Genomic DNA, 144,179 nt, shown 5'->3' on the forward strand with positions numbered 1-144,179 from the left:
GGAGTCTGTAATATATCACGGGCGCACCAACTCTGTATTTAGTCGCACCAACTCTGTATCAGTGGGTAAAATCCACGAGATAACCAACACAAAGCCCAGTGCACGCTATGCATGAAAGATATTGACTTGACGCACATGGGTGTAAGTGCAATAACGTCGCATGCTAAGAGTGCAAAGCAGCCATAAGAAAAACGAAGAAGTGAGATTGTCGTTGGCATTGTGTGGGGTGGCATTCATTCGACAGGAAGGAACTTTCAATGTAAAGAGCGAAACTAGTGCTGGCAGTAGCCGAGATATCAACAATAATTCAACTCTACCTCCCCCATCCACTCTTGAAACTGATGGAAAGTTCTGTCACTGGTATGACTATCCCACCCCCATCCACTTCAGAAACTGTTAATAGACCCCAAGGGCCAACAAGGATTAATCAGTATATTGTGAAGTCAGGATTACTTAGGGGTTGACATGGCCTGCCATTTTATTAGTGGTAACAGTTAAATACTCTAAAATCTAAATCTAAAATGTCTGTATTTGGGGATTGGTTAAGGATTGACATAAACTGACATTAATTTTTTTATCAGTGGTGACAATAATTCATTTAGTGTGTGTAACTGTATGTGGAGGCCATTGTTGTTAACAAATGAACCGTGTTTTCTAGTCAGTAATGAAACTATTTAAGTTAGAAACTAATACATAGTTATCGTGTTCATGAAATACATTGTCATAATTGTATAATTTGAACTGGGTACGGATTTTAAAAAAATCCTTGAAAATACAAATTTAACCTTGAAAAGTCCTTGAATTTTGGTAAGAGAATTTTGTATGAACCATGTACTATGTTCCTGCATTTCACGTAGGAAGGAAAGGCTCTTGTCTACATATATTATAAGTTAAGCCTTGGTGTGAAATAATTTTTAACGGATGAACCAAGTATTTTAAAATTAGCTATAACCCATGTATAGTTGTACCAACTAATGACATGTGTATCAAGTATGGAGTTCCCTCGGTAGCCTAGTGGTAGAGCGTCCACTTCGAGTGCGGGAGGTCGTGGGTTCAATCCCCGGCTGCGTCATACCAGAGACATAAAAATGGTACTAGCGGCTACCTTGCTTGGCGCTCAGCATTCAGAGGATAGTGCTATTACTGGTGTTAGTATAATGTGACTGGGTGGGGTATCATGTCACATGATAATGTAGATAATGAATTGAGCGTTTCCGACGTTTTATTTTCCTTGACAGTTCCCTTCCTTATTAAAATACTTCTGTAGACTACATGCCCTTTAACTGTGTCTGTCGGCATCCGTCCGTCCCTCGTAAACAATTTGACTGTTAACACTCTAGAGGTCACAATTTTGGCCCAATCTTAATGAAACTTGGTCAGAATGTTACCCTCAATAAAATCTTGGACGAGTTCGATATTGGGTCATCTGGGGTCAAAAACTAGGTCACCAGGTCAAATCAAAGGAAAAGCTTGTTAACATTCTAGAGGTCACAATTTTGGTCCAATCTTAATGAAACTTGGTCAGGATGTTACTCTCAATAAAATCTTGGAGGAGCTCGATATTTGGTCATCTGGGGTCAAAAACTAGGTCACTAGGTCAGATCAAAGGAAAAGCTTGTTAACACTCCAGAGGTCATAATTTTGGCCCAATCTTAATGAAACATGGTAAGAGTATTACCCTCAATAAAATCTTGGACGAGTTTGATATTGGGTCATCTGGGGTCAAAAACTAGGTCACCAGGTCAAATCAGAGGAAAAGCTTGTTAACACTCTAGAGGTCATAATTTTGGCCCAATCTTAATGAAACATGGTAAGAGTATTACCCTCAATAAAATCTTGGACGAGTTCGATGTTGGGTCATCTGGGGTCAAAAACTAGGTCACCAGGTCAAATCAGAGGAAAAGCTTGTTAACACTCTAGAGGTCATAATTTTGGCCCAATCTTAATGAAACATGGTAAGAGTATTACCCTCAATAAAATCTTGGACGAGTTTGATATTGGGTCATATGGGGCGAAAACCCAAATCACCAGGTCAAATTAAAGGAAAAGCTTGTTAACAACCTAGAGGTCACAATTTTGGCCCAATCTTAATGAAACTTGGTCAGAATGTTATCCTCAGTAAAATCTTGGACGACTTCGATATTGGGTCATCTGGGGTCAAAAACTAGGTCACCAGGTCAAATCAGAGGAAAAGCTTGTTAACACTCTAGAGGTAATAATTTTGGCCCAATCTTAATGAAACATGGTATGAGTATTACCCTCAATAAAATCTTGGACGAGTTTGATATTGGGTCATCTGGGGTGAAAAACTAGGTCACCAGGTCAAATAAAAGGAAAAGCTTGTTAACACCCTAGAGGTCACAATTTTGGCCCAATCTTAATGAAACTTGGTCAGAGTGTTATCCTCAGTAAAATCTTGGACGAGTTCGATATTGGGTCATCTGGGTTCAAAAACTAGGTCACCAGGTCAAATAAGAGGAAAAGCTCTCTAACACTGTAGAGGCCACATTTTTGACTGCATCTTCGTGAATATTAGTTAGAATGTTAAATTTGGTGGTCTCAAAGTCCAGTTTGAATCTGGGTCATGTAGGATCAAAAACTAGGTCACCAGATCAAATCAAAGAAAAAGCTTGTAAACACTGTAGAGACCACATTTATGATTTTATCTTCATGAAACTTGGTCTGAATGTTAATTTTGATGATCTATAGGTCAAGTTTGAATCTTGGTCATGTGGGGTCAAAAACTAGGGCACCAGGTCAAATCAAAGGAAAAGCTTATTAACACTTTAGAGATCACATTTAGGACCATATCTTAATGAAACTTGGTCAATAGGTCAGGTGAGCGATACAGGGCCTTCATAGCCCTCTTGTTTTTTGTTGTTGTTTTTTTTGGTGTTTAAATAATATTAGTTCTTCTGTCTATTGATCCAATACCGTCTCGGTAGCCTAGTGGTAGAGCACCCATTTCTAGTATGGGAGGTTGTGGGTTCGATCCCCGACCGTGTCATACCAACGATGTTAAAAAGCTTCTTCGCTTGTCACTCGGCATTAAGAGGGTAATGCTAAATCTGATCAGCCCGGTGTCTGTATAATGTGACTGGATGGGATATTATGTCACGTGTCTACGGCGTTGTAGATATTTTTCGTTTATGAATACTCTGTGTTTACAGTCTATTAAAAGTAGAATACGCTTATTTACTGATACCACCATCATGGAATTCAATCCTGATAAATGCGAAATCTTAAGAATCTCAAAAAAAATGAAAAAGAAAAAAATCATCATCTTTCCATATAAATTACATAACCAAGAAATAAAAACCACAGAAAATGCTTATCATCTTTGAATTACTATAAGCGATGACTTCAGTTGGGAAAAAATGAGACTACATCTTCAAAAGCTATATATACTAGACACTGTCATATTCATGAAAAGAAATCCATGGCAGAAAAAAAGCATATGAAATAGAAAAGGTACAAAGAGCCATGCAGCCAGAAATGTTGTGTATGACTTTTCATACTAAAGCAATATAACATCAATGCTTGAAACTTTAAAATGGCAGACATTAGAACAGAGAAGATAGCATGCATGTCCGATGTACAAAATATCACACAAGATCGTTATGATAGATCAGAGACACCTGATAGTCTCTATAAATGTTAGCTTCTTCACACCATCTTCGAGAACACGAAATGATTTGAACCGCCCCAACCCTCCTCCACCCGCCCCCTCCCCCCATCCCACGCACGATCAGATACTAATTTAAATCGCCTTGCCTTATAGTAACATCGAGGACGGTGTCACGGAATCTGCAGTATATCTGACCTAGACTGGTATATGTACTATGTCATTGTCCTGTTCTTTTCCTTATTTTAAGGGAAAGACATTTGCCTATATGTATATAGGGCAAAAAAAATCTACGAGCAGAATTTCTTTAAACTTTGAATACGGACTGAGAAACAAGTTTAAAACAGAACTGAATATTTATTAAAAATTAAAAAAAATACCAAGCCTTATCTTTAATAATCTCAGCCAGGTCCTGCCCTTTAAAGTAAACTTTTATAGTATTTTCCGATTTTCAAGGGCAGATAATTCATGGCCAAGACTGGGTTCCTGTAGTTTGTTTTATTTCATATTTCTGATTTTGATTTCATTCTCTGTCAGTATTCTTTTTATTTAAGAAATTCCTTCTGTAAGTAAATGTTTGCCCATGTCAGTGTAGAGACTGTTCCCAGGAGTCACCTGCATCACATCGTACCGACATTGGATTTTGGTCGCGACGTCGGCGACCTGAATCCAACATCTTACTGGTCAACGTTATATCCACGACGGCTAATAGAAGTCAAATTAGAACGTCTTTAGGACGTTGGAATCAGCTTGGACAGAAAATCTGATAAATGTTTTTAGTTATAAATCTAACTGGTATAAGTTTGCTAGTATAGTCTAAAGATATACTTGTTTTCACACAGGCCTGGACATGCACTTAATAAAAGTTCATTCGCACTTGTATCAAACATCATCAATAACTATGTTACAATATCGAATGAGATTGCCTATATTCGGAAACGATTTTTTTCACGAAGTTTTAACTGTCAAAGAAAAATGCATTTTATACACATGTACAAATTATTCTAAATTCACCTAAGGATCTCTCATACATTCGCGTCATAAGCCTACATCAGTTTACACGGTCTTCCTGTAATTTGTCATTTGCTGGAAAAAGATAGAGCAAGTTCAGAGGGATCCTCAACGTGAGTAACAGATTTTTAACAATTATATTTAAGTTAATAGTTTTACTAAAAAATGTTCTGCATTTTTTCAAAGACTGTTGCATTTTGTTTGTTACTTTAAAACGCAATTGCGTTTAACACAAACTTCGTTACGAAGTTACAGAAGATGATAGAACATAACATGTTTGTTTTGCTCGCAGCAATTATGTTCTTTAGTAATAGCACTAGCATACTTGTAAGTTTTCGATTTTTATAAAATGATGAAACTGTAAAATTTCATATATTTCAGGTGGAAATTTCAGCGGAGTTGAAGAATCGAGCAAAAATGACGAAACTTGAAAGTTTCAATTACTGGATTACTTTTTGGACTTATTATATCAGACTTACGTCGCCATAATATGAAATAAAGATGATAAAACACACGTGTCAACTACTTAATTGTTTGATTACAAATTACGTTGAAAATTTGGTCAGATTTTAGTTGAAAAGTGGTTAGATTTAGGTTGGAAAATGGTCGGGATCCGAAGTATATAAACGGTTTGCAACCAAAATCCAACGTTAATCCGACATCGGGGTCCGACGTCTTCTAGATATGACATCTAACCGGCGTCAAATGTCTACTGGGTTGCAGATGTCTATAACTATGTACATGACAAAATGATACCACAAAGTCCTAGCTAGTCTTTCCCACGGACCGAATCAAGTTCTTGAAACTTTGTATACAGCTGACCGCAAATTTTATGAAGTCTGAAACAGAAATAATTTAAGAATTGAAATACATAGTACTCTTGCCTTGATCTTAAATTATTTGCCCTTGAAACTTGGATTTTTTAAACATATTTTCTGATTTTCAAGGGCAGATAATAAAAGATCTGGTTCTCAGTCAGTAGACGAAGTTTAAAGAAATTCTGTCTGTAGATCTAGTAAAATTTTAGCAACTGTCACGTTTCCCTTAAACTATGCTGTATATGCTCTTACTCTTTTAACACATGTATCATGTAACATAGCAACATGTTTTAACAACTGCCCCGACCTCCATGTTAAAACCAAAATTGATTGTTGGGAGTATTCCCGTGGACTTACTGTCTTTAGCCGTTTGTTCATATCTCAGGACAGTTATTTCCCTTTGATAAATTACGTGTTGAATAGTTACTCCCCTTTGAAAAATTACGTCCTTTGTATAATTTTACACGCTTGACTCTGAATAAACTTTATAATCAGGTAAGTTGTTAATTTACCTGTAGTAAATTTCTCATATTGCTGTGCAGAAAAGTCTACCAAATCATAACACAGCTAGAGTTAACGTTTTAGTGTATCCAGCGAGGTAATGATCGGATTTTGGTGACATTTTCTGTTGAATTCTGAAGTAGGGTACTAAATAGGTTGGGCACATCTCCCAATCGGGGTAAATTACCTCGTTCGGGGTAATATACCCCGATCAATGTACAATTAGAACAATAGAAAAGCACAAAAAATGATATTTCTTTTTTCTTTAAAGTGCTAACATATATGCCTACTGGTTCGAGTCGTAAATTCGGCCACTTTTCAGGTAGAGCACACACAGTAATTAACAGATCATATATAAATCAATATATCACCTGTAAATTTATATATCAACACATCTTTTAATCAATATATCAGTCACTTCATAACCGTGATATTCTAATGCAAATCATTTCCGCAAAGAATTCAACGATGAAGACGGAACAAAAAACAGTAAATTTTCATTTTATGATTAAAAGCAATGTTTGTCATGATGCGTTTTTAAAATAAACTGCATTAGCATATCTGTATTAAACCGCATATGCACGTTTAACAGTTTCAAATGCTATGAATATGTCAAAATATAACTTATTCAACTAATAATGTCAAAATTCTTCTCCTTTCTTTTCCGGGGTGAAGGTCACGATTGACTGGTTTACAACATCGTCATTCAGTTTCATCAGCAGCTTCTTAGTAATGAATAGCATCTCTTTGTCAGCATCAATCACGGCGCTTGTTAAAGTAAATGATGGAAAAGTACCAGTCAACATCAAAATTAGGGTTGGATACCGGTTCCCGGTATCGGTACCGTACCGAATAATCACTTCGTAAAGTACCGGTATATACCGTTTCGTAAAGAACCGGTTCCGATTCCGGTATTTCCATAAAAGTAAATAAACAAAATAATTACCAAATCCGCGGCAAAAGAAAGCAGAAAATAAGCAAGTAGTATTTGAAACACAGTAATAACGCGATCGACATTGTTTACTGTGACACCGCTCCAAGTAACATGGAGAGCTGGCCTTGCGAATAATTTCGTATGCTAAATATTATCATAAAAAACTTCTTTTCCCGTCGTTTTATACTACGTAAATCATACTTAATTGCAAAATGTACGACACTTTATTGCTCTTTGTCATATTCTGTCAAAACAAATGAAAAAAAATTATTTTAATAAAAAGTTACGAAACTAAGCTGTAACCTACGTAAACAAGTCATCGGATTTCGCGAACTAATAGAAATACGTTATTGCTGGTTGTTTCAAGCGTTTTGAGGGTTATTTTCAATGAAAATTGTGTTGAAAAAAAATGTTTCAATTTAAATACATTACTAGTTAACCTGGTTGAAGATTTATAATGAGTGACGAGTCTGACTTGTTAAATGGGTTAATTTGAAAGCTAGAGTGTTGAATTTCACAGTTCGTCAGTGCAGAGCAAGCATTAACACAGTCAATGAGTCCTAGATTTAAATTGCACAGTGAGCGACGTATCTACTCTTTTTTTTATTTTGGAAAACTCTAGTTTGTAAAATATGTTTCTTTTTTTTACTCTTTCATAGTTTTAGTACAACATCAAATTAACAGACTTAAAATGTTTATATATCAAAGCAAATTTTCCTGTATAACTACTTCAAAGGGTGTATTTAATACTAATCAAATCATTGCTTATGTGATGTACTTCAAAGCTTGGTATCGGTATCGGTATCGTTAAAAATACCGTATCGTTTCGTTGGTATCGGTATCGGTATCGGACCGCTTCGTCCTTAACGATATCCAACCCTAAATTCAAAATGTTTCCAGTGAATTGAAAGAAAGGCAATGAAACAAATTGTTGACTTATTTTTGCTTTTTCTGGGGTATATTATAATCCTGAAGTCCTTCACTTGTACAGTTCATTGAAAATATGTCCCCAAAGGCAAAATTCGCAGCGTTTGAAGTTGAAATTACCTTCACAAATGTGCTGGTGTAAACAAAAATAAACCCCGGATGTGCGTTTTATGGTGCGGATTTGACTGCGAATTTTTTTAAAAACAGTTTTACTTACTAATATATTGATTAAAAGATGTGTTGATATATACATTTACAGGTGATATATTGATTTATAAATGATCTGTTAATTACTGTGTGTGCTCTACCTGCTTTTAGCAGTTTTTCATAAATATTTCTTTCTTAATACAGCGAATTTGTACAAAATTTCTACCATATGTGTTTTAATACAAGCCACATTGATTGTTATCATAAACGGCTGTTTACAGTATGGTCAACAACAAAACCGCGCTTAAAATAACGGCCAGGTTTAGCCTCCACATTTTACCTTTTAGAGGTTGTAAATATTCGGCCACTTTTTAAACATAAAGTTGGTTATATTTTTAACGTTGTCTTGGAAATAAATCGACGCTACAGCCAAAATCGTTCCTTTTCCAACAAACTGCAATCAATTTTCAATAGCATATCTCGGAAATATTTGCCAACGGAGATTTAAAATGTGCCTGTCATTCTTCTCATATTGGCATGACGTAGTTTAATTTTTACATCACTGTTTATTACACATACTAGCATGAAACTGCTGTTCTTGTCACTTTTCGGGGGAGTTTTAACAGAAGAGTAAACATATGTTAACAGAGAAATTCTCGCGCACACGTGCTGTTATAACACCTTTTTATATATGCGCATTCCATGGCAAAGCGTAAATGTATTACGGCTCCAAAATGAATAATTCAAATGGAAATGACGTTAACGTGAAAAAACAACATAGACTTTACCGCGCATTTCATGGAAATTTTATGACGTTGAGGGACAATATATTCATTTACTTGGCTTTTACGTGTTTTATGCTAGTTAGCGCATGTTCTTTTCGTGTTTATAAATTTGAATTAACCCTTACTGGGCCTCAGCATAATCGAGCGCATGCGTTGACGTCACGCAACCCGCGAGACAAAATATTTGCTATTTAGAGTATGCAACTTTAGGTAAGGACAACTTTTTTTCTACTCACCTCAACTTGTTGTTTTTTGCCGACATTGTTGCTAACGCAAGCGCTTGTGATGACACAGAATGTGTTCTCAAGCATCTGGCTCCAAAAAAACCTTTAAAGTGGGTGGCCAAATATTTACAACCTGGCCGAATTTACGACTCGAACCAGTATGTACCATTTTATCAATTTTGCATATGTTAAAAAAAGGTGAAAAATCAAAATTTTTACAACAAAAATCTGTTAAAAAATTATCATGTTGTCAACTGTTTATATCATACGAAGTTGACCTGTGTATATGAGCATTAGCACTTCCTTAATAAAAAAGTTATCAAAAATTTTGTACTTTTCTATTGTTCTTGTTTTACCCTTATCGGGGTATATTACCCCGAACAAGGTAATTTACCCCGATTGGGAGATGTGCCCAGCCTGCTAAAGACACAGGCACGGGTCCAGTGTAAATTTTTTGTTAATGCCTTTTTTAACACAAATATGTACTTTTTATATGTTAGTCAAATGAAAAAAAATCCGATAACAATACCATATACATTAAAAAGTAGTCAAACTGTAACGTCGGACCAAAATGTGCCCAAAACCGAGTGGAAAAGTGAGTTTTATGACATATATAATTAGTAAGTCATTATATTTATATAGAAATATAACCACACATAGTTGTTTGATTTTGTTATTTAATAAAATAAAACAAAACAAACAAAATAACTAAATATATATATTACTGTGTCCATGTACAACAGAAAAGAGCTTGTTTGTTAGAGCCTGTTAGTTTAATTAGTACATTGGTAACACGTGTCACCATCATACATTACGCGGTCAACAATATAAAATCAAGTTCATTGGAGACATACATTGTTAACACTTTCAACTTATCAAAGGAAATACGGTAATGAAATTTGATGACCCAAAGTAATATGATGTTACTTGACTGTGACCTTGACCTACTGACCTACTTTCTTTTTTTTTAAGATACAGCCTTGAAATTTTGATGACATATACAGTTTTGCACTCAGATCATAAAAATGAATTTCATTGACCACGAATGTGACCTGCTGACTTTCTTAATATTTTATCATCAGTTTGGCATTTGAAACATGTTGCTCATATTACTCAGGTGAGCGATCCAGGGTCATCATGACCCTCTTGTTAGTATATTTCATGGTAATTCTACCAGGTAAGGAGGTTTTGTAGACTTAGAAATGTAAAATATAGCTTTCTTGTAGACCGACTTCCCTTTGTTGCTACTATGAATAACTTAGTACCTGGTTATAAGAAGCGTTGTCTTGGTTCGGGCTGACTGTTGACCAAACGTTTACTGTAACATCTTCATCATGTGACATATTAGCACTTTTGTTACAAACATAAAGTGCTTCAGCTCATGTTTTCTATGAAAAGGCTGCTTCATGCTTAGGTGAAATGGCAAGAAAACATTAAATATACTGTCAGAAATGATATCGATAGCTCGAGATTATTGATAATCTAACTTGATTCAACCCCTCCAGAAATGCTGCAGCCATTTTGTTTTAATCAAAATTCATATACGTAAAATTATTAACAGGATATGGAAATGCAATAATTTGACCAATAGAAATGCAATAATTTGTAAAAGACGAGATAAAATGACTATATGTGTATTGTTACATATAACTTTCACTCTTTTGCAGATCTATGCATACATTTGATGGATTCCAATCTTAGTATCAGTTCAACAGTATAGGAAACAGAACAAAGGGGGAGAACTATTTTAAAACTGTGTACACCGCTATCGAAGTTTATTATAAGAAACCTAGAACAAAGGAGAGAACTACTTTAAGACTGTGTACGCCGCTATCGAAGTGTATTGTAAGAAACCTAGAACAAAAGGGGAGAAGTACTTTAAAAGTGTGTAAGAAGCTACTGGAGTACATTGTATAAAGTAAGAAACCAAGAACAAAGAGGGAGAAGTACTTTAAAAGTGTGTAAGAAGCTACTGAAGTACATTGTATAAAGTAAGAAACCAAGAACAAAGAGGGAGAAGTACTTTAAAAGTGTGTAAGAAGCTACTGAAGTACATTGTATAAAGTAAGAAACCAAGAACAAAGAGGGAGAAGTACTTTAAAAGTGTGTAAGAAGCTACCGAAGTACATTGTATAAAGTAAGAAACCAAGAACAAAGGCGGAGAGCTGCATTAAAAGAAGCTTCGGAAGCAGCAAATATCCTAATGGAGGAAACATTTGATATAAAATGCGGGAGAGGAATGTTTGACACTATGAGTGATATTAAAGCAGAAACCAAACAAAATATAAACATGTATGAAATGGAAAAGTGTTTTAACTGTGATTCTTGTGATTTTGCATCAAAATCGAGAAGTAAATTGAAGATTCACTTAAGAATACATACAGAGGAGAAACCCTTTAAATGTAAACTTTGTGATTATGCAGGTAACCAGAGAGGGAATCTAAAGAAACACATGAAAATACATACAGGGGAGAAACCTTTTAAATGCAATCTTTGTGATTATGCAGGCAGACTGAAAGGTACTTTGAAGTGTCACATGATGATACATACAGGAGAAAAGTGCTTTAAATGCAATGTTTGTGATCATGCATTTTACGTAAAAGGTGATCTAAAGAAACACATGAAAAAACATACAGGAGATATTAAGAGATTTAAATGTGGCATTTGTGACAAAAAAGTTAACACAAAGTGTAGTCTGAAGAAACATGTAAAGAGAAAACATACAGTTGACAAACCCGTGAGGTGCAAGATATGTGACTATGCATGTGTTGAAAGCTCCAACCTAAAGGGCCATATGAGAATACATACAGGAGAATATTTATATAAATGTAAAATGTGTGATTATAAATGTAACCAATCCAGTAATCTGAAGAGACACATGCTAAAACACACAGGGTTGCGAAGCTTTAAATGTGATGTTTGTGCTAACGCATTTTACACAATTTATGAGCTAAAGAATCATATGGAAATACATACAGGAGATAAATGCTATAATTGTGATATTTGTGGTTCTGCATTTAGGTCAAAAAGTAGTCTGACAAAACACATTGAAACACATGTAGGGGAGAAACACTTCAGCTGTGATTTTTGTAACTATGTTACAAATACTAAGGCTCATCTAAATGAACATATGACAGTACATAGTGAAGAGAAGACCTATAAATGTAGTATTTGTGATTATTCCTGCAACTCAAGAGCTTATTTGAAGACACATATCAGTATTCATAGAGGAGAGGCGAAGATCTTTAAATGTGATGTTTGTGATTACACATGTCACCATCCTAGTAATCTGAAGAGACATATGGCAATACATACAGGAGAGAAACGCTTTAAATGTAACATGTGCGATTATGTGTGTAATGTAAGAAATTCTATGAACCGGCATATGGCAAGGCATACAGGAGAAAAACGCTTTAAGTGTGACGTTTGTGATTGTGCGTACCACGATGGCAGTGGTCTGAAGAGGCATATGGCAGTACATACAGGAGTGAAACGCTTTAAATGTGATGTTTGTGATTATGCATGCAATCTAAAAAACATTCTGAAAAATCATATGAAGATACATACAGGAGAGCGAAGCCTTAAATGCAATTTGTGTGATTTTGCATGTTATAATAGCAGTAATTTGAAGAGGCATATGGCAATACATACAGGAGAGAAACGCTTTAAATGCGATGTTTGTGATTATGCATGCAATGAAAGAACCAGGCTGCAAACACATATGAAGGTACATACAGGAGAAAGAAACATTAAATGTAATATGTGTGATCATACATTCCGCTATAATAGTAGTCTGAGGAGCCATATGGCAATACATACAGGAGAGAAACAATTTAAATGTGATGTTTGTGATTATATGTTTTACCAGCGCTCTCATCTTAAGAGACATATGTCAATACATATGGGAGAGAAACAATTTAAATGTGGTTTTTGTGATTATGCGTGTAATCGAAGAGATTCTCTGAATCAGCATATGAAACTACATACTGGAAAAAAATGTAAATGACATGATTGCAATTATGCATGTACTTCAAGCAGTTACCTCAAAATGCATCTAGGCAAAAACAGAAATGGGAGACAATTTTTACATGTGAAGTATATGAAAGTGCAAGGGGTAATCTAAGGGTACATATGAAAAACATACAGGACAAAAAATGATTAAGATATGATATCCAGTAAACTGGTCTTCCGTACAGTGTCATATGAAATGAAAATACAGGACTTAATCCAAGCAGTAATTGGAAGACACATATTTGAAAATATTTTGAACATGATTTGTAATTATGCATGTATTATATTCAAATATATCTCTTTTGTGGTTCCATTAATGCATATTTCTTTTATAGGTGTATCAAGGGGTGTTTTTTTAGCTCGACTATACAAAGTATAAGGAGAGCTATCCTACTCGCCCCGGCGTCGGCGTCTTTCCGCGTCCCCACCTTGGTTAAAGTTTTGGTGCACTTTCTCTTTTTTCAAAATATCTCTGTAATTACTTGATGGATTTGATTCAAACTTGAAATACTTATTCCTCATCATCATCCACATCATCTGACATAAGTACCATAACTCTGGCGCCAATATTTCATGAATTATACCCCCTTTTCACGAAGATTTTCAGGTTAAAGTTTTGATGCACTTTCACTCTATCTCTGTTATTACTGAATGGATTTGATTCAAACTTAAAACAGTTGTTCAACATCATCACCCACATCATTGACACAAGGTGCATAACTCTGGCACCATTTTTTCATGAATTATTCCCCCTTTTTACTTAGAATTTCAGGTTAAAGTTTTGGTGCACTTTCACTCTACCTCTGTTATTACTGAATGGATTTGATTCAAACTTAAAATAGTTGTTCATCATCGTCACCCACATCATATGACACAAGATGCATAACTCTGGCACCATTTTTTCATGAATTATTCCCCCTTTTTACTTAGAATTTCAGGTTAAAGTTTTGGTGCACTTTCACTCTACCCCTGTTATTACTGAATGGATTTGATTCAAACTTAAAATAGAAATAGTTGTTCAGCATCATCACCCACATCATATGACACAAGATGCATAACTCTGGCACAATTTTTCATGAATTATTCCCCTTTTTACTTAGAATTTCAGGTTAAAGTTTTGATGCACTTTCACTCTATCTCTGTTATTACTGAATGGATTTGATTCAAACTTAAAACAGTTGTTCAACATCATCACCCACATCATTGACACAAGGTGCATAACTCTGGGACCAATTTTTCCTGAATTATTTCCCCTTTTTACTTAGAATTTCAGGTTAAAGTTTTGATGCACTTTCACTCTGTCTCTGTTATTACTGAATGGATTTGATTCAAACTTAAAATAGTTGTTCAACATCATCACCCACACCATATGACGCAAGGTGCATAACTCTGGCACCAATTTTTTATAGATTTCATTCCCCCTTTTTACTTAGCATTTCAGGTTAAAGTTTTGATGCACTTTCACTCTGTCTCTGATATTACTGAATTGATTTGATTCAAACCTAAAATAGTTGTTCAACATCATCACCCACACTATATGACACAAGCTGCACAACTCTGGCACCAATATTTAATGAATTATGCCCCTTTTTGCTTAGGATATACTTATATAGTGTTTTGATACATTTTATCTTTACCTCTCTTATTACTTTAAGTTGATATTTTTGACATAGACCCAGGCTATTGTGCAATATCTTCATCCACAACTGGAGCCATTAAACACTCCAGTGACAGCTCTAGTTTCCTCAGATGTGCCCAGTTTCACTATCCAGCATCGAAATAGTCGAGCACGCTGTCTCCTGCGACAGCTCTTGTTTTACTCTGAGCCATTGCTTTTTACTGAGCAATATGACTTCAAGGACAGGAACAGCATTTACATTCTTGTAGGCCTCCTGAAGTACTCGTACTACTAAAAAAACCATTGTATTGATTATAGCTTTCTACTCATTTGAAAAAAGCTATTGGCAAAATACATCAGTCCCATTCAAAAACTGTCCAGAATAATGAACCCTTAAAGAGCCGATATTTGTTATTTTGGCTTGTCAATTCAATAGAAAACACATTTTGCAATAATTGATCTTAAGCAGAAAACTCCCACACAACCTGTATTAGCATAGTATCTCGGTTCTCTTCGGAAACTAGCCAGATCCAATCATGGGTTCTAGAGTTATGGCCCCTTTACAGGCCAAAATTTGCTATTTTAGGCTTATGAACAAGATAGAGACCACATTTTGCGATTGACTTAGATCCACAGAGAATAGGGGTGCTATTCTACTCACACAGGGCGCATTCTCACGTAGGGGTGACAAATGCTGTCATTGAGGTTATAGAAGCCAAGACAATGCCATTATAGGTTTATATGGTGAAAATAAGTATTATTCGTACCAAATATATGTCTCCTAACATTTGCACACATTTTTACCTTATGTATATGAACAAACTTTTATTTTTTACAAGTTTTATGAGTAAGGGGTAAGCAAAAATACTTGTCAACGGAAAAAAATTAAATACATTCGGTATCCGTTTAAGTACAAATCATGCCTTGCTAAAGTAAAATGCTGCTAAAATACATTGCCCTTATGGCCATGCATATTTTAAGCTAGTTAACATTTCACTGAAAAAGACATTCATTTTCAAAATTGATGACATTATTGTGTCATCAATTCCTCTCATTTACGAGTCCTATTTATATTTGTGTATTTTGAGAGTCATTTCAAAACATATTAGAGTGGAAATACTGTTTAACTTATTGTAATATATCAATGTATTAAGTAAAACATTGTTACAGGTTCTTTCTAGATGATGTAAATCAGATAAAAACGAAACAAACTCCGTGCCTGCAAGTGTAATTTTTTAAATCTCATTTACGAGTCTTGTAATTAACACTGCAAAACAGCCAAGATATTTACTTCTAGTAGCGGATGTACCACCTATAACGTGCCTGGGATATCAAAGTTACCATAACTGAGGTGTTATGTCATACATTTATGTGGTTTTCCCGTAAAAAGCTGTGTCAAATGAAAAAAACAATCATTTACAAGCCGTACGCCGACATTTCTTACAGTAGCTTAGGTTTTTTGTGCGTTTTTATGCATCTTTGGACTCATTCTCGACGTCAGCTGGAAATCATGTGAATAAAGTTTGCACGCCGCTATATTTTTTAAAGATTTATGGACGGATAATAGAAGGCATTTGGGTGATATTGCTGGTGAGTGATTTTATCAGGATATTACAATAACGGGTAACAATGAGTCTATTGTGCACAACAGATGTTGGCTATACTTTAATGTTATTGGAAAACAAGTTGAGAATAAACTGCACAGAATTAGTAAAACCTTGTTTAAGTACCGTCCCGTAAATGATTGAATGGACTCGAAAATGAGAGAAAGTCTTTACCTAGATACAATGAAGTCTAAAAAGGACAGATTAATTCATTTTGTTTTTAGACATGTAAACTTATTTGTGTGTATATAAGTATCAGCACATTTGATGCTTAAATACAAAGTAAAATGATGTTGATTCTTTCACTGACACATGCCAACAAAACAAAGTCGTTTTGCAATGATCTTAAAGCGAAGCGGGATCGTCTGCTTATCACTCACTTGAATTAATTATTATAAAATATCATAAAGCCTCCCTTGTCATTACTTTAAAAATATGTTATAGTGCATGCCTGTGTTATGGTTTGAATGAGATGGCTCTGCAGATAAAATGCGTCCCGTAAATGACCAATTTTTTTCCAAGCCCGATTATAGGTAAGAACATAATTTAAAGACATCAAATACACGATAATGATGAAAATTCACCATTATTAAAGCATTATGATATGATAAATATATACTATGAATTATATATGTATTTTATATAAAAACTATACCCTATATGGATGTAAACCCTTGTGCGGTATGGAATTATTTTTGAACGAAACAACAGAAGTATTTTCATACGAATTTTGGAAGATAAAGTTATAGAGAAGAATGACAAAATGCATGGCGAAATGCAGCAAAGTAGTGGGGTAGTTTAGATGGCCAGCAAAAGAAGAAACAAATGTTTTCAAGGTGGTCGATGGGCAGAATGCAACAGGAAAATCACGCATTGTTTGCTAAGAGTGACGAGACCTCCAAATTTATGTAGTCATTTATGGGACATTGTAATAGGGGACAAAACCAGATTTGACTTAACAGGGTTGATATTTTGTTGCGAATGTTAATGTTTTCCTGTTTCAGTCAATATATATTTGCTTCTTTTGGTGTATGCTAGAATTACTAGTTTGCTGTTAATTTCTCGAGGTTCTTGAACACAAAAACAGTTCTCAAAAATATTAATGTTGATGTTACAGATGCTGGCTTATATTACTTGGGAGAGGTATAGAATATATAAAGAATACAGTTTTTGCAAGCACTCGAGATCTGTAAAGCATATTTATATTATGTTTATATTATATTGTTACATATCAGTAACAACATCGGGTTTAGTAAGTCATTTACGGGACAATGTGTGACTTTTGATGCGAGATGAACACGCGACATGATAACTTTACTCCGCCCAAAAAAACTATGATATTTTGTACCATATGTTTATTTTTAAGTAAACTGTCAAATATTTTGAAATTTGTTACACAGTGCAATTTTTAGTTAATCTGACTAAGTTCATTTAGAACAAATACGTTACCTGAATTACGAATGTTAATATTATTTCCAAAATTGGCACTGAAGTCTGGATAAATTGTGATTAAAATCTTTAAAATCTTTCTTTGAATATCATATATGTTTTAGATTATTATACATTGACATATAATAGTTACGTGTGGCTTGATTTGTGCATCATACAGATAACAGTCATTTACGAGATGTCTCACATCATTTACAGGACGATTTGAATGCCTTACTTTTATGGATTTAAACAATGCCGGTTCCTTTTTGTAACATGATTGGTTAAATTCTGAACGTTTTCCCAGTCAGGAAAGAGCAAAACAATTATATTTTCAATTTCTATGTCTATACTGCTTAAATTGACAAAATAGTGTTTGGTTCATTTAAATAAAAGCTATTTTTTGTTTTATTTTGAATTTACTAGTAAATGAAGGCTATGCTATTTGCATGCATTTGAACAAATGATCCAATTTATAAAATGTATACCAAATCCGAAAAACATACTATTTTAAAGCTGTAGGTGTGCAAAATTTACACACTTAAAACAATAGTTGTGAAGGGTAAGTCACGAAAATGATGAAAAAAGTATTCATAGTTGTTATAAATACGATGCCATATTTCAGAAAGTGGACTAGTTGTACTGGTAAAACTTCGGAAAACATAGCAATTCATATTATGCATCTGTATTATTGCTAAATCAACCGTCACTCTAAAAGTAAAAAAAATGATTTTTTTCATATCTCATTTGTCACCCTAAAGAATCATATGGAAATACATACAGGAGATAAATGCTATAATTGTGATATTTGCGGTTCTGCATTTAGGTCAAAAAGTAGTCTGACAAAACACATTGAAACACATGTAGGGGAGAAACACTTCAGCTGTGATTTTTGTAACTATGTTACAAATACTAAGGCTCATCTAAATGAACATATGACAGTACATAGTGAAGAGAAGACCTATAAATGTAGTATTTGTGATTATTCCTGCAACTCAAGAGCTTATTTGAAGACACATATCAGTATACATAGAGGAGAGGCGAAGATCTTTAAATGTGATGTTTGTGATTACGCATGTCACCATCCTAGTAATCTGAAGAGACATATGGCAATACATACAGGAGAGAAACGCTTTAAATGTAACATGTGCGATTATGTGTGTAATGTAAGAAGTTCTATGAACCGGCATATGGCAAGGCATACAGGAGAAAAACGCTTTAAGTGTGACGTTTGTGATTGTGCGTACCACGATGGCAGTGGTCTGAAGAGGCATATGGCAGTACATACAGGAGTGAAACGCTTTAAATGTGATGTTTGTGATTATGCATGCAATCTAAAAAACATTCTGAAAAATCATATGAAGATACATACAGGAGAGCGAAGCCTTAAATGCAATTTGTGTGATTTTGCGTGTTATAATAGCAGTGGTCTGAAGAGGCATATGGCAATACATACAGGAGAGAAACGCTTTAAATGTGATGTGTGTGATTATGCATGCAATGAAAGAACCAGGCTGCAAACACATATGAAGGTACATACAGGAGAAAGAAACATTAAATGTAATATGTGTGATCATACATTCCGCTATAATAGTAGTCTGAGGAGCCATATGGCAATACATACAGGAGAGAAACAATTTAAATGTGATGTTTGTAATTATATGTTTTACCAGCGCTCTCATCTTAAGAGACATATGTCAGTACATACGGGAGAGAAACGATTTAAATGTGGTTTTTGTGATTATGCGTGTAATCGAAGAGATTCTCTGAATCAGCATATGAAACTACATACTGGAAAAAAATGTAAATGACATGATTGCAATTATGCATGTACTTCAAGCAGTTACCTCAAAATGCATCTAGGCAAAAACAGAAATGGGAGACAATTTTTAAATGTGAGGTATATGAAAGTGCAAGGGGTAATCTAAGGGTACATAATTATGAAAAACATACAGGACAAAAAATGATTAAGATATGATATCCAGTAGACTGGTCTTCGGTACAGTGTCATATGAAATGAAAATACAGGATTTAATCAAAGCAGTAATTGGAAGACACATATTTGAAAATATTTTGAACATGATTTGTAATTATGCATGTATTATATTCAAATATATCTCTTTTGTGGTTCCATTAATGCATATTTCTTTCATAGGTGTATCAAGGGGTGTTTTTTATTACTCTGAGCCATTGCTTTTTTACTGAGCAATATGACTTCAAGGACAGGAACAGCATTTACATTCTTGTAGGACTCCTGAAGTGCTCGTACTACTAAAAAAACAACAACATTGTATTGATAATAGCTTTCTACTCATTTGAAAAAAGCTATTGGCAAAATATATCGGTCCCATTCAAAAACTGTCTAGAATAATGAACCCTTAAAGAGCCAAATTTTGTTATTTTTGGCTTGTCAATTCAATAGAAAACACATTTTGCAATATTTGATCTTAAGCAGAAAACTCGCATACAACCTGTATTAGCATAATATCTCGGTTCTCTTCGAAAACCAGCCAGATCCAATCATGGGTTCTAGAGTTATGGCCCCTTTACAGGCCAAAATTTGCTATTTTAGGCTTACGAACAAGATAGAGACCATATTTTGCGATTGACTTAGATCCACAGAGAATAGGGGTGCTATTCTACTCGCACAGGCGTCAGTGTGAGCCTTCATGGTAAAGTAATGGCAACCTTTGCTTTTCTTTGTTACCTTTGCTTTTCTTTGTTACTTCTGCTTATATCTTACTGTAACTTCACATTAACATTGTTTAGCAGTCAAACAAAGTATATGCAGGGGTTTGGCCCATTATACCCAATGTCAAGGTCACCAAGGTGTTACAGTTAGGTTATTTTTAGGTCAAAGATTTTTGTCAGCCTTTGGTGTTAAACTTAGGTTATTTTTATGGTTCAAGTTTTTTAGCAACCTTGAATTATCTTTGTTACTATTGCCTATACATGTATCTTATTTTAAGTTCACATAAACATTGTCCAGCATACAAAGTATGTGAAGGGGCTGGGCCCATTATACATAAGGTCAAGATCACCAAGTTGTTATACAAGGAATTATTTTCATGTTAATTTTTCTCGAAAGCTTCCTTTATAGACATAACTTTTGTACTTTGAATACTTGAAATTAATAATATTTCTTTATAATTATCGTCTGTATGTGTGGTTACAATCTCAGTAACTGTAATTGTATTTTTGACAGATTTATGCCCCTTTCATACTTAAAAGTTTTTAGCAATCTTCGCTTTCTGGACATAACTTTATCACAATATAAGGTTATGTCTTGAACCTTTCAGGTATTTTTATTTTTGTCATCTGCTATAATAATAAATATAATAAATAAGTAAGATAAAATAAATACAAAATAAACAGAAATTTAATTTTATGCTTCATTGTCTTGAAGTTTCTTGGGTCCCATGTGGTTCTGGGTCGATCTGTATATGAAAAGAATTGGAACCACTGCCTTTCCCTTTAATGATCGTAAGAGGCGACTAATAGGGTCTTAAGAATTGGTTTTGCTGTAACTCTGTGGTACGAAAATTTTTATTCCATACCTCATGTTTTATTTCGATGTAAATGAGATGTGAAACCAAAACTTGTAGTCCCAAATAAATAAAAAGTAAATGATTTTTTTTGGATTTTTAGCTCAACGAAGTGCTCAAAGGTGAGCTTTTGTGATCTCCCTGTGTCCGTCGTCCGTCTGTCAGTCGTCCGTCGTCAACAGTTTGACTGTTAACACTTTAGAGGTCACAATTTTGGCCCAATCATAATGAAACTTGGTTAAAATGTTACCCTCAATAAAATCTTGGACGATTCCGATATCGGGTCATCTGGGGTCAAAAACTAGGTCACCAGGGCAAATCAAAAGAAAAAGAAAAGCTTGTTAACACTAGAGGTCACTGTTTTGGCCCAATCTTAATGAAACTTCGTCAGAATGTTAGTCTGAAATAATTCTTGGACGAGTTCGATATTGGGTCATCTGGGTTTCAAAACTAGGTCACCAGGTCAAATCAAAGGAAAAGCTTGTTAACACTCTAGAGGTCAGAATTTTGGCCAAATCTTTATGAAACTTGGTCAGAATGTTACCCTCCATAAAATCTTGGACTATTTTGATATTAGATCATCTGGGGTCAAAAACTAGGCCACCAGGTCAAATCAAAGGAAAAGGTTGTTAACACTCTAGAGGTCACAATTTTGGCCCAAACTTAATGAAACTTGGTCAGAATGTTACCCTCAGTAAAATCTTGGACGAGTTTGATTTTGGGTCATCTGGGTCAAAAACTAGGTCACCAGGTCAAATCAAAGAAAAAGCTGTAGAGGGCACATTTATAACTGTATCTTCATGAATCGTGGTCAGAAAGTAAATCTTGAAGGTCTCAAGGTCCAGTATGAATCTAGGACATGTAGGTTTAAAAACTAGGTCACAGGTTAAAACAAAGGAAAATCTTGTTAACACTGTAGAGGCCACATTTATGACTGTATCTTAATGAAACTTGGTCAGAATGTTGATCTTGATGATCTATCTGTAAAATTAAAATCTGTGTCAGATGGGGTTAAAAATTAGGTCACTAGGTCAAATCAAAGGAAAAGCTTGTAAACACTCTAAAGGTCACATTTATGACTATCTTCATTAAACTCGGTTAGAATGTTAATCCTGGTTATCTTTAGGTCAAGTTCGAAGCTGGATCATGTGGGGTCAGAAAATGGGTCACCCGATCAAATCAGAGGAAAAGCTTATTAACACTTTAGAGACCACATTCATGACCATATCTTAATGAAACTTGGTCAGAATGTTAATCTTGATGATCTTTAGGTCAATAGGTCAGGTGAGCGATACAGGGCCTTCATGGCCTTCTTGTTTCAGATATGATATAATTCAATGTAAATAAAGAATGTCGATAACTCTTCCATACTCGACCTTGAACCACTGAGTAGTGGGTTTTTAAGCCCCCAGCATCTACTGATGCGGGGCATATAATGATTGTCCTGTCCGTCCGTTTGTTCTTTCGTTCGTTCGTCCGACCGTCCGTACGAGGTTAACCAAATGGGACCGTTTCGTCTAGCATCAATACCCCTTACTAGAATGACTTGATACTAATGCAGATGTAACCTGTATTCCTCATCTTCAGACATCTTCTGACCTCAGTTTGACCTTGACCTCATTTTGGACTTAGGTTGCTTTATATGGGCCATCTCTTGGTTAACCAAATGGGACCGTTTCGTCTAGAATCAATACCCCTTACAAGAATGACTTAATACTAATGTAGATGTAACCTGTGACATTCCTCATCTTCAGACATCACCTGACATCAGTTTGACATTGACCTCATTTTGGACTTGGGTTGCTTTATATGGGTCATCTCTTGGTTAACCAAATGGGACCGTTTCGTCTAGCATCAATACCCCTTACAAGAATGAATTGATACTAATACAGATGTAAACTGTGACCATTCCTTAATATTCTAATATTTTATTAATCTTATCTGATGCCTGATCTTTTGTTTAATACTTACTAAATAGTTTATTCACAATGATATTTATGCTTTTTTCATCTCAAAATAGCTAATGATAAGATATTTGAGTGACCGATTGCAAATAGATATCTTTAAAATACCCATCTCTTATATTATTAATAAGTAATAATATATTGTTACTTCACAATATATTTCATTTCTTTCGCATAAATACTTCCGCAATTAATAATTTTACCGTACATTTGTTTGCAACTAAAAAGGATATATAATTGACACTTTTGTCAATTTAAACGCACTTTAAAGTAAACATTGCTTGCGGTAAAACTGAGATATCTGTCTATAATAGTTTAATTAAGAGTTCTATTGTTTAGTTTTCCTCGTGATAATTGCAATATTTTGACACTGATAATGAGAATCATCGGCCTGGAATTTTTTCACTATATAAGTTTGTGGTTTCCTGAGTTCAACCACATTTCTTCATGGCATTTACCTTGGGATGAAATAAAATAAATACATGTAACTGTCATTTATTGTGGATTATTATTTCCAAGTAGTCTAGGTAAAATATTTTTTGTGTTGAATTATTAACTCAATCTTAAAGATAACGCTTGTTATGGAACAATATTGTAACCTAAACAAATAATGTTTAAGAAATAATTTATAGCAAAAGAGTGCTTTAACACTATTTATGCATGATAGGTGGTAATACGTCGGGGCGTAATAATTTCACGAGGGCGCAGCCCGAGTGAAATTATTTGTACGACGTATTACCGCCCGAGTGTATAAATAGTGTTAAAACACAGTTTTGCTATAAATTATTTCGATTCTAATATGCCTTTAATCTAAAACAGTAGATAAAATACCGTAGCGCTCTTTCTTGGTCGCAACAAAAAGCATGACGTCACCGCATGTTAACGTGACGTCATTCTAGCGTAAGTGTGTTTTAACAGAGACAAGGGTATTAGAATTCTTGTTACATACAATTCTAATATGCTTGTTTCTGTTAAAACACGCTTACACTAGAATGACGTCATGTTAACGTGCGGTAACGTAGAAGTTTTTATTGCGACCAAAATCGAGCGCTACTATATTTTATCTACTGTTTAAGATTAAGGGCATATTAGAATCAAAATAATATATAGCAAAAGAGTTTTTAACACTGTTTATACACTCGGGCGGTAATAAGTCGTACAAATAATTTCACGAGGGCGCCTGACGTATAACCGCCCATAAATAGTGTTAAAACACTCTTTTGCTTTAAATTATTTCTGAAATATATTAACATATATTATTAGATTTTTTTATTGTCTAATTAATTTTTCATCTAAAAATACTCCGTGAATACAGGCGTTTACCTATATCATAGTCATATATAATGTATTAAATTTAGGCGACGCCAACCTTTATTTTCCACGACAGTTACTTCCGTTCGATAAAGAAAGTGGCTAGGGATCCGGTAACCGGACCGCAAGACCCGGAGTCTAGAGGTCCGGTAATCAACATACATATACTATTATGTACTTTTTACCAGCGAACAAGGTAATTGCTGGTAATCGTTATGATTATATTTGTCATAAAGTTGCCGTTTTACGTCTTTTTTATTATCTTTTTGAATAATCTCTGCTACCCTATATGAGCGTTAAAGACCTGCTCCAGTCCTACCTTCTAACCTTAAATTCCTGACCATGAACACTGACGCCTGTCAAAATAGAGTCTATTTTATATAAAATTCTATATGAAATACCTGTGGGTTTGCGTGCTAAAGTGTGGCGCGTGGCCGTTAACTGTTACCTATTGTAATCATGGGTTGCATACACACAATAGAATTTAAATAGCCGCGAAGCAGGGCTTTAAAGTATGGGGAAAATATCTACAAATGTGACAAAATCAAAGAAAACAATTTCAGGACTATTAGATGCATGACTGTGTTATCATGTGTAATAGCAGGTAACATAGATAGCTTACTTTTTTATTGCAATGGTATAACATGGACAGGATTACGTTTGTTCACTCAACAATTTCACTGTATAATCAGATTGTTTATCTTGTGTAAAGAGGGCATAGGGTAAGTCTCTACAAAAAGTCTGGTTCAATGTTTATTAAGTGTGAAAATACACTTGGTAAATCTCGTCCTCAATGGCGACAGTGTACAATACTAGCAATTGTTTTGCCAGAAGATAAGCATTAAGGAAAATTCTTACTTTCTCGCAATGAAAATACTATTTTACGACCTCGACAACAAAATCTTTGTACGAATTTATTTTTGAAAAATGCGACTATGATAATTTCACACCACCGCTATCGAGCTACGGGAGCAAGGTGTAGAATAAAAGATAATATTTCAACATATCAAACATAAAGTAAACTTTGGGCATCTTAATTAAAACAATGTTTTTACGATAATCTGCAATATTTTTTGTACATTTTTCCCGTTTAAACCTTTAAAAAATGATAATACTTAACACTAGCGCTTATAGCACAAGCGCTTATAGCGTAATGGCCGATACCCCCTCACCGTAAAACCGGAAAAGGCTATTTACTGGTAACGAGATTCATCCTTTAAAGCTGATATGGAGAATTCTGAATAACTTCATCAGATCAAATGCTACAGTCACCTTTTATTTAAGTGTTATTCAATAAGATATATTTTTTTATTTTTTTTTATTTGGGTTTTACGGCGCACCAACACAGTATAGGTTATATGGCGCCAAACAGGACTACAAATTTTGGTTCCGCATCTCATTTACATCGAAATAAAAACATGACGTATGGAATCAAAATTTGCATACCTGCTGGAATCAGAGTTAATACTACAAAACCAAGTGTTAAGACCCTATTAGTCGCCTCTTACGATCATGCAAGGGTAAGGCAGTGGTTCCAATTCTTTTCATACACAGATCGTCCCAGAACTACATGGGGCTCAATAAGATATATACAACAATGCGACGATCATAGTTGTTGTGAACATGATTGGGAGTCTAGATTCATCTCTATGTATCATGGGACTTTCTCTCTGTCCCTCTAGCCATATTTGGTTGTGTCTGTACCCTTGGAGGATGAATTTGCACTATGAAAAGGGCGCGAGAAAAATTTGGTATTATGTTATATATGTGTAATAATCTGTATCGTTCAATCTTTTGCAGATCTGTGCAGACGTTTTGTGGATTCCAACTTTTGTATGAACTCAGCAACATTAGCGGGGTGAAGGGCAAAGTTAAGTAATATAGGCATACATAAAAATGTCAGAACAATTTTATACTATACTCTACATGAGAGAGTTGTTTCACAGGATTCAAATTCCTTATATAATGCTAGTACTTAACAGTTTTGCTATGAATCACTGAACAAAGGGAGACAACTACTTTAAAAGTGTGTAAGGCATCTTAATGCAGAAAACATTTGGCAATACATATAGGAGAGACATGTTTGAATCTATGCATGATATTCAAGCAGAAACTACTGAAAATATAAAAATGCATGAAATCGAGAAAAGCTTTAAATGTTATGCTTGTGATTTTTCATCTAAATCAAGTAGTACTCTGAAGAGTCACATGACAATACATACAGGAGAAAAACCATTTAAGTGTAATCTTTGCAATTATGTAGGTAGTCGGAAAGCTAATTTGAAGAGTCACATGACAATACATACAGGAGAAAAACCCTTTAAGTGTAATCTTTGCAATTATGCAGGTAGTCGGAAAGCTAATTTGAAGAGTCACATGACAATACATACAGGAGAAAAACCCTTTAAGTGTAATCTTTGCAAATATGCAGGTAATCAGAGTTTATCTAAAGAGACACATGATAATACATACAGGAGAGAAGCCCTTTAAATGTAACCTTTGCAATTATGCAGCTAACCGAAGAGAAAACCTGAAGAACCACATGACAATACATACAGGAGAGAAATGCTTTATCTGCAATGTTTGTGATTTTGCATGTAACCTAAAAAGTAATCTATATAAACACATGAGAAAACATACAGGAGAGACGAAATTTAAATGTGACCTTTGTGATTATAAAAGTTATGCAAAGTGGCCTCTGAAGATACACATGAAACGTCATATAGGAGAGAAACTTTTCAAATGCAAGATATGTGATTATGCAGCTATCCAAAGTATTAACCTGGAGATCCATATGAGAATACATACAGAAGAATATTTATATAAATGTAAAATGTGTGATTATGCATGTAACCACTCCACAAATCTGAAGAGGCATGCTAAAACACACAGGATTGCGATGCTTTAAATGTGATGTTTGTGATCATGCATTTTACACAAGTTATGACCTAAAATACATATGGGAATACATACAGGAGATAAAAGCTATAATTGCGATACTGCGGTTCTGCATTTAGGTCGGAAAGTAGTTTGACATCACACATTGGAACACATGTAGGAGAGAAACACTTCAGCTGTGATGTTTGTAAATATGTGTGTAATTATAAAAGTCGTCTGAAGGCACATATGACAATACATACTGAACAGAACTGCTATAAATGTAATATTAATTGTGATTATTCCTGCAACTCAAGAGCATATATCAAAATACATACAGAAGAGATGTGATGTTTGTGATTATGCATGCCACTATAGCAGTAATCTGAAGAGACATATGAGAATACATACATGGGGAGAAACACTTCAAATGCAATGTTTTGTGATTGTACGTGTAATCAAGAGATTCTATGATCAGGCATATGAAACTACATAGCGGAGATGAACATAAACGCCACGTTGCCCTTATACAAGTAATTCAAGCAGTTACCTCAAAACGAATATGCAAAAAAAACATAAAGGGGAGAAGATCTTTAAATGTGATGTATGTGACCCGTGCATTTACTACCAGTCATAATCTAAGGCTACATATAAGAAAACATAGTTACATGTGCCTTGCCCATAGACATGTTACAGTGGGAGTAGCCAGGAAATGAACCCGGGACCTTCACCTCTGTAGGAAAGCATTTAAGCTCTCTCAGCCAATTTGCCAACTCAAGTAGTTTTTCAATTATTTGATATTTGAGGAGGATATTATCCACTACAATATAAATTGCCATATCATATTGCAAATTTCAAATACCATGCACCTAGATGACAGCTTCTGAATTTCATCTGGCTAATATGAACGGTCCACCTAAAAATATTGAGTCTGCATATACAAATATCCTAGTTTAACTTTCTCGAGTGCCTAGTGGCAGTGTCCGTTTCGAGTGCAGGAAGTCATGGGTTCGACCCCCGGCCGCGTCACACCAAAGACGTGAAAAATGGGACCAGTAGCTGCCTTGCTTGGCACTCAGCATAAAAAAAGGGAAACTGGCCTCTTCTCTTATACCCTCATGGCGATAGATTTTATCAGGAATGACGGAGGTGTCAAGAGTGATTAATATAAGTTGTAAGTTCACAATCGACCTAAAATAACTTATGTATAAACTAATATCCTAGTTTCTTACTCCACTGTATGAAAATTGCTAAACTGTATATTTCTACACAAGTGGTTATTGAAAATTTTATTCACATATAAGTTATATGAAAAAAAAAAGTTTGTAATAATAACAATGATATCGTTAATTTCTATTTGTCAGTTTTATATTATGTTTTATAGGAACTTTTCGTATCTTGCTGATCCGATAGCCTGATATTACAAATATACCTTTTGCTGTGTTTCTTTAAAATGCATTTTGCCGCTTATGTATGTAACATTGTTTAGCACATTGGCGCTATTCTACAAACTTACATTATGTCAGTTCCCCTATTCCCCTATTTATGTCTTACATTGATGAAGCCTTTTGGCGAAACGTCAGTATATTAAAATTGTAATAATATTTGTGTTTGGTGGTATTTTTCATCTTTATTCACTTATATGAAAATTTTTGACTTCCATGTGACTAAACTGCATGTTGTAACATGAATACAGAATGTACTACAAATCACGTTCACCTGCCTGGAAGGGGATATCTGCCATACATGCACATAGCTTAATGACATTGTCATTTCTGCCATTAATTCACTTTCTAAATGAAATAATTATATAATGCTTAAATTTCCAATTTACAGTCTAAAATACATCTTTAATGTGACATGACATCCTTTATGTGACATGACATTCTTAATGTGACATAACATTCTAATTTACATTCTTAAATTCTTTTTAAATAACATTCTTATTTACTTTCAGTCTTTTTAGTAACATTCTTACTGTGACATGAACTTCTTCCTGTGACATGAAATTCTTCCTGTGACATGAAATACTTCCTGTGACATGAAATTCTTCCTGTGACATTAAATTCTTACTGTGACATGAAATTCTTCCTGTGACATGAAATTCTTACTGTGACATGAAATTCTTCCTGTGACATGACATGAAATACTTCCTGTGACATGAAATTCTTACTGTGACATGAAATTCTTCCTGTGACATGAAATACTTAATGAGACGTGAAATTATTAATGTTGCATTCCACTCCAAATAGAATTTAACAATTGATTAAGAATGTCATGTCAAATTAAGGAAAGGTTAGTAACAATGCACATGTAATTTAGAATGTAATGTCACGTCACATTAAGAATGTAATTTGGATTGTAATGTCATACAAAGAATATCATGTCACATTGAGAATGTAATTTATATGTCATTAAGCATCACAGATGTCATTAAGTGCATGGAATTGATAATTACCTATTTGAAATATGTAACTTTATATTTTGTATTCTTACGAATAATTCTCTCAACTGAGATTTCTTTCCAAAACTGTATCCACAATATTCTTGTTTCTGTTGAATGTATTATGTAAGTTTTTGGATTTGAATAAAACAATAAACTCTAAAAAAAATATTGGTTTTCATTCTTTCAAACTTCAGGAAACTTCCTTAATTCAAAAATATAACATGTTTCTGCCAGAAAGATTTTATCTTCTATTTACTACATGCAGCCATGATTGTAGAGGACATATGAGCTGCGCCATGAGAAAGCCAACATAGTGCGTTTACGACCAGCATGGACCCAGACCAGCCTGGGCATCAATGCAGTCTGGTCAGGATCCATACTGTTTGCTAACAGTTTCTCTAATTGCAATAGGCTTTGAAAGCAAACAGCATGGATCCTGGCCAGACTGCGCGGATGCTAATCGCAAGTGCACTATGTTGGTTTTCATGTGGCGCGGCTCATTTATAATATTGTACTGCACTTCAAACTGGAAATATAATATTGACTTTTCCCCGTAAAAAAGATGATATAAAACATGAAAGACGACGAGTGTAATAATGAACACTTAGCTTTATTCATAATAAGGCAACATAATACAGTAAATGGTGTACAAACAGTTCCTCCCTATGAAACTTTATAAAAAAAAACATTTTTCATACACCCTGGTATAACAATGTTAGCATAACTGTAGATGAATACATCAATAACATAAAAAGTTTACAAAAATGGATGTCATATTGTATGGCATCCCACTTCCACTAGGTATACTAAAATAAATGCAAACTTGAAAAGTCTGGTAAATATTAAAGGAAAAAAAAGAATTTTCTTTTCAAATTTAGATTATCTTTTAGCAACAGTTTCTCTTTTTGTTGTTGTCGTGACCCGTGCTGGTTACAAACCCACTATGTTGGTTTTCTCATGGCACGGCTCATTTTATAACTTTAGCAGACTAAAGATAAGCTAAGAAATACACAACTCATATAATTTAGTGCAGTATACTAAGACTTCCATATCAAGAAGCTTCTTTACTAAACTTATAATATAACTGGCCTTTGTTTATATTAGTTAACTGCATCCTCATAGATCTTTTGTTTTGGGTTTAACGCCGTTTTTCAACAGTATTTCAGTTATGTAACGGCGGGCAGTTAACCTAACCAGTGTTCCTGGATTCTGTACCAGTACAAACCTGTTCTCGGCAAGTAACTGCCAACTTCCCCACATGAACCAGAGGTGGAGGACTAATGATTTCAGACACAATGTTGTTTATCAAATAGTCGCAGAGAACACACGCCCCATCCGAGGCATCGGTAGACCGACTCTCTACCTACTGAGCTAAGCTGGCGGGCTGACACAGTTCTTGTCTTAACTTTAAACATTCAAACAAAATACTAACATAACAATTAAACACCATCACAAATACAGTATCAATACCTTTGTTTCTTCATGATAAATTTTGAATGGTTCTAAAACTTGTAATAGTAACAACAATGGTTTTAACAACAAAAACTGCATGTATAAATACTATAAACAAACTTGTACAAAAACTTGAACAGAAAGCTTCTTGAAATGCTGCTGAAACCAGTTTTTCAGCATTAGAAAACCTGTACTGGGGCGATTTGTTTAGCATGATTGATTCTGCTTTTGTGACGAGTGCAGATCTTGATCAGCCTGCATATCTGTACAGTCTGTTCATCACCTGCACTGTTCACCATTCAGTCAGTACCTATTTGGTATGCACCCCTTTTAACAGTTAATGGTACTGTCCAAATTGAAAAATGGACAAGTTTATTATAGAAATTTAGCAGGGTAAGGGTTAATAACAAATTATCAGCAACATGTCAAGCAATATGCACAGATTCTGTTTAAAAGAAGGTAATGCTGCTACAATCACATAAAATATCAACTGAAGAACATGTGCATAATTCTTAAAACAAATACCATAAAATCAGTTAATTTTGTAAGCACAAATTTGTCACAAAATTTCAGGTATTTTGGTCAAAATGACTTTTTCAGGGGATAAGAATTTGAGGATCTCACTGTGGGGAATCACAAATACCAAAATAATCTCTAAACCAAAATAAATCTATGAATAATATGGGATGATAAAGAAACAACTTTTGCTGTAAATCTAAAATAAAGCTTATCACTGTAATAGCAACATAGATGTATCCTAAAACTACATAGATTTCAAGCACACGCACCTTCTCATTATTTAAAACATTCTTACTTTCCTTAGTGATTGTAATTACAGGATATCTATCATTATTGTCAAATACATAATAATTTAACAATTTTCATTACATGTATGTTAGTTTACGTCTAAATTTCATACCTAAACATGGTAGGAAATTTATTCACGTTCTTTCAAATATAACTTTGGTTTAGAGATTACTTTGATCATGTGAGTCTCTGCAGTGGGAATAAATGGGAATGTTACTTGTTTTCGGGATTGATACTGATATCTGCAAATGACTCAACCATAGAAATTAAGTCCTCCACAGACATTAATGATTTCATGGTATGATAACCCATAAAAAAAATTCCTCACAAAAATGTCTGCACTGTAAAACCACTTTCAGTACAGTAATAACTAAAAAGCACTAGAATACAAGCACATGGAATAATCATTAACTAATTAATCATTAATTAATGTGATTAAGTAATAATTAACAAGTTTTATCACAGACAATAGTAATAATACAACAACAAAATGACCCTTGATCATTCATCCAGGCCCTTGTTCATTAAACATTTTTTCTGTATCAGCTGAGTTTAAATCTGAAATTTTAATATAAATTTTCATCAAAACTTCAAGGTTAAATTCCAACTGAGACTTACCATCAATACTGAACAGCCACTTGAAAACAGTTATTCTAACACGGTCCGATTCATTTTCCTATTAAACAAAGAAGGCTTGAAACAGTGAATTTAATGCATGCCGACAAGGGTGTACTTTAAAATCCTTGATAACGTGTTAGAATCGAAATATAATATCTCATTTAGTGATTTGCTTTTGAATAAATCACTGTTTGTCGTTCAGATGCGTAGCATTATAACACTCGGGCTGTGCCCTCGTGATATAATTCCTTCGCATCTGAACTCCAAACAGTGATTTATTCAGTGACAAATCACCGATGAGATATATTATTTCTTTATCAACTTAAAATTTAGTTTAAAAATAAAATTTGTATTAAACATGATATTTAGATATAAATAGCAAATTAAGTTTCATTATCAACCTCAGCCGGGACTGAAAATGTTTTGTGAACATGGGGCCAGATTATGTACTTTTGGAAAAGGCGTATGTGGTAAATTGAAGGTTGATGTCTAACTTGGTGACCTTTTGTGCAATGAGAAGAATTATTTGATGGAAGTCTCCAATGACTTAATGCCTTAACTCTGATCCTACATAACCAATTACTTTTAAGCTTTGCTCAACAAGGTATGGTTTTGTTTTAAAGTGGCATTATGCGCATCTTACTGCACACAGTGGGTTTTTGGTGAATGTTCTATACAAGCAATTTTCGGTTGTGCACTCAAATGTGTTAAATTAATGCACAAGTATTTGTATTTGATGCTTAAGAAATAAATAAATCCAACTTATGAAATAGTAGTTCCTTTCTTCAATATTCTCACCTACAGGAAGAGATTTGTGAAGTTAAAGGTAGGCAACTCCTGTGTGCAGTTGGACTATTCTTAAAAAAGGCTTCTCCAGTCAAAATAAGAAGCTTACACACACATCTATTTCAGATGGATTTTTCACTAGGAAAATACACATAATTCCACTTTATGTTACACCTACATTTAAGGTCAGAAGGCCAACTTTCCAGCTTTATATACAGAAACCCTAAGGCAATGCTGTGTGCACAGTCAGGCACTTTAGTGAACCAATTACCTTTTCATATTTTTTTTCCAGTTAATAAACTTACAACATAGCAGCTGAATACAGGATCTTCAGTTGATGAGTTGGACAGGTCACTGATTTTGAATCATCTGCCCTTTAATGGTGTCATTTCCAAACCTTGCTTGTGGAAAAGAATTCTTTCATGTGAGAAAGCTGTCAAGTTGTGCTGTGGAAAGTCAGTATTTCTACCAAGGTGCAAGCCTGTGATGTAATAAGGCTCTAAGGGGCACTTGGGGTCTTCCTTAATCACTAAAACTGATAAGACGCCATATGGCCTTAAATTGTTGTTGAAATATTAACAAACAAACAAGGAGCTGCATTCAATAAACGCTTGATGCCCCCAATGGCATCCTTGTTGATACAAAGCAGCCTAAGTCCAAAACGAGGTCAAGTTCAAGGTCAAGGTCAAATTGAGGTCAGGTGATGTCTGAAGATGAGGAATGGTCACAGGATACATCTGCATTAGTATCAAGTCATTCTAGTTAGGGGTATTGATGATAGACGGAACGTGTCCACTTTGGTTAACCTCGTACGGACGGACGGACAGGACAATCACTATATGTCTCCCCATCAGTAGATGCCGGGGGCATAAAAACAAACAGATAAAGCACTAGAATATTATAATAGTCATGACTTTATGAAGTTATGATACACAGTACAATAGTTAAAGACTGGCCTGCAGTGTATTACGGCAAAGGTACAATGACTATGTTAAAGTAATACGGTACTTTAACACTGGCCTGCAATGTATTACAGCAAAGGTACAATGTTTAAGGAATACAGTAGTTTAACACTGGCCTGCAATGTTTTATGGCAAAGGTACAATGCTTAAGGAATATGGTAGTTAAACACTGGCCTGCAAAGTATTACAGCAAAGGTACAATGCTTAAAGGGATATGGTAGTTAAACACTGGCCTGCAATGTATAACAGATTTTCTCACTGATTACAGACATAATATAATCGCAATGTCACATCAGACCCTGTCGTAGAGTACTTGTAAACTGGTCTAAAACTTTTTCCAAACTGATTAGTTTTGTACAACTTTCAACGTGTAAGTATTCTTTCACCAGCTGCATATGAGCCGCACCATGAGAAAACTAATACAGTGGCTTTGCGACCAATATGGATCCAGACCATCCTGCGCATCCGCATCAGTGCAGTCTGGTCAGGATCCATGCTGTTCACTTTCAAATCCTATTACAATTACAGAAACCATTAGCAAAGAGCAGATGCGCAGGCTGGTCTGGATCCATGCTGGTCGCAAAGCCACTATGTTGGTTTTCTCATGGCACGGCTCAATTATATACTGTGTACAATAGAGATGTTACACATCATGCACAGAAGCTCACTTTGACATAGACTAGAAATATATGGAACAAATTTATGACATAAAGTATGTCACGCATCGTGACAGACTAGGTTCCAGAGTAATAGCAACTTGCTGCACATTTGGTCACATAGCAGCACTACACACAGCTGTAATTTTTGTCTAAACAAAGTGCTACAGAGAAGTATTTGACCACAAAATAGTACGTTGTACTTATCTATCACCAGTTCTGTAATTCTTGTCTGAAAGAAGTGCCAAATAGAGGTATTTGGTCACAAAATAGAACGTTGTACTTATCTATCACCAGTTCTGTAATTCTTGTCTGAAAGAAGTGCCAAATAGATGTATTTGGTCACAAAATAGAACGTTGTACTTATCGATCACCAGTTCTGTAATTCTTGTCTGAAAGAAGTGCCAAATAGATGTATTTGGTCACAAATTAGAACGTTGTACTTATCGATCACCAGTTCTGTAATTCTTGTCTGAAAGAAGTGCCAAATAGATGTATTTGGTCCCAAAACAGTACGTTGTACTTATCTATCACCAGTTCTGTAATTCTTGTCTGAAAGAAGTGCCAAATAGATGTATTTGGTCACAAAATAGAACGTTGTACTTATCTATCACCAGTTCTGTAATTCTTGTCTGAAAGAAGTGCCAAATTGATGTATTTGGCCACAAAATAGTACGTTGAACTTATCTATCACCAGTTCTGTAATTCTTGTCTGAAAGAAGTGCCAAATATTTGGTCACAAAATAGTACGTTGTACTTATCTATCACCAGTTCTGTAATTCTTGTCTGAAAGAAGTGCCAAATAGATGTATTTGGTCACAAAGTGTACCAAAATAAGCTGAGATATTTATGGCCACACAGTAGTACTGACATTAACTGTAATTTTGATCTAAAAATACTACCAAAATGAACAGTAATTATGGTCCAAAAATAGAGCAGGAGATATCTATTTGACCCATCAGGTAGTACCAGCATGACCTGTTATTTTGGTCTCAGGACAGAGATGGTTTGTTCCATAACAGAAGCAGTTATCACCTGGATATTTTTGCTCTACAAACTGGACATGTTCCTGACTGAAATAGATAAAGAAATAATAACATTTTTATAAGAAACAAAAACAAAAGAAAACGTGGTCAACTGACTCAAAATATTGAAATTATGTTTCAACAAATACCTAAAAATATTAAACATTGGTTTTGTATTTTATCACAGTGTTATCCCTATTGAAAAGACCAGCCAATCTGGCTTATGCTTAACATTTACCTCCTAACTCTTACCACTATGCAAGGAGGATAGAAGACAGTAAGCGTTTATTTAACTAGCTTGCGGGCTCACAAACTGGCCTTTTTTGAACGAGTCCCATTAAAACACCCCCCAGACAAATGCTCACCGTTGAGCTCGAACCTTTGACCGACCAATCCAGAGGCTGTTAAGCTGTTGCCTTAAGCAATTAGTCTGTTGCCAACAGAAACACAGATTTCTGTCTATGGCAATACAGGCTCTTGCCCTAAGCAATATAGCTGTTGCTCTAAGAACAATTCCTACAAAATACAGATTTTGCCCTGACCAACATAGTTTTTGCCCTTAGTTATTCAGATTTATGTGTAATAAACAGAGATAAGAATTAAGAAAGAAGTAATTCATGGGTATTATTATCTCAATATGAACTACCAGCTTTCAAATGTACTAACAAGTATGCCCAAAGGCAGAATGTCGAACCCGCCAACTGTCAAGTGTGACCTTGACCTTGGACCTGGTTCTTGCGCATGAACTCCATCTCATAATGGTGAATATTCGTGATAAGTTACATTGCAATCCCACCACACATGAAGAAGAAATGCTCCGGACAAACTTCAATTTGACCTTTGACCTCCAACTGTGACCTTGACCTTTGAAACAGGAACATGCGGTTTGCGAATGACACACCTTCTGATAGAGGTAAACAGTCATGCCAAATATAAACAAGATTGGTCCATGCATGTCGAAGTGTATGGTATGGACAAAAACGGACGGAAGCATGCAGGCTCACACAGACGGACGCACGCATATACACCGAACCACCAAAAGTGGCAACTATATAGAGCTCACCACAAGCGGGCTCGACAATAAATCAGCATATAGTATCATTATTCATGGGTACTATCAGGTGACTAAGGTCATAATAAACTAACCCTCTTCAAGGTATCTAATATGTCAGTATAATGAAACACTGTTCAAGGGTACAACTAAGTCAGCATACTATTATGCCATTTTAACAATCGTTATAAACTGATAACTATAGACTGATAAACCTACCTTCACCAGCCAGGCTTGTATACAAATTGGGTGGAATATGTGTTGGCATGGCAACAATGTCATCAACTCTTCTATTTCACATAGACATAAACATATTGGACAAGATGGATGTTGCACTGAAATGAATGAAATGAACACATTGTACATTAATTGGTGTTGTACTGAAATAAACCTAATTGACATGATGGATGTTGCACTGAAATGAACACACTGGACATGATGGGTGTTGTGCTAAAATAGATTGGGTAAGATGGGTATTGTGTGTCTGGGTTTAACATCTTTTTCAACAATTTTTCAGTCATATAAACGACAGTGTCTACTTGTAGCAGTGAGCACTTATTTATTTATTTGGGTTTTACGGTGTACCAACACAGTATAGGTTATATGGCACCAAACAGGACTACAAATTTTGGTTCCACATCTCATTTACATCACAATGCCCAGCTTTATAGTGCTGCCTCACTGGAAAATCACACAGTAGACATGTGACATGATACCCCATCCAGTCACATTATACCAACACCGGGCTGGCCAGTCCCAGCACTATCTTCTTAATGCTGAGCACCAAGCGAGAGAGCTACTTTACCATTTTTTACGTCTGGTATGATGCGGCCAGGAATCTAACCCACGGCCTCCTGCACTTGAAGCAAGTGCTAAACAAACACTATAAGAAAATCCTTTGGAAGTACATAATACAACTGAACAAAAATTAATATCAGAAGACTCAGTTTGATTGAGTCTGTTCAAGAGAGGTAATGAAAGGTGCAACACCTCTCCAGATTATATCCCATTAACGTACTGAGCAATTACCTATGTTAGATGATGTGAGAGGGATTGTGGGTAGATTATCTTACCTATATGAGATGATGTGAGGGGGATTGTGGGTAGATTATCTTACCTATATGAGATGATGTGAGGGATTGTGGGTAGATTATCTATAACTATCTGAGGTGATGTGAGAGGGACTGTGGGTAGATTATCTTACCTATATGAGATGATGTGAGAGGAATTGTGGGTAGATTATCTTACCTATATGAGATGATGTGAGAGGGATTGTGGGTAGATTATCTTACCTATATGAGATGATGTGAGAGGGATTGTGGGTAGATTATCTATAACTATCTGAGGTGATGTGAGAGGGATTGTGGGCAGATTATCTTACCTATATGAGATGATGTGAGAGGGATTGTGGGTAGATTATCTTACCTATATGAGATGATGTGAGAGGGATTGTGGGTAGATTATCTTACCTATATGAGATGATGTGAGAGGGATTGTGGGTAGATTATCTTACCTATATGAGATGATGTGAGAGGGATTGTGGGTAGATTATCTTACCTATATGAGATGATGTGAGAGGGATTGTGGGTAGATTATCTATAACTATCTGAGGTGATGTGAGAGGAATTGTGGGTAGATTATCTTACCTAGATGAGATGATGCGAGAGAGATTGTGGGTAGATTATCTTACCTATATGAGATGATGCGAGAGGGATTGTGGGTAGATTATCTTACCTATATGAGATGGACTGTGACTCAATGCAGACTTGGAGCGCCGGTATAAATTACAGACTCCGGTACATACCGGATAAACTAAATTTGAACGAAAATATCTTAAATGTATATATTTTGTAACCATGGTGATACTAACCCTAACCTTTAGTCAGTATTTCATGCATATTGTACACTAAATGCATGCGGACATGCAAAAATATGCATATTTTTGCCGTGCGCTACAATTGATAATCACTTTCGGGCATGCGCAGAAAACCGCTCCAAGTCTGCAATGAGTTACATCGTATGAGATGATGCGAGAGGGATCGTGGGTAGATTATCTTACCTATATGAGATGATGCGAGAGGGATTGTGGGTAGATTATCTTACCTATATGAGATGATGCGAGAGGGATTGTGGGTAGATTATCTTACCTATATGAGATGATGCGAGAAGGATCGTGGGTAGATTACCTTACCTATATGAGATGATGCGAGAGGGATTGTGGGTAGATTATCTTACCTATATGAGGTGATGTGAGAGGGATTGTGGGTAGATCATCTTACCTATATGAGATGATGCGAGAGGGATCGTGGGTAGATTACCTTACCTATATGAGATGATGTGAGGGATTGGGGTAGATTATCTTACCTATATGAGGTGATGTGAGAGGGATTGTGTGTAGATTACCTTACCTATATGAGATGATGTGAGGGATTGGGGTAGATTATCTTACCTATATTAGATGATGTGAGAGGGATTGTGGGTAGATTATCTTACCTATATGAGATGATGTGAGAGGGATTGTGGGTAGATTATCTTACCTATATGAGATGATGTGAGAGGGATTGTGGGTAGATTATCTATAACTATCTGAGGTGCTGGAGGAGCAGCCTGTTCACTCAGAAGCTCCGGTTGTACTGCTAACATCTGTTGTATAACATCCTGGTGAAAATAAAAAAGGTTTCACTAAGTTAAATGTCATTTTGGAAGAGACTTTATCTTTAATACAACAGTCAAGTAACCAAACAATAGGACCTGGTTGACCCTATATTGCTCAACTATGTTGCATAAGGTTTTCGAAAGAATCTGAGTAACAAACCCAAATAATGCTACAACAATACGCATGCTTTGTCAAGTGACTGGCCTCCAGATCATTCGACAGCAAAAAAAATTTTTTTTTAGATATTTTGAAATAAATGCTAAATTTCTTAAGAAGGCTTTAAAATTATAACACTAACAAACTTTATGTTAAGGAAACACATGAGAATTTGCTGTTTTTACTACTTTTTACGATGAAAATCGAAAAGCGTTTGTCACGCTTTTACTCCAGGTAAACTGTCTCGATTATAAATATCTATATTTTGAAGTCATTATTCACTACTTCAGCTATAGCGCTATTGGTTATGATGACGGGAAAATGTTTTTATTGCCGTGGCGTTCCGGGGTTCGATTCCTGACGCGGTCATCCTTTTTTCTTGATCTGATATTTTTAAAATACTTTAGAAACAAAAATTCATATTCTAATGTTCAAATGATCAAACTTCAATTTAAAAGAAAGATTTTTTTGAGCCAATTCTGGAGGTCAGTGCCTTTAAGGAGTGACCAATTGAACATGGAGTGTTTAACCCTTAGCCTGCTGCAGGCGAATTTAACAGCCTTTGCAAACAGCTTTGAACCAGATCAGACGCCGATCTGATCAGGTTCCAAGCTGTTTGTTACTCTGACAATATTTCTTCCAATTTTGGAGCAAATTGAATGAACTTTACAATTTTAGCAGACAACATTTCCAGCAGACGACAATTTATCTAGCATGCTAAAGGTTAAAAATTTTCACTGTAAGGCTTAAACATACCTCTAGCATCAATGACAATGGTCTGCTGTCAATTATCAACCAGTCTAGTTCATTGCTTGATCTGTCTAGCATAAAATCATAGTCGTCTAAAAACATGGCCGACCTGAAAATGTGTAAAACAATTTAAAGTTAAAATACTGGTTTATGTATTACATTTCTCAACTCAAGAGAGTTATATTACAGAAAAGAAAAAATACAGAAACATGGAAAATTAGGTTAGCAGGCCAGTGAACAAAGAATAAAGAAGCTCCCTGAAGCCTGCCTACTTCCAAATACTGCCACCTACTGTGCATTTAGTTCTTATATATTCACAATATAAGTTGACTTGGACTGTAAACGAAGACATATTATTCTATTTTGATACATTAAAACTGCATATATGAGAAAAGGTTCAGACAGTTTTTTTAATTTTAATTTGCTAATAGGTAATTATTTTGCTAAAACTTTACCAATAAACAAATACCGTAGCTTTAAGACCTGCATTTCATCAGTTTTTTTTTCTAAAATGGTACTTCATGGAATTTCATTACAATACATGTACTTATCCATTTCTTAATCAATATTCAAAGATTACTTAAAACTGCTTTTGAACGTTTATTTCGGCGCTTTTGAATGTTTATTTTACAGATGAAAAGAGCGTTATAAAAATCTGGTAATAATAATTATTTCATTAGTTTCCTCTCTAAATACTAATCCATTTTCAAAAAAAAAAAAAATATATAAAACTTACCGAAAACCTCTGTTTGAATCAGTTTCATTTTGGCCGGAAGCTGAACTTTCTGCGTGAAGTTCAATGTCATAGGGAAACCCCATATCTTCAGTATATAACCTTGGAGGCAAAAGGTCAAGGTTATCTGTGCCATAGTTGTGTTGCCTTAGCAACTGACAGTGATCACATTCACATTCAAACTCATCATCAGCCTCAATGCTATCATCAGATGACTTTGACCTTGACCCAGAATCCTCTGACCTTGTTCTCTGTAGAAAGTTATTTATGGTGGAACTGTCAGTCTGAAAATAAACAAAATCAAAAAATAAAACTTAACACAATTTTCATTTTGTAGAGACTCGATCTGTCCGCAGTAGAAATGATAAGAACATCAAATCCTTTCTTTATTTTCGGCTTCTATTTGAGGGCAATAGCAACGAATAAGAACCATTTCACTTTTACTATTCTAAACAAAATACTTCGAGTTAAATGATAATTGCATATCCCAATGCAGATATGTATTATTATTATACCAGATTTGTATAGCGCACTTTTCATGATAAACACGTTCAAAGGCGCTTTACAAAATGCAAACACAGCCACACAGGGCGCAAAATTCATCCTCTACTAGTACAGACACAGAGCGAGATAGTGTGTGTGTGTTCGGGTTTAACATCTTTTTCAACAATTTTTCAGTCATATAAACGATGGCGTCTACTTGTAGCAGTGAGCACAATGCCCAACTTTATAGTGCTGCCTCACTGGAATATCACGCTTTAGACACGTGACATGATACCCAACCCAGTCACATTATACTGACACTGGGCTGACCAGTCCTAGCACTACCCTCTTAATGCTTAACGCCAAGCGAGGAAGCTACTAGTACCACTTTACGTATTTGGTATGACGCGGCCGGGGATCGAACCCAAAACCTCCCACACTCGAAGCTCTACCACTAGGCTACCGAGGCGAGACAGAGCAGAGGGACAGAATGAGACATAGCCCCCAGAACAGAGAGAGAGAAATCCTTTTTCAGATACAGGCCTGTCTGTCTAACTTAGCCTAGCTGTTTGCGAATAAACAGTCTGGTTCTTTAATGTGCCCGTTGTATAGCACCGATACACGCAAAGCCATATTTCTTGGGAAGAACCAGTACTGTACAGGCCTCTTACACCAAAATATACAAATGCAGTCATTTCAACTGAATGCACAAAGTAACACTGGAGTGTTGAAAAGTTCTTTAAAATTTGAACATCTATTTACAACAGTAAGATTCTTAAAATTACAGTTAACTCATAAAACATTGAAAGGTATGCTAAATGTTACTTACACTTGTATCTGTATCATCGTCTCCTAGCAACCTGTTAAAACTATCATTTAGTGTCCTCATTCCTAGGTAATCTGGATCATCTTCAAAACTAGTCTCTGTTGACCCGTCAATATTTGTATCAATACCTGTGCTAACAAAGTGGTCAGGCCTACTTCCCCTTGGCCTAGAACTACTTTTTAACGTATCAAAACTAGTTTCATTCAGTCTTTTTACATTCTCACCTGAACCGACCCCAACTTGACCAGTATAGTGATGTCTGTTTTCAGAATCTATTCTATTATCATTACAATTATCTGGTATAACACCATTAGATCTTCCACTTATTTCTCTTTGTCTAGCACTTCTGTCTCTATCTGCAGTTTCAAACCCTGTCTCACCATCCTCGTCTATAAATGGAATGTCTATCTCGCGAACTAAATCCATCAACCCGGAACATAGATCTATACTAGAATCTGACCTCACATTAAAAGGATCTTCTAAGGAATTCTCCAAATCTCTCTCCAACTCATCTAACATATCATAAGAGTCATTGTGCCTGTCACTGGCTTTGCTTTCACTTTTAAAAGTCCTTTTCTTCCAATCATTTTTGTCTTTCAAGGACTTCTTTTGCTCCTTTGCTTCTCTTTTGTTTCTTGTAAATTTGTCTGATAAACTGTTTTTAGCTGCTTCTGACTGTATATTTACTGAACTACCTGTTCCAGTTCTCTCCCTTGGTGTGATCTGCTTCTTATCTTTAGGAGTGGCCTCCCCTGGACAATTTGAACTGGAGGCTGCAAGAGCTGTCTGAACTTGATCAGCTGAAATAGATATAAAAACTATTGAAATGGTAACCAAGCAGCACTTCAGGCTTGTCAGATACTTTTCAGATAAAAAATCTTCAATTTTTCTCCTGTTAGTGTTATTTTCATGCTTTATGTAAGCCAGTTCCTGTTTTTATTTCATTGCACATCTATATATCGTATTTTGGTAGCATATTCAAATAGATTTTTTCCATTTATAGAAATGTAAATAAACCTTATTTCTAATGAGTTCAAACCATACTTTTGCTGTCAGTTTGGAAAATATTCAATTGTGCTGACCTGCCAGACAAAAAAAAATCTTTTAGAAGATACATGACCCCTACTTTTCTTGGTGTTGTTTTTTCTTTGGTTGTGTGTGTGACTTATGTACTTATGGTAAAGTAATTCTCATTTTAAAACTGAAACTGAAAATGGGCCTTGCATAGTGCAACAGTTTTCAGAAGACTGTTTATTTTATACAGAACATATAGTACTGTATTTATTCTAATAATCGCCTATATCCCACTTCTGACTTTATCATAATTCCAATAAACGCCCAGGAGATTATTAGAATAAATACGGTAATTCAATTTACTATTGCCTTACCTGTTGAATTAGGAGCTGCCTGTAATCTGTTTCTGAAATTCTCTGGCAGGTATGGTATAGCGTGCTGTAATCCCAGCAATGCTTCGTAAGTTGAGTCACGTATTTCCTGGCTTCTTCTTTCTGACCCAGTATTTTCTATAAATTGTAACGTTAAAGTAAAGTGGCGAATTTTATGCAGAACAAAAGGACGAAATGACATATTTTCATTCCTGTAAGTATGATTTAAAGTGTTTCTATCCATTTTATACTGAATCAAATGAAAGCTACAGGAGCACCTAAAGCACAAATGAGCCATGCCATGGGAAAACCAACATAGTGGTTTTGCGACCAGCATGGATCCAGACCAGCCTGCGCATCCGCGCAGTCTGGTCAGGATCCATGCTGTTCGCTTTCAAAGTCTATTGGAATTAGAGAAACTGTTAGCGAACAGCATGGATCCTGACCAGACTCAGCGAATGCGCAGGCTGGTCTGGATCCATGCTGGTCGCAAACCCGCTATGTTGGTTTTCTCGTGTTGCGGCTCAAATGAGTTAACCGCCTAAATAGCCTCGTGGTAGAGCGTCCACAAAATCTTTTAAGTAACCATTTTTATAACAATAGCTGTCCGTAACACAGCATGCTTAACTTTTCTCAGTGCTTGACTCTGAATAACGGCTTTGCCAGTAAAAACTTTATATAACTTTAACCAAAAAATTCTAAGTTAAAAAGGGGCATAACTCTGTCAAAAGTTGTGGTAAAAACTACCTACCAAACCCAAAGTTGCAATCTCAACTGAACATATACATGAATTCATAATATTGTATTCATTTTTAAGTACCCTTCACTGTCAATATTTAATTTACATGTATATCACATTTTTTAAAAATATATGCAAAGGTTTTCTCAAACAGTTTTTTTTTCTATGATGCAAGAGTATTCTTTTACATGGTACCTGAATCAGTACTCCTTGCATTTTTCTGCCCACCAGAACATCGAGGCTTCCTTGTTTTGGCCCTTCTTACAATCTCACCATATTCAGGGTCTGAAATCAAAAATTTAAGAAATGAACTCAACTGCATAGTGTACATGAAATATATCCTTGAATAGGCAAGTTTACAGAGTGTGCCAAAGAGCCTTGTATTTCAAAAACAAATAGAAATTCATAACAGCATTTTTATTTTTCATTTTCAAAACTTGAAAATCAGCTGGGGTTGCTACACCAACCTTCCTAAACCCAGCTGGATGGCTTCCACACATGAATGATTCAATGAAGGGGTAAATGATTTGAAGCCAGCAACTTAAATAATTTAAGTTAAACTTTAAACACTGAGCCACTGAGGAACCCTGAAATAACTGCAATTTATATCTTGCATTAATAGTACTATTACCTTTTTTATTCAAATTACCCAAATTGATCCTATATTACATATTTATCTATGAATTGATTTATAAGAAAAATGTAAATCTGACTTTGTAATCTACAGTGATCAAGGGATTTTTAACATAATAAATTTGGCCCATAAAGTATGTGAAATGAACCTTCTGGCAGTAATTAAAAAATTGTTTGTTTGCAGTAATACAACCCAAAATTTTTTGTATGGTTAGGTAGGTAGGGATTTTTTTGCCTATAATCATAATATTGGAAGGAAAACAATTTTTCATCCGAGTGGCCAGAAAAAAGATGAGTCGCAGCAATTTTCACGGGTAGGTCATGTTACCACAAACAAATGTTTTTTAATGATAACCTAATATGTAAGCTTACCTAACACATATTCAAATTCTTCCTCTCCTTCCGATGATGTTTGTATTTCATTATCAAGAAGTCCAACCCATTTATCTGCATGTGTTGCTTTTCTCTGCTTCACTTGATCTGAACTTACACTGTCTTTCTTTTTTAAGTCTTTGTTCGACCTTTGTGCTTTGCAATTTTTATGTGTTTTTGATTTGTGTTTGCTTTCATGTGTATTTTTTGTTTTTGTCCCTTTATTACACTTACAGCTAGTGGGAATTTGTGTCTGTGTGCCCTGGCATTTCTGATTGGTCCAAATTTTTCTATCTGTACTCTGATTGGTTAAAGTGTTATCTGCTGACCAATCAGAAGTTGATTTACAAGTGTCTGTTGAACTCTCAGGCCAAGTGTCACTTGACGACATTTCAAAACTTTTTGAAGTTTTTAAGCTACTTTGACCAGCTTTTATCAAGTTATTTTCTTTCCCAAATCCAAAATATCTCAAAAATGACCTTGACCTTGGTGTAACAGTTTCATCTTTTAAATTCTCTGACCTTGATCTTGGTAAATTATTCCTCCCCTTTGTGAGGTCAACACTCTCAGACTTTCTCTTCATCCCAGATTCTCGTCTTTTGACACTATCAAGATTTTTATTAGCACGGTCATCTTGTTTAAATCCAAGTTTTTCTGCGATGTATTTTCGTAATGCAAGTCCAGATTTCTTCCATCTTTCCCTTGCAGACAGATACTCTTGTTCTTTTTCTCTGGAAAGCTTTCCAAACTCTTGTAATCTATGATCCTCAAAATCATCATCATGCACTTGACTGTATGAAGAAGATGTCCCATAAGACATATTTCCATTTCTAGCACTTTCAGGCACCTTTACTTCCACATTTTTAGATTTTGTTAATTTTGGTTTTGCCCCTTTGTCAGGTCTTTGAAAATGATTATTAGTTAGACTTATATTCTCTGTTACATTTGTCAGGCCGTTCAATTGACTGGTATTATTATTAAAACAGGTCTCTGTGGATATACCATGGCTTCTTGACGGGCCATTCATGTCTCCCACTGGATAAATCTGACTAGAATTATCTCCCCTTGTCCGCTTAGCACTGGCGTTACTCCTCTCTGCAGTTCTTGTTTTTGGTTTTGCTCCACCAAAGCCTTCTGCCATCCTGATTCTGAAAGTAGTTAATGGTACAGCATAATTAACTAGACTCATTAAAACAGATTTCTGATGGGAAATAACACTTTCTAAAGCAAATGTACATGTAAGATCTGAATACAAGGTTATAATAAAAAACAGAGTTGGACATAAGTCTTTGAATGCAGCCTTGCCATTGGTTGATTTCAAACTTTGAAGCCATGTCATTGGTTGATTTCAAATGGAACTTTGAAGCCGGCCTCCAAACTTGGAACTTTGAAGCTGGCCTCCAAACTTAACATATATTCCCTAATTAAGGTCCTCCAGCATTACATTTTGCAATTTTGTTAGTTGTGGGAGGAGGGAGGCGAGCATTTACAAATGCTCTTAAACTGAGGCATTACATTTACTATAAATGCAACTTCTAACTGTTTAATTATAATAAATATAGCACTACACTACCTTTTACATTTTAGTGACCTGGATTATAAATAATAAATCAGAGTTTTCTTTTTTCAGACCATTTTAGGGCCGGAATGACCTGGGTTGTGCACTCTACATGCCAAATTTGATTTACAAATGATGCTAATTTTACTACCGGGTAGTCTAATCTATATAATCATACCCATTTACAACTCAATGAGAACAAGGAACCAAACATAAAACAAAAAATATGAAAAAATTATCAGTCTTGTTTAAGATATTGTCAATTTGATAATGCCTGTTACATACTTACTAATAGTTCAGATACATTTTATATAAGACACTATTTTGTATGTTTTCCTGGCACATTTAAACTAGCTGTGAACTTAAGATGGATTTTTCCACTTCTGGTTTACATATTACACACTAAACATAGAACCATGATCCTGTATCAATTTTGATTAATATTTGCACATTTCCAATAATGGAAAATGCTTCATCTTATTTCAAGTAAGTGATTGTATCATATACAATGGATTGCTTCTTATTAACAATTCATTTACATTATGAAAAGCTTTTTTTATTATATGTTTATAAAGAAATCCACACATGCCAGATTTCTTTGTTGACTGGAACCCCAGGAATAAAACTAATACATTTTGCAATGTCTTATAAAAACAGATTTACAACTAGAATAAATGTGAGCTCAGATAATTTCTCCACAAAATCACAACAAACATGACGTCCGAAATCTTCACCCGCCTACCATGCAAGTTTATCAAAGCTAAAATTACTTAATTCTTAGAGGATGACTTTGTTCGAATTTATGTCCGAAAGATGTGGTTAGATAAAAAGATTTAACAAAAGTCAATAATTTTACCTTTAAACGAAAGCAAACTTAATAATTTGCAAATTAATAAAAAATATATGCAGCCAAAGCGGTGCGTATTATATTTTTACATCGGTTGAGCAGCAAATCATTAGGTATCCAACTACTAATTTCAGACAGACTGCAGTAACCGTTAGACTCTTCCACGCGTTTATACTACTTATTGTATTGCTAGACAGACAGATCAGTGTAACATACTACAATAATCGTATGGTATTAATAGTACTGCCGAGGAATGCAGTTGTCAAACTTGTCAAATCAAACTTGTATGTCCAAATATCGAGACTGCCTTACACAGCTTCTTGACTTCTTGATTATATGACTATAAACCTATTGTTGCTTACAAAAGACCCAAGAATATTCAAGATGTTTTAGTTCATTCTAGGCTGAGTAAGAAAGACAAAAATTGTAGTGTAAGTAAATGTTATAGACGTCGCTGTACACACTGTTTAAATATTAATGAAGATAATTCATTTTCTAGTTCCACCAATTCATCTTGTTATAATGTTAGACATGATCTGTCATGCAATTCAACTGATGTTATTTACTTAATAACATGTAATAAATGTTTTAAACAGTATGTTGGACAAACGCACCAGCAATGTTCACAAAGAATGAATAGTCATAGATTTGATATCAATCATTATCCAGAAACTACTACTAATGTTTCTGAACATTTTAATTCTCAAGGACATACTATCCAGGATTTCTCTTTTATGCCCATTGATAAAGTAACTAATCCTTGGAAAAGGCTTTTAAAAGAGACTTCCTGGATGTACCGTTTGGGCACTGTGTCTCCACAAGGAATGAATTCAAAAATTCTGTATTAATGCCTTTCTGAAATACTTGTTATATATGTATATTTTATTACTTGTATGTATTCCATAATCAGTTTTTACTGGTGCCATTCCTTAATCATTGCACTTATACTGCATTTTTTCACCAGTTTTTATGTATCATACTATGATCCTGTTTATGATTTTTACGCCAAACTCTTTGTTTAATTTTGACGTTGTCGTCATCGACGTCGTTTGACGTTGACGTCACTTCCTTTGTTATGTTTATTTTGAACCCTGAAGAAGGCTGATGTAGCCGAAACGTTGGTTAAAAATAAAGTGACTTGTTTTTAAAAAGTTTTTGTAGTTTTGACTACTTTTAATACTTATATTACACAGCTTCTAGAATATGCAGGAATTTTCCACAACAGTAAGCACAATGATGAAACTTAGGTATCAAGTCAATTCGTCCCCTAGTCAACTCTTTCCTAGTCAACTTGTCCCCCAAAATTGGTCATTTCGTCCCCTCGTGATAAAATTTGGTCAACTCGTCCCCCTTTTGGTCAATTTGTCCCCCTTTTGGTAATGCTGTCCCTCTAAATATATGAGGCATTTTTTATGACATCTTTGGCTTTGAAAACTGGTATTTATAATCGTGAGTTTTGACGGAGTATATTGGAAATGGTTAACTTTAAATAACCAGGTTGGTTAACATGATAAAAAGAAATATAGTGAAAATATAAGACAATTAACTGAAATAAAGTAAAAAATAAATACAATGCCTTTGGTATTAAAAATATAATATAATAAATAAAAATGCCCATCGTCCATAAATAAGTGTTAAAACACTCTTTTGCTATAAATTATTTACTAAATAAACAACTGATACCTGTCACAGACTACTAAATTTTAAAAAAGTACTAAATTCTTAAAGTTACGGACTACTAAATTCTTAAGGTTAGAGAATACTATATTATTTAGGTTATTATATATATATTATATATAATTTTTTAGGTTACACACTACTATATTCTTAAGTTTACAGACTACTAATTTTTAAGGTTACACACTACTAAATTCCAAAGGTTACAGACTACTAATTTGTAAGGTTACTCACTACTAAATTCCTAAGGTTACAGACTGCTAATACAGACTTCAGGAAAGTTGGAAAAAATGGCAGGACATTTGGTCCACCAATGCCTAAAAATCTGCCGGACCGAAAACAAATATGCCAGACCGAAGAAATTGTCAGTGTACTGCATATGTTGCTTTTCTCCATCATATTCAAGCCAGGTGTGATTTTTAGTCCATTTCTCGTTAAATGTTCGGTCAACCTTCTTATTTTCATACATAAGTTTCCTTTCACTATGATTGTTGGGCGTTAATTTACGTTTCATTCCCGTTATGCCCCGGCATAATATATAAGTGACGCCATTTTGAAATGTTGACCGAGATGTTGCAGTTCTCGGGGTACGATAAATGCCAGTCAGTCGGACTGCATCTGGATTAAGAAACATCAGACCGGATCAAAATTTTTTGGTCATGTCCGTTGGACCGACGACTTTCCGGAAGTCTGCTAATAAACCTTTTTGTTATTAAGGTTAAGACATTTCAGACTGGAATCATAAGAATTCTATTCAGTTTGAAATGTTTCCAGCTTAAAACACATCAATTCTAGCATCATAAAATTTATCAAACTATATTTTTTCCTACCTTTATGTTATCATGGTTAAGACATTTAGACTGGAATCATGTGAATTCTATTCAGGTTAAGATATTTCCGGCTTGAAACACATCAGTTCTAGCATTATAAAATTTATCAAACTATAGCTTTTCCTACCTTTATGTTATCAAGGTTAAAACATTTCCGACTAGAATCATATGAATTCTATTCAGGTTAAAATGTTTCCGGCTTAAAACACATCAGTTCTATCATCATAAAATTTATCAAACTTTATTTTTCCTACCTTTATGTTATTAAGGTTAAGATGTTTCAGGCTGGAGTCATTGTCTTTGATCTTTTTGATGCTGTCCTCTACATCTGTCTGGTTTGGTGGTTCGAATGGGATAGCCTTTAGTACCTCAGACTTTGCCATACCTACAACATACAAGTTTAACAGTCAAGCCTCTACTAAGCAGCAACTTGCCGAGACAGTGACACAATCGGCCTGCTTAAGACAGCTGCCGCTAAAGACAAGTTGAAATTAGAACAAAAAGCCATTTTGGAAATTTATCTGACTGGCTGCTTACCACTTAATTAATTTTGTGGACTTGAAATTTCATGGTTTTGTGATATGAAAAAGTGGGATATGGGTAGTATATTTTGAAAGATATTTAATTTCAAGATATGCACAAGTTATATACAAAAGAACCATGCAACGGTTTGTTGTTTCCTATTATTTTTACAAAATGAGGGGGGTGGGGAAACTCTGCTCTGTAGTGATCTATGAGTTTCATGAGGATCCATCAATAGATAACATGCATTTTGTTTTGTGCGAATAAATGAATTTTTAAAGCAATTAATGGGCAATATTTCTGCAGTTACACTCAACAAAATTCCTAATTGGTCAGTTTATATTGTATTACTATTTTGTTAATAATGCATGTATTCACACGAAATTTCACATACCGACATTTGAATAGGTACTACAGCTAATTATTGATTTATTTTTGGCGACTCACAGCCGAAGTAACCGCATTAGGCGTTTTGACTAACATTACATATTTTGCACGTGCAGGGCATGTGCACCAACATGCACGTGTTCGTTTACACTTTTGGCATTATTGACGAAAGTCCTACTAGAAAAACACATATCATGGTGAAATTGACACAAAAGCAACGCGATAGAGCTGTCGGAATGTTGCTAGCCGGGACACATTTACGACACGTGTGTAATTATTTTTGCAATTTCAAAAGAATTATGATATAATTTGTTTGTAGCTGTTACTTTGATGGTTATTTCCTTTTTTAACCTTATTCCCGTTTACAAGAACATTCAATCGTTGGTTATCTACCATCCGCGCTCTTCTGGCAAAATTTAACCTAAGGACAATTCATTGAAGTGACCGATTTTGAGTTTTTTTGTAAAATTTCGACAGCCCGGGCGCGTTGCTCTTGTGTCAATTTCACAATGATATGTGTTTTTCTAGTAGGACTTTCGTCAGTAATGCCAAAAATGTTCACTAACAAGTGCATATTGGTGCGCATGCCCTGCACGTGCAAAATATGCAATATTGGTCAAAACGCCTAATGCGGTTACGTTGGCCGTGAGTCGGCCAAAAATAAATCAATAATTAGCTGCAGCACCTATTCAAATGCCGGTATGTAAAATTTCTTGTTAATACATGCATCATTAACAAAAAAGTAATACAATATAAACTGACCAATTAGGAATTTTGTTAAGTGTAGTTCTGATGAAAGGTACATATGCATCATCGCCCTAAAGTGATCTATATTCATGTTAAATTTCATGAAGTTGCTTGTTTTTGTCTGACTTTATGGAATGTAAAATGATTAAAGGGTAATAACTCTGGTTAATGAAGAAATCCTGACTAATTTATGTGTTAAAAAGTTGAAAAAAGTATTCTCCAAGGCCATAAAACATTTAGGGTTGGGCCAAAAATTTAGGGTAGGTCGGGATACCGGAAACAAACATTTTTTTTTACACCTTCTGTATGGTTTGGTGATTCTAGCTGAAATACTTTTTGAACTAAAAGCATTTTCATTTTTATTGCAAACAAAAGGAGGGGAAAATATCTGTTTTGACTGGGTCAATGAGGTTAATATTGTGTGTAAGCAAAGGTCATGTGCTAATTAATATTTATGTCAGATTTAGTTTTTTCCAAACATATCACGGGGGGAAACTCTGTTTTTTTTCTGGGTCAAATGAGATAATTCTACGAATGAGCAAGGGTCGTATGTTTCTTTATATTTGTTTTAGGTCTGCTGATTCTAGCTTTAAATACTTCTTGAATCATAAGCATTTTCAATATATGACGGATGGACTGACACACAGACAAACAGACGGTAACACCTGAACGGACAACGTCAAAACAATATCCCTTCGCCTTAGGCAGGGAATAATAAGACATTCCTTATCATTAATATGGGCATGTATTTTCGTCTGCACATGTTATTATTTAAATGTTTGAGATGCCCCCCTTAAAATATCGATCGTCCTGGGTGTCCACAGTCCAATTCGTCTTAATTCATAAATGTCTATAACTAACATCTGTAAAAAAGCAAAGCCTTTTTGCGTAGGAACACTAGAAAATAGAAATTTAGCATATATATCACTTGTACGAGCGACTCTTGAGTACAGATCCTGTATTTGGGACCCATTCCTTACAAAAAGACATTAGTGCCCTGGGACAGGTACAAAGGTCAAAGGTCAGCTTTATTTAACGTCGCATATAATCCAACATACAACACGAGCTACAAAGCTATTTATTATTTTGCTTATTTTGCCTCTGGTACAACCCCTTCAATGCTGAGTGCCAAGCAAGGGAGCTACCACTACCATTTTTCACGTCTTTGTTATGACGCGGCCGGGGATCGAACCCCAGCTCTCCAACACTCAAAACAGACACTCTACCACTAGACTATTGAGGCAACGCAAGTTGCTTGATTCAGCTAGCCTTGGAAGCCGTTGATAATATTCGTGCTTTGTCAGAAATCATACCTAATATCTGGGCATTAAAGATCCCACTTAATTTGCGCTAATTAGTGTTAATTGGCATTCATCGAGTTTCTGATATTACCAATTTGCAGGTAGAAAAAAAGTTGTCAGACTGGATTCCCAGGCTACGATTCAGCAAGAAGGACTACAGCCCGTGATCAAGGGTGCGTGACGAACATGCTAGAGGATCTGGAACTATAAAGCCTCTAACAACCTCGTGAAATAATCAGACTGGCGTGCATGTACAATGTTGGGGGGTTTTGTACCAGCAATAGACAACGGTACCTATATGGATAGACTTAAATCAAAAAGGGTGCGTCACCAACATGCTAGAGGATTTGGAACTATAAAGCCTCTAACAACCTCGTGAGATAATCACTGTAGACATATGTATATTTTGAAGGGGGCTCATATTTCACTACATATTTTTCATTTTGAACTCATTTAGGATGAAAACAAACATATTTTTGTCCCAGGGTCGATACTGGTGCCTGTGGAAATAATCAGATTGGCGTACATGTACAAGGTTGGGGGTATTGTACCAGCAATAGACAACGGTACCTATTTGGTTAGACTTAAATCAAAAAGACAAATAAAGCTGAAATATTTATTGAATTTAAAACTATCACAAACAATGCAAAGTGTTTCGTTATTTCAATCTATAAATCGCAACAATACATATGCAGATATAATTTTACTAACATTTGATATTTGAGAATATGTCGAAATAGTGAATTTATACAATCTGATTTAGTAAATTCACAGTATTCGAATTTGTACTATTTAGTTTGCTATAACCCAAATCTGATCGAAAAATACAACTGGATTTTTCATACGAAAGGCCGCTTAAAGGGGTCAAGGTCACTGAGAACTTCCGGAAATCTGAAATTGGTAAATAAATATTGTATTTTCTTTAAAAATAAAGCTCCTAAGTACAGAAATAATTGTTCTTTTCCATTCATATTGTACGTCATTTTCTCTGCTATCCAAAATGTCTGAAACATAATTCATTTTTGCAGAATATAAGTCTGAATATTCGGAGAAAGTTGGCACTCTGACAAAATTTTTTACAACTTGCAAGCAGTTGTCCCGCGGGGAGTGAGTCAACAGATAATTACCTGTAATAATTAGGTCAGTTACTTTGTGTATTGTAAATCATATCTTATGAGAAAGAGGTCAATATTCAGCTATAATTCATTGAAGTCTTCACCAGGTCTAGTATTTCGTTCAGTGTACACTAAGAGAGACTTAGTCTAATTTGCGGTCAGTGTAAACACCCCGGGACACCCCGGCATACATTAATTACTTTAGAAATCCATTGATTTAATTGTTAATGGATAGATTTTCTCTTCTATTATTTTTTCTATTCATTCATTTTTTTGTAGGCAGTGGCTAGAGAACCGGAATCGGTTCCCTAGACTGCGAACTTATTCGTCCGGAACCGGTTCTCTAAGCAAAATACCGTGCATAGGCTAGGGAACCGGAATTTTATTTCTATGCATAATGCTGCCGAAATCCACATTGTTTCTTGGTAAGTGTCATGCATATTATTATCTTAATTAATTTTACTATTCCCTTGCATTTAACTGCGTTTACTGTCTCCAAAAGTGTACTCGCGGCATATATACCGTGTCTGCCGTATTGGAATGATATAAACTAGTACGAATAAATGCGTGAGCTATACTTCGCAGTTTTTAAATGTTATTAAATTTTGCTTTAAACTTTTACTATATTTAAATTATTTAAATATAAAATAATATTCTTTAAATACTGGTTTGTAACACCTCGGCATTTCACGTTCAAAGATATGTAATCAATACTAATTAACAGAAATTACTTAATTTGTTTTAATCGTTTCTTTTATTGTCTTACACCTTTTAAGTTTAAATTTCAAGTTTATTTCGGCTTTCGCATTCATTCGTACTAGTTTATTTTATCATTCCAATATGGCGGACAGTATGCGGCGATTACACTTCTGGAGACACAGTAAACACAAATAAATAACAGGGCATAGCTTGCTGAAATAGTAAAATTAGTTAACTTATTAAGATAAGAACATGCACATGATACTTACGAAAAGAAACAAAGTGAATTTCGCCAGTTTATGCATAGAAATAAAATTCCGGTTCCCTAGCCTATGCACGGTACTTTGGCTAGAGAACCGGTTCCGGACGAATAAGTTTGCTGTCTAGGGAACCGATTCCGGTTCACTAGCCACTGCCTTTTTTGTATTACGTTTATCTCTCTGTCTCTTCCAGTCATAATCGTTAATGATTGTTGGAAGAATCATGTAGATGTAGATTTATATAAATGCTAAAGCAGTTGAAATTAGTTGCACAATAAAACAACAATGTAAATTTCAAGATAGATAAATTTTTTTCTCAAAAAAAGAATCAAACTCAATATAATGTATCTTGTCCATTGTAAAATGGCATATATAAATTTTATTTTATTGAAGTATTGAATTATATTAATTTGAAAATAGCGTGCGAGAGTTACATGTACAGTTGCAAAAAAAGTCACAGTTAGAGACATCCGTTCATAGTAGATTACGGTGGTTGTTAAATCATAATTGATTTGTATTGGTTTATTTTATTATTATTATTTGTATCAAATTAATATGAACGAAAAGATGGAAAGAAATAGAAAAATCTTGCTTGTGAATGAAATAAAAATTCTGTTAGTCCCGGGGCTTGTGTTGTGAGTCTGCTGGACGAAATTGACCGGTTGACCGGTTGGCGATTTGACGCGGTTCATATTTCACCACAGTTGGGCGGTTGTTTACATAGGATTTCAGCTAACGTGTTTCATTTTGAAACTAACATATTTTTTACCGATTTACTTATAGAAACAAGCAAGATTATCAGGTATTCGTCTGTATTTATTATGTATAACAAATACAGTGCAGAAAAATGTGAAAAAATTTGGCGTTAAATGCAAACTTCATAAAACTCAATTTCCACTCGGTTTTTGGCATAATTTGGTCCGACGTTACAGTTTGACCGTCACAATATAAAACAAACTGTATACGTCGGATTAGTTCGACTAATATTTTGGATACACCTATAAATATGGGAAAAAGAGAAATTTATTCAAAGCTTTTCAATAGAAATAAAGGTATATAACTGAACGCTCTTATACGTGAAGAATAATCAATTGTTCCGGGGTTCGTATTACGAGTGAATAATAATCAAGCGTCCCGGGGTTCGTATTACGAGTTACACCGGTAATCATGCTCGATTTCCTGTTTACCAGGCCTCGATCTTAACCTACTTTTGCTGGTAGCCAGCAGGGCTACCAACTTGTGAAATCAAGTAGCCCAACCAGGTTTCTGGTAGTCCCGTTTTGGAAAAGAGAAAAATATATTACAGTCTTCACCTTAATTTTTTTCAGCAGTTGTCCTTTCGGGCAAGTAAGCTAAGAAAACCATTTGCCAGAAAACATTTTTAATTGCCCGAAATCATTTTGTTTATAAATATGACGTATTTTAGTTTATGCTTGATTCAACATTCAGTTATTTAAATGGTAGGCAACAAACCTACCCACACTATCCATGGGCAGGCTAAGCCAACGTAAGTGGATAACCATGTTACAATATTCAAGTAACTAGCAGACAGAAATTATGGGAGAAAACTGTAGAAAAAAAGTAAGACCTATACCAGTATCTATAGTTATATGCCAGGCGTGGGGTTCAAATTTGCACTACCCTTCTAAAACTTACTTTTTTAGCCAGGGCCTTTAAAATATAGTGTAGCTGTTCAAATTTAACTGCAATAATGGATCAGCCTGGTTAGCCCCCCGCCCCCCAACCCCCAAAAATGTTGTGTTTCTGGTGGCATGGCCAAAAAAAAGTAGGGTCGGAAGGTCGGTATTTGTTTTTTTTTTTTTTTTGCATTATGATCAAGTAAATGTAGCCTATTATCACAGTCCGGGGCGACGTGGACACAATTATCATCATCAACCCACCCGTGTTTAAAGCGAAAAAAAACCATTAACAATTATCGGTAATTATTCTGTTGATAAACAAGTAATTGGCCTTGTTTTCATCATCAATTAAAACCCCCTCAAAGAGCTAAAGGAAGTGTGTCGGTATCATGGCATCTAAAGTGGAGATCAAAGGGGTTTAGTTGCCCGAGATTGTCATGGCATTACGTCATCTTTTCGCGCCATGTGACACATCACTGTCTGATCGTACGGCCTCGGTTCTTTAAATTGCTGAGAAGAAATCAGTAAAAAAGTATCTTCTTTAATTTTTTTTTAAAGCGAATGCGCAATATCCCGTATAAACTGACAGGTAAATGTGTCAAACGATAATAGTAGATATCCTACCTCTGTGACCTATTTGCCCTTAAGGAATTTACATTATTGTTTGAAAAGAATATCTGACATAGTGTCGAGTCAAAAAAGACATGTACAAAGATTCATTTACTTATTAAACTTATTAAAAACCACAGCGACATCATACTGCTTTATTTTAAAACAATCATTGTTTTTATTTACGTTCACGAGGTCCCGTAACCTATTCATCCGCACTTGCAGAAACCTGTTTGCCAAAAATCGTTTTACTCGATGTGTTTAAATTGCTGCCGCTTTTTCATTATTTAAGATTTTTTAATTCTGTTTTTTATACTTTCTTGTCAAAAGTCTGAATTTTATGACCATAGTATGTATTATTTATTTACTTTTAGAAATAAATAAATAATTAAGATCGCGCTGTTTGAAATTTTACAAATAATTGTATGAAACTTCGATCGTTTTTATAGAATTTTGCCTACATTTCTGTCGACATCTTATTAAAATCGTTATAGAATTCAAACTGTATTATTTCTAAAGCGGTGCTGAAAATTTGAAGCGATTATATTAAAAAATGAATGCACTACAAGCGTTTTTTGTGTACGTGTCGATAAACATTTAAGTAACGGCGATACGATAGGTCGCACGTGCTCGTGGAATGGAAAATTACTGGCATGACGTTTTGATATCTTTACGATTCGCGAGTAAATTCCAGTCAATCCAGGTAATTTTTAGGGATGTAATTTCTGAATTTTGTAAAGTTACTTTATATATTGCAAATCTGAAGTCATCAATTCATGCATAGATATACGAAAGCTAGTATTTAGGATGTACATTCATGAAGTTCTTTTTGTAATTATTGTGAAAATTAAGGGATTTAAATTTCGGAAAAATGGCCGACCGGTGTTATGCGGAACGAAAATATCGTTGTCATTTAAAAGGAAACATCAGATAATTCGGTGAAATTTCACGCTTTTATTATTAACATGTTTGAAAACTTAGTAGCCCGACGGACTACCCAGCTTGGGAAGTTCGGTAGTCCGTCTGAAAAACTGGTAGCCTCGGGCTACCGGGCTACCGTCAAGATCGAGGCCTGTTTACAAGCATAAAATCTACCCATTAACAATTAAATCAATGGTTTTCAAAAGTAATTAATGTATCCCGGGGTGTCCCGGGGTAATTACACCGACCCGTCTAATTAGATTTTAATAATAATATGGGAAAACCAAAGGTTTTTCCATCTATAGATAATGTGTACGTGTATATGTCAAAGTAAACCTATATACCGTTCAACTTTGGAATATGTTCTATACCTTTAAAAACAAATGTTTAAATCCATTAAATAAAGATCTTTAGATAAATACCATTGACAACTTCTTAAAGAGACTGGACACATTTTAGTGCTATAAGGCAAACACCTTAAGCTTTCTTGACATATGTAAGATTTGCACAGATTATAATTATAAAGAAATGAATTTTCAAAATACAAACTAAATCAAACATTGAAATAATATTTAGACCTCAAAATTAAAATGATAATTTTCAAAATCTACACGTTTTAATGAGAATTTTGATACCAAATACAATATGTTTATTTTTGTTTTTACATGATATGTTACAGACTTTATATGATGTTCTGTAATAGAAAATTATGCATCATAAAAAATGTATATTTTGTGTTTTGTTTCTGCAATTTAGTTTTATCAGCATGCAGTCTGCTGTGTAGTCTGCTGTGTATTGAAAGGGTCACACATTAAACCGGAATCCACCTAAAAACCGGAATACACCGGAATACACTTTGCATAACCGGAATACACCAGTCCTGTATTTTCTAATTTAAAGGTATTTTTGAAGTGTTTTTGATATAATTCAATCATATTTATCATAAATAATTAACATACGAAAGGAAAATAAAATACGTTCACGCAAAATGATATTATACGAGATTGAAATTCGGCGACCGCGCCGGAAATTTCCATAACCGAAATGCACCCGTATTTTGTTAATAAATGGTATTTTGTAGTGGTATTGAAACCAGTGTCAGGGTATATATCTCCTCACACCTGTCACTTCATATTTTCAAAGATTAAAGTCTCTTATTTCAAATTATGAGTTATATTCAACTCGTTTGAAGTTTCTACATGAATATTTATGCCTCATTTATGAGAGCAAGTAAGTCTGACCAGTATATTATGTCTTTTTGGGATTTTTTTAATGTCTTTGTTTCCTAACAGTAAAATGCAGATATGGGTAAGGCTTAGAGGATGACAACTAAAAAATACCAGATCATAAAATAAGTCATCCCGATAAGTCAAATGAGTAAGGCTACAGAATGGTAATATACGGTGTGATAAATGACTATATTGACCCGCAGCCTCACTTAAGTCACTTCTCCCTGTTCTGAAAAAACTTCTCCCTATTTTCACTGGAGGGAGATGTCACTTCTCCCAATTTTTCTGGGCTAGTTTGAACCCTGTAATTTATTTGGCTTTTATTATATATAATTTTCGTAATTATTGATTGAGAAATACTTGCAAAGACAATCATCCATGAATTTACTAGGTATGTATTCCAAACTTTGAAAGTGATAATTGGTTTATCTGGGGTAGATACTCTTACCACTGGATCACAGCGTTCACTCTTCTGACATTGAAGTTCTATGTAGGAAAAAGCCAATATCCAGTCTACTATGAATGAATGCACTGCCTTTCCAGCTGGAAGCCTGGTTATGCTCACTAATACTGGTTCTTTCTGAATATATAAATTTGTTTTCTCCAATATATCTAATACTGCTTCTCACGCCATGTACCCGGATAATCTTAACTCTGTTCAGCGACCCTAACTCAGTGCCAACATGGCTGACAGAAAGACGATGTATGTAGTTAATTTCCTTGTCTTTTTTCATGTTTTTTATGTGAGTATGCAATGTTAGCGTAAAACTTTTGATAGTCATAATATCCTGTATTGATGACATGTTTTGTATACTAAATATTTCAATCGAAATGTCACATTATGTGGCTGGAATTCATTAAAATGTACTCAAAAAGTCTTCAAAATGAACATGTTTTATGTTTCTGTTTTAAAGTACCAGAAATTGCAGTAAAACCTTACTTATCAAATGTATTAGTTCCATAAATATCTCTTTGACAATGTTTAATAGTTTGAAATTGATTTTTATAGCTTAAAAATTGTATTGATTATAAGGTAGGTTTAAATTTTCGGATAATTCCTAACTGGTATAGGAAACAGTGCTGGATAAATACGAACTTAGAATGGATAAACACCTAACCAAACGAAAACGGCTGTTCGTCTGTGCTTTTTTATGGGGTGTTGATGCTCGAAGTTCTTTGATCTACCCACCCCTGCAGGGATGTGGGATTCCTATGTCCAACTTATCCGACTCGTGATTTTTTGCCGACGGACAAGTGCATTTTTCATTCTGTGTGTCCGCGGACAAGCATACTTTTTCAGGTATAAAATGAGAAAACATAAAATATCATTTAGATTGTGTGTTGCTTCAAGTGTATGGAGGTGATAAAGATAATGGGTTCTTTGACTAGGTCTCGCGCACACTGTAACTCGATGACTATGATAAAATATCGGAGAAGATTTAGATACAAGAAGATTTATTTAACGTCGGATAAGTATAAACATATAACACTAGCTTAAAGCTATTTTCCGACAAACACATGTAAATAAGCTCAACATAAGTAAAACAGCTGTAATAAAATGCAAATATGTTAAAGCACATTAAAGCAAATAAAGCATCTGGCTCTAAGTAGATAAGAAACAAATCACAAAGTATCACATACATGTTACAGCGCATTAAAACAAAATAGCACATAGGTACTTGTAAATAAAAGGAAAAAGTAATTTACCACATACAGATTTAGCACATTTAAAGCAACATAAAAAAAAGATTAGCTGACACTACACAAAAATAAGAAGAGTCACATTTAACAACATGCATTTAAAAAAACAACATAAAAGAAGAAATCATATGTATACATGCTAAAGGGAACATAAGAACTACTTAAAGTAGCTGAAGAAAAATATTTGCATCATCAGCATATAGCATTCTGTAACTAAAACTAAAAAGGGAAAACAAGTGTTACACACAGAGAACTAAAAGGACAGAAACATCAGAAACGTAAACAACTTAAAAAAGTATTATGACAAGTTTGTAAGTAGAATTCCAACTGCTGAGACAATAAGTCACTGTCAAAGGAAATATTTGAGCCAGTCACAGCCAAATTAAAATCAAAAGCACACAGAGATCGCAAGTATGACTAAAATAAGTCGGAAAGTTTTAAGAGTCTTTCTCTGAATTCATCTGGCTTTGCACCATTGCGTGGGCAGTGTTTGATCCCAAAAGATCCTGAACACTGCTTATGCGATTTCAGACTTTTATAAACGTTAAAAGGCAAATATTTCAACAGCTTATTTTTTACCACTGTTACTGAGATCTGCTTTTCTATTTTATTGTCCTAAATAATGACCTCGGTCTCCAGTCTATTTGCGCTTTCATGAAGGTTTAATATTACAAATCAGAGCAAGTGAAATTTGACTATGAACAAATGGGTTTTTAAGTGTCCGTGGACAAGTGAAAAATGTAAGGATACCCACACCCCTGTTCCGTCAGTCCATGCATCATTCCCCCCACCACACCACACACATACACACTTTTCTTCCCTATTTACCATCTGAAAAAGATCATATTTAATAATTAATCATACATCTAATCCAATTTAAACAATATCAAAAATATTCCATTAGCACCTCTATAAAAATCTCTTACACTATACGATATACAAGATTTGAAACAAACACAATTCTTCTGAAACAGTGTGTGTGTGTGCATGCGTGCGTGCGTGCGTGTGAGAGAGAGAGAGAGAGAGAGAGAGAGAGGGTTTGGGACTACAGAACTTCGAACATCGGTGGTATTAAATAATTTCTTATATAAATATAATAATTTTGACTTTTATACCGAGTTATTTTTGAGGGTTTATCCAGATTTTTCCAAACATTGCTATTTGCATAATATTAAAATTATGAAAAAATATTTGACTGTAGTGGGCATACATATAACATCTTGTAACATTAATGACAAAGTTTGAAGACAATACCGCTTATAAAGTAATGTTTACAATAATCAGACCATGTACATGTCAACTCATTCATTTCTAAAGAATACTAGTCAGTTAGGTGTTTATCCATCACGCAATTTCGTGTAAGTTAGGTTTTTATCCATTCCTCATTTATACTGAGTTCGGTTTTCATCAAATCAAAGTTAGGTTTTTATCCCTTTTCTCGCTGTCGGTACATTTGAACATGTATTGTGTCAACATGTAGTGGGTTAACAACATAGTGTAAACGGGCCTATAAAGCAGTATATCTTTGCTTTCAAACAACAAAATAGTCGAGGCATCAAAGGCATAGAAGTATTTTTAAAGATTTTTTGTAAACGTTTTCATTGAAAAAGTTGCCTTGTTCGTTGTTTTTCCACCTGAAAACACAATGATTGATATATTTAGCATGATACATTTTGAACTAAATATATACTTGATCAATGGAGATGGATATAACAACAGAAAATTCCTTTATACATCGTAATTACACAGAAAACAAAGTTGTATCGGCTTTACATCCGCCATGTTGGCACTGAGTTAGGGTTGCTGAGCAGAGTTAAGATTATCCGGGTACATGGCGTGGTTCTTTCTGTATATTTTTGTTTTCCTAATACTAGTTCTTTCTGCATATTTGTTTTCTCTAATATTTCTAATACTGTTTCTTTTTGTATATTTTTGTTTTCTCCAATATTTCTAATACTGATCCTTTCTGCATATTTTTGTTTTCTCTAATATTTCTAATACTAGTTCTTTCTGCATATTTGTTTTCTCTAATATTTCTAATACTGATTCTTTCTGTATATTTTTGTTTTCTCCAATATTTCTAATACTGGTTCTTTCTGCATATTTGTTTTCTCTGATATTTCTAATACTGGTTCTTTCTGCATATTTGTTTTCTCCAGTATTTCTAATACTGGTTCTTTCTGTATATTTTGTTTTCTCTAATATTTCTAATACTAGTTCTTTCTGCATATTTGTTTTCTCTAATATTTCTAATACTGATTCTTTCTGCATATTTTTGTTTTCTCCAATATTTCTAATACTGGTTCTTTCTGCATATTTGTTTTCTCTGATATTTCTAATACTGGTTCTTTCTGCTTATTAATTGTTTTCTGTTATATTTCTAATACTGGTTCTTTCTGCATATTTGTTTTCTCCAATATTTCTAATACTGGTTCTTTTTGTATATTTTTGTTTATTCCAATATTTCTAATACCGGTTCTTTCAGCATATTTTTGTTTTCTCCAATATTTCTAATACTGATTATTTCAGCATATTTTTGTTTTCTCCAATATTTCTAATACTGGTTCTTCCTGTATATATTTGTTTTCTCCAATATTTCTAATACTGGTTCTTTCAGCTTATTTTTGTTTTCTCCAATATTTCTAATACTGGTTCTTTCTTCATATTTGTTTTCTCCAATATTTCTAATACTAGTTCTTTCTGCATATTTGTTTTCTCTTATATTTCTAATACTGGTTCTTTCTGCATATTTGTTTTCTCCAATATTTCTAATACTGGTTCTTTCTGTATATTTTTGTTTTCTCCAATATTGCTACTACTGATTCTTTCTGTATATTTTTTTTTTCTCCAATATTTCTAATATACTGGTTCTTTCTGCATATTTTTGTTTTCTCCAATATTACTAATACTCGTTCTTTCTGCATATTTTTGTTTTCTCTAAACTTTCTTATACTAGTTCTTTCTGCATATTTGTCAGAGCTCCAGATATGCTGCGTATTTGCGTATTTACGCAATTAAAATTGTAGAAAACCCAGTTGAATTCATAGTGTGCGTACTGAAACGCAAGTAAAATTCCTGATACCCAATTTGTAAAAAATAGCTTGCGTATCACATTTTCCTTATAACTAGAACGGGTACGAGACTTTAACGCTAGATTTGACTGACTGGTTATACGTTACCGCAGAACAGGTTGCAGTTTATCAGAAAAATCACAGGACCATTCATTCGGCTGATCGGTGTTATTTGGACGCTTTGTAAACAATTTTACGCTGATAAAATGTAGAGGTTGCAGGAAAAAACATTGTTGCAGCACAAACAAACAAATTAGTGGGATATTTTGCTGTTCAACAATGACAGTTATCTGTTTGTGATGCTGTAGTGTCACCAATACTGGATGACATCTTTTGGGAGAATGCATATTGCGGTGACCACATCGTTCGGGATATTGTGGATGAACTGATCTCCAATTTACATTAAAAGTGAAAAAGAAAACAACAGTATGAAACATTCATTACAATTTTAAATACATTTTTAGCTCATCTGATTTTTTGAAAAAAAATGATGAGTTATTGTCATCACTTGAGCGGTTGTCGGCGTCGGCGTCGGCGTCTGCGTCGGCGTTGCCAGGTTAAGTTTTATGTTTAGGTCAGCTTTTCTCCTAAACTATCAAAGCTATTGCTTTGAAACTTGGAATACTTGTTCACCATCATAAGCTGACCCTGTATAGCAAGAAACATAACTCCATCTTGCTTTTTGCAAGATTTATGGCCCCTTTTGTACTTAGAAAATATCAGATTTCTTGGTTAAGTTTTATGTTTAGGTCAACTTTTCTCCTAAACTGTCGAAGCTATTGCTTTGAAACTTGGAATACTTGTTCACCATCATAAGCAGACCCTGTACATCAAGAAACATAACTCCATCTTGCATTTTGCAAGATTTATTGCCCCTTTTGGACTTAGAAAATCAGTTTTCTTGGTTAAGTTTTATGTTTAGGTCAGCTTTTATCCTAAACTATCAAAGCTATTGCTTTAAAACTTGCAACACTTGTTCACCATCATAAGTTGACCCTGTATAGCAAGAAACATAACTCCGTCCTGCTTTTTGCAAGATTTATGGCCCCTTTTGGACTTAGAAAAAATCAGATTTCTTGGTTAAGTTTTATGTTTAGGTCAACTTTTTCTCTTAAACTATCAAAGCTATTGCTTTGAAACTTGCAACACTTGTTCACCATCATAAGCTGACCCTGTACAGCAAGCAACATAACTCCATCCTGCTTTTTGCAATAATTATTGCCCCTTTTGGACTTAGAAAATCATTTTCTTGGTTGAGTTTTATGTTTAAGTCAACTTTTCTCATAAACTATCAAAGCTATTGCTTTAAAACTTGCAACAGTTTCTCACCATCATAAGTGGACACTGTACATCAAGAAACATAACTCTATCCTGCTTTTTGCGAGAATGATGGCCCTTCTTAGACTTAGAAAATCATGGGTAGGACAATATTTCTATTACACAAAAAAAATCAGATGAGCGTCAGCACCCGCAAGGCGGTGCTCTTGTTGTATTAAACATTGAAGGGTGCCATTAAAATACTTAGTCCTGTTTAATGATATATACCATGTATATTGTAAGCAAAAAAATACTCAATTGTTAGTGCGAGACTGGTAAAATACCCAACTGGTTTTAGCAAATACCCAATTACTTCTGATAAGGCTGGGTAATGATATTATTTTTACCCAATTCAAATTTCCAATACCCAATTCAGACAAAAAGTGATGGGTAAATACCCAATTGCACCAGAAGCTTATCTGGAGCTCTGATTTGTTTTCTCTAATATTTCTAATACTGGTTCTTTCTGCATATTTTTGTTTTCTCTAATATTTTTAGTAAGTTTGATGTGTTATAATGTTTTCACCCTGTTACATGTATGACAAAATCTATAGTAATAAAGCAAATCTTTCAGATTGTATCTCAATGTATTTTTCTTGGAATGAAATTACCTATTTTGAGTTACAAGTATATATACTTATTTTTAATAACCTTTTCTTTAGAAAGAAATGTGTGGCAACAGAAAAAAAAAACATGTTAGGGCAGAGCTTAGTTATTTTTCTTTTTGGTCCAGTCAAAACTGCAAAAACAGTCACAGCAATACATGTGAAATAAAAGTTAATAATTCAGTTTTTTCAAATATATAAAATTTTATAAGTTTAAAACATCTCTTCATGTATTTACAGAATTTCCTAATTAACTTTGGCAATACATTATTCTCTTGGTAAACATGGCCAAAATTTTTAACAGTCTACAAGACTGAGTATAGGTAACACATGATAACCGCCTCGATAGCCTAGTGCTAGAGCATCCGCTTCGAGTGCCGGAGGTTGAGGGTTCGATCCCAAGCCGCTTCATACCAAAAACCTGAAAAATGGTACCAGTAGCTTCCTTGCTTGGCGCTCAGCATTAAAAAGGGAAACTTGCCTCTTCTCTCATTTCCTCATGGGGATGGATTCCAACAGGAATTAGGCAATAGGTGTCGAGAGAGATTAATATCAGTTGTAGAACTTTCTCCACAATTGACCTAAAATAGATTATGTATAAGCTATTTGATGATAACAGAGTTTTTATGTTCTATAACCTGAACTAAAAGTTTCAAATAATTGTTAGCATTTAAGGTTTTTTTTTTGGTTTTTTGTTGTTTTACAATTGTTTTGCAAATTTGTAAGCATTCATGTGTATTTCGGAAAAAAAAAAACATACAGAAGTTACATAAAATTTAATACCCAAAACTATTATGTTTAAAATTTCAATTTTTTTCTCAAGTGAGAAAATTTTCGATGACATTTTCCCATTATAACTGATGTTGATGGCATTCCCAAATTGATAAAGAAGGCCTGGATAATTTGGCAGTATACAATAAGACACTAGGTGATAAAGGCTGCTGCAAAATAATGGTTTAAAGTTACCTTCTAAAGATCATATTTCCCCTGTACAAAAGAATTATTTAACTCTTATCATGCTGGACGCGATTGATTCTACCTTTGGGACCTTGAAAAGTATTTTTGTTAGCCACTTGCTTTGTGAAAAGAATCAATTCTAAGAAGAAATAGAAGATCAATGATTTATAATAAGAGATTTTGAAAAGAAATTATGGGATTTGGTATGGTATGTACCATTATCAGTGCTGGGATACTTTGATCAGTTATCTCCCTTTCATAGATATACTCTATTAAAGTAAGTAGGTCCTTTCATTTGGATTACTCTGTTGTTACCGCTATGTTATTTGTAACAATATGATGTAAATGAAGCTAAGTTATTGATCATTTTGACTGTTGATTTAAAAATGTCTTCAACTACATATTCTATAAACACTCAAGTGTCTAATTTTGACATTCTAGACATTTAATCTAACAAAAATGCAAGATATCTCATACCTTAGAACTGAGATATTTCATAGGCAAAACAGCGATAGAAGTCAGAGGATTCAAAATGACGGAACCTACTTAAAATTTTTATATCCTTGACATTATCCAATAAGGGATACAATTTGAAACTAATACCCCAGTCACACATACGGCGCGGGTAGCTACTGACAGAAACGTAGTAATCTGTATCGATCCGTACCTGAGCCGTACCTCAGAGTAGTCATTCGTATTAATCCGTACCAAAACGTGGTCACAACGTATTCAAAACTTATTCCAAACTTGCAAGTTTCTCCAACTTTTGAACATGCACAAAAGTTTGAGCAAACCGTAGCCATTTGAACGCGACTTTAGTCCAACTTGGCTGAATCTTATTCAAACGTAGTTAAACGTACTTAAACGTAGTTAATCGTGCTATTACGTACCTCGCCGTAGCTGAACGTAGTTATCCGAGGCTGCTTGTACTTAAGCAAAGTTCAATGTAGTTTACCGCAGACCCGTCCATGCGCTGGGTAAGTTGCAAGGCGCAGTAAAACGTAATTCAACGTAGTACCTCGTACCTATTCGTACTTATTCGTGTCCTGTATTGTTTTGTAAAATGTTTCCTGTTTCTCACCATTTTTACCGTACTAAGACGTACTGCTCCGTAGTTATACACCCACAGACTAATCCTATCCGCACCGTACCTCAACGCACGGACATATCCGTATGTGTGACTATAGCTTCAATGTCCCTCATTAAAGAGACAGCATTTTGTCAATTACATAAAGCACACATTCCACTAACTTGTTTAAACTAAGTTTTCAAGACTTGGTTTAAAAAAAAATAGTCCTTGAACAAGTTAAAAAAAGGTAGTTGAAAAGTTGTGAAAAGTATTTCAATTTTGTTTTATGTTCTGTAGAAACCATGGTATTAAAATTGACAAAAAAGTTGCCATATTGGTAGGATATTTTCTTTCTGCTGGAGAAAGTTTCAAAAACTGTCATGAAAATTAACTATTACAAGAATATTGAGTTTAACTTACGTTTTCTATTCAGTAAATAATAACTAAATCAATGAGAAATAATGACGGAAACCTTTATTAGGTAATCGTGCATTTATGTTAGAGCAATATAGAACTTAAGGTACAATACCATTGCTGTATAGACAAATTGACATAGGTCAAATTATCATATCAGAACTATACCCCAAAGTTACCAATAAAACATCTGTTTATATACCTGTAATAACAATCATCCTCCAGGTAGTTTCTTCTTACTGCTGTAGATTGATGTCATGTTACTATAAATAGACACACACTGATAAGCCAAGCCAGACAATCTCAGTAACACATCTTGAAGACATTAATGCTATATTGTAAGTAAAACATTGTGACTATACCACATTGAGGATAATAATTTCTTAGTGCTAGGATATTATACTATTCAGTGAATACTTTCTCCTTTCAGCTGAAGGTTTGTCTTATTTTTGTTTAATAGAGTTATTCAGTATAAGGTAAATTTTCTTGTACTTACAAGTCAATACCGTAAAATCATTAATTTTGTGGGTGTAAATTTCATGGATTTAGTGGCTATTTCATTGGGATATATGAACTCATGGATTTCAACTTTTGAATGTAAAATTGATTGGAATTTTACTTGTGTGTTGGGATTAAATTTTGCAGAATGACTGAGCCACGAGATTCACAAATACTAGTTCCCCAAACAATTATACTGATTTCAAAGTAAAAGCCAGTACACAGGATGGTAATATTAAACATACCAGGCCATAAAAGTGGTGTGTCACAAATTTTTATAGAAAAGGAATGCTTATAATATGAATATAAGTATTGCACTTGTATCAAGTGGCCGGATTTTATGTCTGTATTTATTACAAATGATGTTGCACCTTGGTATGAAATAATAACCTCCAGTACTGAGCAGTATTTTTTTATGCCCCCGAAGGGAGGCATATATTTTTTGAACTGTCTGTCGGTCTGTCCGCAATTTTCGTGTCCGGTCCATATCTTTGTCATCCATGGATGGATTTTCAAGTAACTTGGCATGAATATGTACCACAGTAAGACGACGTGTCGCGCGCAAGACCCAGGTCCATAGCTCAAAGGTCAAGGTCAGACTTAGACGTTAAAGGTCATTTTTCATGATAGTGCATTGATGGGCGCGTCCGGTCCATATCTTTGTCATCCATGGATTGATTTTCAAGTAACTATGCATAAATGTGTGGCACAGTAAGACGACGTGTCGCGCGCAAGACCCAGTTCTGTAGCTCAAAGGTCAAGGTCACACTTAGACGTTAAAGGTCATATTTCATGGTAGTGCATTGATGGGCGTGTCCGGTCCATATCTTTGTTATTCATGCATGGATTTTAAAATTATTGGGCATGAATGTGTACCACAGTAAGACGACATGTCGCGCACAAGACCCAGGTCCGTAGCTCAAAAGTCAAGGTCACACTTAGGCGTTAAAGGTCATATTTCATGATAGTGCAATGATGGGCATGTCCGTTCTATATCTTTGTCATTCATGCATGGATTTTAAAATAACTACGCATGAATGTGTGGCACAGTAAGACGACATGTCGCGCGCAAGACCCAGGTCCGTAGGTCAAAGGTCCTAAACTCTAACATCGGCCATAACTATTCATTCAAAGTGCCATCGGGGGCATGTGTCATCCTATGGAGACAGCTTTTGTTTAAAAAGGAGTTTTTAACTCGGCAAATCTAATTCTGAAACAGGTCAGCAGAACTTTTAGCCCTTACCCTGCCTAATTTCTATAATGAACTTGTCCATCTGTCAGTTTGGACAGTACCGGTACTAGCAACTGTAAAAAGGGGTGCTTATCAAAAAAGATACTGACTGAATAGCTAACAGTGCAGATCTTGATCAGACTGTACAGATGTGCAGGCTGATCATGATCTACACTGGCAGCAAAGGCTGAATCAATTATGTCCAACATGATATAAGTTAATTTTCAAAATTTGAAAAAGGGTAAAAAGATTAATTTGATAATTTGTCACTTTAAAAAGGTATATTGTCATATTAAAGAGAAAAGCAACATCTAATGACCTGGATATTAAATTCATGATAGCCTGTAACAGGAACGTGAACAGTTAGGAGCAAAAAGCAAACAGATCATTCATGTAGAAAGTTTAAAGAGCTGGAAGATAGTAGATTTTTTTCAGAATATGGTACATAATGGAAGATAGTAGATTTTTTTCAGAATATGGTACATAATTCCCATGAATACAAATCCCATCTTTATAAAGGCAATTAAAAAAAAATTAAAAACAGCCCAAAAAAAACAACAACAACTAAAAAGACTAAAGCAGCTAAAAAGATAAATTTAAATAAAGTATCGTAATTAATGGATTGAATAACTCTAACCTTCCTACAACTTCAGTAAATGTTATTCCTATTCTGCCTCTGTACAGTCTGTTCATGATCTGCACTGTTCGCTTTTCAGTCAGTATAGTTTTGGTAAGCACCCCATTTAACAGTTAATGGTACTGTCCAAATATGGAAGATGGACAAGTTCATTTTAGAAATTTAGCAGGGTAGGCATATATAAGAGTCTCTGTATATGAGATGGGCCGAACTTTGAGGGGAAAGGCTGTTTTCAAGGGCAGATAAGTCTCTTTCAGTACTGGTGACCTATGACTTTTATTGCCTATCTTTGTTTCTTAGATGATTGTCCATCAGTGTCCAAGGTTTGAAGAAATTCTGTTGTTGTAAAATTTCACCCATCTCATATACAGAGACCCTAGCATACGCCTTTAATAAGTAATTAGTTCAATCATATTAAATTATAAACAAATTCATTATCAAACTTGCTCTACTGTCACATATGTATAAAACAGTATTTCTTACATTTTGCTTGATCTATTTTCCCCATTTTATTGATATTTTATTCTAGGCAGCTGGCAGTTTATTAATACTTCATACCTTATCAACAACTGGTATTATGGTTGGCAATTTTCACTCTGATATAAGTAGCACTTCTTTTTATTGTGAGAATAATTGTGAAATAAATAACATCTCACTTAGAAAAGAAGATAACTGTTTTGTAAACAATGGTACACAAGATACACTATAAGTACCGCACAGTATTATGACATTTTTATTTTTAGCAACATGTAAATAAACAATCTGTACCTAGTACACTCTTTTAAAACAAAAGATATAGGAATAAGTTCAATAGTTGGCTTGATGGCACAGTAGGTTGTGTGGATAGACATGTAATCATTTTGTAGTGATAGTTTTGACAGTTCCTTGCATCCGTCCAATTTTGATTTGATTTTGCATTTCAATTTACATACTTTTGTGTAAGTTTGTTTTTCTCTGGTTTCTAATTCATTCACGAAAGATTCAAAAATGTTAGATCATATTAAAGATGAAGCGTATTTAAACATAATTACGTGTTAACCGTGACGTATAAGTTTGTGAACAAGTTAGTACTAGATTAACCAGCTCATGCTGTTTTCGTTGAATCGTATAGAAAAAAAAAGAAATTAAATACAATTTTCCTTCCTTGTATTGTACTTCATCTAGGGCGTTTAGATTATGCTCTAAAAATACCTTACAGTAGAATCTGCCTAAGCAGCCACCTGTATTAATCAGTCACTTGCCTAAAGCAACCAGTTAGCTTACTTCCCAAATTGACAGTTTGTTCTAATTTAAACTTGTCTTAAGCAGTAGCAGCAGCACCCCCTCCCCCACACCCCTTCTGCCAAAGTGTGTCTCTCCCTTACTGCACTGCTTATTACAGGTTTTACTGTAAGTATCAAGTTACTGCATGATCTTTTTTTCTGAGGTTAGTGGAGACACTACCTGTTTGTAAAAGAAAGCCTGTTGTAATAGCTCAATAGGGACAATGCAGATCTATGGATTATGGAGTTATAGGTTAGATTCCAGACCAGGGTGTATGTTGTCTGTGTTTGAAATAATTTGTCAAATTCTCCTCAGATTCATGTGGAGAAGTTTGCAGTTAATTGCAAAGAACACTGGTGTAGAATTCAGGACACTAACACTGGTTTCGTGAACTGCTTGCAGAACTTTACATATCAAAAACAACAACAACAAAAACAAAACAGAAAGATGTATGTGAAAAAGTGTTATATAAACCTTTTGCTGTCAAGTATATGCATAAGGCATATAATGCAAACAAATTATTGTAAAATAATATTGCACCTAAAGTTTTTGTCATTATCACGTTTAGGATGGGTTTAAGTAACCAAATATTATTTGTACATAGAATTAAATAAGATCAAAATGATGGTTCATTGCCTGGCAAAAATAGCATTTGACTTCATTGCATATCTTTGAATATAGAAGGTTTTATCGTACAATTTATAGTCCAAGAGTAGATAGTGGTGTTTAGCTATTGTAGGTATTATGAATGAAGTTTATGGTATGTATTTAATAATTTTCTGATAATAATTTTATAATATTTATCTTGACACTTAGCTTTATTTATTCAGAATATTTTGGTATTAAAATGACTGTTTAAACAGTTTAGGATATACATTAAATAGCAATAATGTCAAACAAATGATTTATGCTCTAGCCTGTTGGCAGCAAGTGGTTCTGCCTTTGCGACTAGTGCAGACCCAGGTCATCCTGCACATCCGTGCAGGTCTGCATGATCATGGTCTGCACTGTTCGCCATTCAGTCAGTAAATTTCAGTGAACACCCCTTCGAATAATAAATTGTACTGCCCAGATGGAATGATGGAGCAGTCAATTTTAAAAACTTAGCAGGGTAAAAGTTATGCAGTAGATTGTAAAGAAGCAGGGAAATCTGGAATAGAATTTTCCTTGGTAATGTACATAAGTTTTATCAAAGTGGTTAAGGGTTGAAAAGGTATAAAAGTTGTCATAAATAAACATATAATAAACATTTTACTGTAGAATTATTAATATTCATACGGCCTCCCATAGCATAGTGGTAGAGCACCCGCTTCTAGTGGAGGACGTGGTAGCTTCGATCCCTGGCCATGTCATACCAAAGACGTAAAAAAAAATGGTACTTAGTCTAGCAGCTTCCTTGATTGGTGCTCAGTATTAAGAGGATAGTGCTAGGACTTGTCAGCCTGATGCTAATATTTCGTTATTGCCATGTTTGTTAGATCATTTTCCTTTTCTTTCAGCGTGAATAGGTGTTGATCAAGATGTCTGACGCAGAATTTTTGAAGATGGCAACCAACAAGGATGTTGATATTGACCTTGACAACATAGATGAGCTGTTGGCTCAGCTGACGGCTGAAGAAATAGATGAACTAAATGGAGATTTCGATCCTGATGTAAGTTCTGAATAAACAATTGAGTTTCTTATCCTTTAGCCTGCTGGCGGCAAGTGATCCTGCCTTTGCGACCAGTGCAGACGAAGATCAGCCGGCACATCCGTGCAGTCTGACCATGGTCTGCACTGTTCACCATTCAGTCTTTTAACAGTTAATGGTACTGTCCAAATTGAAAGATGGACCAGTTCATTATAGAAATTTAGCAGGGTAAGGGTTAAACAAATGAGTTTCTTAAGCAAGCCACTGTGGTCAGCTGACCATGAATAAGGGTTAACCTCTGTGATTCCAAGCCCATTTGGAATGCCATGTGAGGAAGATGTCCAGCTGACTTGCTGAAGGTTGTTAGTTCTACCCAGGTGTCTGGCTTTACCTGAAATGATGCTAAAAGGAACACCCAGGGGACCCCGTCATTAGGCCAGTTGACCTTCTTTTATGTTTATTTGTATAACCTCCCTGAAACCCCAAAACCCCAACCCCCATAAAAAATAGATTTCAAGAAACTTGTTATGCATGGTAAAATGCATTTGATTTTCTAAAACTTTATCTCAGTTTCATTATTTCTGGAATTGGCGAGCTGGCTTATTAAAAGTTGGCAGTTCTGTCTAGGTATCTGCCAGTACCTTAGATAGTGAGTGTGTGGTATCATTCTGAGATCACCCGCTGTCATAAAAAGCTGGATTGTCACCATTTTACCTAACTTTTATTAGTGTGATTTAAAAATGAAAAACTGAGTGACCAAAAACTGCAGTGAAAACATCGCTGATTATAATATTAACCCTTATCGTACTGGACACGATTGATTCTGCCTTTGCGACCAGTGTAGATCATGATCAGCCTGCACATCCATGCAGTGTGATCAAGATCTGCACTGTTCACTATTCAGTCAGTATCTTTTTGGTAACACCCCTTTTAACGGTTAATAGTACTGTCCAAATTGAAAGATGGACAAGTTCATTATAGAAAATTAGCAGGGTTAAAATAAGCAGAAGCAGTGTATAAAGTGCTGTGTAATTTTTTCAGAACTCCTTCCTTCCACCGTCAGAGCGTATGAAATCTCAGACACTGAAGGACCCTACAGGACCATTTAGTCGCAAGAAGTTGCTAGCTTTCCTCGAGAAGAAAGCAAAGGAGGAAAAGGACTGGGAAAATGTGACACAGTATGTCAAGAAGGCACCAGGTATGCTATTCAACTGTGATATGACTAATATACAGAGCACTCTCTTTAGAGCGAACACTGCTGTGAATGCTTAAATACATTTGTTGTACAATGATTGTTGCCTCGGATATGGGAGAGGTTAATTTTGTAAGAATTTTGTTACAAAATACAGAAAAATCCTCTTTTCTACAGAGGTGTCATCTAGAGAGGTATACTGTATTTCAAGGGTATTCAGGGATGTGGATTAGGGAACAGGTGATAATTCTTTGTCAGTAGAAAGAAAAAACGTGGAGAAGATGGCAGTTACTGTAAAAATGTGTAATTTTGTGGCTATCCAATTTTGTGGTTTTGTAAAAAATGACTATATAAAAAGGGGACATGAATTTGAGGATTTCAAATTTTAAAGATAAGATAAACCTAATCAGATTTTTTTCTTGATTTTCATGAAAATTGGTCCCTACGAATTCTTAAGAATATTTTTAAGATTCGTTGTACTTGCAGAGAACAAACCTGTTAGTACTGGTCCATAATTCAAGAACATTTCTTTTATTAACTGCCATCCATTATATAAATGAAATGGGGCTCCCAAAACAAACAGATACTAGCTGATTTTTTGGGTACAGAATAATGTTTCTTGAGTGCATTGTGAAAAGCGTACTTAAAGAGGTGTGGAACTGTCAAGTTTCATTTATGATTTCAAGTTAATGAGTGGCTGAAAGGTGGGGTTTGCACTAGGCTACTTGGTTACTGGCTGTCTATATTTTTTAACGTGGCAGATTTGTTAGATCCAGAGGTGGAGGATCAGATCCAGCAAAGTACAAAGGCATAAATACCTTTTGTATGGCATTTAAATTAGATTTAGTTACTTTTAAAAGCAATTTTGCCTTGCCTGTAGCGTGAACTAATATAATATTTATGTTCTAGAGACTGGAGTTGCCAGTACAGTCTAGTTAAACAATACTGAAAATAAAGGGAAGTGGTGGTCTGGTGGATAAGATTTTGGCTGCTCAAACCAGGGGTCCTGGGTTCTAGCCCCACCTGGGTCACAACCACACCTTATATGACACCAGTACAGATTTTTCTAAACTTAAAATTTAAACATGTGCACTCAGACTCATTGTTCCATTTTACAACCAGAACTAGGGGCAAACTGCTCCTAACCTAGGATCTTAGACCTGCCCCAGTGTAAGGACTACATACTTTTATTCAGAAATTAATGTTCTGTTCTAAAATTAGATTTAAAAAAAAAAGTCAGTGTTTTCGCCTGCAAAAGCCTTTTATCTTATGGGAAGGGGGATTTACTGCAGTTTACATTTCAGTCTAAGGATATTGGCAAAAAGATTTAGTGTTTTGTTTGTCATCCACGGGGTGTTAATAAAAGTTCATAGTCATTATGTAAACAATTATGTCAAGTATATAAGGGATGATGAATAGTTACCGACTGTGAGAAATTAGATATATATCATTACATCCCTTGTAGGTAATTACAACTTTCCTTTGATGTGATAGTATGATGCATTTTCTTGTGAAATAGACTGTAGAAATATATTAACCCTTACCCTGCTAAATTTCTAAAATGGACTGGTCCATCATTCAATCTGGGCAGTACCATTTATTATGTTAAGGGGTGTTCACTGAAAATTTACTGACTGAATAGCGAACAGTGCAGACCATGATCAGATCTTGGTCTGCATTGGTTGCAAAGGCAGAATCACTTGCCGCCAGCAGGCTAAGGGTTAAATTGACATGAAATATGTAAATCTAAATTCATCTTAATTGATAACAATTATTTTACGAGTCAAGTACAAGTTTGATTATAAATGAATATTATTGAATTGTGTTTGTTATTGAAAGTAAGCAAAATCTGTTTGAAAAAAAAACACACTTAATAGTATAACTTGGTATGGTATGTGAGCATGATCATGTTTGACAATGAATGGCATGTGATACAGTAGAACCAATATTGCTTTAAAGTTGTTTACAAGCCTTTTTGCTTGATTTGACATAATGATATAATAATTATTATTATGATGGTTAATAATACACATATTTCTTCTGTTGCAGCAGATGTTGAGATAACTGGCTTTTAGGTTCAGTAATTTTGTTCTAAAACCTTCTTCAATTAGATTTTATCAACATAGTGTACTCATTTGTATGTTAAATAATGGTAGATGTTTTATTGGTTTAAAATGCAGTTTTGAACCATTATTGAAGTCACAAAGGAGCTCTTTTCGTCAAATCTTTCACTGTTTCGATGAGATCACAAAATTGAAATTACCGAGACAACACATTCTTTACTAGTTTCAACATTTATGTCTTCAACATTTCAGTTAATAATATGATGAAAAACTTGTTTTTATTTATCTACAATGTATTCTATCTATTTGGTTATGATTTAAAAAAAAATAATGTGTGTCTTGCATTGAAAATGAGTAAAAAAACAAGTGAAAACAGTCATTCAATCTTTGTAAAAATGCAATGCTATTGTAGAATGAAAAGTTTGTTCTTCATCAAATAGGTGACAGTTTTTATCATATTTCAGGATGCTTAGTTTTCATAAAATGAAAATGTGAAAGTGTCACTTTTAAAAATTGTCTCAAGTCTGAAGTGTTTGTAAAAAGGTGTCACAGCAGGATATCATAAAACTCCTCTGGTTCTTGAAAGTTTAACTGAGCCGCACCATGAGAAAATCAACGAAGTGGTTTTGCGACCAGCATGGATCCAGACCAGCCTGGGCATCCTCACAGTCTGGTCAGGATCCGTGCTGTTCACTTCTAAAGCCTATTGCAATTTGAAAAACCGTTTGCGAATAGCATGGATCCTGACCAGACTGCGCGGATCTGCAGGCTCGTCTGGATTCATGCTGATCGCAAATACACTATGTTGGTTTTCTCATGGTGCGGCTCAATTATGATTTTACCTACATGTTAGTATATTCCAAGAAAGAAGCATGCTGATACTATGTGAAATATGTTTAAACTTACATCAAACAACTTCAGGTCAAGCATACGTGAATTATGTTACTTCTGTATCAATATATTTTGCAGCAGTCCACTTGTTACAATATGCATGTTACGATAGTTAAAATGCAGTATGAGCATTTTGAAAATTTAGCTGTGTTTGCTAGTTACTTTACTCATGTGACTGTTATGTTACTCATTTGACTATTATGTTACTCATGTGACTATTTCAGTACTTATGTGACATTATGCTGACAGCTGTATATATACTATATGAGATCATTATGTGAACAAAACTTGCATGACTGTTAAGTTCTGTAGCATCTATGAATGTGTGTCATTGTGAAGAACATTGTTAATAGTGTTAGGTCATAAGACTGTGTTTTCCAGACTTTTTTTGTCTGAAAATTTAACCCATCTGTTATCCAAAAAAGATGTTTTTCCCCATTTTTAGAAGAAAATCCTGTGAAAAATAAAAGTGAATAAATGATTTTTTTTTTCAGTTTCAAACCAAAAGTTTCAGTGCATATTTAAATTATACCTTGTAGAACAGAAGACAAGCTTTTAAGTCATTTTCTTCAGGAGTACAACATACTGTGACAGAAATTATATGCAATACAGTTTAAATTTTTCCTTAATTTAGTCCTCAGGAGGGAATTTTCCACTACTAATAGGCCTGGCACCATTCCTCTAGCACTGAAAACAAATATTGTAACGAAGAAGTAGCAAGAATGTTGCATTACCTATGTTACATTATGGGCTTTATGTTACCTCTTTACGTTACCTATATAATTTACATTACCAGTGTGCTTTACTTTACCTGTTTGATTTACATTACCTGAGTGTGTGATTTACATTACCTGAGTGTGTGATTTACATTACCTGTATATTATGCTACCTGCTATGCTGTGTTACCCGAGTGACATTATATTTCGATCACTGCATTACCCTGCATTTTGTGCATGCCCCCTCACACTAACACTTGCAAGTCTCTACATTTCTACAGGAGAGTCAAACGATGTTTCAGAAAAACCATGGAAACCAAAGGAGGTAAAGAAGACAAAAGAAGAAGAGGCAATTGATACTGAATGGGACGATATTCTTACACAGGCAACAGAAGATGAACTCGTAGATTTAGCGGGTAATAATTTGTTTTCATTGAAGATTTATTGTTCTTTGAAATAATTATGTCTGCCCTCCCCCCTCTGGGGGAGACATATTGTTTTTGCCCTGTCCGTCCGTCCGTCACACTTCATTTCCGAGCAATAACTGGAGAACCATTTGACCTAGAACTTTCAAACTTCATAGGGTTGTAGGGCTGCTAGAGTAGACGACCCCTATTGTTTTTGGGGTCACTCCATTGAAGGTCAAGGTCAAAGGGGCCTGAACATTGAAAACCATTTCCGATCAATAACTTGAGAACCACTTGTCCCAGAATGTTGAAACTTCATAGGATGATTGGTCATGAAGAGTAGATGACCCCTATTGATTTTGGGGTCACTCTGTCAAAGGTCAAGGTCACAGGGGCCTGAACATTGAAAACCATTTCCAATCAATAACTAGAGAACCACTTGACCCAGAATGTTGAAACTTCATAGGATGATTGGTCATGAAGAGTAGATGACTCCTATTGTTTTGGGGGTCACTCCATCAAAGGTCAAGGTCACAGGGGCCTGAACATTGAAAACCATTTCCGATCAATAACTAGAGAACCACTTGACCCAGAATGTTGAAACTTCATAGGATGATTGGTCATATAGAGTAGATGACCCCTATTGTTTTTGGGGTCACTCATCAAAGGTCAAGGTCACAGGGGCCAAACATTGAAAACCATTTCGGATCAATAACTTGAGTACCACTTGACCCAGAATGTTGAAACTTCATAGGATGATTGTACATGCAAAGTAGATGACCCCTATTGATTTTGGAGTCACTCCGTTAAAGGTCAAGGTCACAGGGGCCTGAACATTGAAAACCATTTCCAGTCAGTAACTTGAGAACCATTCAACCCAGAATGTTGGAACTTCATAGGATGATTGTTCATGCAGAATAAATTACCCCTGTCGTTTTTTGGGTCACTCTGTTAAAGGTCAAGGTCACAGGGGCCTGAACATTGATAACAATTTCCGATCAATAACTTCAGAACCTCTTGATCCAGATCGTTGAAACTTCATAGGATGATCGAACATGCAGAGTAGATGACCCCTATCGATTTTGGGGTCACTCTGTTAGAGGTCAAGGTCACAGGGGCCTGAACATGGAAAACAATTTCCGATCAATAACTTGAAAACCACTTGACCCAGAATGTTGAAACTTCATAGGATGATTGAACATGCAGAGTAGATGATCCCTATTGATTTTGGGGTCAGTCTATTAAAGATCAAGGTCACAGGGGCCTGGTTATGTAAAATCATTTCTGGAGAATAACTTGAGAACCACTTGACCTAGAATGTTGAAACTTAATAGGATGATTGGACATGCAGAGTAGATGACCCCTATTTATTTTAAGGTCACTTGATCAAAGGTCAAGGTCACAGGAGCCTGAACATGGAAAACAATTTCTGATCAATAACTTGAGAACCACTTGACCCAGAATGTTTTAACTTCATAGGATGATTGGACATGCAGAGTAGATGACCCCTATTTATTTTGAGGTCACTTGATCAAAGGTCAAGGTCACAGGAACCTGAACAGTGACTTGAGAACCACTAGGCCAATAGTGTTGAAATTTAGCGGGATGACTGGACATGCCAAGTAGATGATCCCTATTGCAGCCAACCATCAGTGTCTCTTTGACTTTTGCTCCTGACCCCTATTGACTTCTTGCCTATAGGACTTTGCATTGGGGGAGACATGTGCTTTTTTACAAAAGCATTTTCTAGTTATTTCTAGTACAGACATTTTTATGTCTGACTCGGTCATGAGTATAGGGCTTACATTTTGAAGATTGATTTTGAATCCTTTGCCCCTCACAGAATGTGGGTTCAAGCTTCACTCAGGGTATTTAATTATACATGTGAGGAAGCCATCTGGCTGTCTTACGGAAGGTCGGTGGTTCTACCCAGGTGCCCGCCCGTGATGAAATAATGCACAGAAGGGCACTGGGGGTCTTCCTCTACTGTTAAAAGCTGGAAAGTCGCCATATGACCTATTCATAAATGGTGTTGGTGCAGCGTTAAATATAACTAAATTGAAACAATACATGCGAATAACCAACATAAATTATCAAGTTACTGACATTTACGTTGGACTACTTTACTCTATGTTGTTTGCGCACTAGTTCTATGCAAAGTTTATAAGGTCATTAATACATTAGTTTTTAAAAACATGGCAGAGCCACCACTGTATAGGAGGCATACAAACTTAAACCGGATATGTATATGGGAATTATTAAGGTCTGTTGACAGTTTTTCTGGTAACGAAGTGCAGAAAAATAGATCTGAATTATTGTATATGAATTTTTCATGAACAGAGCTATACAAGAATAGAATCACACATATATTCAGTAAGGACAGAACTACATGTGAATTCATAGCGAACAGAGCTACACGCATGAATTGATGGTGAACTGAGCTACACACAAATTCAATATGAACTGAGGAGCTACACACAAAGTTGGCAGGAACAGAGCTGTACATGAATTCAAAACAAAAAGAGCTAAACACATATTCAAAATATTCACAAATATTAATCAGCATTTTCACTATCGAGAAACCAACTTTGACACAAATTCTTAACAAAGGCAATGTAGGTGTAATGCTGTGTATCATATTGTAAAGAAAAAGCAGGGTTTTTTCTAGCTTTTTTGGGAACATAGCCTATACCCCCAAAATTTGGAATTTTGACGCGTAAATGCAGTTCCAAATTGGGAAATATTTAGTCCCATAGGATATAGTAAGGATGTGTTTAAGCACTTTCTCATACACTTGTTTTACATTTTACAACCTCTTTAACATACTGCCATTACAAAATTGTCCATAATTTGGTCAGTGTTTGTGCAATTTTGATGAAATTTTTTCAGGATGTAGATTGGGAATTTTTGCACTCATTTTGGAAAAAAACATACGTTTTGGCATTGGGAATATAGCCGAATGACGGCTATAAAAACGGCCGAAAAAAACCCTGAAAAGTGATTGAGAAGACTACCCAATCTACAGCTAGTGTAAAAAATTCAGATCTTAATATGTTTGAATTCTGTTTCAGCTGTGCTTGGTTTTCATGGTATGTTGAATCAGACACAGTTCTACGCTTCCGAACGCGATGAGAAACTTGAAAGTGGAGGTTTCACAGGTAAATTAGGGTATCTTCTCTCGGCCAATGGTACTACAAGTATATTTGTATTGTGTAATGTGCTCAAGGTTTATATATGTTATAAGAGGGAGTGTTTGTAAATTGTAAGCATCAGTGAGTCAAAACAGAATGTACAGATAGTCTTTGAAGGGTCAACTCATAATGACTTCATATATAAAGTGGTTGCCACATTTTTTTTTACTACAAACATAAAATATATTAAAATCTATTTACCATAATTGTTTTCTAATAAGTTTGTCAAAAGTTTTAGTAATATGAAGTCCAGGAAAATTATTCACCCATTGAAATTAATAATTTTACAGCAAAATAAAAACACCTATGTGTATATCAGACCACATAATTTAGACTGTGAAATTCTTAATATTCAGTGGAGATGGGGAGGGTAATTTTCATTGATTTTTGCATAAGTCTTTAAACTAGATCCCAGAAGGAGAGCACAGATCTACAGATCACAGGGTAGTGAGTTCGAGCCTTGGGTGAGGCATATGTTCTCCATGACGATTTGATAAATTTTAAAGACATTCTGTCTTTCTGGTATCATTTGTCTTCCACCTCTGATTCATGTTGGAAAGTTGGCAGTTACTTGCAGAGAACAGGTTTGTACTGGTACGGAATCCAGGAACACTGGTTAGGTTAGGTAACTGCCCGCTGTTACATAACTGAAATACTGTTGAAAAACAGCGTTAAACCCCCCAAAAAAACAAAAGGCCTGGCTGTATGGTAAATTTGTATACTTAAGGTATGGCAAAGTCCGAGGTACTAAAGGTTATCCCCTTCGAACCACCAAACCAGACAGATGTAGAGGACAGCATCAAAAGGATCAAAGACAATGACTCCAGCCTGAAACATCTTAACCTCAATAACATAAAGGTAGGAAAATATAACTAGTTTGATAAATTTTATGATGATAGAACTGATGTGTTTTTAGCTGGAAACATTTTAACCTGAATAGAATTCATATGCTTCTAGTTTGGAATGTTTTGACCTTGTTAACATAAAGGTAGGAAAAAGATCTGCATTAGATTTTCTGAGTCATATGTTGCTTTTAAGAAAATCGCTATTCTTTCTTTGTAGAATATTTCCCATAAAAGAATCTTTCGTTGTAGAATATTTCCCATGAAAAATTCTTTCTTTATAGAATATTTCCCATGAAAGATTCTTTCTTTGTAGAATATTTTGTAGAATATTTCCCATGAAAGATTATTTCTTTGTAAAATATTTCCCATGAAAGATTCTTTCTTTATAGAATATTTCCCATGAAAGATTGGAAGCTGTATGTGAAGGCCTGAAGACCAATACAAATCTAGAAATCCTTGAAATGGCCAGTGTTGCTATGACAGACAGGGTTGCCAAGGTAACAACAATGGTTTTTTTATTTTCCTGAATTCTTATTAAGCCAGCTCAGTAGGGGTTAAGTGCACATGGAAGTTAAAAGTTTGGCAATGGATTCTTTTTAGCTAGCTCTGTATGGTTTAAATATGTTCTAGAGTTACAAGCTTGGCAATGAATTCTTTTCTATTTTGAGGGGATATGAATTTGTGGATTTTGACTGTTTAACCATTACCCTGCAAAATTTTTAAATGAACTGGTCCATCATTAAATTTTGGCAGTACCATTAACTTTTAAAAGGGGTGCATATCAAAAATATACTGACTGAATGGCAAACAGTGCAAATTATGATCTGACTGCACAGATGTGCAGGCTGATCATGATCTGCACTGATCGCAAAGGCAAAATCACTTGCCACCAGCGGGCTAAAGGTTAAACATGAATGTTTTGTTCATTTGGATTTAATTTCTTGGCATGACAGAACAAAGAAGTCCACAAAGATTAGTCCCCCACGAAAATTAATGATTTCACAGTTTGCTGTGTAAATGGTAAAGTATGTGACTTGACTTGGAAATATTTGTCATTCTAACACAAAAGAAATATTTCCATATCGTTGGCTGAGCCCTATGGTATCCTGTTCTTTATCTATATACAATTACAATGGTTTTACGCTCGCCCCTCAATATGTGAAGTTATGCAGTAGATGTGCCAAAATAATCCTTGAAGTCAGAAAAATGGACTTTTTGCACGAACATATTTTATACAGCTTGTCTGCACAAAATGTTTTAACAGGAGAAATTTTCAGTAGAAAGTAACATACCTCAAAATGTTCTTTAAAATTCATAACCATTGATTGCAAACTGCATACAGTGGAATCATTTAAGAATCTCAGGCATGAAATTCCATGACTTTAGCAAAACAGATATTTTTTGGGGATATAGAATTGTTGATTTTAACCTTCGAAGATAAAACGAATGGAATTTATGAGGATATAAGTTTTGGGATTGACACAGCTGCTAAGTTCACAAAAATATGACCTCTATGAATATCACTGATCTCACACTAATTCAGCCGGTAAGTAGTATTAGCGAACATTTCTGCATGCAAAATGTATCCACGCAAAAATGTTAACATCCGAAGTATTTCCGTATGTTGCTTGTTTTGATTTTGTTGAATTTGTTTTCTATTTCAGAAACTAGCTGAAGGCTTACAGGAAAACAAAACACTTAAAACATTAAACATAGAATCCAACTTTATAACAGGGGAACCGCTAGTGGAGATCCTGAAAGCAATAAATGTTAACAAGAATGTGACAGAATTTAGGGCAGCTAACCAGGTGAGATTTGGGTTATTTCTTAAAAGGGGCCTCTGTGGTTAAGGTAATTATGTCTCCCCTAGGAGACATATTGTTTTTGCCCTGTCTGTCCGTCCGTCCGTACGTCACACTTCATTTCCGAGCAATAACTAGCAATTCAATTCAATTCAATTCAATTCAATTTATTTGCATTATATGGCCTCCGGCCCAAATACAATATATACAACATGAGATAAACATAATGCATGAGGTTATGACATAAACAGCTGGACGGCATAGTCAATGTTAAACCATGATGACATATTATAGTTAACAATACATATCAGAATTCATATTTAACTGGACATTTCTAAATATTTGTCCCTCTCTTTAAAAGAGTAGTAAAGATACATGGCAACTTTTCTAATTAAATTCACATTTTCGTCTGACATCAAAGAATAAAACTTTTCTAGGGTTGGATATTGACAATAACACATAGGTAGATATTTTTTACGAATATCAGCATATAAAGGGCATGATAACATGAAATGATATCCATCTTCCAGTACATTTTCACAGTACAGACATACTCGATATTCTCTAGATATGTTATAATGTCTACCTTTTTCTATCATTAAACAATGCGAAGAGCTACGGAATCTTGCCATACAATTTCTAAATTTCTCAACATCTATTGCAATAACATATTTTTCAACTCCAAAACAGTATTTATAGTTACAATAGTATTGCAGTTTAATATTGTCTCTACACCTTGACTGCCAGTTTTGTATGAACTGGTCTTTTAAAGTTTGAACGTACTGAATTAGAAATAACCTTGGGTTTGCAACATTTTGTGTTTCCCATACATATCCAAACCCATTGCTGTATAAATTACGCTTAACATCAGTAACCCAATTTTCATACCCTATATTGTCATAATACAGAAGCATTTCATAACACAATCTTGTATATCTATCTTAAGGAAGATTAAGTAATCTTAACCAATATTTAATACATCGTTTCGAAGCATATATGTGCATAGGATATCTTTCTGTATCCCCAAGTACAGCATCATTACATGCAGAGTTATATACATTCAAAAATCGTTTGCAAGCATATACCTGTACTGTTTCTATGCATTGTGGGTGTTTTAAACCCCAAAGTTCAGAACCATATAACACAATAGATGCAATTTTCGAATCAAACACTTTAAAAAACGTTTTATATGGCAGACAAGATAAATGTTGAAGAGAACTAAAAATGTACATAAGTACCTTCTTCGCTTTCACAGACATGGCCTCTGCAATTTTATACATTGATAATCTGTTTGTAAAGAATATACTGACATAAGTAAAACCATTGACAATTTCAAGCTGTTTGCCATTATATAACCATTTTTCTCTTCTCGCCAACCTTCCACCTCGTTTAAATACAAGTACTTTTGATTTCGTGATGTTTACAATTAATTTACTCCTTAACCAAAACTGATATAAAACATTTAATTGTTTTTGTAAGCCAACAACAGTATCAGAAATCAAAGCAATATCATCAGCAAACATAAGCAAAAAAATTTCAACAATATCTGGAAATAACTGAATCCCTCTGATGTTATCTTCACATGACATTGAATAAAGTTCATTTATGAACATTGCAAATAAAATGGGGCTCAGACTACAGCCCTGACGTAAACCAACCGGACATGTAAATATGTCTGACACACCCTCGTTGGTTCTTACACATGCTTTGACTGATGAATAAATGCCCTGTATTGACTTATATAAGAGACCCTTTACACAATTTCATTTTAATATAGCATACAAAATCGACCGATCGACTGAATCAAAGGCTTTTTGAAAGTCTATGAAAGCTACATATACAGGTTTCCCTTTCATACATAAGTATTTATTAACAATGGAATATAAAATAAAAGCATTATCAACTGTAGTATAGCCCGCTCTAAAACCTGCTTGGGATTCCGAAAGTTTGTTATAAGCCTCAACATAAAAGGTAAATCTTTTAGTAATTATTGATATATACACTTTACTAAAAACATCTAGTAATGCTATACCCCTGTAATTATCAGGGTTGCTATAACTGCCCTTTTTGTGTAGTGGTATAATGACTGATTTTGCCCAGTTATCTGGAAATTCACCTCTAGAAAACAATCTATTAAAAAGTTTACATATAAATGGCAACAATACATGTACGCCATACACTAACTGATGGGGTACAAGACTACCTCCAGACGCTTTATTTATATTCAACGCTTTAACACTATGTAATATCTCTTCATTAGTAATCTCAGAGTTAAAAATTAACTGTTCTATATCATCAAAATTTGTATCTATATCAAAAGTGACACATACATTGTCATATACATGGTTATTTTCTACAGTATTCGAAAATAAATTACTGAAATGATCATACCATTTGTCCAATGATATAATATTCTCTGATTTAGGCTTATTTAATACCCGTTTGATTTCATTCCAGAATTTTCTGGAGTTATTAACAGAGGACTCGACTTTATTTAAATATTTTCTGTTAAACAACATTCGTTTATGTCTACACAAATTTTTATATCTGCATTTACTTTCTACATAAGCATTCAAATTCTCATCACACCTGTGTTTCCTGAATCGTTTCAGAAGCTTTTTAGTAGTACGTTTTACCTGCTTACATTCTGTATCAAACCATTCATTATATTTAACTTGTTTGCCTTTTCTTCTTACCTTTTGAAAACTAGTACTACTGTTGCAAATCACAGTTTCAAATTCCTGAATTACTGAATTTATATGTGTTTCATCATCTGACAACATAGTTTCTAGATTTGTAAAATACCCATTTAGGATGTTTTCGGATAAACAATTTAAGTACTCCTCACAATTATCCTGATTTAAGTCATAAAACATGTCAGTACGTTTACAATTATTAACAGGTATATCACCTTGCTCTATCTTCAAACCCAACGATAAAGGAACATGACTACTTTCAGTGCAAGAATTGATCTCAAACAATGTAATTATAATATTATATCAAACAAATGTTTCGTCACAATATAATAATCTATAACACTACATCCGTTATTGTTAATAAAAGTGAAGCCATCACCTCCATCATATCTACTAAAGCGGCCATTCACAATATAACATGAGAACACTTTACCAAACTCTAACAGCTCGTGTCCAAATTTATTAGTTTTGTTGTCACATGATACCCTTTCAATGTCAGTATCACTGTCAATTATATCGCTAAACTCTTCTAACTCCGGTATATTGTCCGGACATACTGTGTAGTCAGGAAGATTAGCAGTTCTGGCATTAAAATGGCCACATAAAAGTAAAGCAGTGTCTAAAAAATTATTACTTATAATATGGTCTTCTAGTTGTTGCAACGTAAACATGACAACATTATTATAAACTGGCGAATTTTCTGGTGGTATATATAACGATACATAAAGTATATCTCGATCTAAAGACAGTAACTTGCTATCTATTATTAACATCACTCCAAAACTAAAATTGTCACAAACACGTTTAAAATAACTAGCAATGTTGCTTTTTATCAAAACTGTTACACCACCCATAGCTCTACCTCCTGCAAAAGACTGTTTAGCATTACAAGAAAAAATTGTATATTCATTGAAATATTTGTTACAATAGTCAGAGTCACCATCCCAAGTTTCTTGTATACCGATTACATCATATTTTTTTGATAAATTCAATTATATCAGTAGAAAACAATTTCGATTTGAAACCTTCAATATTCCAAGATAAAAAATGTATGTCCGTCTGTACAGGGCTTTGGCCTTCATCCTATCTGGAATTTACCTTGACTCGAGCTGACCTATCATCATCCGAGGTCCCAGTATCCATATCCGGGGCAGGATTTAAATCCGGACTCCTATCCCGGTGTCTAACGGCTTGTTTAAATGTTCTGGATTGTCCATCAAAGTCGCCAGTCAACGGTGCTGCCTTTGGTCTAAAGGCTACAAGTTTACCGTTTTTAAAGTAGCCAGTTAGTCCTTCCTTCTTGAGCTCCTTTAGCTTTTGTCGCTGTAGGAATGATAAATCATTCGATACCCAGATTCCTCTATCTCTTAAAGTTTCTCTGTACTTGAATAACTCAAATTTATGATCACTATTCTTGAATTTTACAATCACCATTCTTGGTTCGTCATCTTTCAATTCACCGACCCTTTTAGCACTATCAATCGAATTTATGTTAAGCTCATCCGGTTTTCCAACTACATTTAAAACATTTTCAGACACCACATGCTCCAAAGATACCAATTCTGACTCCGTTTCTTTTAGACCGAAAATTCGTAGCGACGGTTTCAACCTTTCAGACTCCATAATATTTAACTGTATTTCAATATTTGTCAAGCGTTCTTCCTTCGTTTCATCTGCAAGAGACAGTGTCGCTACATCACTATTCAGTACTTCCTGTCCGTATTCAAGTATATCAACTTTTGCTTTAACCGATCTGATTTCATCCTTCAGACTTCCGATCTCTTTTTGTAAACAAACAACTTGCTCTTTAACTCCTTTAACTTCCTCTTTAGTGTCAGCTATAGCATACAGAATCAACCTCGTGTTAAGGTCAATGGTGGGGTCATCAGGGTTAATACTCATACCCGGACTCTGTATGGGTCCAGGGTTAGTCTCCACATCGGACGATAATATCAACAAACGTCTGTAATAATAGCTATACTGTCCTCCGAACGAAACACAAGATGACATATATCCTTGCATCGTCCCATGTGTTGACAAAGATGTCCATGTGCATATATCTGTATGCGACTCTGAAAGGTTCTCCTTTAACCATTCATGTGAAATCATAACTCCAGATAGCGCTAGTGTAATGAACAAAGAGTATGTACAACATATGAAACTTCTCAGGTGAATGTCAGATCCTTTCGTGAATTTATTATATTTCCGCACCAATTCGAGCACGATAGGTATCAGTATCAATGCCCATTATTACTGTGACCACAACGCGCTTCCGTAGAAAATGTTCAATGATAGTCCATCAGTACACCTTGTACTAATCCTCAATTATCGCCGATAAATTTATGTCAGTGAGCCAGTACAATAGCCACTATATATTCAAAGGTATACAAAATCAATCAAGCGTTATACACAGTGGTTTATATCGAGAAAAGTTTGACAAAATATTTCAAAACTCACAGTTTTATATCCAAAAATTACTCCAAAATAATCCAGTTTTCCAACACTATAAACACACTATCACAAAGTGCACTTTCTCAGTTATCGATCAATGTCAATCTCAAGTCACAAAGTTCAGTATTTCTATCAAAATTTACAATTTGAGCAGAGCTTAAAAATTACGTCTTGTCATAACCTCACACTTTTTAATTAATCTGGAGAACCATTTGACCTAGAACCTTTAAACTTTATAGGGTTGTAGGGCTGCTGGAGTAGACGACCCCTATTGATTTTGGGGTCACTCCGTCAAAGGTCAAGGTCACAGGGGCCTGAACATTGAAAACCATTTCCGATCAATAACTAGAGAACCACTTGACCCAGAATGTTGAAACTTCATAGGATGATTGGTCATGAAGAGTAAATGACCCCTATTGATTTTGGTGTCACTCCGTCAAAGGTCAAGGTCACAGGGGCCTGAACATTGAAAACCATTTCCGATCAATAACTAGAGAACCACTTGACCCAGAATGTTGAAACTTCATAGGATGATTGGTCATGAAGAGTAGATGACCCCTATTGATTTTGGGGTCACTCCGTCAAAGGTCAAGGTCACAGGGGCCTGAACATTGAAAACCATTTCCGATCAATAACTAGAGAACCACTTGACCCAGAATGTTGAAACTTCATAGGATGATTGATCATGAAGAGAAGATGACCCTTATTGATTTTGGGGTCACTCCATCAAAGGTCAAGGTCACAGGGGCCTGAACATGGAAAACCATTTCCGATCAATAACTGGAGAACCACTTACCCAGAATGTTGAAACTTCATAGGATGATTGTACATGCAGAGTAGATGACCCCTATCGATTTTGGGGTCACTCCATTAAAGGTCAAGGTCACAGGGGCCTGAACATTGAAAACCATTTCCGGTCAGTAACTTGAGAACCACTTGACCCAGAATGTTGAAACTTAATAGGATGATTGGTCATGCAGAGTAGATGACCGCTAACGATTTTGGGGCCACTCTGTGAAAGGTCAAGGCCACAGGGTCCTGAACATTGAAAACCATTTCCGGTCAGTAACTTGAGAACCACTTGACCCAGAATGATGAAACTTCATAGGATGATTGGTCATGCAGAGTAGATGACCCCTAACGATTTTGGGGTCACTCTGTTAAAGGTCAAGGCCACAGGGGCCTGGACATGGAAAACCATTTCCAATCAATAACTTGAGAACCTCTCGACCCAGAATGTTGAAACTTCATAGGATGATTGTTCATACAGAGTAAATGACCCCTATTGTTTTTGGGGTCACTCCATTAAAGGTCAAGGTCACAGGGGCCTGAATGTTGATAACCAGTTCCGATCAATAACTTGAGAACCACTTGACCCAGAATGTTGAAACTTCATAGGATGATTGAACATGCAGAGTAGATGACCTATTGATTTTGGATTCAGTCAATTAAAGGTCAAGGTCACAGTGGCCTGTTCATGTAAAATCATTTTTTGGAAATAACTTGAGAACCACTTGACCTACAATGTTGAAACTTAATAGGATGATTGGACATGCAGAGTAGATGACCCCTATTTATTTTGAGGTCACTTGATCAAAGGTCACAGGAGCCTGAACAGTGACTTGAGAACCACTAGGCCAAGAGTGATGAAATTTAGCGGGATGACTGGACATGCCAAGTAGATGATCCCTATTGCAGCCAACCATCAGTGTCTCTTTGACTTTCGCTCCTGACCCCTATTGACTTCTTGCCTATAGGACTTTGCATTTGGGGAGACATGCGCTTTTTTACAAAAGCATTTTCTAGTTGACTTTGAAATCTCACTTGGTATGTAGAGTTTTTTTACTTTGAGGAAGTATCTAGGACTGGGACGATTACTCGATTAATCGGATCCGATTCGAGTACTAGGTGAAACCAGTTTCAATTTTGCAAAACCGCTAATTGCTCTCAAACAATAAACATCACGAATCGTACTTTATCTTTATACATTTCTTTGACCAGCACATAGATTCGCAGTATATTTCCGCTAAAACACATCAACTTTAACATAATCAGTAGTCTCGGATTTGCTTGTCGTGATATTTCTAAAATAAAATACACCAAAATATGATTTATTAATTATCACACTGCTTCCAGACGATAAAGTCTGTAAGTTCCTAAAGAAGTCAGCTGCTGAAAGTACCTTTATATGGTCGTCAGGAAAGAAAACAGCATTTCAAATAGTGTGGCCGATTAACCGATTCGATTCGATTATACAACTGATTAACCAGTTTCAAAATTTTGAAATCGTCACAGCCCTAGAAGTATCCAGCTGACTAACAGGAGGTTGGTGGTTCTACCTATGTGCCTGCCCTTGTCTGTAATAATGCAAAGAGGAGCATCAAGAAATTTAATAAATCTGCCATTTTGTTTTTTGTTGCCACGGAAACAAAACGGCCACTATTTTGATCAAATATTCAAATGTTCATCATCAAATGCTGGAAAGTTGCTGTAGACCCTGGGGATACTGAACATGGGCAGCTTCAAGGTTAGGTATTGAACAGAAATCCTGGTGATATGGCGTGAAAGGCAGAATGACTTGCCACCAGCAGGCTAAAGGTTAAACTATGTAGAATTTAACAACCACTGCTATTTTGATTCCTGCCAATATGTGGTGAATTCATTGGTTCTTTTGTAGTAGTTATCAGAACTTTTAGGTGTAGAACAATATATAAAAAATTTCAAGGCATTGTGTTCAGTAAAAGGGCTTAATACTGTTTGCTTTATTAAATAAATGTTTTTTTTTTCTTTTTGTAGAAACCAGAGGCACTGGGCAACAAAGTTGAGACCAAAATTATAAAACTGGTCCAAGAAAATGATAAAATATTGACCCTCGGTTTGGCGTTCGAGTTCCCAGAAACCAGAGTGCGGGTAACATCAAAGCTGCAGGACAACTATGATCAGAGTAAGGGTTTAAATTTGTTTTGATATTGGTATTCTTTTTAGAAGATGATGCGAATGCATTTGAACCGTGCCATGGGAAAACCAACATAGTGGGTATGCGACCAGCAAGGATCCAGACCAGCCTGCGTATCCGCGCAGTCTGGTCAGAATCCATGCTGTTCGTTAACGGTTTCTCTAATTGTAATAGGCTTTGAAAGCGAACCTTGCTGGTCGCATACCCACTATGTTGGTTTTCTCATGGCACGGCTAATTTGATTTAAGCTTTATTTGGGGTGGGGCTGGGGGGGCTCCACGGCTGAGTGGTTAAGGTCCCAGACTTTGAATCACTTGCCCTTCACGGCTGTAGGTTTAAAACCTCACACGGGACGTGGAATTTATTCATTTGATGATGCCATCTGGCTGGCTTAGAGAAGGTTGATGGTTCTACCCGGACGCCTGAAATAATGCCTGGAGCGGCACCTGCAGTCTTGCTCCACCATAAAAGCTGGAAAGTTGCCAAATGACATAAATTGTATCAGTGTGACTTTAAACCTAACCAAACACAAAATAAACCAAACAAAATAAAAAAAATGTCTTCTGTGTACAGGTAAACATCAAGAACTTGATAAAATCAAAAACTGATGGGATCTCGTTTTATATCACTCCTGTTAATAACGATCTGTTTCAGTCGGCTTATATGCCATCTGCTAGTATTGTAGCTATGAATAGATTCAAATGCATATTGTATATTTGGTAAAATTTACATTTTTTTTAGGTCATACTTGCAAGTCCTAAAACATAAACATGTACGTTTTGCGAATTCTTAACATCACAAATGAGGGTGCTTACCAAAAAAATGCTAAATGAAGCTTAGGTGAAGATTATCCGGTCCATAGTGGAATTGAATAATTTCATTTTAAGTAAGAACAATCACAAATTTTAAAGTTATAATTTGTTGGGGTTTTTTTTGGTATTTGAATGATTATACGTATATGAAATTTAAACTTTGCAAATGTATTTCAACACAAGAAATTTGAGAAATTCTGACTCAGCAAAAATATTTGATTTTATGTGTTTATGTTTTTAGCTCACCTGTCACATAGTGACAAGGTGAGCTTTTGAGATCACCTTTTGTCCGTCGTGTGCCCGTGCGTGCGTCCATCCGTCAACAACTTCTTGTCTGCACGATAGTGGTTTCATTTATGATTTTATTTTAACCAAACTTGCACACAACTTGTATCACCATAAGATCTCGGTTCCTTTCTTGAACTGGCCAGATCCCATTATGGGTTCCAAAGTAACGGCCCCTGAAAGGGCCAAAATCAGCTATTTTGACCTTGTCTGCTCAATAGCAGCTTTATTTATGATTTGATTTTTACCAAACTGGGACACAACTTGTATCACCATAAGATCTTGGTTCCTTTCTTGAACTGGCCAGATCCCATTATGGGTTCCAGAGTTATGGCACCTGAAAGGGCCAGAATTAGCTATTTTGACCTTGTCTGCACAATAGCAGCTTCATTTATGGTTTGATTTTAACCAAACTTGCACACAACTTGTATCCCTATAAGATCTTGGTTCCTTTCTTGAACTGGCTAGATTCCTTTATGGGTTCCAGAGTTATGGCCCCTGAAAGGGCCAGACTTAGCTATTTTGACCTTGTCTGCACAATAGCAGCTTCATTTATGATTTTGTTTTAACCAAACTTGCACACAGCTTGTATCACCATAAGATCTCGGTTCCTTTTTTGAACTGGCCAGATCCCATTATGGGTTCCAGAGTTATGGCCCCTGAAAGGGCCAAAATTAGCTATTTTGACCTTGTCTGCACAATAGCAATTTCATTTATGATTTGAATTTAACCAAACTTGCACACAACCTGTATCACCACAAGATCTTGGTTCCCTTCTTGAACTGGCCAGATTCCATCATGGGTTCCAGAGTTATGGCCCCTTAAAGGTCAAAAATTGGCTATTTTGGTTTTTGCAGCCATATAGAGACTTCATTTATGGTTTTATTTGATACAAACTTCCAGAATATCTTCAACAACAATATAGGCATAGGAAATAGAGATCAATATAATTGCACCTTTACTAATCCTACCAGGTGTTCTGTATTACAAAAGTGGATCTATTGTGACATTTTGATACAAGCAAAACTGTATTATCTGCACTATTATTTACCTACTGGTACTTCGTTTTATTATTGGCTTGTTAAAAGTTAATTTTTTACCATATGTAAGTTGACAGAATCATAGGAACCATGTTTTGAGGGGTAAATCAAACACAAATGAATAAATCCTTAATGATTTTGTTGTGCAAAAAAGTATGATATTGTGTCTTAAACAGTTTCCATTTTCCACTCAATTGTGTAATTGCAAGGGAAGTAAACTAATAGATCTCTACTTATAAGTACTAGCCCAAGGCAAGAGTTGTCATTCTTTGTGGATCACAACTTTAAATTAAAAATTAAAACTTCTGTTATTGATATTAACAAAACTATCATAAACTTCACATTTGTGAAATCATTTTTGGTTATTTCAAGGACTTGGAAATTAATTTCTAGACTTTATTTAATGTAATTCTATCATTGAAAATTTTAGGGCCTATCTCTAAACAATAAATCTTGGATTCCATGACAAATTAGATCCAATCATAGATTCCAGAGTTATTTTATATCTGATTACCTGCCCTGATTGTAGTCAAAATGGATTTATATCAGTAAGTACTTATAGGACTTATTTGAAATTTCATTATTGTCATTAGTTGGACTGAGCCAATCAGAGTAGATAACTATGGACTGATTTTATGTCAAATTACCTCCCTTTATTTCAATTTAAAATGGGTATATCTCCGTAACTAATGAAAATACTGATCTGAAATTTCATTTATGTCAACAGATTTGTTTGGCAGATCCTTCTTTTGTTCACTTACAATAATTTTCTTTTTAATTACTTCCCTTTTACGTTACTATAAATAGCTTATTTTAGTAACTTTTTGAGTCGACTAAAGGCTGAAAGCCTTTTGACGAGTCCTTGCTATCCAACGATTCTCTAAATGGACCGAATAACATGTGAAGGGATGTAGTTCCATTAGATTTCTCAAATTTCAAACAGTTCACTGCATGAATGAAGTTAAGTTGTGTCAATTCTCTTTGCTATGACCAATATACGATGTAATCTGTCATATTTATGACTTGTAATTGTGCAATTCTCGAATGTAACTCATTAAGCATAAATGTGCATTTTAAGAATTGCGCAGGTTTACAAAGCTTGGGTAACATCCAGCGAAAGACAAAAAATAGTTCCACTGCAGGGCTCCAGATAAGATGCGTATTAGCGTAAATTGCGTATAGAAATAATGCAAATACGCATGTCTAATAATTTCTAAGCGTATAAAAACGTATATAAAATTACAGAAACGCACACAATGCTTTTTTAAAAACAAAATCTGAATCGTCTGGATGCGTTAGGTAACATTGCCGATCAGCCTTAATTCTCCCACATTGAACGTAAACACGCATCGTATGATTTCTATAAACTTTGCATGGGTTGAATTTTGCAGTCAGTAAACGGATAAATTATCGGAAGAAGAAGCTCTTACTGGTTTGTTTAGTTACTACTGATATTAAAAATGATTTTAATTCTTATTTTTCGAAAAATAAACAAATCGGCGAAACATTAAATTGTATTTTCTTGTAGTTTTTGAAATCGAAAGTAGATCGTCTATGTTTGGCGAAACGAAACAACTTTTTTATGAAAAGATTTAAATAAGAGGTAATTTAACCGTAAACTTCAATGTCAGATACTGCCAATTGCTGCTAAATGTCTTCGTATCATCACAATTTGTAAAATATATTGTTCAAACTGGAGAAAAGTGTAATCGTATCCGGATATAATATTTTGGTAAATATCGAGCTGTGTTATGAAATTTTAAGAAAAAAACTAAAAACAAACTGAAACTGGTAGACTATACTGTCAGTACATCAATCATTAGCCGACTCAGGCCATTCAGGCCTTTGATTTATTATTGGCCGTAGGCAAAAATCGAGACCACTTTTCTGTGGTACAACATGGATGGTACCTCCAATTTTTAGGTGTATTTTGACATATCTGTACCTTGTAAGAATATTTTGTTGTTCCTGTCCTATGGACTTAGATATTTTTTCTGAGGACCTTCTTGTCCTCAAGTGCAATGATAACAGGTGAGCGATATAGGGCCATCATGGCCCTCTTGTTTACTGTATGTAAAAGGTTATTTCATTTTGTTTATTTCAGTGCGAAAAAAGCGTGTAGGAACCAAAGCGGATGCGTAGATGTCCAGCGAGTCCACATTATAGTCTAGAACAAATTTAGTCAGTTTTTACAACACATATATATGTACTTGCCTCTGTGTGTGATTTTAGTCGCAATAAGGTTATTATCGTTTAAATGTACACTATAATTCGTCAAAGAAATGTGACTTTTCGGGGCCCCTGTTTACACAGAAACTTGTTCTCACATTATAAGTACATACATATGTATTTATATGTTATTTTGTTGAATAGGTGCACTTAAATTAGCGAACTATACTTTTCAAATCTTAGTTCACCTTAAGAGTTTCCTTCCAGTTTTGTATACTGTTTTCATTTCAGTGACATTAAGATAGAATGAATTTAACATTTTCATTGTGAGAGAGGTTATGATTTCAAATTAAGTTTTTGCGTTCATATAGTAAGTTCCTATACATATAAAATTGTGTTAGTGAAAATTTGTTTGGTAGATTTAATGAAGTCAGTAATTACATATAAATCTACATGTTTAAGACTTCAGACTCTGGTTTCGCAAGTATATTTTGAATGTGTAAGCTTAATGGGTGTGAAAGCTTCAATTTTCTAAATGTTGACACCCCAAGACACTTAACGTATATTTTCGCTTATAAGACGCATAATAAGGAGTCATATTTCCAGTTCAGAGAGTGGGGAGCATCTTATAAGCGTGTACTACAAGGACATTAAAAGAAAAAGAAACCCCAGATGTACGACGTCTTATAAGCGAGTGGGTCTTGTAAGCGAAAATATGTGGTATTTAAATGAAGAGTAGAATCCTGCATCTGTGCTACCCCATACAAGCAAATATGGAAACACAACCTTATTTGCAGAATGTAAACTTTAACCATATTGTAATTCTTTTGCATTGTTGAAAGTTCCATTTAATTTTGAAGTGTTACAGAAAATAAAGTTAATTTGTAAATTTATTTACTGCTGTTGCATTACAAATTAATTGTTTTTTATTGTTGGAAATCAAACACAAATGGATTTGTGATGACTGTACTTCCACCGTTAGTCCACAGTTTTCAATTCCGTGGTATTCTCTTTAAAATTGAATTACTGTAAAGGCACATATTTTCGTTGGGTCAAAATTTTGCGAATTTGAAATTTTTCATATTTTCGCGAGGTTTAATATTCGCGAAATTGTAAAAATGGTATAGTACTGGAATTTGAATTATACTAATGGCGAATATTTACGCAAGGATTAATTTTTGCAAGATGTAGGGCCTTGCGAATATAGGGAAAATTAAAACCTCACAAAAATTTCTGCTTTTACAGTATAAAAATTGCAAAAACAGCGATTGAAATGTTCAGGTACGATGGGTTTGCCTCTAACCAGGTTTCACAGTTTGATAAGATAAAAATTCAGTATTTGGATGATGTAACAAGTGGGATCAATTTTCATCAAATTTTCAGGGTTAGCTTAATTTCATGCCTGTTCAGAATTATTTAGAAAATGCTTTGCTGTTTCAAACATGGACATGTAGGGATATGTTACCTTTTATTCCAATTCCTGAGTAATATATATTTTGGTGCTAAACATGTGTTGAAATTGTAAAAGAAGATTTTGAACTAACAAAACTGTACTCACATATTATATAAGGAATTTGTTATACCTTGTTTTGCTTAATTATTATGTTTGCTGAAGTTTTTACCTTTTTGTTTGCCTAAATATTATTTTTTCTGCTGTACATGTAATGTACATTAACAAATTCACTGTTAATTGCTGTTTATAGGCTTAATTGTCTAGTTGATAGAATGCAGTAATGTCAGATTATAAAGTCAGTCATGTAGTAGCATAGCAGAATGTGTACATTTGAAAAAAGAAATGTTAAATTGTATGTAAATTTTAATCCTGTGATTTTTATATAGTTCAATTTATTCATTTTTTATACTTATAAATCTCCATTTTTTGCATTAATTTTGTGTAAATATATTTATTTGATACATTTTTTTCCATATATATGTAGATGCATGACATTGCACACACAAACTATTATTGCCTTGCTGTAAAATGTGTATTAAGCGGTGTTTTCTCAGCTATAAGTCGGGTTTTTCATAAGTCGGGGGGTCAGATATAAGTGGAGGCAGTTTATAAGTATGTAAGCCAGGCCTTTTTTTCATCAATTTGGGAATGCCCCCGATACGGTGGAATGGGAAATGCTCTTGGAATAGTCTTAATTGGGACAATTGCAAATTACCAAATCTACATAAATGTGTTTTTGTGTGAAATATTAATGAATTGCATTTCAGTAATTGTTCAACAGTATTTAATTTACCTAAATATACATACGATTAGAAAACTTCTTAAAACAGCAAAACCTAAAAGGTATAATCATTTGGAATTTTAATTCAACTTTGGAAAAAACATACTTTTTTGCATTGGGATTACCTCCTTTTACCGGAGGTAGATTTATAGGGGAAAAAAGCCCTGTAAGCTCAGTAGGCTGAAAATAAATAAAGACATACAGAAAGAGGAAGTGCAGAAAAGAGGAAGAATTTCAAAGTGCTTTTTGGAGTTCACTCAACTTCTGTTGAATGGTTTTGCATGGCAAATATTTCAAACTGAATACAAAAATCATTATTTTAAGCAGAATATTCCATGTGGGGTAATGTAATTATGTCAGTCATTTGGTGTTACTAATACCAAATAAATATTAGCTTTCAGTCTAGAATACCAGTAATTGTTTTGAATGTCCACCTGTTTCTTCAGACTCTTAAATTAATGCCAGAAAGTGACATGTTTATATGAAAAGCGCTGACAAGATTTTTGCAGAAATGCCAGGTTCAGGATCTTTAATATACGACTTATAGGTGAGAAGATACCAAATCTGTATGCTCAACTCGATAAAAAAAAATTAGTAGTTTGTTGCTCATTATACCACACATTAGCAGCTTCTTGTAACTTAGAATTTATATTTTTAAAAGTGCAAAAAAAGTATAAGCAGTCATAAGAAGAAGGAAATTAAAATTTTACTCTCTGCATTGTTTTGTGGAGCTTTTTAGAGACATGTAGGAATAGACTGGTCAGTGACTTTGCTACGAAGAAAAGAAAAGTTGTATGAAGAGCTTGTTTTACATTTGATAGGTAAAATTAAAAGATTGTACTTTTGAGAATTTTTGGAAGAAAAACATAAGCCTGTCGCTAATTTTACAAGTTCTACAACAATGCCTTCAGTATACCAGGTACATTAAATTTTAGTCTTTTTCCCGCAATTTTTGTGTCTTAAAATTCTTTTTGATTCATTTGTTATAAATTTAAGGAAACTTTTGGAAATGATAAGAGGTCTGTTCACTTGTGTTCATATCTATACATGTATTAAGCTTAAAGGTTACAAACTACAAATTCAACAAGTGAAAACTTAATACTGCAGAAATATTTAGTGTCAACATGCCTATTTTTTTGAGTTGCTACATCAGAAGAAAAGCAGTGTGTGTTACCTCAATGCCTGTTCTTGCATTTATGCTGTTGCTTCATTTCAAATTTTGTAAAACAGAAGTGGAGAGAATTTTACCTTGTATTCTATATAGGGACTGTAAAGGAAAGATACAGTCAAATTGAAAACAATTATTTTATTAAAATGGTAAACAAATATTTGTTGAAATTAAACAAAGGAATATAATAATTATTGCTTTAATTTTTGTTTTGTAACAGAATAATAGAGAACTGTTTCTAAACTCACCAAAAAGTATATACTCTACTATTAATGTGGAGTGTTTTGTGAGAATGGGCTTTGGTGAAAATTAAAGTTTCTAATTTAGTTGTCTCATACCTAGAATCTCATGATAAAGAAAATGAACTGAACTTCGTTATAAAATTTTGAAATCTGCGCCGAAGGTTAAACAATTCTTTTAACAGATGCCTTTTAATTCTGGAAATGCAACTTGAAACCTGTCTGTATTACAAAAGTGTATTTGATAAGCAGAACAGTAAAGAATTACTAATGAACCGAATAGATATAGTGCTACCACAGGTGTTTAGTCAGGCTGATACTTGTTTACCACTTTTTCATGCAAATGACAGGGTTAAACATTGGAAAACATTTTTTTTCATAATCTTCTGGTACCCTGAGTTAATTGATTTGTGAGAGTAAATTTAATTGATTATTATATAGAATATATCCTGGATTTTTTGTTTCTTAACAGAAGAACCACATTTTAATTGTTATAACACATTGTTTTTTAGTGTAAACCTATTATTGTCACTACCTTGTGTAGAAATCTGTTTTGGAGATGGAAAAAATCAATAAAGCATGAGGAATCTATCTTTTGTGTTGTTTTTAGCTCGACTATACGAGGTATGAAGAGCTGTCCTACTCGATCTGGTGTCTGCATCAGCGCCCTTCCACGTCCACACCTTGGTTAATATTTTGATGCACTTTTCTTTATCTCTGTAGTTACTTTATGGATTTGTTTCAGACTTAAAATAGTTATTTTTCATCATCACCAACATCATGACACAAGGGCCCTAACTCTCACACCAGTATTTCATGAATTACCCCCCCTTTTTACTTAGAATTTCAGGTTAAAGTTTTGATACAATTTCACTCTATTTAAGTTATTACTAAATGGATCAGATTCAGACTTAAAATACTTGTTCCACATCATCACTCGCATCATAAGACACAAGGTCCATAACTCTGGCATCAATTTTTCATGAATTATGCCCGTTTTTAGCTCATCTGATTTTTTGAAAAAAAATGATGAGTTATTGTCATCACTTGAGCGGTTGTCGGCGTCGGCATTGGCGTTGCCTGGTTAAGTTTTATGTTTAGGTCAGCTTTTCTTCTAAACTATCAAAGCTATTGCTTTGAAACTTGGAATACTTGTTCACTATCATAAGCTGACCCTGTATAGCAAGAAACATAACTCCATCTTGCTTTTTGCAAGATTTATGGCCCCTTTTGTACTTAGAAAATATCTGATTTCTTGGTTAAGTTTTATGTTTAGGTCAACTTTTCTCCTAAACTATCAAAGCTATTGCTTTGAAACTTGGAATACTTGTTTACCATCATAAGCAGACCCTGTACATCAAGAAACATAACTCCATCTTGCTTTTTGCAAGATTTATTGCCCCTTTTGGACTTAGAAAATCAGTTTTCTTGGTTTAAGTTTTATGTTTAGGTCAGCTTTTATCCTAAACTATCAAAGCTATTGCTTTAAACTTGCAACACTTGTTCACCATCATAAGTTGACCTGTACAGCAAGAAACATAACTCCATCCTGCTTTTTGCAAGATTTATGGCCCTTTTGGACTTAGAAAATATCAGATTTCTTGGTTAAGTATTTATGTTTAGGTCAACTTTTTCTCTTAAACTATCAAAGCTATTGCTTTGAAACTTGCAACACTTGTTGACCATCTAAGCTGACACCTGTACAGCAAGCAACATAACTCCATCCTGCTTTTTGCAATAATTATTGCCCCTTTTGGACTTAGAAATCATTTTCTTGGTTGAGTATTATGTTTAAGTCAACTTTTCTCATAAACTATCAAAGCTATTGCTTTAAAACTTGCAACAGTTTTCTACCATCATAAGTGGACACTGAACATCAAGAAACATAACTCTATCCTGCTTTTTGCAAGAATGATGGCCCTTTTTAGACTTAGAAAATCATGGGTAGGACAATATTTCTATTACACAAAAAAAATCAGATGAGCGTCAGCACCCGCAAGGCGGTGCTCTTGTTTTACCTAGAATTCAAGGTTAATTTTGATACATTTTCACTATATCTCTGTTACTGTGAAATCATTTAATTTCGTGGTTTTGGCCAAAACGGCTGTTTCGTGGGGACGTTAATTCATGGATTTTCAATTATCAAAAAAAAAAATGTTTTTTTTTTCGTAATTTCCACATGAACAAATCTTGCAGAAAGGATTTCATTCAGACTTGAAATTGTTGTTCCACATCATCACTCACATCATATGACACAAGGGCCATAATTCAGTGCTGATGCCAATATGTTATGAGTTATGCCCTCGTTTTACTTAGAATTTCAGGTTCAAGTTGTGATGCACTTGTGGTCTGTCTCAGTTATTACTAAATAGATTTGATTCAAACTTAGATTATTAGTCACATGATATGGCACATGACGCATTACTCTTGCAGGAAGTTTCCATGAATTATGTCCCTTCTATACTTATTTATATGTTTTAATACACTATATTTATCTCTGTTATTACCTACTAGTATCAACAATATTAAGTCCAATATCTTCCTCTACATGGAGTCATTTAACACTCCAGTAACAGCTCCATCTTCCTCAGATGTGCCCAATTTCACCATCGGGCATCGAAATAATCGAGCGCCGCCGTCTTCTCTGGCTCTTGTTTCTGTACGCTAATAATAAAATAGAGGAGAACCCTAAAAAAGATCAATAAATCGTGGGTTTGTAACAGAATCTTCAAAAAATTAATACAGCATGGGGATTTTAAACAAAAATTGGGAATCGTCAAAAAGTCAGTACAGCATGGGGTTCTTAAGGAAAAAAGCACGTCAATGACTCGGCGCGAAACAACTGAATCTTTTTCTTCATTTAGAAGTAATTGCAATTGTTCTGTACGGAGTTCTCGACATGGGGAAAATCTTGTAAAAATCGAAAATGCGAGGGAAACTTAGAAAATCAGAGAAGCATGAGAAATCTTTAAACATGCAGTTGGTAAATCTTAACTCGTCGGCAATGGGAAATTGTAAGAAATCCAGAATCTTGCATTACTTAAAGATGTTGAAACTGTTAAACTATAGAAACATTTCCACATAGGTCATTTATTGACACTCTAATGCAATTAAGTTTGCAGAAACGGAGCGCAGCGTAGTGGGGGCAAAACTTAATGCATTAGAAATAAGGTTCATTAAAATGATACCAAATCACAGACAATGGTATTTTCGTACCTTTATGTAGAATGCTAGCCCGGCAGCAAATTTTTCGACGCATCAAATGAATGAGGAGAAGAGCTATGTAAGGTAGATATATGCAGGCCAAGTCTGTCCACTGAGAGGGGTCCGGGAACATGCCTTCCTTGAATGCGAAGGAAAATCTGGGGCCAAATCTGGTTAACAAACTCGCTCGATCAGTTTTGTATGCGCATTCTGTGAAGTTATACAAGCAGTGATGACATACCTACACCAGGATAAGAAGGTTGATTTTCTATGTAGATTACATCCATTTTTGTCAACTTGTATAATACAGACAGTATGAAGACAGTTATGGAACGCCACTAACAGCTCAAATTTATCATTATGCTTCAGTTGGGAGGGTCATAAACCCATAAAACTACATTTTATGTTCCCGCTATAACTAAGAAAATTACATAGGTAAAAATCAATTGACTTTTTTTTTAAATAACTTTATACAAGAGAAATGTCCGCGGTTATCAGTCGATCAGGGGTTCAATTCATTGTAAGATATTTAACATTTTTTCACCGTCTATATGCTTAATAAAGAATATAATAATTATGTTCTTGAAATGGTGTTTTAAGAAGAAATATTCAAGATTTTGTTATTAATGTCTGCTGCAGCTTATATCTTTGCGTCCATGATTTCCTAACAAACATATCAGATTCTGCGTTAGGACGACGTGTTGAAATAAACGAGTCATTATACAGAGTGCAGTTTAAGGTAAGGTTCTCAGCGTCCTCGACCCAGTTGCTCGAATCTTTAACAAGCTGTTAAACTAACCGCTTGTTAAATTTTTGATTTAAAATACTAGACTTTGTGGAAAACATTGGTATGGTGTTGTAATTTTACTGTAAAGACATTTTAGTGTTAAACAAAAATGTTTTTTCTAAGGTTTCTGAAATGTCAAAATACAACCCTGAAAGTTAATCAACTGTTAGCTTAGTCACTTGTTAAAGTTCCGAACGACTGGGTCCAAACAGCGAATGTAACATAGATTTAGCCATTAACTAATAAACTATTTGCTGTATTTTATAAGGGAAACCATGCAGCCAGGGAGCCAGGCCGGGTATGTAAATGTGCCTATTTATGAGAATAATTGTTTTAAAAGTTTAAACTATTCATTGACTAGAAACCTCTGTTAGACAGTGGACGCATATTTCTAATTCAGTATCGTATTAGATTCCGGCATTTGCAGGCTAGTAGAGCTAATGGCCAAACATTATGGTGTCGGCCCAGCACAATTCCTCCTCCTTTGCTGTATAGTAAAACAAACACTTTTAGACATGGATTGTGAATATCACAACAAAATTGCGGCATTGACAGCTCTGTATTTCTAAAGATTAATACTATCCCAGTCAATATATCACAGAAAAACACCACCATCAACAATGAACTTTTTTTTGCTACACATCAAAGTATCTAGTCCATGTTTAAATTTCCCACTGACATCTGTCATGGCCGCCAGTTTGGTGTAGATTTTTAATCTTTCCGCACAGAAATGTAGTCCTGAAAAACATACATAAAACAACTGTTAAAGACATCAGAAATGACAAAAAAAAATGTACACAGTATCAATAAATACATTTGGAATTTAACATGTCAAAGTAGGGATAGCGTTAAATTGGGGACTTAAAAATTTCAAAGAACTACTTCCTACCGGGGTGACGCCTTATACTGAAGTAGAATCCGGAGAATACCGTAACCGTACGGCAATTGCGGTGCTTTAACATAACGGTTAGCTGGTCACAATGCCTGCAAAGATACACATCATATCTAAAGCTCTCTAAGGACAAATATGATTACTGGTAAAGGCCCATAATAACAAGACCATAACGAAGATCAGTTCCAAGTCACTGCTGATTGCATACAAAAGTGGAGGTGCATGCATGACGTTTGCAAAATAACGTATATTGTAAATGCTGTTTCTTCTTTTTTAATTAGACAAATCAACGCACGATCTGCGGAGGAAAAAAAAATATCAACACTTTTTAAGACTTTCTTTAACATAGACAAGGAAGGAATTGACTGTGTATTGTCTTGTCGATTAAAACACGCTCTTTGATTAAAACACGTTTCCAAAAATGACCTATTTTTGGCTATTCCACCTAATTAGCATCCCTTCCTGTTGTAATTCAATCGTGTTAGAATGGAAATAGATTTCAGTTTTGCGTGCTTTCTTAGATTACTACGCATCTGAACTCAAATCTGTGTTTTATTTGCCAACAAAGCATGCAAAACTAAAATCTATTTCCCCAATAGCCCTTAAAAGACTGCATCTCGCAAAACGTTTCAGATGTTGAAGTATGAAACTCAAGCTGCGGTCTGAATTACAAAAAGAGAATATTGCTCTATAAGAATACTTTACAACAAGTAACTGATCAGTTTGCACTTTGTCTAGGGTTCCGGTAACCACGTTGCGGCTCGGTTCATCTTAAAAAGGACAAAGGCATTACAGTGTTTCAAAAGTTATTTGGATGGAAATTTGCCAAAAGCTTTGTGAAGTTTTCGCACATGTGGAAACCTACAGATATATGGGGAAAATGGATTGGGCCACATAAGAAATCATGCCGTGACAGTAGCCTAGTGATAGAGCGTCCGCCTCGCGGCAATCGTGCAACATCGAGCATTTCCGTATACTCCGGTAGCATAAAGGCCGAGGTGATCAGATTGGCCCCGCGAGAGGAGTTGCTGGTTCCCTCCCTGAGCGCGCCATAACTGGAAACTGGGCTCCCTTCTCTTCGGTGGTGATAAATGTAAGTTGCAGAACTTGTTTCACAAATGACTCCAACCTTTAACCTACTAATTTAAATTTCTAAAATGGACTGGTCCATCATTCAATTTGAGCATTACCATTGTTAATAATAGGGTTTTTCACTGAAAATTTACTGACTGATCAGCGAACAGTGCAGACCATGATCAGCCTGCAGGCTAAAAGTTAAATAAATAAGTATAAACTAACACAATTGCTGAAAAGCAGTCAGTCAAAAACAAGCATATAATCATATCGGATATATTGAGCAGACGACTGTTATCTGATAAAGAATATCAGTTCAACAACTTTTGAAACTCCACACATAATGCAGAAGGAAATTGTTTGTGGATAGCAATACGATTTACCCCGGCCACCACCAAATATTGACTGGTACATATTGAATTTACATAGATAACTAAGAACACGATTTACAACAAAATGCTTCCTGGCAAAATGCAGACCTGTGTTATCTACAAAAACGAGCAATAACGAGATATGGCTAATGAAAGGACAAACTCGAATGTTATTACTTCCCTTTAATATAAAGTAAAGTGTAAGTGTAGTTAAGTAAATAATAAGTCGCTGTAAATACACGCATGTTGTGACTTTTACAGTACAAATCTTTGTCTTGTTGATATTATATGCAGGGGTTATTACCAACAACATTGATTAGGCACCGATTTTGCTGATATTGTATATACAATGTAAACAGCATCTGTCAACCTCGCCAGGATGCCGTTTCCAATCACTTTATAAAGCAACTTATATAAAAACTTATTCAAGTTCATGTTACACTAGATCTTACATTCTACAACTTTTTATACAACTATTTGAATATGACAAAAACGGCTTTCCATACTCTGCAATTAATTTCCCATTACACGCAAGGATTGGTCGAAATATTGCATGGAATGTTTTATTATTTTTGAGGGTGGGTCTGAGTAAAGAACTTCAAATAAATCCAAATTACATAATTAAACTTTATTATTTTAGCATTGTCAACGAAAAGTTTGAAAAAACTACGACGTAACATAACGTTTATAAATCAGAAACAAATAAATTTTCTTGGAAATGTATTCCCAATTTATATGAGTAGAATTCAACCCTCCCTAAGTGAAAATCAATTTGACCGGAAGCGACTGACGTCATTTTGCACGTTTTCTAAATGCGGGTGATCAACACGGATCTGATTGAACTGAATTCAGTCTGCATTTCGTACACCAACGAACAGTTTCACTTAGAAAATTGATAAATAAAATCGGACAAAAATACCGCACGGCAGACAACTTGTTGCGAAATTCCTGACAATTTCCGCGGGAAATATTGACACGAAATCTCGAGCTGTCAAGTGTCATTCAATTTATAGAAAAAATGACAGCAGTGGTGAGTGTAAATAAGTTAGTTTATTGCAGAATTTTGCATGTTCAAATAATGGAATAGTTGACATGAAAGGGAGCATTAATAACTAGCAACATGGTTATGGTGACAAAATAGTTGTGAAAATAATTATGATTATGCCAATGTGTCGAGTCATACGCACGTACGCCAACGCGTACATTTCATCAGCAGAAGTGGGAAAAAAAGATTTCCAGAAATTTAATAAAAACAGAATGCTAGGTTGCTGGGTTTGAATTTTGTTAAAGCAATGCTTCGCTATGATTCACAACTATGCTGATATATTTGGCGCATACTTCAAAATTGCCAAGGTATGCCCTTGGTGTCCCATGCATTATACAGCCCACCCTACTGTCCACCTATCAGGAATACACAGATGTTTGCAGGGATATTAAGGCATCGCCTACAGTGGCATCCATTTGACTCAAAATTTTACATGGAAATTTTCATAAAAATAAAAGATGACTAAGTGGTAACAATAAAGTCAATAAATTTGTTATAATTATGTTTTAAATATCTATGTGAACATATGCAAGTAGAAGGATGTGCATTTTACTACCTGTATTATGCCTTTATTCGATATTTTTTATGACAAAATTTTGCAATTTTATCTGCAGTCAAACTCAATATATATTCAATACATTTCAAAGATAATTACAGCCAATTGTAAAGCAGACCTTGAAGAATAAAGTCTTCAGAAATTATTTTGAAATTTTACCTGATTACTGAATTATCAATCAATTTATCCGATTTGTGTTATCTGTTTACACAAAATCTACATGTATATAAACAGATGATGTTATAGGATTATGTATAGGTTTACCTGGCTACCTGTGGTCAGTAATGCATGTACAAACAACATTTTAAATTAAATTTACACGGGGTTGTCTTTTTATGTTTAATGCAATAACCAGGAACAATTTCGACAAAAATCCGTAGGAGTTTGCAGTATACATATTGTACTATGAAATTAACTAAATTTTGTCATTGTAATATTTTTTATATTGGAGTTCTACTGCACATAAAATTTCAATATTTTGGGGTAAATTTTCGGTCTAAACCAGACTCAGATATTTTACAAGCGGCATATGTACTATAAATCATCATATGCTTCTTATGTTGATGATAATTTGACCAGCTGTTAAGGCTTTAGTGCAATTTTCAAGAGAAAAATACTCAGCGTGAAAATATGAACTGATACCGAATTGTGACTGTGGCGATGCCTTAACAGATAGTTTTTAAAAGGTTTTTTCACAAGCTGGAAGCCAAATAGATAATTTTTTGAGTTGAAGAAAATTATGAATGGAATTTAGAAGTACCTTATTAGAATTTGTTTACATTCATTTGTGCAAAATGGATTTATGTTTACACCTGTTTACGCACCACAGCCAGCATTTCTAGATCCTTGCTCAAATTTTCACATTGATTAGTTCCCAGGATTAAAAAAAAAATGTAATTTGCTTCAGTACTCTCGCATCAGACTGGCTACACAATGTTTTAACTTCCAACATATTTGTATTAATGTAATATTGTTAGGAGTTGGTGCACATTTTTATCATAAAATGAGACTGGTAACCTTATGTTACATGATGGGAGATGCCTTGCTTGGATGTACCAATGGCTCACAGATAACCTAGCTATGCCTGGATGATAGCTACAACTATAAAAATTGGCAAAATCAACATGAATACCTCTGGAGATACCAGTAATTGTAAAATGAAATATCTTTGGTTATTGAATCTGTATACCCCTACCTATAGCATGTGCCAAAGCCATGTTACAGGCATGCCACCTGTTCTGCTGACTGACTTGGTTATAATCGACAAACGTGTCACCATTTTAAATTCAGTTCTGACCATACACTATCACATTTATATTACATCTAAGGTCTATTCCAACATAAAAATAAAAAAAAATCTGGATTCAGGATTGGCATACTTCTGGTCTGAAACGGTTGTATGATGCAGGGCCCAAGAGTTTAGAAATTGACTTGCCCCATATCATTGGGGAGTTTTAGTGAAATTTTCCTTTGGCACCATTTGAAAAACATTTCTGGTTCATTCAAATATGATAGAAAGCTGCTATAAGATTAGACAAAAAAATGGAAAAAAGCATGAATTTGATAGAGTCTTGTGACCGCTGAACATGCAGAACTATGATCATTTGTAGTTCTAAGATATTGTTGTCTACATTCAATTTTTGTTGTCGAAATTGTTGGGAGGGACAGGGGAATGCTTTTTCCAAATTGAAGATATGACCAGGTGTTGGTTATAACTGAAATGGCTTGAATAAAACTCACCTGAAATTCATGTTTAGATAATTTGAGTTGCGCCATGAGAAAAACAACAAAGTGGCTTTGCGGCCAGCATGGATCCAAACCAGCCTGCACAGTCTGGTCAGGATCCATGCTGATCGCTAATGGTATTTCTATTGCAATAGGCTTTGAAAGCGAAAAGCATGGATCCTGACCACATTGCATGGATGCGCAGGCTGGTCTGGATCCATGCTGGTCGCAAAGCCACTATAATGGTTTTCTCATGGCACAGCTCATTTTACTTGTTCTGTAACAGGGTACAGAGATGCCTGTGAAGCAGGATGACTATGACAATGGTGTGAACTCTGGGAACTACATGGCAGGAAGTTGTGACATCTTCAAAAGAATAAATGCCATGCTTGACAACACACTAGATCTGACCAACCTTGCAGCTTACAACAATGATCAAGCTAAGCGTAAGTCAGAAATTGTTCTCATGCTTTTTATTTTGTTCTGTCGACCCTCTTAACTTCTAGCCAAATATCATTTTATTTCATTTATTTTCAAGACAAACATTTTCTACTTCCAGATGGATATTAACTTATTTTGCCCCACTCCCCAACCCACCCCACCTCTCCGTCCCACTTATAATTCAAAGTAGTTCTGGCCATACAAAGAAGATTAGGTTTACTGTTTTGTTCATGTTCCATCTGTTGGTAAACCCTTTCTGATCAGTAACTAAGGAATACTTGACAAATGCCTTGGGCCCTGAACCCTACTGCCCCCCATGTAGGTGGGCATATTAAAATGCATTGTTCGTCCGTGTGTCAGTGTCAATTCTTGTCCGGGCTGTAACTGTACATGTGCCATCTGTAAAGTGATTTTGAAACATTACTTGGCATAAACGTTCACCATAATGAGACAACGTGTCATGAGCAAGACCCAGACCCCTAGCTCCAAGGTGAATGTCACACTTTGATGTCAAAAGTTAACAGGGTCTGTTTCATGTCCGGTCCATAACTCTGCCATCCATGAAGGGATTTTTAAATAACTTAGCATAAATGTTTATCATATTGAGACAATATGTCATGCAGAAAACTCAGACCCCTAGATCCAAGGTGCAAAGGTTAACAGGGTCTGTTCTGTGTCCGGTTCATAACTGCCAATTTCATCAAGGCCCTATAATGAGATGACGTGTCATGCGCAAGACCCAGACCCCTAGCTCCAAGGTCAAAGGTTAACGTGGTCTGTTTCTTGTCTGGTCCATAACTCTGCCATTTATCAAGGGCTTTGAAAGTAATTTGACACAAATGTTAACTATATTGAGGTGTCGCGCTTACGACCCGTTTCTCTCAGGTCAAGGTCTAGGTCGCAACATGATTCATACCTAAACAATTCTGGCATATTTTGCGCATACAACTGTAGCATTCTTGGGCACACTTTGGGGGCATTTTATTTCATAAATAAACTTACCTGACATTACAGTATGGATTTCTCTCCCTTGATCCGCATAATAGACTTTTCCTATCCGGAAGATAAACTTTTGACCTCTCAAGGTCACTTCCGGTTAGGACACATTGTCAATATTCAGTTTCTCTTATCTTGTGAAAGTGTTCGCATCTCCGCTAGTTTTAGACTTTATGATTATTTTTGGGACACGTAAAGTGTTTTCAAGTTTGTATTTATTAGTAGTTACTTTCTACTGGAAGTGCTACAGTGGAATTTTAGTTATGGCGGCGAATAAATCGACGGAAGATGGGGAAATTTTATCCGATAATTCTATGACTTCGGACGTGACAAACGCGTTCCCACGGTCGCCATATTGTGAAATTGCAGAAAAATGGTGAAAATATGCCGCCTTTGACTCTTAAAAAGAAGGAAAAGGAAAAGAAACATTCTAGGTACTCTGAATTGAACAAACGTTTTTTCAGCAAATTTTTAGAGCAAAATTCTCATCGGGAACAAACTCGAGAGAATGTCTCAGAAGATTTGACAAACAAGTCGGATGTTTCAAGGACTGGGTTGTCACAAAGACGCACGAATCCAGTAATAAGTGATGGTGAAAGTGATGCTGAGGATCGTGTCTCAATTTTTGCATGTGGACAAATTTCACCAAATCACACGGAAAATATGTCTGACATAGACAATGAAATTGACACTCTCTCACAAAGAGAAAGTAATTTACCTGAAGCTCAAAAGAAATGTATTGTGGACATGTTTGGTGACGATGCCCTTGTAAAAAAGGATATCAAAAAAGACGGTCTTGTTTTAGACAGTTCCCAGATTGAAGTGTTGCAGAATAGTTTCAGATGTAAAGAGCCAAACTTTCTATCTGCTTTCTCAGAGGAAAATTTTGACCTTTTTCCTGTTGACAGTGAATCTGAAAAACTGTTAGAGGTACCTTCTCTTGACCCTTTGGTAGAATGCTGCTTGACAAAACGGTATGGAAATAAAGCTTCATTTGTAAAAACTAAAGGTAAGACTTTATACACACAGCCTTGTAAAATGGTTGAAAAAATTGCCTACAAAGGGCAGCAGGCAGCCCGTCTTGGTTTGATTATTCAGATGTATATTCAACAAAGTTTAGGTAATATGCTGCAATTTCTAGAGTCAGATGACTTCAACAAGGAGAAAGCTGCACAGCAAGTAAAAGATATATTTGCAATGTCTACCAAGTCCCTCGACCAGATTGGGAGGACTGGAGCTTTCCACCATATCATAAGGAGATCTGTAGCAATGACTGACACAGCCTTATTTGAACAGCCTGATCATTTAGAATTTTCAAACCTTCCATTAACTGGGGAAGGTGTGTTTGGCACTGGTTTGGAAACTTTGTTAAAGGCACGGAAAGAGAAAAAGAAACAAATTGATGATTTAATTCCAGATGTTAGAAAAAGAGATTTAAAACGGAAATTCTCAGGTTTTCAGTCAGAGTCTAACAAAAGACCAGCATTGGACAAACAGTATGATAAGGCTTCAAGTTCCACCTCTGGTTCAACGTCGTGGAATAATTTTCGTATCCCAAAGATGTCTAAAGATAACAAATTTGGAAACAGACCTCAGTCAACATACAGGTCAAGGGGCAACTATGGCACCTATCCACGTCGCTCAGCATCCTTCTCAACAGGTAGAGGAAAGCTGGCAAAATCAGATGAAAAATGACAATGTAAGTATCATAGTCAATTGCCCGGAGATACCCGTTGGGGGGAGGCTTTCATATTTCCTTGCCGAGTGGGAAAAAATCACCACCGACAAATGGGTATTGGATGTTATAAAACGGGGTTACAAACCAGAGTTTCTGGAAAAACCTCCATTTTTGGGTATAAAACCCACAAAAATTCCTTTAAAAGGCGAAATAGTTTTAATAACAGAAATAAACAGTCTTCTCAAGAAAAGAGCTATAGAAATTGTACCACCCAAAGAAATTCATTCCGGTTTTTACAGTACGTTGTTCCTTGTACCAAAAAAGAACGGGGAATTGAGACCGGTAATAAACCTAAAACCCCTCAACGAGTATCTCCGAAAACAACATTTCAAAATGAGTCACTACATCTGACTGCATGGTTGTTATCGACCGAAAGTTCTCGTCAAAAGGCTTTTCTAAAAACACAAGAAAATTACTGGAAAAATCATGGAGACATGGTACAAGAAAAGACTATAGAAGCAAATTCAGACAATTTAATAGCTGGTGTTGTGAACGGAAAATTGATACGTATTCAGCCTCTTTAGCTAACTGTGCAGATTTTTTGACACATTTGTTTGAAAAAGGTCTCCAATACAGGACAATAAATGGGTACAGGTCAATGCTATCGTCAGTTTTAGCACCTGTTGAGAATATTCCAATAGGCCAACACCCTTTTATTATTCGCTTACTTAAAGCTGTGTTTAATGAACGTCCCCCAGTTAAAAAGCTTGTGCCTGAATGGGATCTTCTTATCATTTTAGGATGCCTGGAAAAAGCTCCATTTGAACCATTGAAAGATGTACCTTTGAAATACTTAATATGGAAAACTGCCTTCTTGTTGGCAATCACAACCTTTCGAAGATGTGGTGATCTACAGTCTTTACAATTAGGTGAAGGTTTTGTGAATACTCAGAAACAAGGTCTTACATTTATTAGACCAGGGTTGTCAAAGCAAGATAGACCAAATCATCACAGTAGAAACATTTTTGTTCCTGCATTACCAAACAAGTTTTTGAATCCTAAACGTTGTTTGGCTCATTACTTAAAAAGGACTGAACCTTTTAGACGATCGGAAACAGGTCAAGACATAGTGAAGTTGTTTTTATCTATAAAAAAACCTCACAAGCCAGTTACTACACACACTATTTCTAGATGGTTGGTGGACACAATCAAATTCTGTTACAAAAAAGAAAATAAATCTGTGGAGAAAGTCAAAGGACATTCTACTCGTAGTGTGGGCCCATCTTGGGCACTGTTCAAAGGTACATCAGTTCAACAGATCATGGAGGCAGCAGACTGGTCAAGAGAGACCACATTCACCAGATACTATCTGAAACCTGTTAATTTTGATTTTATGAAGGTGTGAGGAAACACACATGAATGACATTATATTATATTTTGATACATAGGTATCTCATATCTTGCGGATCGCTGTGTTTTTGTACAAATTTGGGATAGTGTTTGTACTTGGGAAAGTACAGTGTTTATGGGTACAGACTTTGAATTATGTTAAGTACTTAGGAAAGTACATATTAACAGAACTATAATGTGTACATACTGTATATAGGATCAGAGTTGTTTTTCCATACATACTGTAATATAGAATCAGGAAGTTGTTCAGATGAGAAGATACTTTATACAGTTCTTCTGATTATAGCTTCACCAGTTTTTACATGGTGAGTAAAACTTTTTACATCATAACTTGTTATTTTGGTGTATTATAAACTGTTTTTGGTGGATATTTCATGCTATCAAATGACTCCCACCACCTGGCTAGGGTACTGCTATGGAATCTAGTTTAATCCATACTGTAATGTCAGGTAAGTTTATTTATGAAATAAAATTGGAAAATTTGTATAACAAATTAGAGTTTTATGAATAAATAATACTTACCTGACATTACAGGTTACCCACCCACCTACCCCACATGTCATTTGGTATTCTTGGCGAACACTTTCGCCAGATAAGGATACTGAATATTGAACATGTGTTCTAACCGGAAGTGACCTTGAGAGGTCAAAAGTTTATCTTCCGGATAGGGAAAGTCTATTATGCGGATCAAGGGAGAGAAATCCATACTGTAATGTCAGGTAAGTATTATTTATTCATAAAACTCTAATTTGTTATACAAATTTTCCAATTTGTCACTAATAGTGACAACTCTCGTTTTGTCATTATCTTAAGACTGAAAACAGTTTGTGATCTGTTTGGAATATATGGTCTTCCAAGTGTGAAGAAGCACTAACATTTTTATGTAAAAAATACAAGAGTGATTCTAATCTATGCTAGTTAAATTGAGACTTTTAGCATGTTTAGCATTGTTTTCTATAGCATTGTAAGATAAACTTGAGTTGTAAAAACAAATTTACAATATAAAAGAATCAAATGTTCAGTTGAAGAATTGGAATTCTGCGTGGATTAATTAGTTAGCTATAATTTTAGATCCATCCAAAGATGTGAAGCCTTTGTTTATGTTCTGAAACCTTTTTTGAAAAGTGAAGAGGATTTTTCTTTAAAATTGGACAAATTGTACTTGTAAGAATGGCAAACATCTAATTGGTCACTGATGATCCACTGAATTTGAATGGGACCTCCATTTTGTGGGAATGCATAACATCACAGTTGACAGATGTTATATAATATTTTACAAACAGTTATTTTGTTTAAACAATTGAGGATTCATAAACATATTAAGTAAATATTGAAGCATTGTACTTATGGGGAGACTAAATGGTGAAATAGAACTACCGTTTTTTTCATCTTTAAAGTAAGGAAAACATGAATTTATGCCATGACAGAATAACAATATTGGTCATGTTGGTAGAAGTCACAGAATTTGATGATTTTAAAGTAACTTACAAAAATAACAAAGTAACATGTAAGTATATATTTTGGTTGAAATATAACTGTGTTATTGCCATGTCTACATGTTATAACTGGAACATAAAATTTATGTTACACTGTTGTAGATGCTTTAGCCCATATGCCAATTTTACCTGGTCCACATAGTCAACAAGGAATGAACCATGGTACAAACACAGGTTACCATGACAACCAGTATAACAGTACCACAACATACCCAGGTAAGTAGATGAACTGAACTGTCTTTTCAGTTAAACATAAATTTATGATTTTGGTCAAACTTGGGTCTCATAAATAATGAAAAATGATTAAGAATGGAAAAAAATATAGTAAGATGTAGGTTTAATAGGCTTACACTTAAAATTAAATGACAGATAGACAAGACTTGATATTGGTGTGAAAAAGACACTATACAGGCACAGATGTGCTAAACTTCTAAAATGGAGTGGTCCGGTTAATAAATTTGGGCAATACTACTTATTATTGTACCCCCCGACAACAAAGTTGTAAGGGGGGTATACTAGTTTCAGGTTGTCTGTCTGTCCGTCTGTCCATAGACGCAATCTTGTGCGCACCATCTCTCCTTATCCCCTTGACAGAATTTAATGAAACTTCACACAAGTGATCAGTACCAACAGTAGTTTTGCATGGGGCGTGTTAGGTTCTTTTAGAAAAAAATTTGCAGAGTTATGGGACTTTGTTTTTTTGTTACTATACTATATACATAGACACAATCTTGTGCGCACCATCTCTCCTCATCCCCTTGACACAGTTTAATGAAACTTCACACAAGTGATCTGTACCAACAGTAGTTGTGCATGGGGCATGTTAGGTTCTTTGCCTAATCTACCAAACCCTTGCACACAATTTAATGAAACTTCACACAAGTGATCAGTACCAACCCTAGTTGTGCATGGTGCATGTTACATTCTTTTAGATAAATATTCTGCATAGTTATGGGACTTTGTTTTTTGTTACTATACTGTATACTTACAGTCTATATACATACAGTCCACATAATTATGCAATCTTGTGTGCGTCAAATTGCAATGTACTGCGTCAGTGCATGCGGGGGGTACATTCATCACCTTTAGTGATAGCTCTAGTTCAAAGGGGTGTTTACTGAAAATTTACTAACTGAATAGTGAAAAGTGGTAGACCAAGATCAGCCTGCATGGATGTGCAGGCTAATCTTAGTCTGCACTGATCGCAGAGGCAAAACCACTTGCAGCCAGCAGGTTAAAGGTTAACATCTTCCTTTGTTGTTTTGTTGAGTAATTAACTGGCAAAAAATATGTTCCCATTAAAGGTTTTAACACAATCCTGCCTGTAGATAAGTTTTAAGTTTTAATTTCAGTAACATTAATCATTAAAAATAATTGTATATAAGGAGATATGAAAAACATATAAAAAACAAACCCTCAATTAATACCGGTAATTTCAATTTCAGGCTTCCAGTTGTTCTACCCAAGCACTGCCAATCAACAATACCATAACCAGAACTATTCCTCACAGTACAAATCTGACCCATATCAAGGTACATGTTTTGCAATAAAGAATCTTGAAACATTTTGTCTTTGAATGACGTAATTTATGGCCACTTTACCTAAATATTTCTCCTGTAGAAGTTGTACTATGAAATCATTAAAGGCTTAGAATGCCTTTGTTTATAGTGTGGCCGCTACATTTATTGTTTTGAACAAAACAAAAATTAATTTCTTGTTAAATCCTAATTTCAATAATTGTTTTCTCTATTATTTTTTTAAGGTTTGGATATTGATTGACAAATCAGAAAGTTTCTAATTACCTCCCTTTATGGCTCCAACTGTATATGTTTATGTTTAGTAATGAATTTAGTTTATGTTCCAAAGTCGAAATCCACAAATTCTTATCACCACAAAATGGCCATTTTGGGCAAAACCGTGCATTTCTATGCCCACAAAATTAAATGATTTTACAGTATTTTATAGTTTCAGTTTGGAATCGGCATGTTTCATCTCTGTTTTAGCATATGTACAACAGAAGTCTGACGTGTTCCCAATATCTCAACCATACAGTAAACCAGACAACCAGAATATCCAATTCTCTCAACCATACAGTAAGCCAGACAACTCCAACATTCAGATGAACCAGCCATACAGTAAACCAGTTTGTGACAATATCCAGTTCTCTCAACCGTATAGTAAACCATTGTCAGAGAACACGAATAACCAGTTCAAACTAGATAACATGCCAACTAATGCTATCACCAAGACAACAGAGACACCACAGAAACCCTCGAGGGCCATTAGAGGATCCCCAAATAATTCTGCATACAGGTACATAATTTTTGCTTCCCGATGGTTAATGCTTGGTGTTCGGATGTAAGTTCATCTGTTTTCAGTTATGTTTATACTGTCACACCTGTATAAAGCAGACAGCAAAGAGAGCAACAATCAGGCCGCTTATGGCAGGTGGCAGCTTAAGACAGGTTGCAATTGGAACACGATGTTAATATGAAGTGGCAGGTTGATAACTAAGTGACAGTTAAGGCAGGTTTGTCTGTATTTTCATTGTACACTTAACAGAACTCCTAATGCAACACTTTATGTATTGAGAATATCTTTAAAACTTTATTATAGAGTATTATTTTTGGAATTTAATGTGTGTTTAGAAAAGAAAGATGTTTTTAATGACAACTCCAAAATCCACAAAAATTAGTCCCCAATGAAAAGTATTGAGTTTACAGTGCAATTAAAAAATATTTTGGAGAAAATGAAAAATTAACTTATTATTGTTTATTTCAGTGATTATGATTCTAGTACTGGAACGCCTATGACCCCTTCAACTCCCTTGAACGAGACGTTATCCCCGATAGAACAGATATTTGGCCTGATGTCCTCTGGCGGGAAACAGATGTCATCTAGAAGTAATTCCCCGTATGATGCCGACACAAGTGGCTTCAGTAGTGAAGGATCAGAGGCCGCCCTTATTGACATGATGGTATGTTATACTGCAAAATCATTAATATTCGTGGGGGACTAATTTTCATGGATTTCGTGGTTGAGTCAATCCACGAAAAATTTAATCCCAACAAAAATGTAGAATTTGGATTCATTTTATGTTCAAGATTTAAAATCCACGAATTCATATCCCCTGCGAAATTGCCATTTTGACCACAAAATTCCTTGCCCACAAAATTAAGTAATTTTACAGTAGAATAAAACAATGAGTTTTATTGGTAAAGCCTCATACTGTATAGCAAGGTCCTTGTTCTGCCATGGCTTTCTTTTCTTTACAGTTTATATATTTATTGTCAGGTTAATGCCATTTAAAAGGGGCATCCGTGGCATAGTGGTTTAAAGGTTGCTGATTTCAAATCTTTTGCCCAACACTGGTTTGGGTTCGAAACCTCAGTTGAGGTGTAGAATTTTTCATGTGAGGAAGCCATTCAGCTGGCTTATGGAAGGTCGTGGTGTACTGTAGTAGAGTTTATCTGTCAATCTAAAGCCAGACTCTCTAGCTTCGCCTACATATTATATTTCCTTGTAGTATGAGTAAGACCTTGATCAGAGTTTAACATGCAATCGTAGCTGATCATTAAAATATATATTATTATAGACAGTCTTTATTCATTTAATCTTCCCATACAATTATAACTCGAACACTTTACAATTGGTTTTACTCGGATTCTTGCCAATGCATAAAACAATGCTTTCAGGGGCATTTGGGGTCGTCTTCTACCAACAAAAGGTGGAAAAGTTGCCGTAAGATCTAAATTGTGTCAGTGTGACTCTGAACCCAACAATTGAAAAGCAAGTGCCATCGGAAACATACAAATTGCATAAATTCTTGCAAATAAAAAACATGTTCAGAGTAATTGCTGAAGCTTAAAAACATAGATGAGAATAAAAATTCTATACTACCGGTATGTAAGAAATTACAAGGCTTAAAATAATCCGTTTCCGCTCCCACTTTCTACTCACAGAAATTGCTGTTACCCAAAATATTTTTTCACAGATATGAAAGCAATATTGTATTTAGGATGTGTGGAATTAAATTCTATCACTTTAGATTCATTTTATTTATTTTTTAAACGATTCCTCCAATAGAGATGTTTAATGATAGATATTTACATTCTCCTGATATGTTTCATTATGTATGAACAGCAAAAGGAAAGTTGTTGCTGTTTGATGACACCCACAGGTAGACAGGGAGAATATTCTTAAGACGATGTCACAGTTGCTGTGATGAACAGAATGTTCAGGAATGCCTAATCAGTCTTTGATGTCGTTGGCTGTAGGAGCGGAAACAAAAGATTTTTTTTTTGAAGTTGGTATAGTTTGAATTGATCAAGTTTTGAGTTCTGTTGCTGCATGTATTTTCTTATTTTGCAGAACACATTGAAGCTAAACAGTCGGGAAGCAAAATCTCCCATCACCGATCTTTCCAAGCAGCTGTATACTGCACAGCAGCAACAGCAGCAGCACCAACAGGCAGCTTTACAACAACACCATCAGCAGCAACAGCAGCAGCTTGCCCAACATCAGCAGCAACAACAACAGTTAATACAGTACCAGGCACAACAAGCCCAGCAACAACAAGCCAACAGTCTATCGAATGCCCTAGCTTTGCCGTCCACAGATCAGGTCATAGGTAAGAAAAGACTGTGCAGTCTGTCTAGAGCAAATTCCATTGGGAAGGCCAACATGGGTTTGCTATATAGAGATTATTGCTGCAGTTTCATTATTGTGCCGCATGTGGTTCAGGGACAATCTGTGTATGAAAAGAATTGGAACCACTGCCTTACCCTTGCATGATCCTAAAAGACGACTAATAGGGTCTTTACACTTGGCCTCACTTGGGGCGTTGAATTCTTTATGTGGCTTAGGTCAGTGGTTCTATCCAGGTTCCTGCTGGTGATGAAATAATAATGCACGGAGGGGTACCTGGAGTCTTTCTCAACTGTCAAAGCTGGAAAGTCGCCATGTAATTGTGTCGGTGCGACGTTGAGCCCAGCAAAATAAATAAATAACTTTGAATGTTCAGTCCCTCTATTTCTTATACACCTTGGCAAAGAGGTTACAGTTAATCTTTGTATTACAGGTAACAGAATATCAGGTCAGATTCTACGTCCCTACATGATTGCAAACTTGGATCCGTATGCAATAGATAGAGCAGCAAGACTACACCGCAGTGCGGCAGGTAATGGTGAGTCTCATGTTTGTGATGAAATCACCAGTTGTGAATGCTGTGATTAAACATGGGGTGATTGTTGGAAAAGTTTGTGATTAAAAGGGGTGATTGTTAGACAATTGGTGATTAAGTTAAGGGTGATTGTAGGTAAATTTATGATGAAATTGTGAATATTGTGATCAAGTAAGGGATGATTGTTGGAAATGTTTGTGATTATATAAGGGATGATTGTTGGAAATGCTTGTGATTAAATAAGGGATGATTGTTGGAAATGTTTGTGATTAAATAAGGGATGATTGTTGGAAATGTTTGTGATTAAATAAGGGATGATGGTTGGAAATGTTTGTGATTAAATAAGGGATGATTGTTGGAAATGTTTGTGATTAGATAAGGGATGATTGTTGGAAGTTTGTGATTAAATAAGGGGTGATTGTTGGAAATGTTTGTGATTAGATAAGGGGTGATTGTTGGAAATGTTTGTGATTAAATAAGGGACGATTGTTGGAAATGTTTGTGATTAGATAAGGGATGATTGTTGGAAGTTTGTGATTAAATAAGGGGTGATTGTTGGAAATGTTTGTGATTAGATAAGGGATGATTGTTGGAAGTTTGTGATTAAATAAGGGGCGATTGTTGGAAATGTTTGTGATTAGTAGTGGTCACGTGATTTGGGTGTGGACGCACATTTTCTGTGCTCCGAAGTTTTTTGCAAATATTATGGAATACAAGGTGTTTACGGACAAAATTTTCATTGGAATATATTGCGTAGTTGATAATGAGTTCATCAAAAAAGAAAAAAGTGAAAAAGCGTAAAAAGGGAAGTAGCAGTGGGGACGAATATATTACGCTCAGTAAAGTGTTCAAAACAAGAGGTTCTTCCAGTGGTTCCGAGTCGGACATTGATGGACATGCATCTGTAAGTCAAATTTTAAGTGAAACAAATACGGTTTTGTTGATGAGTCATTGTCTGTATTTGACGATTGTAAGAATATTAATACTATAGAAACTATTCCTGAAGTTGTGTCTTCCAACATGCCAGTTAATAAAGGTAGTGCTGCCGCGGCGGCCAATTCTACATCAAAGGGCCGGTCAAATGTGATACTAGTAACTAGGATCGGCCGAAGGATGGACTGAGTGTTCTAGTATGGAATACTAATGGATTAACTGACACTAAACTTTCTGATTCAGATTTCATTCTACTTTTTCTGATAATGATGTAATAATTTTGAGTGAGACATGGACTGATAAGCATTCTAATATTGAAATTGATGGATACTTTAGTTACAATTTTTACCGTAAGTTTAAGCATAAAAAAGCTAGGAGAAACAGTGGTGGAATTTCTATATATGTACGTAACTCATATAAGGAGGGTATTACTATTATCAAAAATCATTTTGATACCATTATTTGGTTAAAGATAGATAGGGACTTTTTTAATCTTGATAAGGATGTATATTTTTGTGGTTTGTATTTATGGCCAAATGAGTCTCCAGCTGCCAATGTAATTGAAACAGATTTATTTGAGGTTATTGCTCAAGATTTTTTAGATTTCGAACAATTAGGTCGGGTTTATTTAGCAGGAGACTGGAACTGTCGCGTTGGAAATAGGCCAGATTACATTCTTTGCGATAGAAGAATCGATAATTTTGATCCAGGGGACTATATCCCTGATCAACACCTAGGTAGGGCCTCACTTGATACTTTATGTAACACACGAGGACAAAAGCTGCTTGATTTATGTAAATCGACCGGTTTGAGAATAGCCAACGGCAGATTAGGCCAAGACTATGATGTAGGTTCATATACGTTTTACAGCCGCGGTGCTAATAGCGTTATTGATTATCTATTGCTAAAAGAATCAGACTTTCACAGTATTAGTAAGTTTAAAATTTGTCCTTTTAACATGTATAGTGACCACGCCCCAATAAATTTTGTTTTATGGGCAAAGAAACCACAACTCGAGACGAGATGTAAAATTACTGGCACGAATATATCTCATTCGTTTTATAAATGGGACGATGAACGTAAAGAACTTTTTAGGCGCGGCCTTATAGGTAAATTACCTGTCTTTAATACCCTTATCGTGGACAGTAACAACAACGGTGAACAGGTGTGCATCAGCCGTTTAGTAAATGATTTTTCAAATATTATATGCGAAGTCGCCACTCCACTTTTCAAGCGTGAATACAGAAGTAATGAAACTTCTAATATGAAAACGTGTAAATCTAACGCGTGGTATGATGAAGAGTGCGCCATGCTAAAAAACATGTATAAAAATGCGTTAAAGCAGTATAATAGTTGTTTGTCCGAACAAAATAGAATACAAGTATGTAACCAGCGTAAGCATTATAAGTATACTGTGCGCAAGAAAAAGCGTGCCTACAAATTAAGGAAAAGTAGGGAACTAACTGAACTAAGAAAAAGTAAACCGCGTGATTTTTGGAAATATTTTAAAGCTAAAAGCCAAAAAGACGATACAAATATATCAGTTGAAGAGTTTAAAACATACTTTTCTGATTTATTTAGTAATTTTCCGACTACTGTCATAAATGAAGTTGAGGAATTCAATGACAATGATATTAACATAACCGACCCCGCCTTCGTGGAACTTAATTTGCCTATTACACAAACCGAGGTAGTTGCAGCTATTAAGCGGCTTAAGCGTAAAAAGTCTCCGTGCCCCAATGATAACCTCCTGAATGAATACTTGATCGAATCTGTTGATATACTGGGAGGGCATATTACGGATCTTTTTAGTAAAATTTTAGATGCTGGGTATTTCCCGGATATATGGGCTGAGGGGTTTATTATACCTATCCACAAGAAAGGGGATAAAAACAACACGAATAACTACAGGGGTATTACACTGTTGAGTAACCTGGGAAAGTTGTTCACCGGAATTTTAACAACACGAGTTGAAAAATGGTTTGAAAAATACAATATATTGTCGGATTCCCAGTTTGCCTTTCGTAAAGGTTGCAGCACAGTCGACGCTATTTTTGCGTTACATAATCTAATCGAGCATACCCTTTCACAAGGTTTCCGTTTACCATGCGTGTTCGTAGATCTACAAAAGGCATTCGACTCTGTCCATCGACAAGCGCTTTGGTTTAAATTATATCATTTAGGACTAGATGGAAAAGTGTTGAAAATGTTTAAAGCAATGTATTCTATAGTCAAATCGTGTGTAAAGCACTGCGATTTATATTCTGATTTTTTCAATATATCGATTGGCTTAAGGCAAGGTCTAAATAATTCGCCGGTGTTGTTTGCCCTATTCCTGGAAGATCTTGAACTGTTTTTACAGGGCACCAATACATCAGGGTTATCTCTATATGACATGTGTGTTATTATACTTTTATTCGCCGATGACATGGTTATTTTTGGTAATTCGGTAGATTTACAGACAAGTTTGAATAAGTTATATGAGTATTGTCAGTACTGGGGACTTCAGGTTAATACAAGTAAAACTAAAGTTGTAGTCTTTCGTAGAAGGGGCCCGGTCAAACAAAATGAAATATGGCATTACAATAATGAGCCACTCGAAATAGTAAACGATTTCAATTACTTAGGGTAATATCATATTGAAAAATATATATCTGAATGCCTGTAGTAAATGTGATAACGGTGTTAATAACTGGGCCAGTAAGGTAAAAACGTTTTTGCATAATCTAGGATTTGCTGAAGTATGGGATTTCCCCCAAAGTGTTGAAATAAATTTATTTTTACCGATATTCAAGCAAAGATTAATAGATTGTTACTTGCAGCAGTGGCGTACTGATATAAGAAATAATAGCGTGTTAACACATTTATATTTTTATATTAAAGAAGATTTCTGCTTTGAAAAATACCTCAAACTATTTCAAAGTAAAACTTTCAGGTCTGCTTTGACGCGACTTCGTGTATCTGCTCACAGGCTCCGTATTGAGTCTGGGAGGTATGGTAGAAACCGTCTAGAACGTCATGAAAGAATATGTCAGTTTTGTGATTTAAACGATGTCGAAGACGAGTACCACTTCATTTTGAAGTGTAAAGCATATGAGCAATTAAGAAGTCAGCTTATTAAACGTTATTATTATACCCGCCCTAGCATGCTCAAGTTTACGCTATTGTTACAGTCCGAAAACAAGTCCATCTTACTTAATTTATGTAAATTTATTGTAAAAGCAAATAATAGTCGAAATGAACTATCTACTCACCTGTAGATTACCAGTTAGCAAATAGAGTAAATGTATCTTAAGAGAACTTTTATATTTCCTATACGATTAAGCATCTCATAGAGTTTAAATTGGAAAACATATCTCATTTTCGCTTTAATTCTGTTCATTCTCCACTTTGTATGATGAATTAAGGATTAAGTCAATAACTTCTAAATATTTCTTCTTTTTCAGCTCAGCACATTTGTATTGCTTTGATGGAATTATGTCTCTATTTTATATTGCAAAAGTTTTCCATATGTGTTGTCATAATATTAGCCAATTTCATTATGCGTGACCTCTAAAATTGTATTATGTAAATCATGTTTAACAATGTACCTGTAGTGTACTCGTTAATAAACTTTCTGTTCTGTTCTGTTCTGTTCTGATTAAATACGGGATGATTGTTGGAAATGTTTGTGATTAGGTAAGGGGTGATTGTTGGAAAAGTTTGTGATTAAATAAGGGATGATTGTTGGAAATGTTTGTGATTAAATAAGGGGTGATTGTTGGAAATGTTTGTGATTAAATAAGGGATGATTGTTGGAAATGTTTGTGATTAGGTAAGGGGTGATTGATGGAAATGTTTGTGATTAAATAAGGGATAATTGTTGGAAATGTTTGTGATTAGGTAAGGGGTGATTGTGGGAAAAGTTTGCAATAAAATCGTCAGTTGTCCTTGAAAACTACTAACAAGAACTGAAATACTTGGATTTGATAAAACTGTGTGGATTTCAACCAAAACTCATTGAATCTTTGAAAAAGTGGTTTGTCAGTTGTTTTGTGGAAAGAATTAATTTAAATGAGACATAGAAAAAATAAGGATAATTTGAAAGAAAGAAATGACGTTTAGTCACTTAATGATTGAGTATGCACCAGTAGCATTTGATCAGTTCTCACAGACTGCAATATCACTATAACCCTATTTTGGAAATAAAAGTTCTTTTGATTAAGGTTTCAAGAAAAAAGTAGTTTGTGAAAAAGCAAAAAGAAAGGATATGAATATTGTGTTGGATGTTCTGTATGAATCTTAATTAAATGATTGTGACTGTTCTGATTAATTCATTCATTGTCTGTAGATGAAGTTTCCCATTTTTAATTTTTAACTCGGGGGTTATAGGAATGGTCTCCGTCAATCCATAACATTTTGTGTCAGCTCTATCTCCTAAAGCCCTTGATGGATTTTCATGAAACTTGGGTCAAATGATCACCTCATCAAGACAATGTGCAGAACGCACAAGTCAGCATGTTGGCTCAAGGTCAAGGCCACAACTCTGGTCAAAGTTTTGAGCCTTCCAATTCTTGTCCACTCTGTATCTCCTAAACCCCTTGAAGGATTGTCATGAAACTGGTCAAATGATCACCTCATCAAGATGATGTGCAGAACTCATGAGTCAGCCATGTTGGCTCAAGGTCAAGGTCACAGGTTTGACCCTTTCATTTTATGTCTGCTCTGTATCTCCTAAACCCCTTGAAGAATTCTAATGACTTGGCTTTAATATTCCTGTTATCAAGACGATGTGCAGAATTCAAAATTCACCCCTGCCAGCTTAAGACCAAGGTTACAACTCGACTGTTTTATGGTTCCATCCAATACCATAAAACCTTTTGCAAAATGTTTCGATCTTTGTCGATGTCACAGACTGTTAAAATATTTTAATTTTTGCAGTGGCAGGGGATACAGCTGTCTTTCAGACTGCCTTGTAAGAATGTGGTATAGGTAGTATTTTTGAAAGTGAGCGAGTTTGATGAAAGCTGTTAAATGTTAGAAAATTGTTTACAAGTAGTAAAGATTTTGACATTGTTTATATTTCTAGCCTAAGAAATCTTAACTTTTGTGTTCATGGTCAAACTTTTGCTATATAACAAAACACGTATTGCTTGAGGCCACAAGAGGATGTGCAAAAAGCTTTCAAATTGTCCAAATTCAGAAAATATTTATAAGGAAGATTATGGACCACCACATGAATTGCTAGGCAACTACATGAATTGCTAAGCAGCCACATGAATGGCTAGGCAACTACAACCCCTCCCCCACCTCCCACCATCACCACCACCACCATTTATCATACTGACCCGACATATTTCTGTAACGGAACACTGTCAAACCCTATAATTAATATTGTAAAACTTCTAATATAACATACTGTTGGATTGCAAAACTGGGACATGATTTAAGCAGATTATATTATTATAGTCATTGTAGTTTTTGGTACTTGAAGAATTCCTCTGCAAGGCCGAATATATCACATCATTAGCATGCGTACCATTTTCTTCTTTTTTAGCAATGTGTGAAGCCAGCTGCACGTGGAGTGGAAAAATTCCACCAAAGAACTACAAGAATCCCACAACTTTCTCCTGCAAAGTTTTTCTTGGAGGTGTACCCTGGGATATCACTGAAGGTTTGAGCTATATTAAGACTCTATGAATACAAGATTAGTGGTGAGTAAGGTTATTTTGACCACTGAAATACTATCAGGAATACCTAATATTGCATTTCACAAACTGAGGATAAGATATTACATTTGAATTCTGATAATCGATCTGTCTACCCTGTGTCGCTCATTTTACACATACTCGACTATTATTTTGAAGGAAGTAACAGAACAAGGTCCATTTCTTTGTATGTTTTGTTCTTCTGACAATGTAGCAGGGGCCTCCGTGGCCGAGTGGTTAAGGTTGCTGACTTCCAATCACTTGCCCCTCACCGATGTGGGTTCGAGCCTCACTCAGGGCATTGTTTTCTTCATGTGAGGAAGCTATCCAGCTGGCGTAAAGCATGTTGGTGGTTCTACCCAGGTGCCCGCTCATGATGAAATAATGCATGGAGGGGCACCTGGGGTTTTCCTCCACCATCAAAGCAGGAAAGTCGCTATATGACTTGTAATTGTGTTGATGCGACGTTAAACCCAACAATAAAAAAAAAAAAACAGACAGTGTAACATTTGATCACTTGGCCCTTATTGCTGTGATTTTATGTTTTGCTTTTTTTACAGCTGGTCTTCAGGCAGCCTTTGACAAGTTTGGTAGTTTTAAGATTGAATGGCCAGGACGTGATGGTAAGTATAGAATTCTGAAGTCCTTGGACAAACAAGTATGGCTTAACCAGGGTGGGGGAAAAGTCACTATGTTTGTTTGCAAATATTGTTTTTGTCATTAAACCCAAAATCTTAATTTTGGCTTTTTTAGATAGTAACTAAATAAACAAAATGCGCACGATTGTCATAACAAAATATTTTAACAGTCTGTGACATCGACAAAGATCGAAACATTTTGCAAAGATTCCAGCAGGTTTAGTCTTGCATGGACAATTCTAACGCAACCTGATCTGATTTTCTATAAACATAGAATGCTAAAACTGTGACATTTTCACTGTTATATCATGACATCGAAGGTAGGATTAATTGTACTAAAAGTGAATATGGCACAGAAATGAATATATGAGCCACGCCATGAGAAAACCAATATAGTGCATTTGCAACCAGCATGGATCCAGACCAGCCTGCACATCCGCGCAGTCTGGTCAGGATCCATACTGTCCACTAACGGTCTCTAATTGCAATAGGCTTTGAAAGTGAACAGCATGGATCCTGACCAGACTGCGCGGATGCACAGGCTGGTCTGGATCCATGCTGGTCGCAAATGCACTATGTTGGGTTTTCTTATAGTGCGGCTCAATTATTTCGTCAATGTCGTCAAGGATGTAGGTAGTAATCATTCATATCTTAGAAGTTCTAAGCCAAAAAAAAATATTTATCTCAAACTGAGTTTCTATTGAATAAAATCTTTGTTGTTCAAATGCATATTATTATATTGTACAACCTTTTGATAACAATTCTTAAAATGCATCTGAACTCCATCTTTATCTTTTCATAGTCAAAAAACATGACTGTAATTATTCTTGCATATTATTATGGTCATCTTATTTACTAATTCTTGTTCAGCAGACACAACTCTTTCAAATGATTTTAAAAAAAAACATGGGGTCACCGGGCATAGAAAAGTTACCTATTTGTGGGTTGGATACCTTAAGCTAAAAGTTAGTCCCTTAGTAGTGAACCATTATACTGACAGATTTACAGGTCATTTTAGGAATGGTAGAGATGTGTACATTTGTTTCAGTTTTAAATAATAAACATGCTTATATTTTGCCGCTCATCTGCCACGTTTTCCTAAATGGTTTATATAGGTTTCTTTACATAATTGCTGTATGTATAGAACCACCACAGTGGCCTAGAGGTAGAGCATCTGCATCGAGTGTGGGAGGTCGAGGGTTCAATCCCTGGCCACATCATACCAAAGACATGAAAAATGGTACCAGTAGCTCCCTTGCTTGGTGCTCGGCATTAAAAGGGAAACTGGCCTATCATTTTTCATACCCTCATGATGATGGATTCCATCAGGAATGAGATGTCGAGAGTGATTAATATAAGTTGTAGAACTTGCTTCACAATCGACCTAAAATAAATTAGTATAAACTAATTGGTATATTTCAGGGTATGTGTATTTATTGTTCGAGTCTGAGAAGGCTGTGAGGTCACTGTTACAGGAGTGTACCCATGATTACAGTACAGGAGAGTATTACTACAACATCTCCAGTCGTAGAATGAGATCTAAGGAGGTTTGACGTTTTAATTACAGTTTTTAGCTCACCTGTCACAAAGTGAGCTTCTGTGAACTTTTGCTTCTGACCACTCTAGAGGCCACATTTTTCAAGGGATGTTCATCTTGATGATATCTAGGTCAAGTTTGAAACTGGGTCACGTGCGGTCCAAAACTAGGTCAGTAGGTCTAAAAATAGAAAAACCTTGTGACCTCTCTAGAGGCCATATTTTTCATGGGATCTGTATGAAAGTTGGTCTGAATGTTCATCTTGATGCGGTCAAAAACTAGGCCAGTAGGTCTAAAAATAGAAAAACCTTTTGACCTCTCTAGAGGCCATATTTTTCAATGGATCTTCATGAAAATTAGAATGTTCACATTGATGATATCTAGATCAAGTTCGAAACTGGGTCACGTGCGGTCAAAAACTAGGTCAGTAGGTCTAAAAATAGAAACACCTTGTGACCTCTCTAGAGGCCATATTTTTATGGGATCTGTATGAAAGTTAGTCTGAATGTTCATCTTGATGATATCTAGGTCAGGTTTAAAACTGGGTCACGTGCCTTCAGAAACTAGGTCATTAGGTCAAATAATAGAAAAACCTTGTGACCTCTCTAGAGGCCATATTTTTCAATGGATCTTTATGCAAATTGGTCAGAATGTTCATCTTGATGATATCTAGGTCAGGTTCAAAACTGAGTCACATGAGCTCAAAAACTAGGTCACTATGTCAAATAATAGAAAAAACAACGTTATACTCAGTTAAAAACTGGGTCATGTGGGGACAGGTGAGCGATTCAGGACCATCATAGTCCTCTTGTCTTAAAAAGACTGTTGGCTCAGTCAAAATAAGAAAGGTCATATTTGGAAACTTATTGTTTTGTACTGAAAACAGGAAGAGTTTGGTATAGTGGGTTAAAAGCTCTAATTTCCTCCACCATTTTATACACACATCTATTTCAGCTGGATTTTTACTTGAAAAATGAGCATAATTCCACTTTAAGGTACATTGTACATGACTTGTTAAGATTTTTGACAAATTATGGGCGGTTTTTAATTCCTTTAAGATAAGTTATTACCAGTCAGGATATTTTGCATAATATGTTTGTATGTGGTCCTGACAGTTAAGCCATTAGTTTCTTTAATCTGCAATGTTTTTGTATGGATAGTGTACTGCTGTCTGGTCACCAATCATGAAACACCTGTTGATAGTTAATTCTCTTACAAAGTATTTGCCTTGGAACCACACTAAAGATTTTTACCACTTTGATACAGTCGTCACAATATTTCAGGGTCTATATAAAAGCTCTGATATTAATCTGTGGACTTCATAGTTTTAAAACCTATTCTAACACGACCAGGTAATAACCTACATACTTGTATAGCAAAATCTATCTCAGATTATTCTAGAATAAACCAGACTTGAACTGCTGCGTACACCGTGTTTCGCAATAAGCCAAATGGCATAGCACGCAGTTGTAATTTACTTTAGATGAAAATACTACTCTGATTCTTGCCTAAAGTTATTTGAAGTAAGTTGTGTTAGGATCGAAATAAGTATTTAAATAAGATTTATCGTAGAATATTCGAGTTTGGAGTTCTTATGTGTATGAATACATCACAAAGGCCTAAGTTTGATACAAATTATTGCTTAATTTAAAGTTTCATGATCTTTTCCAGTGTGTTGATTATATCCTAATTAATCATACCAAAATGTCTGTCTTTAGGTACAGGTAATTCCATGGATGTTGAGTGATTCAAACTTTGTACGTCAACCATCACAGAGATTGGATGCCAACAAAACGGTGTTTGTCGGAGCACTGCATGGAATGATCTCCGCCGAGACTCTCTCTGTCATCATGAATGACTTGTTTGGAAATGTTGTGTATTCTGGGATAGATTGTGATAAACACAAGTATCCTATTGGTAATAAAGCTTTTTTATTTCTTAATACAAAATTTTGACTTTCAGCTTCCAACTGAAGATTTATAACATGTTGTGTGGTGCTTGATGCATACCGTATTTTGGTGTGTATAGGTCGCGGTAATGTATAGTCCGCATCTAATTTTTGCTTTGGAAATGGTCGGAAAATTTAACTTCCAGCGTATTAGTCGCAGTTAAATTTCGGATTTTTTCCCCAGCAATATTTAATATTTACCGGCAAAAAAGTTATGGCGGCGGCAATATTGATGCCGCGGACTGAATTATTATCAGAACCTGATTGGTGGAAATCGGACAGTGTTATTTTCGTTCCCAACCGTTTCGTACCAACAGTAGTATCGGTAACAGACTACATCAAAGAAAAGCGGCTTTTTGACACTAATTGGCAGCAGACGGTTTGCGTTTTCATTCTGTTATCATGCAAGTTTAAGTGTGAATTGTTTGCGCAGCAATTATAGCACCTTTCCGTGTCATGTAATTAACAGCGTTCTTTTGATTCTGAGTAAAAAGATTAACAAAATATCTCTGTTTGGATTTTTTTCTTTTATTTAAAAATCAAAAGTAAAAAATTATCTTTCAAATTTTTTAATACGCTAAGAATTAGTATAAACAATGTTTGGAATGGAGGACGGATCTGTCCGGATTTTATCCAACCCGGAGTACATGTCAATGGCGTCCAGTAAAACGAAAGTAGAAACAAACGTAATTCAGACTGCAAAAACATCTTTGAATTAATGTCATTCGTAATTTTAATAGTCTGTATGGGTTATTTACGATATATTTTATTGAAAGTAACCGCTGTTGGCTGAAAAGCTGCCGATATTGATATTTTTTATCCATTTTTTTCGTTCGTAACAGATGCACGTAATTTTGCGAGAGCTATGGTCAGAAAATTGGCCCGAAAAAAAAACTGCTGGCAATGTTCTGTCGTATAGGTCGCAGGAACTTTTTTCAGGCAGCAAAATGGGTAGAAAAAGTGCGACCTATACACACCAAAATACGGTAGTTTAACATTCATATTCTTGTTTTCAGATTGTTATAGGTGGTTAATCAGATAAATATTAGCCATAATTAATGGATTTGTTCAAAGCTTTTATATATGAACATTCGAGTTACACTTCCTGATTTTGATGTTAAATGTGGGTTCAAAAATTTGCTTGGATTGTAGAATTCTTACATTTGAATCAACTGTCCATCTAGTTCATTAAAAGTTGCAGGTTCTACCCATTTAATGCCCACCCATGCCTGAAGTAATGTCAGGACTGCATTAAGGAGCCAAATTTTGTCGCTTCTTTGGATGGCTGCTTGTTAAAGGTTTGACAGTACAACCTATATTTTGTCAGTGTATAAAGAGGACGTACAAAGTCCAGGGGGTCATGCAAAAGTCACCATATAACTAATGGTAATGGACCCGTAATGGTAATCGACCAATTACATATTCTTTGTTTGCGATTTTGACATTCTCTGGCTTTTAGAGAAAGTCTTGCACATTCTAACATTATAGATTATATTGTCAGAAGAATGCCCAATTGCAAAACAGTAGGTACTACTTGAATGGGAATTGACGAGTGTTGTTACGGGTCCACTACCTTAAATTCTGTGTTTACAAAATGGACTGAATAAGAATTTGTATTTCAGGCAGTGGTAGGGTGACATTTAGCAGTAGAAGAAGTTACATGAAAGCTGTACAAGCAGCTTTCGTAGAAATTAAAACACCCAAATTTACAAAGAAGGTGAGTTTTTAGCTCGACTATTCGAAGAATAGTCTAGCTATTCTACTCACCCTGGCGTCGGCGTCGGCGTCGGCGTCACACCTTGGTTAAGTTTTTGCATGCAAGTACATACAGCTATCATTTAAAGGCATATAGCTTTGAAACTTATTTATTCTTTTTCTAGGTCAATTACAAACCTCACTGGGTCAAGTTCCATAACTCTAACATGTATTTTGAGCAAATTATGCCCCCTTTTGGACTTAGAAAATTCTGGTTAAAGTTTTACATGCAAGTTACTATCTCCAAAACTAATGCAGATATTGAATTGAAACTTCACATGTGTCTTCGGGGTTATAAAACTAGTTGATAGCACCAAGTCCCATAACTCTGACCTTCATTTTGGCCAAATTATGCCCCCTTTTGGACTTAGAAAATTCTGGTTAAAGTTTTGCGTGCAAGTACATACAGCTATTACTAAAAGGCATATAGATTTGAAACTTATTTTTTCTTTTTCTAGATCAATTACCAACCTCACTGGGTCAAGTTCCATAACTCTAACATGTATTTTGAGCAAATTATGCCCCCTTTTGGACTTAGAAAATTCTGGTTAAAGTTTTGCATGCAAGTACATACAGCTATTACTAAAAGGCATATAGATTTGAAACTTATTTTTTCTTTTTCTAGATCAATTACCTACCTCACTGGGTCAAGTCCCATAACTCTGGCATGTATTTTGGCCAAATTATGCCCCCTTTTGGACTTAGAAAATTCTGGTTAAAGTTTTGCGTGCAAGTACATACAGCTATTACTAAAAGGCATATAGATTTGGAACTTATTTATTCTTTTTCTAGATCAATTACCTACCTCACTGGGTCAAGTTCCATAACTCTTAACATGTATTTTGAGCAAATTATGCCCCCTTTTGGACTTAGAAAATTCTGGTTAAAGTTTTACATGCAAGTTACTATCCCCAAAACTAATGCAGATATTGAATTGAAACTTAACATGTTTCTTCGGGGTTATAAAACTAGTTGATAGCATCAAGTCCCATAACTCTGATATGTCCCCTTTTGAACTTAAAACTCTTTTGATATTTAACATTTTGGGTAATAATTTCCAGCTTCTGTGACAATATTTCGAATAGTCGAGCTTGGCTGTCTTATGGACAGCTCTTGTTTTATTAGATGTAAGGTCTAGAATGTCCAAATTTAACCTACTGCAGTTGTGTCTTTTGAAAAATGACACATACAGAATATATGAAATTTAAATCATTCTGAAGCTTGTTTATCAGTTAGTGAAGTCAGTTTCATGATGTATGTAAAATGTAGGAAGATCTTTGAATGATAACTGCAATTTACCGGAAATGATAAATTTACCTACCTGCAAGCTCTCTGTATATTCAATCACTGACAAAAATTATATGGTGAAAAAGCCAAGGGGCCTACGTAGCCCAGTAGTTATATTTGATCCCTCTGTATTGCTAGTCTAACCCAGTTAGGGTTTGAAACCCTGTAAAAATGCTGAATTCTCACAAATTCCAGAGTTACAGAAGAACATTGGTGGATCTGCCAAGAGCAAGATGCCGGCCAATGTCAGTTCTAGAAGTGTACTTGTGATATTTTTTAATCGGGTTATTTTTCTATTACAAACTCATCCACTTAGCGCAATAGGGAAAGCATCCATCTACAGATCGCGGGGTCATGACTTCTGTCCTCGGGTGGGCCATATGTTCTCCGTGATGACTTGATGTGGGGAAGTTGGCAGTTACTTTTCGGAGAGCAGGTTTGTACTGGTACAGAATCCAGGAACACTGGTAAGGTTAACTGCCTGCCAGTACATAACTGAAATACTGTTGAAAACAGCATTAAAATCAAAACTTACAAACAAAATTTTTCATTACAGATCCAGATTGACCCGTACCTCGAGGACAGCATCTGTACACTGTGTAACCTACAGCCCGGCCCGTATTTCTGCCGCGATCTGCAATGTTTTAAGTACTTTTGCCGAACATGCTGGTACTGGAAACATGAACCAGACGCACTCAGGAACCATAAACCTCTCAGCCGTAACACAAAGGGTCATGCTAATCTTGCATTACTGTAAGGTAAGTAAGTGATTTAACCTTTACGCTGCTAAATTTCTAAAATAGACTGGTTCATCATTCAGTTTGGGCAGTACCATTAACTGTTTAAAGGGATGCTTACAAAAAGATACTTACTGAATAGTGAACAATACAGAACATGGTCCGACTGCATGAATGTGCTGGCTGATCATGATTTAAACTTGTCATAAATGCATAACCAGCATAAGGGTTAGGCATTGATCAATGTGATCAATTATCGTGCTGCTTTTGACAGGAAGATGAGCAATGTTGCAGTGAAATATTGATGTTTGAATGCTGCTTCTTTAGTAGTTTTGTCACATCTCGTCACCTCAGCGCAAGAAGTGTATAACTGCATTGACTTAAAGAAGGACTTATTCACTTTTTGCGCTAAGGTGACGATCTGTAGTGTAGTACTAGAGCGCCGGGTTCAAGTGCTGGAGGACGAGTGTTTGCCCGCTTGGCAGTATCATACAAAAGATAATAGGTAAGGGTAGATTTCTTGGAAGCACAGCGCACCAAAAACACAGCCCCAGAGCCACGCATTTACATAGTAGGCCCACAACAAAAAGAAGCTGTAATGGAAAAATATTTCAGATGGGTTGCTTCAAACATACAAAGTCATGAAAAGTGGTAACAATAGCTTCCTTGCTTGACAGTCGGTGTTTAGGATAGTTCTAGGACTTCTCAGCCAAGTGTCACTAAAATGAGACTGGGTGTGGTATCATGTCATATGTCTGTGGCCTGGTACTCCTGGTCTCCAATGAGGCAGCAGTATAAAGCTTGGCGTTGTGCTCAGTGCTGCAAGTAGACACCTCCTTTTAAATGACTGAAAAACTGGAAAAAATGTTGAAAACAAATGCTTCTACTGAACACGTTCATAATTTTTTAGTTTTATGTCCAGTACTTGGGTGTCCTTGGTACTAAATGCAGAAAGGAAGATTTTCTTGAGTTGGAATAAAAGCAGTTTCGCAACATTATGAATATTTTTGCACATTTCAGTTTGAAGAAACGCTACAGTTGACACAAGTTTAAGACCAGATATTATTTATCAAGTCAGAATCAAGTCAGAGCCAAGCAGTTTTGGAGCGAGACTAGAGAAATTTTAAGGAAAAACAGGAAGTTCAGAGAATGAGATTGTTGAAAGAAAACTGTACTTTGTAAAGGAACTAATCATAAAAACCATCCAGGAACTAACCATATTTAATTAGGAACCAGGTAGTTCCAGATATTAGGGAGTTAACCAATATATTGGGGGGAACCAGATACCAGTTAAATCACTGGAGCAAGGAACCAGGGAGGTTCGTGTAAAATGAACTGAATCTGCAGGAACCAGATAGGTCAGTTTAGCTGGATTTTGATGGTACAAACCTTAGGAAATGTCTTTCATGTTTTTGTTGTCTTTCATAGTGTAGATGTAAAAAATTATGTTGATTTGTTAAACTTTACTTGACAGAGCTGATTTATTGTTATTATTATATATTGAATTTTATATTGTGCTGAAAGTGTGCTCTGTGGAATTTCTGTTGTTATAAATTTTATTAATTTTGACAGTAGTGATAAATTTAGTAATGAACTAAAAAAAATCTGAAAAATCTGGGGAAAAAAATGTCACAAAAATTTGTTTACTTAGTTTTGTTCCTTTTACATTTTGTTTGTGTAAATCTTTTCTTAACTTTTGTATTTTCTATTTCTTGATCTCCCTTTCCTTCCAGCTTTGTTGTTTCTTTACTGATATCTCTTTATTTGTTTTCAAACTCTGCTTATTCTCTTTGGTTTTCATACTTACATTTTCTTGAGTAGTAAGTAGGGAGGGTGTGATAAATTTTTTCTCCAACCTTTAAACCTATCTAGCTTTTCAATGTAATTTTTGTTCGCTCTGTTTACTAGTTGTTTCTTCTCTGTGCATTTCTATTTTTCGTTTAACTTTTTACTATCTTCTTTTTCAATTAGTTAGTCTTTAATGATTTTATTCACCTTTTGTAACACTTAACTGTTTTTTCCCCACTTTTTGTATTTCCCCTGTTTGTTCTTATGTGTTTACAAATTTAAATAAGTAATTAGTTGACTTTCTAGGGTTAATTGCCAATTTTAAAAAGTATTGATTAATTGCCAATTAAGTATTGCTTAATTTACAATCTGTCATTACATTGTATGAGTTTCTTCTCCAATTTTCTTCTCTTTCATTACTTCCCTTAACTAATTGTTAACTTTGTTCTCTTTGTCAGTCCTCTTGTGTGTTTATTTGCCTTATGTGGAGCTTCTATAGACACATGTTTCTTCTTTGTATCATTCTTACCATGTGTGTTTTCTGCTTTCTGTGAAACTTTTCCCTTAGATCTTTTCTTCCTTCTTTTACTAAAATTGTATATGTGTTTAATGTTTGTTTAACTTTGTGTGTTCATTAATTTATTGTGCATATATTTTGAATCAAGTGCTATTACATATTTATTTTTGTTGCCCAATTTGAACTATTTGTACATATTTTATTATATTTTCATAAATGGCTTTGTTTGGAAGTTCAGTGCAAGAGCATTGTACTTTCCTTGTATAAATTTGCTTAAATCACCCAAGAAGGAACTATTTTGTAATAGCCTTATACGCAAAGAAACTTTGAAAATTTAGTGATAGAGTGATTTCTTTTAGCTGGATCAGTCTGTCATTAAATTCTCAAGAGCCTTTGAAATATTGAGTAACCATACGAAATACACAAGTGCTACTGTCAGAAAATTAGAAAGATTTTATTGAGTTAGAAACAAGTGTCTGTGTATTTTAATTATTTATTGTTTAAATATTGCAGTCATTTTATTAGCAAATGAATTCCCAATCAATTTATAAATCACATGTACAAAAGTTTGATTACGTTATGATTTGATGGAACTAATTATCATAATTATCTTACAAATTTTTACCTAATAAGGACTGCATTTTTCATATACAACCTTGTCTTAGTTTTTACAAATTTAGTTTAAGTAATTAGTTAACTTTCTAGGGTTAATTCCCTATTAAGAATTGATTAATTGCCAATTAAGTATTGCTTACATTCAAGTAATTAGTTTAATTTTCTAGGGTTAATTGCCTATTAAGTATTGATTAATTGCCAATTAAGTATTGCTTACATTCAAGTAATTAGTTAACTTTCTAGGGTTAATTGCCAATTAAGTATTGATTAATTGCTAATTAAATTAAGTATTGCTTAATTTACAATCTGTCATTACTTTGTCCAGTTTTTAAAGCTCTTAATAGGGGAAAATACTTTCATTCATAATTTCAGCTTATAGTGTCTTAGCAAAATTTTTACATTCTAATTAAGGAAATTAAATGTAGCTCAAAGTTTATTGCTGTGAGGGTTTCAGCATCATTCTGCAGAGAAATTGATAAGTTTTTAAACTACAGATGTATATTGTGGATGAAGGTGTAAATTCACACATTTTACATTGATACAATTTTTTTTATCATTTTTTTTTTTGCCTTTAAGATTTTATGCTATTTATTGAATAATCCCTTAAACCATTGATAAATATACATCTAAACATATCAAAAAAATTTTTTTTTGAAGAAATGGTAATTTAAAACTCATCTGTGCTAATTGCTGGATCTGTTTTGATGTGATTGTGCTATGTCCGCCAACATAAGGGTCGTTACCTGTATTTTCCTTTAATATACATATGTACTTTTAACAGCTACAACTTTATTAGATTTCTCAGTGATAGGAATTCACTTCCAAAGACATTGCCCTCAAATTTGTTTTCCAGAACATCTGTCTGTAAAACAGAACTTGAAATCATAAAAATAACCAGAAAAAAAACCATGACAAATTCGTTGAACGGTTCCAAAACATGGTTTTCAAATTTGGAGATCATGTGATTTTTTTTTTCGCTGATCTAATATTCCTAAGAGGTTTTCTGTTCATGCAAGTGATTGCAGGTTTTCTGTTCATGTACTTGATTGCAGGTTTTCTGTCCATGTACGTGATTGCAGGTTTTCTGTTCATGTACTTGATTGCAGGTTTTCTGCCCATATACAAATGTATATGATTGCAGGTTTTCTGTCCATGTACATGATTGCAGGTTTTTCTGTTCATGTACGTGATTACTTAGGGCTTTAAAAGTGTTTGTGTGCTATCATTATTTGTCAGGTGAGCGGAGGAGGACTGTTGTGTCTTTTACTTCTTTTCAAATATTACTTTTGGCCTACTGTTTATTTAAATGCCCATTTTAGGGCTTTATCGATAAAGAAAATTGAAAAGAAAGGTTTAAGAGGTTATTTCAGTGCTATTTACCATCTTGTTTTAGAATTTAAGTTCATTTTCAGTTAATCTTAAACATGTTAATTTCGAAATTAATATGTGGTAAAGTGTTGGTTTTTATTCATGTCTATTTAATGATATACTCACTCTTTTTAACAGTTTAGTATCAAATCTCTTGTTTACAAACAGGATTTAATTTTTTTTAATGTTTACTCATTTTAAAGGTATAGGATTAAGACACTTAATGATGTAATTTTCAACATTTTATATGTCACCAGAAAACAAGATTTTATCTTTTGGTTCAGTATTTTGGTAAGAAAAAAACACAGGTAGTGTTTGCTTGTAAATGAGTTCTTTATTATAAGAAAAACTAGAATAAAATTCTTTTAACGAAGGGCATAGGTAATGCGAGATTTTAAAGCTTAAAGGATGGGACTATAGAGCTTAAGCTCCATCAGTTGTATTTAATTGACATACAGCTTTTCTCTTTTCGTCAGACAAGAAAGTTACTGAAAATATATGAATTATATATTTAGGAATATGAACAGTGTTTGAATAAATATCAGAATAGTATAAGGTTTAAGTATACTGTATGGAAAGTATTTGTTTGAATATATGAACATGTTTAAATATATGAACAGTAGGTTTAAATATTTGGACTGAAGGTATACAAATATGAACAGAATGTTTGAATATATGAACAGGTTTAGATATATAGAAAGTAGGTACTAGAATATTTACACAGTATGTTTAAGTATTAAATATATGGACAGTTGGTATACATTATGTTTGAATATATGAACAGTATGTTAAAGTATATGAACAGGTTTAGGATTTTGGTACAAGGAAAAGTGAAATTAAGGAAATAAGGTTAAGGAAAAACATGAAAAGTGAGATTAATTTACAGTTAAGCCAGTAAGATACTTTTCATTGGCCAGTTTGCATAGCAGAGAAACATATTTATATGCATAATGGATAGATACAGTTTTTTCAAGATACTAAAATTTAAAGAACAAAAAAAATATTCTCAGAAAGTTGTATATCACAAATATTTATTGAATGATTAACAGTTCAGATGGAATCTAGCAAATTTGAAAACGTCATTGGAGAGAAGTAAATGTTTCGAAGTGCAAGATATTTGAAATGTTGAAATAAAATGGATGAACAGTATTCTAAAGTTTACGAAAAGTAATCTACTAAATAAAAAAGATTAAAGACAAACTTTGAATAGATGAAATATGAAAAGTTCATTTTGTTAAATCATAATTATGCTGAAAAAATGTTGCAGGCGTATTTTGAAAAATAAAGTTTGGGTTGCTTGAATGTACTTTTCATATCTCAACTAAATTTAAATGCATAAAACAGATTTCAGATTTGTGTCAGTCGCTGAAGGAGATGATTTTGTTTCCATCGAACATCTATAAATAGATCCTGTAGAGTGTGCTTCCAAGAGAATCTGGAAAGTAAAGAACTTACAGATTATTTTTTTTTGAATACCAGATAAATTTAGCATTGTTGTATATATTTATATTTTCTATTTTTCGTTTTGTTTATTTATTTTCACTGCAGAAAATTTTTTGCACAGTTTATTTGAGCATCAGAAATGGTTGAAAATTAAAGAATATTTTTCAGCCAAAAAACGTTTAGCTTTTTATTTAGATCTACCAGATTAAGAGGCCGCAATGTGAAGGAAAGGCCTCGTATTCTGTTGCACTGGAAGCTCTGTATTCCGTACTTTCACTAATGCAACATTTCTGTAAAGTAACACTTTACAACAGATTCGACTTTTCGGCAAAATACGATCTTTCAATACTTAGTCATTGACTTCGAATTTCGTGTTCTCACTGTGTTGTGAGTTCGAGCAATGTTGGTGCATGGTTCTACCGAGGCTCTAAATAATGCCTGGAGGGACATCTGGTGAATTTCATTAAAACTTAAATTAGTTCGTCCACATCATCGTCCTCGTCGTGTGACAAAGGTCAATAACTGACGCAAATATTTCAATAATGATGACCTCGTTTTACTTAAAAATCAGTTTAATTTTGATGCTTTTCACCATATCTCTTTTGTTACTAAATGGAGTTAGTTAAACTTAAAGACCTGCTCCAGTCCTACCTTTTAACCTTAAATTGTCACTGGAAAAGCACGAAAATCCTGACTGAACAGTGACGCCTGTCAAAATAGTCTATTTATATAAAATACTTGTGGTTTTGCGTGCTAAGGTGTGGCGCGTGGCCGTTAACTGTTACCTATTGTAATCATGGGATGCATACACAACAGAATTTGAGTAGCCGCGGAACAGGGCTTTAAAATGGTTGCTCCACATCACCCATTATATCATTTAACACGAGGTCGATAATGCTGGCACCAATATGTTATGCCCCCGTCTTACTAATATAATTTCAGGTTCAAGTTGTAATGCACTTGCCCTATCTCAGTTATTATTGAATGGATTTGATTCAAACTTAAAATAATTTAGTTTAGTTTAGTTAATTGTTAGCCACATGATATAGAGATAGTACCTAAGTTTTTCAAATCATAGGTATGAAGTTAAAACGCTTTGAAATGAAGACAAATGTCCATATATTTCTCAAAAGTAGATATATTGACAATATTTTAAGCAAAAAGATAGAGTTATGAGCATTTAATATTTTCATGTAAAAGAAAATTTTGTGATCAAGGAAATGTAACTCTTCTTGAAACATCAAAGGGACATAATATAGCGAATATTTTTTTTCTTGGGTGCATTTGATTTAACATTCAACTGTGGTCTG

The 144,179-nt window shown here is 35.0% G+C and overlaps 6 protein-coding genes across 10 annotated transcripts; 4 read left to right on the forward strand and 2 right to left on the reverse strand.

The window, feature by feature from the left end:
• The first annotated feature begins 5,892 nt into the window (after nucleotides 1–5,892).
• Nucleotides 5,893–13,323, forward strand: LOC123542145 (zinc finger protein 845-like). Its single transcript, XM_045327814.2, has 2 exons — nucleotides 5,893–5,949; nucleotides 10,640–13,323. Exon 2 carries the CDS (start codon nucleotides 11,176–11,178, stop codon nucleotides 12,976–12,978), a length of 1,803 nt encoding a protein of 600 aa, XP_045183749.2. The 5' UTR covers nucleotides 5,893–5,949; nucleotides 10,640–11,175; the 3' UTR covers nucleotides 12,979–13,323.
• A 5,077-nt stretch (nucleotides 13,324–18,400) lies between these two features.
• LOC128551308 (zinc finger protein 888-like) lies at nucleotides 18,401–21,241 on the forward strand. The gene has a single exon (XM_053532122.1). The coding sequence runs from the start codon at nucleotides 18,401–18,403 to the stop codon at nucleotides 19,442–19,444; it is 1,044 nt and encodes a 347-aa protein (XP_053388097.1). The 3' UTR covers nucleotides 19,445–21,241.
• Nucleotides 21,242–35,849: 14,608 nt separating this feature from the next.
• On the reverse strand, nucleotides 35,850–48,360 carry LOC123542156 (uncharacterized). Its single transcript, XM_053530910.1, has 10 exons — nucleotides 48,281–48,360; nucleotides 45,867–47,014; nucleotides 45,057–45,146; nucleotides 44,126–44,260; nucleotides 42,741–43,537; nucleotides 41,432–41,712; nucleotides 40,702–40,804; nucleotides 39,671–39,791; nucleotides 37,353–37,468; nucleotides 35,850–36,130 (listed from the first exon to the last, which is right to left on the reverse strand). The coding sequence occupies exons 2-10, from the start codon at nucleotides 47,005–47,007 to the stop codon at nucleotides 36,089–36,091; spliced, it is 2,826 nt and encodes a 941-aa protein (XP_053386885.1). The 5' UTR covers nucleotides 47,008–47,014; nucleotides 48,281–48,360; the 3' UTR covers nucleotides 35,850–36,088.
• A 2,618-nt stretch (nucleotides 48,361–50,978) lies between these two features.
• LOC128551309 (uncharacterized) lies at nucleotides 50,979–64,180 on the reverse strand. The gene is made up of 4 exons (XM_053532123.1): nucleotides 63,911–64,180; nucleotides 62,738–62,740; nucleotides 60,686–60,788; nucleotides 50,979–51,163 (listed from the first exon to the last, which is right to left on the reverse strand). The coding sequence occupies exons 1-4, from the start codon at nucleotides 64,178–64,180 to the stop codon at nucleotides 50,979–50,981; spliced, it is 561 nt and encodes a 186-aa protein (XP_053388098.1).
• LOC123542149 (tropomodulin-like) lies at nucleotides 54,518–99,064 on the forward strand. 4 transcript variants are annotated; one of them, XM_045327821.2, is made up of 10 exons: nucleotides 54,518–54,635; nucleotides 74,471–74,623; nucleotides 75,644–75,800; nucleotides 79,746–79,880; nucleotides 82,943–83,029; nucleotides 83,790–83,920; nucleotides 84,297–84,404; nucleotides 85,572–85,715; nucleotides 93,653–93,800; nucleotides 98,054–99,064. In XM_045327821.2, exons 2-10 carry the CDS (start codon nucleotides 74,492–74,494, stop codon nucleotides 98,089–98,091), a joined length of 1,080 nt encoding a protein of 359 aa, XP_045183756.2. In that variant the 5' UTR covers nucleotides 54,518–54,635; nucleotides 74,471–74,491; the 3' UTR covers nucleotides 98,092–99,064. The 4 variants fall into 4 exon arrangements, with proteins under 4 accessions (XP_045183756.2, XP_045183755.2, XP_045183759.2 ...); XM_045327820.2 differs by lacking the exon at nucleotides 54,518–54,635 and adding an exon at nucleotides 54,764–54,875; XM_045327824.2 differs by lacking the exon at nucleotides 54,518–54,635 and adding an exon at nucleotides 54,764–54,875 and having other exon boundaries at nucleotides 79,767–79,880.
• Nucleotides 99,065–108,891: 9,827 nt separating this feature from the next.
• On the forward strand, nucleotides 108,892–143,045 carry LOC123542143 (cytoplasmic polyadenylation element-binding protein 1-like). Of its 2 annotated transcripts, none has more exons than XM_045327811.2 (15): nucleotides 108,892–109,117; nucleotides 111,700–111,859; nucleotides 117,537–117,650; nucleotides 118,880–118,966; nucleotides 119,438–119,747; nucleotides 120,216–120,411; nucleotides 121,806–122,064; nucleotides 122,515–122,619; nucleotides 129,086–129,202; nucleotides 129,797–129,859; nucleotides 131,297–131,421; nucleotides 133,130–133,328; nucleotides 134,982–135,076; nucleotides 136,958–137,159; nucleotides 138,159–143,045. In XM_045327811.2, the coding sequence occupies exons 1-14, from the start codon at nucleotides 109,106–109,108 to the stop codon at nucleotides 137,156–137,158; spliced, it is 2,043 nt and encodes a 680-aa protein (XP_045183746.1). In that variant the 5' UTR covers nucleotides 108,892–109,105; the 3' UTR covers nucleotide 137,159; nucleotides 138,159–143,045. The 2 variants fall into 2 exon arrangements, with proteins under 2 accessions (XP_045183746.1, XP_045183747.1); XM_045327812.2 differs by having other exon boundaries at nucleotides 122,515–122,613.
• Nucleotides 143,046–144,179: the final 1,134 nt, after the last annotated feature.

This window comes from Mercenaria mercenaria, chromosome 19 (assembly GCF_021730395.1).
Source record: "Mercenaria mercenaria strain notata chromosome 19, MADL_Memer_1, whole genome shotgun sequence".
Lineage (NCBI taxonomy): Eukaryota > Metazoa > Mollusca > Bivalvia > Venerida > Veneridae > Mercenaria > Mercenaria mercenaria.

Coding starts and splice junctions, on each gene's coding strand:
- LOC128551309 (XM_053532123.1), bottom strand. CDS start 64,180: ATGCAGAAAGAATCAGTATTAGAAATATTAGAGAAAACAAATATGCAG. Junction 51,164..60,685: donor TTCCTACATAGAACTTCAAT/GTCAGAAGAGTG, acceptor TGTATGTTGTAG/GTATGGCAAAGTCTGAGGTA.
- LOC123542149 (XM_045327821.2), top strand. CDS start 74,492: ATGTCTGACGCAGAATTTTTGAAGATGGCAACCAACAAGGATGTTGAT. Junction 74,624..75,643: donor ATGGAGATTTCGATCCTGAT/GTAAGTTCTGAA, acceptor TAATTTTTTCAG/AACTCCTTCCTTCCACCGTC. Junction 93,801..98,053: donor GCAGGACAACTATGATCAGA/GTAAGGGTTTAA, acceptor TGTTTATTTCAG/TGCGAAAAAAGCGTGTAGGA.
- LOC123542143 (XM_045327811.2), top strand. Junction 119,748..120,215: donor CCAAATAATTCTGCATACAG/GTACATAATTTT, acceptor TGTTTATTTCAG/TGATTATGATTCTAGTACTG. Junction 120,412..121,805: donor CCGCCCTTATTGACATGATG/GTATGTTATACT, acceptor CTTATTTTGCAG/AACACATTGAAGCTAAACAG.
- LOC123542156 (XM_053530910.1), bottom strand. CDS start 47,007: ATGGCAGAAGGCTTTGGTGGAGCAAAACCAAAAACAAGAACTGCAGAG. Junction 43,538..44,125: donor GGCAGCTCCTAATTCAACAG/GTAAGGCAATAG, acceptor TATCTATTTCAG/CTGATCAAGTTCAGACAGCT. Junction 39,792..40,701: donor CATTGTCATTGATGCTAGAG/GTATGTTTAAGC, acceptor TATTTTCACCAG/GATGTTATACAACAGATGTT.
- LOC123542145 (XM_045327814.2), top strand. CDS start 11,176: ATGGAGGAAACATTTGATATAAAATGCGGGAGAGGAATGTTTGACACT.
- LOC128551308 (XM_053532122.1), top strand. CDS start 18,401: ATGGAAATACATACAGGAGATAAATGCTATAATTGTGATATTTGCGGT.